Raw genomic sequence first — 144,179 nt, forward strand, 5'->3', positions numbered from 1 at the left:
GAGAGAGAGGTTATCTGCCAGACATAGTAAGTGTTATATACACTATCTCAATTGATAGCGTATAATTCTTATAACCACTTTACGAGATGAGTATTGTAGTATTGTTCTCCCTTAAGGTAGGGAAACTGAGTCAGAGAAGTTTTGACCCTTCCCAAGCTCAGACCTTCCCAAGTTTAGACCCAAGTTTAAAAACTGTTTATTTTAAAGTAGGTTTACATTTGCAAAAGAATTGCCAAGATAGTACAGACCCGCCATTCCCATACACCTTTTACCCAGCCTCTCCTAATGTTAACATTTTGCATCACAATGTGGACCTAACTTCAAGAGCTTTGTTCCGATGCAATTCACATACTATATAGTTGACCTATTTAAAGTGTACCTTTCAATGGTTTTTAGTATATTAAGAGATATGGATAACTCTAGTCATGTTTAGAATATTTTTATCACCTCAAAAAGAAACCCACACCCTTCAGCTATCTCCTCCCTTCCCCACTCCCCTCCACACGCCCAAGCCCTAAGCAACGGCAAATCTATTTTATGCCTCTGCAGAAATCCTAGGCATTGCATATAAATAGAATAATATTATGTGTGATATTTTGTGACTGTATTGTTTTACTTACCATCACATTTTCAAGATCCAGCTATGCTATAGCAGGTCTCAATATTTCATGCCTTTTAATGGCCAAATAATATTCCATAAACATATTTTGTCTATCCATTAATCAGTTGATGCTTATTTGGGTTGTTTCCACATTTGGCTTTTATGAACCATGTGAATATTGCTGATAAAGCTGTTTGGAGAGCATGATTTTAGATCTGTAAGGATCTGGTGAGTTTCCTAATACATCACTCCTGAAATGAACTGACTTATCCATCCAGTTGCTAACTGAAAACCTTCCCACGAAGGCAAGCCTTTAAGCCCACAGCAGAGGGTAGTCCAAACATGCATGTCCTATGAACTTGCCCTCTTCAAAAGAGTTGAAGTAATAGATAATGTTCAGTTTCTTCTTTCAAACTCATCGATCAGGTAATCTGACAGTCTCCCTTCAGGATGAGGATAAAGGGGCCAGAGATATGACTTAGCTCCTTAGCTCAGGTGAGCCCAGAAGCAGAACCTTGAGATGAAGGCGAGAGTTTGAGTAGTTTGTTTGGAAGGTTCTGGGAGAGGTGAAGGGAAGTGAGACATGGAAGAAAAGGAAACCAATAAAGGGTATACTTTTAAACAAATTAGTGTTGTGGGTAATTGGGGCACAGTCACATGGAGGACCTCTTGGAGACAGTGTGGAACATGCCTTGGAGTCAAACCAAAAGAGGAGGAAGGTGTAGGGTATTTATCCATCAACTCCCATCAGTCTTGGGGGTAAGGAGTAAGTCCTCTAACTCTTCCAGGGAAAGACCAGGGGAACAAGAAGAGAGCTTCCATCCTGAAAATGAGACTTTCTGAGTAGATATTGCCTGATGAGTACTGGATGCAGCCCTATAGACCTGCACTTACTCGTCTGTAGAGTGAGGACTAATTCTGTGTTCACTAAATCCTTGATCATTAGAGCTGGAGTTATATATGAAGCAATATTGCAGTCCAGCCTTGTCCCCTTTTAGTTAATTGCTCCGGAAGAGATCCCTGCCCTGTATGTTAATATGTGAATGTGGTATGTTAGAGAGAGCGCACGTTTTGGAGACTGATGCTCCTGGGTTCAAATCCTGACCCCCACCATATAGAATCTACGTGCAAACTGAGCAAACTGTCTCATCTTAGAACAAGTTCTCGGAATCCATAGTCATTTCCCACCCACAGCCTCCGCTCCAAGGTCAGGTAATAAACTAAATGACATGTTTGTTGACACTGAGCACAGTGGCTGATTTGTAGTATGGATTCAATAAGGAGTCATTTTCCATATTTCGACTAGGACTAAGGAAGATATGCAACAAATAAATGCATTCATTCATTCCACAAATATTTATTAAATGTGCAGAATTATCTAGCATGTGCAGAATTCTATTGTAGTCATCAGTGAACAGTGGTAAAGAATCCAGATTTCTCCCTCATGAAGCCTACATTCCAGTAAGTCAAAAACACTGGGATCCTGCTTTTACATGTCAGATCCTATTTTTATTATCTGGAAAAATATGGTTCAATTTATATTAGTCACCGGGCTTTTAACTTCTCAAACTATAAGCCTCATATCGAAGTGTCCCCAAGCGCACTCTCTCCAACCCTTAATCAAACATATTCTGAGAAGCATTTCTCAAATCTTTCTTTGATGTTGCATTAGTTGGACTTTTTTTTTTTTTGGTCCCAAGAGACAGAAACTAAATGTGAACTAGTTTAAGCAAAAAGGTGATTTCTTGAAAAAAGAGGATGAATGAAAGCAGGGGAGAGCAGAGACATGGCTGGGCTTCCAAATAGCTTGAACCAGGGACTCAGACCCTACAGGGAATCACTCTGCCTCTCACATTTGTCCCTGTGAGGAAGTTTTGTCACTCACAGTATAGTGTGGCTTTCTCTGCATGGCAGATACCATGCCTGCTCATGGCTCCTATGAGTTACACCTTGCGATGTTAGTCATCAGAAAGATGAGCCCGGTCTTCCCAGTTTTCTTATCCAAAATTCCCAAGAAGAGAATCTGATATTTCCACCTAGGGATAGGAATTCTCTATTGGATCTCTCAGCTACAAGACATTTCCCACAATAATTATATGGCTAGGGAACTAAGAGTGCAATCCTAGAATCCCATAGGTACCCATATGACCTGTCAAGACACGGAACCCCAAGAAGGCTGATTCTCATATCCTGGGCACCTTCCTGGCAGAAAACATGTATAATAGTGGTTCTGAGAGCTGGAGAAATGAGCAAACAATAGAGCCAGAAGAGGCCACATCTTATTCAGTCCACACAAGGTGTCCATTAGTAGAAATGAGCCAACAATACATTACTTCCTGCAAATTTGTTGAGTATATTCAAAATAAACACATTAAAATGGATTATTCACCATTTATGTGTCAGGGAAGTAATAATAATGTCTTTATTGCACATATTAATGTTCTTGAGTGCTTCCAAAGTACTGTGGAACTTCAAAACATTTTCCAGTTTCAGAGAATTAATTAGCTCCCCTGTGGAGCAGCTCACGAGCAATATTGCCATTTTAGAGATAGAATGATTGAATTGGAAAGGCAAGGGGTGTTGAATTATTCATCTTTTCAATAAGCATGTATAAGCACCCACTCCTTGCATGGCTCGACTGACAGTTGTGGGGGCATAAATTGATTGGAATAAAGTCTCTGCTCTCAAGGAACTTTAGTCCCCTATGATAAGTCTACTAGGAGAGGTGAACTTGTCAACAGCTAGCCTGAATAGGAGTCTACATAAAGCCAAGATAAGATGGATAAACATGAGAAGATAAAAGAAGCTGACAGAGCTGGAAAGAAAGTTAAATGGCAGAGGCCCATGAAAAAACCATGATAGGGAATTTGGTCTTCACTATGTGGACCAGTCATTAAATACACACATACACACACACACACACACACACACACACACACACACAAATTACAATGCATTTATACATGGCCAGTCCTCTAATTCCTTTATTTTTATTAAACAGTAAACCTATTTCTCCCATCTCCCCCAACCTCTGCCTCTGGCAACCACCAATATGTTCATTGTATTGAAGAGTTTTGTTTTTTGTGGGTTTTTTTGGTGTTTTGTTTTGTTTTAGATTCCACATAGAAGTGAAATCACACAGTATTTGTCTCTCTCTCTCCGGTTTCTTTCACTTAGCATAATGCCCTCAAGGTCCATTCATGTTATTACAAAGGCAGGATTTCCTTCGTTTTTATGGCTGAATAATATTCCATAGTGTCATTTTGTGTGTGTGTGTGTGTGTGTGTGTGTCTGTGTGTATGTATTTTTCATTACCCATTCATCCATCAATAGACACTTAGGTTGTTTCCATGTCTTGGCTATTGTAAATAATGCTGCAATGAACATGAGGGTGCAGACATATTTTTGAGATGGTGATTCTGTTTTCTTTGGATAAATACCCAGAAGTGGAATTGCTGGATCATATAATAGTTCTGTTTTTCATTTTTTGAGGAATCTCCATATTGTTTCCCATGGTGGGTGCACTACTTTGCATTCCAAATGATCTCAGTAAATGGAAGAAAAACTGATCCATGTACCCAAGTCTTCCAAATGATGAGCTAGATTCACGAGTGTACATTGCCCAGTGAGTTCTGGGTTAAAACTTGCAGTGCCATTCGAAGACTAGATTGTTTGTATAATGTTCAGATTTTCATTATCCAGGCAAGGTCCGATTCCTATCAGGTTCTCTTTGTAAACCCAAATGGCATAAAGTGAGGAAATCCATGAGGAACTATGGAGATATGGGAAAGATGCACATGGAAACGCCCATATGGAGAGAAACTGAGGTCTGAGCCTCAGCTCCTGTCGAACGCCAAGAGCCAGCACATGCTGCCAGGCATGTGACGGAACCATTTGGGAAGTGAATCCTCTACTTCTGATTCCAGTGGCCCTAAGCTGACACTGAGTGGGCCAGAAGTGAGCCTTCCTCCCCAAGCCCTGTCTAAATTCCAGATTCAGGCTAATAAAAGATTGTTGTTATTTTAAGCCAAGAAGTTCTGGGGTGATTTGTTATGAAGAGTACTTAACTGGAACACGTTCCACAAAGGATTCATGATATTAACATCTTCTTGCCTTGATTCCATTCATTTAAGTCACCCCAACTATTTAGATTTCAGAAAATCAACTCAAGGGCTCGGAAAAATGCATTTCCATTTCTCTGGAGAGTTCCAAATGGAAAATGCAATTAAAATTTGAAGAGGTTTCCTTTAGTTGCAAAATTACTGGAATATATTGATTTTAAAACAATTGCTTACCCCTATTTCTAAAGAGAGTTAAACTGAAAACACCAGTAAGTAATGTAATGTTTGTAATATACACAATAAGTTTTACAAAAGCTCCCCCTCTGGGCCAGAGGGGCCGCTGCTGTGATGTGAAGGTCACTGAATGAAGTGGCCCTTCAGTGCTAGGCTTCCTTCTTAATTCACTAATCAAGTTACAAATATAGCTTCTGATACCTCCTCCCTTCTCTTTTTTTATAGGTTGTCAAGACAAGTCAGAGGCAGCAACCAATCAGCTCCTCGTATTAAACAGCATATTTTGCTGAGCTGGATTTGACTCCTGGTTGCTACAAAACAAATCTAAGTTTATATCAGAGGTGACAAACTCCATGCCCTGTCATTTATCCTTTTTATAGCATGGGCGACACCAATGGTCAGCAAGTCTTGTTGATGAGCCTGTGAATCAAGTAAAGCAGAAAGCATCCAAGTCTAGAGGTTTCCTCTGTCAATAGGTAGAAATCGTTTGTTTTAATTAAAAGAGAACTAGTTTTAAAACAAATTCCTCTGCTTTTGATTACCCTATATATTTTAAAAGATACTTGTAATCCCTGTATGAACAGGGATAACCACTGTTAATACTGGAGTATACATTACTCTAGACACGAGCCTAAACATATGTATATATTCACATTTATACATGTAATGATTGCCAAGAGAAAAACATATTGAGATTTTTACTGTGTAGTAGGCACTTATTTGTGAAATAAGTGTTTTGCAAATTTCAATGAAAACAGAAGACTGTGAGGTAATTAACATCAACCAATTATACCTTTAAGGAATTGGAAGTTCAAGTCTAAGATTTCTACATAGCTATCAAGTAGAAATGTATAGCTCCAAACCTACATCTGTTGACTCCCGATATTAATTTTTATTATTGTGTCTCTCATCTTGTGCATCTGATTTTTTTGCATCTAAAATTATAATTATCATTTATAACAATACTCAACTCATTTACAACCACAGTTTAATGTCTGACCAGTATCCATTTATAGATTTAAAAACATTTTACTATTCCAGTCTTGTTAGAAATTTCAATTTGGTTTTGTTTATTTTCAATTTTCCACTAGTGTAAACAACACTGCAATGAATATCCTTGTATATAAATCTTACTGAATATCCATTATTTATTCCTAATGATGAATTTCTAGAAGTACAGTCTTAGGGACAATGACCTCCAAAAAGTTTATGCTTTCAAGAGTAACATCATATTTCCCTTCAGAAAAGCTACACCAAATTACATACCTGCCATCCATAAGTCCTAAGACTTCATTTAAAAAACAAAAACAAAATAAATAAACAGAACTTAAACCACAAAAAAACCCACAACCTTTCCAATCACAGTTTCATCTTAGAAATAGAAGATATCTTAGCAATCATGTTTTCTAATCTCCTACACATTATGGACCTTTTCCTTAGCACATCCCCGATCTAGGTGGTATCCATCCTACAATGCATAGGAAGTGGGGATAGAAAATAAAGAACAATTTTAAATATCCCTAAACTACATAGCACTTTTTTTTTTTTTACCTCTCAGCAATGAAGTACTCTTCAAACTATTCTAAAATGCCTCTACGATAAGAGAGCCTCATTGGAAATGAGGACACCTTGGCAGTCTTTCAACATACTTGACACAGGTCATGAAATAATAAAGAATTTTTTGGTCATTCTCTGCCTGGAATGGGTTTGCTTTAGGTGTGGGCAACTGAGTACATATCACTTGCTCTATGCAGTTGCCCAACAACTTGGTTTCCCTTGCTTATGGGAATTCAGCAAACAGACGTAGGCTGGTCAGTGGGAAAAGATAAGTGTCCAGAAACAAAAAATGAATTAAATACTTTTACATTTCTAGGTCAGAGGAGCTGGGAGTAGAACTATGTGTGCCCTCCCCTTCCCCAAACCCTCCCAAATTTCATCACCCAAGTTCCTTTAATTCTAGACACACTGGGATTTAGCAGTGTTTAAAGGAGAAAACGACTTCCAACAGGCCAAGCTTTCCTTGAGTACCCACTAGACACAAAACAAGTCTGGATGTTGCAGTGGTATCCTAAAAAAGAAGAAAAAAGGAGGTAATACAGGTGAGTGATGCAATAGAAAACGATAAAAAAAACTATACCTTTGTGAATTCTGCAAGTGACTGGCAAATTTGACTGCGAAAGCAAAGAGAAGAGGAAAAGTAATTCTGCCTGGAGTGAGGGGTGAGGGCTGGGGTGGAAACAGGGCTGTAAAAGAAGGTGGTATTTGTAGATGCTGGGAAGGCTGGTTCCTCTGGCCCCAATTGCTTGTTTCTTGATTCATTTATTTATTTAGGTGCAGATCTGCTAAATAATTTAAATCATGAACTGAGAACCACTAAAACCAGTAATTTGTGTTAATCTTAGCAAACACACATGAACACACGCACATACACTTTCTTAAGGTCTATATATACTCTGCACGCAGTTTGTTGTTGTTGTTGTTGTTGTTGTTTTGGTTTGGTTTGGTTTGGTTTGGTTTGGTTTGGTTTTGGCTGTAGAAAGTCATCCCTGCAACGGGAAGGCAAATTGAATTCTAACACCTTCTTCTGCTTTGGGAAACTGGACTAGTAGGGGGTGGGGATCAGGGCCCAGGACTCACGGCCAAAACTTTGTGCTTCAGGAACCGCAGGGGATCATTCTGATATTGGAACATAGAGCCTTCGGGGAATAGCTCACTTTATCCCTCTTACCCCGGAAGAGCCTACTACATACAGCACTTGGCACCCAGTAGGCCATCATTTGTCGAAGAGATGTTAGGCGTCCGCCTTTTCCCCATTAGAGGACAATCAACCCATCACCACATTATGCTTCTTATTCTTATTCTTAGGCCGGTTTTATTCAGCTCGGATCTCAGTAGTTAGATAAACAGGAGAAAGAATGGGGCCGTAGCTTCCAGAGAGAGGAGCTCTGCACCGGCGGGGTGCGAGGAAGGCAGGCGAGGGAGGCGGAGGGAGCCCATACTCCCACCTCGGCGCCTCTCCTCCCGCAGCAAACGCTCAGCCCCCGCCCTCTCTCTCCGTTCCGGACCCTCCACCCGGCTGGCGAGAGGGCAGCGCGGGAGAGGCGGTGGCAGGGCTCTGACTGTCACGTTCGTTCCCTGCTGCTTTTCCCGTCCCCAGCCTCCTCGCCCCTCCTCCCTCATCCTCAGCCGGGCTTTGGAGGCGATTCCCCTCTAGTGACTGAGACGATCGCATCTGGGCGAGCGGCGCTTCGCCTCCCTCGCGTCTTTGTCTCCTCCTCCTGCAAGGCTCCGGGGCCGGGCGCAGGGTCTGCAGCAGCCGCCGCAGAAGCGGGAGCCAAGCGGTGCTCCGCACGGCCGCCCGGAGCCGCACCCTCGCTCGGTGGAGGCGCCGGAGGACGCCGGCCAGCCACGCACAGCCGGCGTCCCGCGCTCCTGCCGCCGCGCACTAACGCCGCCGCCGCGGCGGAGAACGAGCCCTCCCGGCCGGCCGGGTCCGGGGTGGGCAGCCCGGCTGGCAGCGGGGTGGGAAGAGCGGGCGCTGCAGCTCTGGCAGCTCACACCCCCAGGCATACGCATCCAACGCCTCTTCCCTGCGCCACGAGGATGGAGCAGCCACCCCGGCCCGGGACTGGCGCAAGGTAAGGTGCAGCCGCCTGTTGCTTTTCGCAAAGCGCGGTGTCGTCCCTCTACCCGGGTGCCTAGGCCGTCCCTTCCCGTAACAAGTAGAGGGGAACTGTCACCCCAGGTCAGAGCCACGTCCAAAGCTCCGGTCCCCTTGGCGCAGACCCTGGGAGAGACCCCTCCTGGCGGGGGGAAGTCGACCCCCTGCTCGCTTGCAGCCAGCTGCTGTGCAATAGTCTGCAAAGTTTTGTGCCCCCCCCCCCTCCCCGCGCGGTGCTCACCCCGTGCCGTGCAAGTTGCAGGTCTAGTTCTCGCGTGCGCCCTTCCCCCAGCCCTCCCCCACTACCACCCCTGACGTTTGCATCTGCCCATTTCTCTTTCGGTGTTCTTGCTAGTCGACTTTTCACTCCCTGCAGCTCCCGCTAGAGAGGCGAGGGTTTGGGACTCAGCAGTGCTCATCCTGCTCGTGAGGGTGGGATAGGAGCAGAGAGAATGCAATAGGAGGGGTGGGACATGGGAGGAGGCTGCGGCCACCCTTGGGGCTCAGTCTAGCACGGTCCATCCTTGCGTATGCCACCCCGAACTCGGTAATGAAACCCTTGGAGTGGCTTGCGGCTGCGTGCCGCGGGAACAGCAAGTGCAGATACGGGTGGGTGAAGTAAGTCATTTGGGGAGAGAAATGTTGCTGGAGGGGTGGGGGTGGGGGTCTCGGGTAGATCTGGTTGACAGGGTACCAAAGGGCTCCGCTTTTAAAGTGGGCGAGGGGCCAGTCCAAGCCGTCACCTGACACGGAGGAAAAAGGATTTGAGTCCGGAGAGCTCTGGCCCGGGTGTGTAAATAGAGATGGGGGGAGGGGCTGGGCACCTGGGAAGGCGCAGAGAGGCAGAATGGAGCCCTGGAATGCCAGAGCCCGGGGGGGAGGGGGGTGGAGGGGTGGGGAGGGGTACTTGGGAAGGCCGGCTTCTGGGTGCCTGGAACGGGGCGATCTTCCTCTCTAGGAGAAACAAACCTCCAGGCGAGATTGTGAATGCGTTGGCGTCTCAGGCGGCGACCGAGTGGTCAGATCATGGACCAGGGATGCTTTTCCTGGCTCTAAGAGGACCAGAGTCCTTTCCCCGGCACCCGCTTCTACACCCTTCCACCTCCGCAGCCGAGTCCGTAGACCCACGCCCACCTTCCCTGCCGGGCGCTCTGGAGTCAAGGAGGTCTGCACAGCCGCAGGGTGGGAAGGGGATTCCTGGCCCCCAGGAGAGGCGTGTGTGCCGGGCAGCGGGGGGGGGGGGGGGGGGGGGGGGGGGGGGGCGGGGAGTCCCCAGCGCCAGGAGAGTAGACAGGGGTTCGAACCGGTTGGAGGAGAGCGCAGGGGCGGAGGCTGCAGTGGGAAGCCACCTTTCCGTCCCCCCCCCCACCCCCCCCCGCCCTTCCGCAAATCGCACCTGGGCGGAGCGAGGGAGTGGGGGAGCCCCACGCTGTGCCCGCAGGCTCGGGAGCCGAGAGCCGGAGGGCGTGCGGGAAACGCAGGGCGAGGGGGTGTGGGCATCCGATGAGGGGAGACTTGGCTTCCAGGCCGGGGCCCCGGGCAGAGGTGGGTCTTTCCACGTTTGGGCCCCTCGGTAGGTCCTTGTGGTTGTTGCAGCCGCCTTAACGGATGCGGGAAGGCGAGGCTCTCTCCTCCTTTGCCCCCCAGCAATCTCGAATGGAAGACCATTTGCGGGAGAGGGCCTAGACTGCTGTTGCAGAGAAGGGGCGCCCCCCCCCCCGGGCTCCGTTTCTCCAGGTGGGCTACCAAAGGCCTGGAAGCACCTCGTTTAACCCTTCTCTCTCTGAGGAGGTGCACGCCCCTTTCCAAGCAGCACCTTGGAGAGTCCAGTGCCGGGTTTCCACTGGCCCATCGAAGAATTTGGAGGTTGCGTGGGGTCCCGAGCTGTTTAAAACCCTCTGGCCCTCCTTGCCCAGGCCTCCCACGTGCAGGCTTTTCGGGGCACAGCCGCCTCTGCGGTTGCCCTGTTATAAGTCTGCTGCTCTCCCGTAACCAGCTGGGAGAAAGCAGAGCTCAGCGCAGTCTCCTTTTCTGGGCCCCACGCCTTGGCCAGACCCTTCCGGAAGAGACGTCGACTTGCCAGGGCTCCGGGGGAGGAATCCTGAGGTCGCTCACTCCCACCCTGGGGCACCCCTGGAGCAGCGAGCTCCAGTCTCCCCGCGGCCGGCTTCAGAGCCCCGAGGAGCGGGACCGGGGATTCCCTCAGCGCTGACTCCCCGCGGCTCCTGAGCACAAAGGCCACACCCTCACAGGCCAGGCATCGCAGGGGACAGAGCGTTGGCTTCTGCCGAATTACCTGGATACCTGAGGTAGGATCCCAGACTGAAGTCCCTCACCCCGCGAGAACTACCCCAGGGCCAATTTCTTTCCGGATGCCTATTACCTGGGTTTGTGCTCGGGCCACTTCCCTCTGCATGGAGAAACAGGTTGGAACATGTCCCTGGGGAACTCTTGAAGGAAGACTTCAATTGCACGCCAAAGTGTCCCCGTCCGCCCTCCCCCCACCCCCGCCCCCACCCCCGCGTTGCTGAGATATCCTGGGGAGACAGGTAGTAATAATAATCAGCGCCAGTGTTTATTGAGTGAGCTCTTACTCTGTGCCAGGCACTATTCTTGATATGTTGCGTGAACTGTTAGTTTTACTCCTCACAACAACCCTGGAGGACAGTTCTTTTTTCCCCCATTTTGTGGGTGAGGAAACTAAACCATGGAGAACTTAAGTTGTGCGTTCATTGTCATCCAGCCAGCAAGTGGGGAAGCTGGTTAATCTTGTGGGCAGAGAACACTGGGTGTGTCCCAAGCTCCCTGACCCTGTTTGGTACTAAAGACCTTTTGTCCACAAGGAAGTATGGGTGAGGTCTCCCAGCCCTTTACTCCAAACCCCGCAGGCAGGCATACTGTGGGAGCGCCAGTCCTTGCCTGTGTCATGTGGGAGGCTGATGGGGCATGTCCCCTCTCTCAGAGTCTGTTGGGGTACATCTTGGTAGAATGGGATCCTGGTGCTGAAAGCAAATTTAGGCAACTGGCTGCTGGCAATGGACTTCTTTTCTGAACCTTTTGGTAGACCTTCCCATTTAAAATATGAAGAGCAGTGGAGAGGGGGGAATCCAAACGTGAACAGAGATCTATAGTCACAAACCATAGAAACTGTGTTTTGCCAGTGTCTTTCTAGTGATTGAACCACAGAATATTAGAGCTAAAGGGATCTCAGATATCACTGCCCCCAATCCAGAAGCAGGGAGGAGATTCAGTGATATGTTCAAGGCCACTCTGTGTGTTCCTAACATAACCAGTACTGGAACCACTGTCCTCTGACTCTTGGCCAAAATAAGCCATGTTGATGCATAAATGGATTATGGCCACTGCTGTTTTTCAGCATCTTAAAATTAATTAGGGAAAAACTTATTAAAAGAAAGTTCATTTTTCTAATTCTTCATAACTGCCTCAGTCAGCATAACCAGAAAAAAAAAATAACTATCATATAACGGATACACCATCACAAATGTGTCTCATTGGCAAAAAATTGCAACCAAATACTTATAAGCCTTCAAATCAACAGTGTTTAAGTAACCATGCAAACCTTTAGGTGACGTTAAATAAAATTGAATGGATTCCCAATCATTGTAGCAGTCTTTTTGTCAGGAGGAGTAGCTCTGTCTGGCCTCACTCCCAAGTATTTGGGAAAATAAGAGAAATCATAGTAGATCAGAGGGGAAAATTCTTTTGAATACAATGAAGTGATTTGGTATGATTTCTTCTGAATTTCTGACCATTGGGTCACACTGTAGGCTGTTGCAAATCTGAGGCAAAACAATATCTTTCTAGCGGATATACCTGAGGCTCAGAGAGGGGGAAAATAGCCCTTTGCCACTTTGTTACCCACAGGGACCTTATAACAAAGGGACCTTCTTCAGCAGCCTCGGGATGCCATATAGCCCTAGCCATTCTTATAGGACAGAATTTTGGTTTCTAAGAACATCCCATGTCTTTTCTCTGTAGCTACTGGCATCAGGAGGTCCTGCCCCTGGAGACAAATCAAGAAAAAGTCAGCTGGAGTAAACAGAGGGGGGGATTGGGAAAAACCTGTTTCTTAGAGCCACACAGAGGGGTGAGAGTTACAGGCAGACAGATGGTGGAAGCTTGGTGCCTTTTATGTAGCCTGGGGTAGGACTTGCATCCCTGATGTTGTGAGAAGCCAGGACAGAAGTCCTCAGGCAGTAACTAGGGGTGGAGGAGGGAAAGGTGAAGGTGAGGGATCACTGCTGTCAAGAACCTGGGGTGGGGGTAGATGGAGGTCGGCTGATAAACGGCTTTGGGGTGACAGGAATGACCATGGAGAGCCTGAACTGAGAGATGCTGTTCTTTCCCCTTCCCCCCCTCCCCACCACCTCAGTTTGCCGTCTGTGTTGGGTTGACCGGTCCGAATCCCAGAATCCCCTGTTATCTCGAGGGGAGCACTCACATTTTTAGAGAATTTATTAGAAATGAATATTATTTTATGTTAAGTCAGACAACAAAATATGCATAGCTGTCCCAATCTTCAGGGGAAACCATGAAAATTCACATTAAAGTGGAGATGCTGGTCTAGTGAGATCACAGCAGTGTTAGAGGAGAAAAGATGTACCATTGAAATCAGGTATGACAAAATCCAAAAGAAATGGTCTCTCTTTTAGGAAGCACAGGAAGAAGAATCCTTTTTGATCTGGGCAGACATCCTGGTTCCCAATTTGTAGCTTTTCAGGGATGATAGGAGACTTAGCTGGAGCCTCATCCTGTTTATGTGGTTGGCATACCTTCTACCTGTTTTACTGTGGCTTTTATGTGGTGTAGTGTTAAAGGGCCCACACAGCACTTCTGCTGGGACAGTTCTTTGCGCGTGTATCTACCTTAAATCATATAAACTGATATCAGTTTGTTGGCAGAAGAGGAACTGCTGTTAAACAGCACGTTCTGGGGAAAAGAGTATGAAGAAAAAAAAAAAACCGAAGCCTTTTTATTCAGAACGCAATGAATAAACGCATTTATGCAATACATAGCATGAATTAAAATTCTCAGTTTGGGTGAGATATTTGAAAATAAAAACACAATCAAGGACCGGAGCATCTGAACTTGACCTACTTTGAGTAACAAGAGAAGCCGTATAATAAGTTTCTGTGGAGTTTGAAGAAGACGTTGGAGGGGGAAAAGGTTCACTAAGTAGAACCTGAGAAGTTTTACCCTTGTGTATTTTATTTTAAATAAATATATACTATCTTAATTTACACTGAAGTTTGAATATTCCATAAGATCAGTAAATCTAATATTGTATCTGCAGGTTGTGACTTTGGAGAGCTTTATCCTACAAGTGGTTGGGAACCATGATGGCACCTTTTATATCTGACATACTAGTATATAATTGTATATCCCTTATAAAAGCCCAGTGCATTAATACATTGTAACATGGCGTATGAAATTTTATGTGAGAATGAAGTCTGCAGTCTTCTCAAGAGCTAACAGCCTTGGAACATGCTATTTTCCCAAAGGGGATGAGTTGTTGGCGAGGGCAGTATAATTCATTTAAAATAAATAAATGAACAAGTGTTGAAAAAGAACCACCCTGATAAAAATGGATTTTTTTCTTTAAGAGGATCAATGAACAGATCAGTGAAGTTTATAAAATTTGTGGTTTCAATTTATCCCAAGTTCTCTGAGCTGCTTCATATGTTAACAACTCTCCAGTGTAAGTGTCACTACACTTTCAGATAGTTTTCTAAAAAGAATTGTGCCTTTCCTTAGAATTAAATTGGAAACAGAGGTGCCTGGATGGCTCAGTTGGTTAAGCGTCCGACTCTTGGTTTCAGTTCAGCTCATGATCTCACGTTCGTGGGATCGAGCCCCACGGAGCCTGCTTGGGGTTCTCTCTCTCCCTCACTCTCTGCCCCTCCTCTGCATGTGCTCTCTCTCTCTCAAAATAAATAAACATTTTTTCAGAAGAAGAAGTAAAATAGAAACATTAAAAAAAAATAAAAGATTGTGCACCATTCTCGAACACAGAATAACCCTCCACAAAATGAAGCATGTCTTCAAATGCAGATTCGTTTCCTTTTTTTCTCTTTCTTCTCTTTATTTCTTCCCTTTTGTTCTTTCTTCCTTTCATTTTTTAGGCCATTGATACACGTTTTCAGTCTACATGTAGGCCTTCAGTACCTTGCCGGGAGAGTTGGCTATTTCAGGACAAATGTTTCCCCTGGTGAGGGCAGGGAGGAGGCGCCGTGCACTTGGATGTTTGTCCAGAGCGAAAGCACACAGGTCATGAAGGCACACTGGCTTTCCCTCTAGTCTAACCTCTTCATTTCTGATTTAGAATAGCAGTGCTGGTAAAGGCCTGCTTACAGAGGGCTCCCCCTGTTAGCAGTGACTAAGCAGTATACTTCTCTTTTGCTACTCTGGGAATTTATGCACTGAGAAGAATCCTCGTCTAGTCTGCTGACCTTCCCTAGACATCTGGTCAGCAGGGATTATCAAGCAGGAGTGTTTCCCATCCTCCTACAAATTATATTGAAGCTTGCGTTGGCAAAGGCAGGTACCCTTCTCCCACGGAATGTTTGGTTGTCATTTATTCAGGTGGTCAGTCTGTTTTTTGGTGGCTCCTTAGAAACGTGTCATCTAGACAAAATAAATGCCCTTCCCCAGTGCAAGGTGGACTGTAGGCGCTTGGTGCCCGAAGCGTCTGCTGCAGAACCCAGGAAGGAGGGAGGGCTGACAGCCAGCTGGGTCAAGGGGGGGTGAAGAGAGAGGTAACCAGGATAAAGCAAGGAGAGAAAGGGGGTGAGCGAGGTAGGCCAGGAAAGAAAACAGACCACCTGAAGGAAGAAAACCCAGCTCTGTGCACAGGAAGACTAAATGAGATTCGATAGTATGCCAAACATGAGGGATAAGATTTAAAAGGCATAAAAATAAGAAGATACGGAAAGCTAATGGGGATGATAAAGGGCTGAAGAAGTGTACAAGGAAAAATAACGTACCCAAATAATTCCTCAAGGTGTAGGTCAAAGGAAAGGCCGGCTGGCTGCTCAGCCAGAGGGCCTGGTCTCATACCCACATTCCCCTGTCCCCTGTTCATGTGGCTTCTCTACCACCAGGCCAATCAATGGCTCTTCTTCATCTCATTGATGCCTGTGGCCCTTTGGCAGTCCTCCAAACTTAGGGACCCGCAGAATGACGTGTTTAAATGCTTCAAATGCAACGCAGAAGATTATAACACTAGATACACACACGCGCGCACACACACGCACACCATTGTAAGCTCCTAATGTATGTGTAACAACAAGATCTGGTGGGACAGATGGCCACCGTCTCTCCTAAGTAGGGATCTGCAACGGGGCTGCTTTGAGACACCTGCAGCAGCTGTGTTCGGACACGAAAAAGTCTGCTTTCTGTCAGTGGCAAAGTCTTTGGTGCTTCTACCACATGGCAGACCGTGAAGGCAGTATTGTAGCCTGCCTTTATGATGGAATGAAATACTAAATTGTAGTGAAGTGTTCATAAACAAAGTTGTGACTCTCTCCCTGTTCAAGTTTATGGATCACTTGCATTCTGTTGATAAATGCCCTGGAGGTCTGCGACCCCAAAAACCTTGGACCCTTGTTCGGTGTCTCCAGCTAACACGGTAGGAGTACATCGGAACAGACTTGGGCAGATTATAACAGGGTCCTCCCAGCTTCTTTTATCTCTCTGGGATCTTCTCTCTCCCCGTCTCTCTCTCTGGACCAATTTTCACTTTTCCGGCTCCAGGAACTGGCCTTACCTGCCCTATTCCTAGGGGTCATGGTTGTAGACAATGACGGGCGTTGGCAAATAAAAATCACTGTTAGCTGAAAGAGACTCACATGTCAGGGGCACACGCAGGCTGTGGGATGCCTCTGTAAGAACTAGAAAATAGGCAGCAGCATCTGGCTCCTGGCTAGGTGAACATTGGCCTGTATCTCAGTCCCCGATGGCTGGCTGCCTTGGCTACGTGCCCTGTGGCCTTGGCTGGTCACCTGAAGTGTGCATTTCAGCTGAAAGTTTTAAGTTCCCCTCCAACACTTTTTTCCCCAAAGCAGAGCTGCTATAATGGCTTTTAAAGGTTCACTTCCTTTCCCTGTCCATTTCCTGCTTATCAGGAAATGGCCTCAGTGCAGGCCAGGTAGATGGAGACCCAGGGGCAAAGGTCTGGGTCTGGAGAACTGAATTCTTAAACTGATGAATAAGGCCATGAGTGATAGAAAGGAGACTGTGGTCATAGGAGTGTTTTCCAGACAGATGGCTCATACTATCCTGTGTTATGGGAGGATGCCAGGATGTCCCCGATCGTGGAGATCACCATGTTTCTGTCTGTTCTATTTGGTGAAGTATAACCTGCTTAATAGAAAAAGTTCTCTTAAGAAAGCCTTTGACTTTGCAGGAGGGAAGCAACATCTCAGAAAACATCCTGCTTATATGCAGGTAGAGTATTTGGAAGGAGGCAACCTCATTCTATATCAAACTTTGGCCTTAATCAGCATGATGTCTTTGGGCTGGTTAAGTTGACTGCCCTCTGCTCTACTTCCCCAGTAAACTGGAGGCTTTCTAGAGCCCCTTCCAGCTCTGTGGTCTCTGATGTCAAGGATGTGTCCGGCTTTGCTTTACTGATAATACTCCGTACGATGGCTTTCCTGTTCAGCTCGTTCAAGCTCCCTTCTTTGCTTAGGCCCTCCAGCCCTGACGTACCAGAGGACCAGTAATGATGGGCAGAGACTCCCCAGTCCTGAGGGCCTGTTGACCCCCAGAGCACTTCCAGGAGCCCAGAATTAGAGGTCGGCAGAGGGATTGATAGAGGGAACGACAGCTGACAGGTAAAAAGGGATAGAGTAGGCAAAGGGCAGAACCACTGGTAAGTTTCCTTGCAGCAGTAACTGTCACTCAGGAAAGTTGCAGGAAAGATGAAGGAGGGGTTCCTGAAGGTTTGACTGTGTGCCTGTCTTCATAACTGTATGATGTGTCACTTGCTACTAAAAACTTCCAGGTTACTCGTTGTATTGAGGACGATCCTCAGTAGGGTTTCGTAGTTCCTTCCTCACCTGGTCCTGCCTGTCTCTTCCTCTGTCGCCTTCCGAGGTACATCCTGCACTCTGGTGTATCTGAGCTGATGTGTTAGTACCGGGTAGTGCCACCGACTCGTCCCATTTCCTCTTTCCAACTCTGCATTCAGTGATATCACGTTGAGAGCTCAAAATCCTCCACGGTAGGATTATCGGCACCACAGAAACTCACAGACACTGCGAAGCAGGGCTTTTTTGATGCAGAGAATCTGTTGTTACATTTTACCAGCAGTCGACACTGCCCTGGCCCCACCAGGGACTTCGTGGTTGCCGCCACGGAACGAGCCTTTTCCTGTTCCTAACAGTTCACCTGACTGGGTCTCCCTCCTTTCCTCTCTTTTTCCTTTCTTCCGTCTCTCCCTTCCTTCTGTCTTTTCATCTACCCATCTCTCCAGAGGTAGCCAGACTCGGTTCTAATTCCCCTTCTGCAACTGAATAGCAGAGTGAGTGACTCCGAGAATATTCCCTAACCTTTAATGTGCCTAAATATCCTCAGACATCCATTTTCTCTAGGTGAGATGAATGTAAGGATAGAGAGTTGTGAGGCTTACATGAGTTAATATGTATTAGGTGCTTTGAACCGCGTCTGGTACATGATAAGTACTACTTAATTCTTTGTTTTTAGTACGGATCAAAACATAGCTGATTGCTTACTATGTGCCCAACACTGAATGTGCACACATGAAAAGACGTTTCATAAAATAAACACAAAAAGGGAGGCCTCGGTGGCTCAGTCAGTTAAGCATCCGACTTTGGCTCAGGACATCATCTCACCATTCGTGGGTTCAAGCCCTGCATCGGGCTCAGTGCTGACAGCTCAGAGCCTGGAGCCTGCTTTGGACTCTGTGTCTCCCTCTCTCTCTGCCACTCCCCAGCTCGCACTCTGTCTCTGTGTCTCTCAAAAATAAATAAACATTTAAACAATTTTTAAATAAATAAAATAAACACAAAAAATATTCAAGAACAGAGGCTGGTTCGTTCTTCCAGGGATACCAAGAACTGACTTTTTGGAGCCAAGGGCACTCGAACTGGATCCTGAAAGACTGATCACATACACATACCAAACTGGCAAGACAGGCAGAGACGTCCCAGGAAGACAGAAGTCCTGTGAGCACAGGCGTGGAAGTGGGAACAGCCTGAGCTGTTAGGGTTTTGTGTAGCTGAGCATGAGACCGTGGAAGGAGAGAGTCTTTGACCCTGTTTGGGTTCTGGGTTATCCATGGGAAAGCGGGCTACAGTCTCCTCTTAGCTCTGTTCTTCGGTTGCCCTGTGTGAGGACAGATCTGAGCTTTTTTTCCCCCCAGAAGTCAGAAATCCAGGTTTTTATGTGAAACCTCCTGATGTTTGATAGTTGGACCAGCTCAATTAAAAACAGAACAAAACAAAATACAAAACACATCCGCAGGCTACGTCCAGCCTCCTGCAGAAGAATGGACTTCTAGGTTCCCAAGCCCATGTAAAGATGATAACATCTGCCCTTGGAATTCCTGATTTTGAATAGGATTCTGCCATTAGCTGTGTGACCAGAGGTGAGAGTCCCTTCAACTTTCTGAGCCCTGGGTTTCTGCTAAATGGCTATCATATTTCTTGTCCTACATCAGTGGCTGTGAGGAGCCTTTACTACTATGGAAATAAAAGCCCTTGCAACGAACGAGAGATGCCTTAGAATTATTCCCAGACCCCGTGTGCTGTAGCAGAACCATCCATCCAGCACAGCCCGATTTAAGTCACCCAACGATACCCGCTTTTTCAATTTTAACACTAGATGAGGGAAGAGACATGTAGGAGTGTCTTTTTCCCCTTCGTTCTGTTAGAAACAGGAAGGAGCTTGACCTTCCGTTTTGGAAGTCTGGATGTCAGAGATCCAGCTAAAAGTTCTCGATTGCTTCTGCATGGACCGAGGACCAGGGCGAAAGGTGCATTCGGCCTCTGTGACGTGTGCTGATTATTTCTTTGAGGTGGCAGAGGATGGTCTGAAAGGAAGTCCGCTGCCCTGAGTTTTAGAGTCAAAACCTGCATCTGGATTTCTGTAATTTCTCCTCTTTGATCCCTTTGCGTGCCAGGCTGGCTTTGATCATCCAGGCTTTTAAGGAAATGATCAAACCTCAAAGAGTCAAATGACGTCTAGTGGAGGGGCTGAGCTTGGTGGGTGTTGCCTTTAATGTATTGGGGGGTGGGGTGTGAATACCCACCTACCCTTCTTCCTCAGGTCCCGAGAAAAGTGCTCTGTGGTTGCAGTTTTGTGAAAACCTCACAATAACGCACTGACTCTTGCTGTTATTCTGAGTTTGTGTTATTTTTATTTGTTTTGCTGTACTGCCTGATTGAACTTGATCACGAGAACTTCAAAGAGGGAGGCAGGCCTTGGAGTAAGGATACTGGATTTTAAAAAGCATATCATTTCTGAATTTCGACCTTATCAGTTCTGCTTTAGATGCTGACCTGAGAGCCTCAGAGCCTGTTTTACTTTCTTCCAAACCCTAAACCACTTGCGTCCTTAGGACTGGGGGGGTCTGGTGCTCCTGTGGCTCTCATCCTCTGTTGGTGTCTAAGGCCCTCAGCCCTAACCACTACAGAAAGCCAAATGGCAGAGGAGCCAAAGTCCCACTCTTCTGAGATGGATTTGAAAGACTTAGGTCTATTGAATTAACATGACGGATGAAATAGCACATTTGATATTAAAGAGGTATTGAAGCCCTAACCCCTAATGTGATGGCATTCGGAGATGGGGCCTTGGGGAGGTAATTAGGTGATGAGGGTGGGCCCCTCATTACGGGATTAGCACCCTGATAAGAAGAGATATTAGAGAGTTTACATCCTCTCTTTCCAACCACACCCACTCAAGAACAGTCACGCGAGGATACAGCAAGGACGTGGCCATCTGCAACCCAAGGAGAGATCCCTCATAAGACATTGGCCATGCTGGCACCTTGGCTTTGGTATTTGGTTATGGCAGCCCGAGATGACTGATACAGGAGGTGACCGTAGGTTAGTCTGGGCACCCAGCCACCTTGTGAAACCAGCCACCTTGAGCAAAGATGGGCCTGTGTTGGTACCAGTGTATGTGATGTTCACCACCAGCCTGGCACACAGTAGGCATTCACTCACAACTTGTCGAACGAATGAACACTAATGAATGAAGTGACAACCATCCACCTTATAAACAAATATTTGGAAAACCATTCAAGTATGGGGGATTTTCTGCAGGCACGGTTTGAGATGAAGGAAAAGTAAATTCTTTTAGAATATACTGTGTGTGGGGGGGGGTGTGTATGTGTATGTATATACCAAGCTGTTAACAGCCTGCACTTTTTTACTAGCCCACCCCACGGAGACATAATGATAGTAAAATAAATACAGTCAGCATGCTTTCCTATTTACCCAGCATGCAAGCAAGTGACTATTTCCAAGCATTTGCAATTTCATCAAGGTCTCCTAGAACCATTCTCCATAAAGAGATGCTGAGTTGGACTGCTGACCTACCAAAATGTAATTATCTGAAATTTAGTAAAAGGAGAAAGAAAAGTCATTTCTTCATAAGAGAATCACAGAACCTCTCAGTATTGGAACTTCTGAAGTTCCTTTGGACTTTAAATCCCTAGTGGGCACGTTGCCAGGGAAGGATGTGGGTTTTTTTCTAACAAAATGGTGGCTTTAGGGTTCTTTCTTGCTCCTCTGAGAAATCCCTCAGACACTGTGACGTGTTTGCTTCATGGCTTTTGCCATTTGAGAATGGAGAAGCTATTTCCTCAAGATGCTATTCATCTTTATTCATATCTGAGTGCAGATGAGTTCAGAACATGTGGGTGTGGGATTTGAAGAGTGAAGTGCTTAGGTAACAGTTGGGGTGCCAGTTCTGTAATGAAGAAAATGTATTGACAATATTAAATTGTGGGCTGAATCTGGCTTTTGGTGTTACAAAAAAAAAAAAGAAAAAAGAAAGAAAAAGAACAAAATTTTCAAAAGCGACAGCATTGTTTTGATGCCGGGGCGTTTCTAAATGTTGGGACAACAAGTGCCTAGAAATACCGGTCTTCAGTGTGTGTCACTTTCTTTCTGCCCTGCCTGGTCTTACCCTTCTAAGCCCAGCGTAGCTTTTTTTTAAAACTGGAATGTGTTGCAGTGTTTCTAAATATACATTCATATTGTACTTAACTGAGGGAAATAGATTCAGTAATAACAGGCAAGGTTTTAATCCACTTTTCATATTGCAGGTGGAAGAGCCAAGTGGTTTCTAGAAAAACTGATCGTAACTTATTGAGTCACTAGGAGGTTACTGTTTGCTTCCCAAGCTCTAAAGCCTCCACATCATCATCAACTTCTAAGGCTTTAACAGGTGAAAATGTGCACCATTACACCTCTCTCTTATTTTTTAAATGTAAAATTAACATTTTAAATTTGTTGAGATTGAATCTAGAAATATTTTAAACGTAAAAATTAATGTACATAAAATTACAAAGAACAGCACCACCCCCACCACCTACAAAACGCCCTGATTCTCAGGGATTCTGGGAATCTCTGTCACACTGAACTTACAATATTATGCATGACCTATATCACTGCCTACTCCGTCATCAGTGTTTTAAAAAAATCACTTTAAATAACACACTTGGATAGTTAGCTTTACCATCAGATGTGTTTGAACTTGCCTGGTCTGGATTTGTAGTCCACAGACCTGTCATATTCCAAAAGCCAGTGCTAACTTATGAAGAATTAAACCTTCTCATTTAAGCTGTCCGGCTTTGCAGAACTATAACAAATAATTTAAGTGGTTGACTTCTTTCTATTTATCCACGAAGAATAAACAAATGTCGACAGGGGCAGCCATTAAGCAGCCTCGACGCCTGGATCACTGGGTGAGAAGATGCACCCTTTCCCTTTTGTGGCTGAATGACTACCAGGTGAGAAGTTGACCAATAATACCCTCCCTACATTAGAAGGGGCTATGGTCAGGAGGAATTAACTATCCTGATTTTAAAGTTGTGATATTCGTAAATGATATTTCAGGACTTAATTTTTTTGTATATATTTTAGAGAGAGAGAGAGAGAGTAGGAGTTGGGGGAGAGGGGGAGATGGGAAGAGACTCTTAAGCAGGCTCCACGTTCAGCGTGGATCCCGAGGAGAGGCTATTTCCCACAACCCTGGGATCGTGACCTGGACCTAAACCAAGAGTCAGATGCTCAACCGACTCAGCCACCCAGGTGGTCCTATTTTAGGATTTCTAAACAACTGTGCTGTCATGTAAAAAAAAAAAAAAAAAAAAAAGCTGTGATTTTTTTTTTTTTGGTGATGTCACAGGTACTAATTAACAGTAGTGTAATCTGTTGCTTGTCTTTAAAATTAAAGAAAATGCCAGATTCCAGTTGTTGATGAGTAGGGGAAAAAATCAGAAAAGACCTCCCAGAGTTGTGGATCCCCTGCATTGTAACCATGGCCTCAGTGGGGGACCATGGAGCCCAAAAACCTCTGTCTCAAGGTGCAAGTCAATGCCTGATAACGTGGGAAATAACAATGAAAGCAGTTTTCAGACACATGAAACCCACAGAAGGGGTTAGAAAAACATGTCACTGTCTGGTAATGTATTTATTTAAAAAAAATTTTTTTTAAACATTTATTTATTTTTGAGACAGAGAGAGACAGAACATGAACGGGGGAGGGTCAGAGAGAGAGGGAGACACAGAATCCGAAACAGGCTCCAGGCTCTGAGCTGTCAGCACAGAGCCCGACGCGGGGCTCAAACTCACGGACTGCGAGATTGTGCCCTGAGCTGAAGTCGGCCGCTTAACTGACTGAGCCACCCAGGTGCCCCTGGTAATGTATTTAACAAACATGCCAGAATTTGACCTAAAGAGTGTGGTTGGTTTAGTGACTAGTCTCTTTGGAGAGAGATGCTGTTGCCTGTATTCAAATAGACATTTGGGGTCTTTGAGAGCCAGGGGTATATTGTTGTGAATAGTCTTGTCTGTTAATTCTTAAACTGTTTAGGGTTGGGTCTGGTGTTTTGAAATAAGCCAAAGTCATTTGAAGTAAGGCTGCTGAATATAGAGGGTTATCAGGTGTGCACACCAGATTGGGACTTGAAAATTCTAAGTCTTCTTTTTAGAAGGGACTCATCAGCTCTCCTGGAATCTGATCCATTGTGATGGAGGCAAAGTAAGGATGAGATCTGGAAAAGATTTGAGTTTCCAAAATGATAATATCCTTGGAATCAGCCTTCAGTCCTCTGGGGTGACTAATTCATAGAGGAACCGCCATTTCCCTCTATAAACTAATGTTCCAAGATGGTTTCAAAATATTTAATAACATTCAGTAGTCACATTCTATATAGTCTTGAATAGAACTGTGCTCTTTGGTAGAAATATAATGCTAGCTACTTAAGGAATTTAAAAATTTCCGTAGCCACATTAAACATGTAAAAAGAGGGGCGCCTGAGTGGCTCAGTGGGTTAAGCGTCCGACTTTGGCTCAGGTCATGATCTCACGGTTCGTGAGTTGGAGCCCTGCATCGGGCTCTCTGCTGACAACTCAGAGCCTGGAGCCTACTTCAGATTCTGTGTCTCCCTCTCTCTCTCTCTCTCTCTGCCCATCCGCTGCTCATGCTCTGTCTCTCTCTGTCTCTCAACACTAAAGTGTTAAACAAAGAAATTTTAAACATGTAAAAAGAAAAAAGGTGAAATTAAGTTTAATAATTTTTTTTACTTAACTCAGTATATCCAAAATTATCCTTTTCACATATAATCAAGTTAAAATTTATTGATTTTTTTTCCATACCAAATCTATGAAATCTAGTGTGTATTTTATACTCACAGCCCATTGCCCTTTGGACGCTGAGTTTTCATCAGAAACACTTGGCCTGTGTTCAGATTTCAAAAAACTGTTGAGAAAGCAAATCCCCATAACCACGTTGCTTCAAATATGCCTGAGTGTTTTCCGGTGACTGGAGTATTAGGTTTTAAGTTTAATCACAAATAAAATTAAACATTTAGCTCCTCAGTCACATGAGCCACATTTCAAGTGCTCTGTAGCCACTGTAACTAGTGGTTACCTCATTGGGTGGGGAATGCTCTCAATTATACGGGGGAACAATGGGAGTGGGATCCATAGGCATAGTGTGGACACTTAAACTCTGGAAAACTTGGGAGATTCTTGTCCTTCCAGTGTTTTGGCCTTTCTATGAAACAGTTCTTTTTGTTAATCCAGTATTTTTCCAAAAGCTCCCCATCTTCTCCTTCGAATCCATTTATATGCGCCCTACCCCCCCCCCCGCCCCCGCAAAGGGCCTTTCCTTGTGGGTATTTACCACTTACATCCAGGGGCACCATATGGCCTCTGCTTCATAGATGGAAGGTTCAGGGATGAGTAGAGATGATTAGACAAAGGCCAGAATTAATACCCCTGCTCCAGGTTCTTATGACTAAGCACTTAAAACACAGGAGCAAAGTTTCCTGACTGTAAGCCCCACTGGACGCACCTCTGATTCGGATTCTGAAGAGCTGGGGTGGGGCTCAGGAAATTGCATTTTTGTCAAGTCTTCTTTGTTGTCCCTACCTCCCCTCCCCAGGTGATTTGGCACAGCCTAATCTACTAACTACTACCCCTCGCCCCGCTATGTTCTTTTTGCCAGTGGTCCATAAAATGTGTTCTGTACCCTATGTCTTGTTGAACTGAAGAGTTCTGGGCCCTGCCCCAAACCAGCTAAGTCAGAACAGCTGAAACTGTGGAGCTGAGAATCTTCATTTTAACAAGCCCCTTAAATAATTCTTGTGCCTAGTGACTTTAAAAAAGCACTGCTCTGTGCAGACCCCTCCCAAGTTGGACAGACAGAATTCTTTGATCCCACTCTTTCTCGTTCATTCTCTTCCCCATGTCTGATGTTTAGAAACCCCCTGTCCCGTTTATTCCACTTCCCCTGTGTTCAAGTCATTTAACAAATATGCATTTGTTCCAGGGATTGGGGATACAAAGATATAGATTGTGAGATTCTGTCTCTGACCTCTGAGAGCTTGCGGACACAGGAGGGAGGGATAGATCTATGGACAACTGAGCTCATAAAGCATCACAGGTGGAGTGCTACGTGTATGTTCTGGGTGCAGGGAGATCACGGAGAAAAGAGTCATACTTACCTGGGCTGTGAGTTGATGAGAATGGCTTGAAAGGGGCTTTAGAGAGCCTGGATGCGTTGAGGGAAAGATAAAATTGGTTGGCCTGATAGACAGAGGAGGGGAAGGATACCTGGAGACCCTAGTATGAATGAGGTGAACAGGGAAACAGAGCTATCGTGAATGAAGGATTTACCGTATGAAGGATCCCAAACAGTTTTCGTTTAGGTGGGCAATATTATCCCTAATTTCCATTCGAAAATAAGGCTGAGAAATTTTAAAAAATGATTGCTGATTCATTAAAATAACAATAACAAACCCCTTACCTATTAACGTAAAGAACACATGTTTATGAAAACTTATTTTCCAGAACAAAAATTCAGTGAGAAGAGTGACATCCTTTTATGTTTCTGCACGTCTCTAATACCCGACTTAAGACAAGACTGTGATTCTCAGATCTGCTTCTGGATTCACTCTGTTCCGATAGCCCATGTCAGATAACCTTTGGAAAACTCCACGGTACACTCATGATAGAATAAGTGTAGAAAAGGCAAATCGCATCTTTAATATTATATCTGTATTGTTATGGAAATAGTCTATATCATGTTCACAGTCAAATCATGTCTACAGAATCATGGAAATAGTCTCATTCTCACGTAAGGGTCTCAGGGACCCCAGGAGTCCCTGGGCCAAACTTTGAGAGCCATTGATGTAGAGGGTGGCTTGGTAGGCAGGCAATAGGCAGGGATACCAGGGGGGGAGACCTTGTAACAGTGTAGGGGAGGAACATGAGGGCCTGCACCAAGGTGTATCAGTAGGGAAGGAGAAGAGGGAATGGAGGGGACAAGTTCTAGGGAGACAGATGCCACAGAACTCAGTAACCAATCGGCTGTTGGGATGAAAGAGAGGGGAGAGCCCCTGAGAGCATCCTGGGCCAATGGATAGCTGGGCGTCTACCAGCTGCCGGAACAGGTGTGGGGGGTTCTCCAACCCACGCTGGAGCTCCCCAGGCCTTCTGCTCCACAAGGCTTTGACCTGAGGTGTAGAAGAGGTGGGAGGTCTAGCCCTAAAATAATTTTATGGAGGTCCAAATGCTGAGTTTTTATAGTGTGATTATACCCTGGCAGGAATTAGGATGGGTAGAGTTACTAGAAACATTTTCGAATGGGCTGGCCGGGGCTGCATGGTTCGCAGAGCAAGGGACACAGGGAAAGATGATTGTTTGGTGAGCAGTGAAAATGACAATGGTGAGGTTCAGAGAATGAACCTCTGCCCCTTGCCTTTGGGGCTGAACACATTTGTGGTTGAAAGAGCATTTAGGAGGGATTCAGGAAGCCAGAATGTGGTTTTGCATGTATGTGTGTTTATGTGTGTGTGTGTGTGTGTGTGTGTGTGTATAAATATGGCTTTATATGTGTAATGGTATATATATGGTTTTATACATCAAAAACTGTATAGGTGCAGGCCTCAGCATGGGGTGTGGAATGAACTGTTCTCAGGGATCTGAGATTGTAGATGAAGTTTCTGGTTTGCCACCAACGAGCAGTGTGATCCTGGACAACCCACCCAGCGTCTCCGGGCCTCTGTCTCTTTCTGGCAAATGTAGAGGGGATGAAACCTCGGGAATTCTGTGATCCATATGCATATTTTATAGGCCACAAAGTGATCTTTTGGAGGACACAGTGATTCCTTCCGTCAGTGTCAGAGTTTGCCCGAGTAGCATTTTCCTGAGCCTGTTTTCAATCTTGCCTGTTGAGGGCCTGGGAAATGAATAGACAAGCAATCAATCTGGCGTCAGGGGACTGGAGATAGCAGCTGTGCCTCTCAGGAAATGTAGGCCTTGTCATTTGTTTAGATGTTGTCCCTGACTTGGCCTGACAACCTGGGCACCTTCTTGTTTCCTTAGTTCTTGAGAAGGCCTTTTATGCCAACTCGGTCTACACACACATGCGCACGTGTGTGCCCACAGCAGGGCGACCCTACTGGACTCAGTGTTTCCCCCAGAACCCCACTGTGTTATGGGAGATGGTTTTAGCCGTGCACAGATATTGTTTTCGGTATTTTTGTATACCGGATAGGTGTTAGAAAAATAGAGCAAGCCCAGCAGAACCGTTGTTATGGATATTATTTCTTAGGATAACAGTTTCAATAAGTTGAATTAACATAAATGATTGCATCAATGCTAATGTAAGTAGAACTTGGGTGTAACAAAATTCTTGAAGATCATATGTGAGTGACTAATGTGTGGGAAGCACTAACCTGATTGCGTTGAGGAGAATTTTGACAAATTGAGGAGACTCGTTTCTCAGGCAAGACCTGATGCCTATGTCAGAAGTGTTCTTATCCTTCATTGATTCGCTATTTCAGCCCAAAAATTTCTTTTGGGAACCAGAGGTATTTCATATCTACTTTACATTGGTCATGTCAGGTACTTAGAATGATAGACTTCACCCTAGATATAATTAGGGGAAACAATCAGGTCAATTCAAATGGAAGGAAATTCCCTAAGAAGCTGGCCCAGGACACTCCAAAAATGTCGGTGTCACACAGGGCCAAAAAGAAACAAACAAACACGGCTGGGGAACCATTCTAGATTAAAGGAGACTCAAGAAAGATGACAACTAAATATAATGTGTGATACATGATTGGACCCTGGGTCGAAAATAAGAAGTTATCAAGGACATTTGGGGACGTTTAAGGGATGTGAAAACTAACTGCCTATTAGGGAACCGGAGTTATAAATTTTACATTTTCTGAGTGTGATAGTTGTAGTAGAGGCGACTGTTCTTGGTCTAATGAGATTCCTGATGAAGTATTCAGGGATGAAGTACATCGATGTCTGCCACAAACTCTCAATTCAAGCCAAATATACACGTACACTCACATGTTCACCTAATGCCCATACATACATGTACGTAGCTACGCGTACCACATAGCACGCACGCGTGTGCATACACGCAGATGCACGTGCCCACATTCACACACGCATACTCACATGTACAAGAAGAGGGAAAGCAAATGTGACAGAACAGCTAACAGCGCTCCGTCTATAGCGTCCATCGTGCAATTCTCCCACCCTTTCTGAAGGCCGAGACCTCGAAATTTGGCAAAAGGAAAAGGCGCGGAAAAATATTAGACTTTTTGAGGTAGAGAAGTCTGAGATAATGCGAGATTTTCATCGTGTAGATCAGGAAGCAGGTGTTGAGGAGTTGGGTAACCTTTTCTTTGAGCTTACTCAGGGGCATGCTTACTTTGGTGCGGAGAACCCAAATTGCCCTGCCGCTCTTGCACACCTAAGATTCCCTCTGGCAACTGACTGTTAGACATAGAATGAGTCTCCGGTCAGCAGACAGTTCATGATGAGCGCCTAGATTCTAGCTTGCATAGGCTTCACTGTTAACAGCTGATGAAACAGTACTCTTGCACACAGAATAGCCTCTGCTCTTGTCTAATGAGATTTTTGTGAAGTCAGAAGTCTTTCAGTTAAGATTTATTGAGTACCCACTGTGCTCCGGGCATTGTTCCTAGGGGCTGGTGGAGGGTGGTTAAAATTCTCCTTCTCAGGGAGGTTATGTTCTGGGATGGGAGGGATAGAATAGCTGGGCAAGTAATGAAAACTAAGTGGGCGATTCCAGAAATTGTTTTGTCTTGTAAAGAAAAAGAAAATTCTGAGGGTAACATGGTGGAGAGTGATGAGGCCGGGTGAGATAGGATGGTCGTGGAAGGTTTCTCTGAAGAGATGGCCCATCGTTAAGATCACAAGGAAGAGTATTTTATTTTACACGTCTGTACTGCTTATTCCCAATTCTCCCAGCCTTTGAGTTTGACGTCAAGGTCAAGGGTCTTCTGAAACCTGACTGTTCTGTTGGGCTACCACGGGTCTGTGTTTCTGGTTTTGGTTCATGCCAGTTGACCAGAATGGAGCCAACATTCGCATGTGTTCTTGTGTCCTCGTTCTCTCGTTGCTAAATGCAGATGTCTGGGCATTTTCATCTGTGTGGTGGACTTTTGAAAAAGTTTAATCCAAGAGCCACAGAAAGCCCATCATTTGCTTGTACTGATACATGGTGATGAAAGTGAGTTATTGTCCCCAAATAATGCTGCAGGAAGCCTTCCAGCCAGCAATTTTCAATAATGCCACATTGGCACCCCTCTGAATTACTATCTTCTTTTGCTAATTCGATATGACAGGTTTCTAAAGCAATTTGAGCTCATGTAAAAGCAGTGTCAGAGAGAGCATTCAAACTTGCTTAGAGAAGGAACTTGTACGGCATTCTTCCCGCAACGCCAATCCAGAGCCATTTGGATTCATTTCCTAGAGGCATTAAATATGCTTTACTTCTTTTCCCGTCACCTTTTTACTTTCATCTGATAACTATATTCTATCTTCAGTGCTTGAATTTGCCTCAGAGTGTAGAGACAGTCAGCTGATTCTTTAGACCAGAGGCCACCAAAGATAGGAAACGAAGACGATGTTGCTTCGCGTTTAGAGAAAATTGCAACTTTTAAAATTCAGGCTGAAATTATGTCCCTCATAAGCAAACGCTCACGACATAGGCCAGCAAGTAAAAAGGCTCCTGTGTGGGATTCAGAATATCATTTTTCCTTCTCTTTCCCGCTCCCACCTGGGTGAACCAAAGCTGGCCTTCTGGATGGCAGGGTGTGAGCCGGGCAGCACGGCATAGCACGAGACACACAGGATTTGGAGTCAGAGAATCTGGTTTGAGTCCCAGCCCCACCAAACTTGGCTGAACTTGGTTCCAAGTCTGGCCCATAGGAAACACTCGACAGATATGAGCCCCGTCTCCTCCTCCTCCCCCATCTTATTTCTTTGCGCATGGTCTTGTACTTCCAAGCAGGAAGGCCCTTTCCACCTTCCCAGCCCATCTCTTTTCCCATTCTCTCCAAAGCCCCCATCAGTCACGCTGGCCTTCTTGCGGTTTGTAGGACATGCCAAGCAAGTCCCTGCTTCAGAGTGGCTGAACATGGGGCGCCGGGGTCAACTTCAGCTCAGGTTGTGATCTCAAGGTTCGTGAGTTCGAACCCCTCCGGTCCTCTCTCTCCCTCCCCCCAGCCTCTCAAAACCAAAGTTGCTGAACGCGCCCTTCCTTCTGTTTGACATGCCCCTCCCTCGGATCACCCTTTGCTTGCCACTTACCCCTTGCCGTTCTCAGTTTGAGTGTCACCCTCAAGAACAGCCTCCCCATCTCTGACATACTGCCCCGATGGATTTTCTTCATGGCGTCTCTCACTGTCTTAAGTTATCTCGATGATTCATTTGTGTTTGCCCTTTATTATCTGTCTCTCCCTCCCATCCCGGAGCTCCGTGGGAGCAGAGGCCTTGACTCCAGTGGGTGTACCAACAACACCTGTAACACACACCGGTTACTCAGCACATTATTTATTGTACGGAAGTTACAGGAAACTCCCTGAGAGATGGGACAGCGTCACAGGGCTATTCTGAAGGTCAGATGGTTCGGGTTTCTGAGAGTCCTTTGGAAATTAAATCACATCACGCAGATGACGCTTAGTATTATGAAGAATTCCCAACCTCATCCATGAACCACCCCTTCTCAGTGCCTCCGCCTAAAGTATCCTTTTCACATTCGTACAGCATTTTCTGTAGAGATTGGGTGTTTGTGACACACGATTTCACTCCTGATATACTTCCCCGGCACGAGTTTCACATGAAACCTAGAGGAATTTGAAACAGAGGAAAACAGTTCCTGCTTGGAAATTGGTAGCCAGCAACCCGTTTACAGGTGTAAGCTTCAGTCCTCTAGAGGGCACAGAGCACGCACCAAACGATGACCGGCATCAGAGGGAGACTGTATTAAGAATTCAAGTTACACGCAGCTTCTCTGTGCCAAGTTTGGCGTAAAGGATGTGGCATCATATGCCTGGTTTGGGGGAGGCACGAATAAATGCAGAGGTTTCAGCTCGGAGGCAGGCACAATGGTGCAGCGGCCCTTCTTTGTTCCTCGCGTTCTTTCAAGACAGCAGCACAGTGATGAAGGAGAACAGTGTTGATAATGAGCTGCTGAGTACATCTTGCCCGTGTATGGTATAAGGCTTTTTTTTTTTTCTTCATCTACCTACCTTTGTGGAAAATTTTCAACCTTTACTATTTATAACCTTTTCAGGCTTCAATCAAGATGTAGTATGTTGGCTTTGAAAGAGCTTGATTTAAATTATGGAGGGAAAGGAAGGGGGTTCAGAAATCTCCATCCATTATTCATGATGTTTAGAAAGATGTGTTTTTGCAAGTGTGAAAATCATCCTGATAGAGACTGAATCAAGGAGCGAACGATGTTGATTTCGCGGTGAAAACCCCTCACTCGCTGCCACCTTGTAGACACAGTCTGCAGGGCTGCTTGCCTTTTCCCCTCCCCGTTCTCCCTCCAGTTCCCCAGGCAGTTCAAAGGGCTTCTTTAAGTTTCAGTGGAAATTGAAGCCTCCGGTTTAAAAAACTGAAACCAAATCTTGAAAAATGTTGGGAAAAATCACTTCACCTGTAGCTCTCAAAATGGATGTTCGCCCTGTTTCTCAAAGTGCAAGGATTTTGGAAAACTGAGTCAGAAAAGGAGACTGAATATCCAGTCTGTTTTCTCCTCTCCCCCCTCCCCGGAAGATCCAAATCCTGCCCTCACCTCCTAGGATGTGGAGTCTTTTTCTCCCAAGAGAAACACACACAAATGCTTAGATCTACTGAAAAAAAAATGTATATAGCACGAGGGCTTTGATATTTGATGCAAAATATTTCAATTATACTGTTTTTAATTTGAGTGATTTGAAGAATGCATGGTTGCAACACAAATTTTATAATATGGATGAGACCTTAAAATCAGCACATTATTGCTGATAAAGACGAATATACTGGCTGTCTAGACTCTCTTAAACTTGCATCTCTCCCTTGAGACAACTCACAAATGAGAGTGAAGCCTTTTTCTTTTTTGGAGCGCTGAAGATTTCTTGTAGACAGCATTATTTAAAGAGGAGAGGTGGGGCACCTGGGTGGCTCAGTTGGTTAAGCATCCAGCTTTTGATGTTGGCTCAGGTCGGGATCTCTTGGTTATAAGGATTCATTTTTATTCTTTGTTTTAGGGTTTAGAATTGAAGCCACTTGCGTTTCCAAGAAAAGAATTAGAAATAGAAGGTAGATCTTAATTTCTAAAAGATGCTCAGGGTTTCATATTCTGTTGTCTGACTTAAGGTCAGCTGTCCCAGGTAGGACCAACCACCAGACAGAATTTTACTGGACCTTCATGTAAGTGATTCCTTTTTTTTTTTTTTTAACTTATTTTTGAGGATGGAAAGCTTCTACTGGTTTTTGTGGAGAAACCAGCAGTTGAACTCTAGCATTCAAAGAGAAGTCTTTGTCCCTCTGACTTTTCTGTATTGTTTCTTTGGGAATCTAGCTCAGAATCTTTAGCTTAGAATACTGTGTCAGCAGATACAAGAGCATTTTACTAGATGCCAGTTGTGTGACTATCTTCCCCAGTCTCATACTTCACATTCCCCAAGTTAAAAATTAGCCCAGCCTCTGAGTTTTAATTTTGTGATGTTTGATCCTTTGTCTAATGTCACCCATTCCATTGTATTTGAAGGAGAACTTCTTCAAATCCTTTTATCACTTTATGCCTGTATCCACATTTGCTTCTCTTTACCCCCTTCCTTTACCCCAGTCCTTCCTATGACTTCATATTTTCCTAAAATACCACTTTGATTTAGTTACCCCCTTGCTTAAAGCATTTGGTGCCACTCAGCTGCCAGTAAAGTCAAACCCCTTAACCCGGCTTTCAAGGCCACCTATGGCCCCATTCTACTTCCCCTAATAGATTTCATGGTGCATCTCCATGCTCCTGTTGGACATCATCCAAACTGTTGCTTGACTGTTTAACACACTCTGCATTTTCTACACCCCTGAGGTCGTCTCCACTGAAGATTTTCTCTTCTCCTCTTCCTTTTACTCATCCAATGCCATTGCATCCTGTTGAGACCTGGGTCAAACACTAATGCAGACATTTGCCTTGACCACCCCTGATTAAAGTAATCTCTCCTTTTTCATAAGATTCTATCTCTTGAATTTATTTGCACTATGGGTTGTTTGTTTTTCGCCTTTTATAATCTGTGCCCAAGCTATGTCTTAAGTTCCAAGACTGTGTCTCATAACTTTGTGAACCCCTAGCTTGCCCTCTCAGACATTATAGATATTCGGTCAGTATCTGTTATTTGCTATCAAGAATGAGGTTATGCTCTTTCTCATAAACATGAAGGTTGGGTGGCTCCATTTCTATGCTCATCAAACAAGCTTTGTTTGTCATATCACTTTACTTCTGAGGGATGAGCTGTCGTATTCCGGGACCTGAAAGGCCCGTGAAGAATACTCGATGGCATCACACCAGATCTGGAAGTGAGGAGAGTGGGGACACTCAGCTCATCCCATCAGTGGCTTGTCTAGGGTGGGACAGGGGAGTAGCACACCCTGTGGGCAGGCAATAAGCAGGTACACAGAGGATTTAAACCTGTCATAAACCTGCAGAGTGGTTCTTCTTATTATCACCAAACACTAGCACATCTAAACAACGTCAGTGCTAAAATACTCTTTCCTCCCCAAAATATATGTTGCTGTGGTTACTGTTACATTTTAATAATGTGTGTAAACTACAGGGGCGCCTGCATGGCTCATTCGGTTGAGCATCTGACTTCGGCTCAGGTCATGATATCACAGTTTGTGAGTTTGAGCCCCTCATTGGTCTCGCTCCTGTCTGTGCAGAGCCTGCTTTAGATCCTCTGTCCCCCTTTCTCTCTGCCCCTCCCCTGCTTGTCCTCTCTCTCTCTCTAAAATAACAAAATAAACATTAAAAAAATAATATATGTAAACTCCAAATTAGCACATTATTATTATTATCTAATAAATGCTGAATTATGCATGGGTGTTAACTTGGAGAGATCCCAATATGCCGCATGGCCCACACGACCTCAGGTGTTCACTTACCAAAAGGGACTTAACGGATCCTGTATCCTTCCCTTGTTTCAGGCACAGCTTGTGCCCCCAGCCCCTGTGGGATCATGTATTCTTGCATTTAATTAGTAGATTTGGAAGTAGCAGTGGAGGATGATGATTGTAAAAATGAATAGATCTTGAGTCTCATTAATTCTTTCATCCTCTGTGACCACTTGTGGTTTTTGTTTGTTAGTTTTTAACAATCGGATACTTCAAAGTACAGGGTTTTGTTTGATGAATGCATATTTTAGTTTGTACATGAAATAAATATATTTGTCCCATTTCATGATCATCACCACAAATCATTTTTTTTTTCACGTAGAGAAGGGGTATGATAAAAATGACTTAGCCCAAAAGTCATATATACTAAGAATTCTTATGTATCAGATGCATTTGTTTTACTGAAGGACAGTCTCCTAGGAGGTCCCCATGGAAGGCTCTACTCAATGTCACCTTATTAGAGAAGTTCCACTGATCAACCACCTACAGTCTGTAGTCATTCCCCTGCCTCCACTCTCTATTCCCACTCCAGTTTGTTTATCTCCAGAGCACTGATATATTGCGTGTGTGTGTGTATGTGTGTGTGTGTGTGTCCTCTGCTACTCTCAAGTTCCACAGGGCCAGGAAATTTGCTTTATCAGTGTTGTATCCTAAACACCTGTATGATAGTCTGATATACAGTCAAGGCTCAGTAAATATTGGTGAATGAATGAATGAATGAAGTGTCATAATACGTCCTACAGAGACCTTTCCTTTATGTTCTCTCCAGAGCTTATCTGAGTAGGGAGAATGAGCAGACTTTCACATGGGTCATAGATATAGTGCTTTTTTTTTTTTTTTTACCTAAACTGGAAGTTGATGGAAAATTGCCCCCAACTTTTCTACCCATTGTTCAGCCCTGTAGGCCTAACTCAGGAGATGGATGTGTAATCAGCAGTTAACACATATTGAAAATTTACCATGTTAGGCCAATTAATATGTATCATCTCAATGAATTCACACAAAAAATAAAAAGGCAATTTTAGAAATGAGACCAGTATCACTGTGATCGGCTGGGTCTGCCCTGTCCCCGGGACCAAGGAGGAAGGACAGCTGGGCCCTGGGAGGCACAGCCCAGCCCTTCATGGGGTCTTCTCCATTTCTCAGTCTCCACTGCTTTGGCATCGGCTCCTGCCAGCATATGCTGCCGGGAAGTGTTAGATGTCACCGCACAGCTGTGAAGTGGGGTGGAAGCCAGAAGCGGAGGGAATAGCACAGAAGAGCTAGGGAACTAAATGCAGGGCTTCAGAAGGTTAGGAGAACCACGTCAGCTCGAACCCCGCAAGAGTGAAAGAGATGGTCTTCAGGGAAAAGGATGCGTAGAAATCCGGGAGTTCATAGAGTCAACTGCACACAAGGAAGGGGCCCGTTTCCTGTGTCCGTGCACTAAGAATGCCTCCACAATGATATTCATTGTGTCAATTACCCACCCCTCAACCCCACTTTTCCCCCAAACCATTCATAGATGTTTTAGGGACTTGAAGGCAGCTTTTTAAAAAGTGTATATTTTTTTAATTTAAAAGTTTAAATTTCTGCTCTAAAACCCTGCCATAACAAAGTTATAACAACACTGCAGGAAATAAACAGAGCATCTCCTGAAATTTCACCATGCTAAAAAATATTTTTGAGTTTTTCTGGGCTCCTCCCTTTCTAGTTCTTGTCCATCTGCATGCATATTTTTATTTTGGCAGAAGCCTGTATCTGGAATGTGCTGGAATCTGTTTCTGGAGGGAGTTGTGGCTTCCACTGCCACCAGTGCAGGGCATGGCCAGGATCAAGGAGGAGATTGAAGGGATGACAGCATCCCTCGTAGATTCACACATAGGGAGAGGTCACCCCAAAAGCAGAGGCTGAGCTTGTGAGATTAAAAAAAATGAGATTGGGGCTCCTGGGTGGCTCAGTCGGTTAAGCGTCCGACTTCGGCTTAGGTCATGATCTCACGGCTGGTGGGTTCGAGCCCTGCATCAGGCTCCAGGCTCTGTGCTCACAGCTCAGGGAATAGAGTAAGGAAGAGAGAGCAAAAATGCCTAAAAGAGTGGATTTAAAAAAAATAGAACAGACATAGGTGGGAAAGGGGAAAATGGGGTAGGAAGAAGTTATTAGAGGGAATGAATGAAAGGAAAATGACTTACAGCTCCCTGACATTCAGTTTGGCCAATTTGTGTTAGCCACAGCCTACATCGGGGCAGTTTCTCCATGAAATCTAGAATTTCTGTCACTTTTCTTCAGGCAGAGTAACAAATATGGTGGAAAGACTGATTTGAAATATTCTCAAAGATGGGCTTGGATATACATGTGAGTTCAGATGCTGCAGAAATTGGTCTGTCATTAATAATGTTTTAGGAGAAACTGACATGCCATTTCTCACTGATTTAAGTCTCTGGGAGGATGAGAGAGGTGGAGTATAAAACGAAACATGTAAACCGTCAGAAAGAAGAACTCACAGAGAAGAAAGCTGACGGTGTCCCTTAAGCAACAGTAAGATAACCTGAGTCTCGCAGAGATTTTGAGAACTCTTGACCATGCTGGGTGTATTAGGCCTTTAAATCAATCTGATTACTGCTCAAGGCCAGGTATTAGATTTTACTATGAATTATAAGGTTACTCATATAAAGTCACTCTGAACTGTTTGTTTTTGAGAACAGACTGTGCCCATGTGTGTGTCAAGAAATAGTTATGCCCGGCCATACTGAAAGACGCCATCTTGAAAACAGCGGTTCATCTCATGGGTGGCGTTTGGTTTATTAAGAGGCAAATTACGTTCATGTGGATATTGGAGAAGTTTATAGTGTCCATACTTGGTGGCACCAGATGGCTATTTTTTCGATGTCTAATTAAGAACCTAAAATAGCCTGCACGATACATTTCCTAGATGCAGAAGCCATCCACAGCCTGGCTGAATTGTGATGCCTTCCTGTTCCTGGTGGTCTGTTTCTAATAACCTGCACAATAATGTTATAGAAGCAGACTGAAAATCCATCAGAAATGTAGGTGTCCTGGAACGAGACCAGGGTAGCCTTACCTTTTTGCAAGCCAAGGCCCAGATCCGTTCAGAATGCTGAACCAGATGCTTGAGTCTTTTCCCACTGACATCCATCTGTACCAAGGGAGACAAACTTAAGAAGTTCACTGTCCAACAGCAGAGACCTAGAGAGGATTGTAAGTATCTATAGCAAAGGTTCTCAAGCTTCACTACATGCCAGAGTCTCCTGGGAGCTTCTAAAATCCGCCAAGTTCCAGGCTATGTTCTGTACACATTAAATCAGAATTTCTAAGGCTGGGGCTGAATGATCAGTAGTTTAACATATCTTCCAGGTGGTTCTGATACACAACTATAGGTTAGTATAAGAAATGCTGATGGGAAAATAGCGAAGGCTTCCTTGGCAGGCAGTAAGGAGGGTGTTCCCGGCAGTGGGAACAGCATAAGCAAACACAGAGATAAGAAAGCATGTAGTGGGACAGTGCAAACTTGGTTGCTTTTTTGTGGTTGGTTTTTATTTTTTCCTTTTGTTTTTGTTTGGTTTTGGCTATAGCGTGGAGGCGTAAAGGAACAGTGGGAGAAAATATCATGGAGTATCGTGATATACTATTAAGGGGGTTTGACTACCAGGCTGATGAAATCTTACATGTAGTTTCCGAGGCAGAGGTAACTATTAGAGAGAAAAAGTGTTTGTTTATTTTTTTTTCATTCATTTTTGGATGCTTTATTGTATAGCCTCAACCCAAACACCAATTTTTCCCCTCGAGAACCACAAGCACCTTTTTAAAAATTTATTTTATTTTTAGAGGGAAAGAGAGCGGGCAAGCAGGTGAGAGGGGCAGAGGGAGAGAGAGAAGCTCACGCAGGCTCCATGCTCCGCGCAGAGCCCGACGCGGGGCTCAGTCCCATGACCCTGAGATCGTGACCTGAACCGAAATCAAGAATGGGACACTCAACCGACTGAGCACCACTCGGGTGCCCTGAGAACCACAAGCACTTTAAAGATACCATATAAATGTTTCTTATAATATCCCTTTGATGTTGGGGTCGGATAAAAGAACCCTGCTTTACGGGTGACAAAATTGAGGTGATTCTCCAACACGTTTCCTAAACCATTGACAGATGGCATCTGGGTTACAAGCCTTCCGGTGGCTGGCAGAATTAATTTTTGTTGACAAAATGGCACCATTTTGTTATATCTTAGCATCCCCTCAACTATGGCAGAGGAGAGCAGAAGCCTTTCTTTTCTTTCTCCGAGTCCTGCTGGGCACCTTGTCTCCTGTGTATTTGTCTGTGGACCCAATGCCTTCCTGATGACAGTGAGGTACGAGGCGGGGGGGGAAGGGGGTAAGGCTGCAACTTGAGTGAGGACATGGGTGTAGATGTGACGTTTTCATTCAAAACTCGAGTTGTACCTGCACATGCCATCCAGGGGGCCATTTTAGAGAGAAAAGAAAACCGCAAGAAGCAAACCTTAAAAAAAAAAAATGTTGCTCCACATTCAATAAAACTGAGAAAAATCACATTGTCCTTGGTAAAAGCAGCTGCCACTTCTTCCAGAAGGCCTTTGAAGAAGGGCTGCCACCTCGGTGCCATGAGAGGCGGCGCACCGGGGAGCATGAGCCCGGGCAAATGCAGCTTGCTTTCCGGCCACTGTGTTTCAGCTGAGAAAGAAACGAAAGGGCACACTTCCGGACACACTCGTCTCCAAAAGGCTGCTTCCTAAAACCGCTCATTGTGCATGTTAAAGAGGCTCCCGGCGGCCTCTCCGGCTCCTCTTTGCAGATGTTTTATTTTTGTTTGTTTGTTTGTTTGTTTGTGTTTAATGAACAAAGCCCCGGTGTATACAAAGTGCCTACGGGAAAGCAGAAACTCTAACCCTGCGTCATATTTGGAGGCTCGTGTGGCTCTTAAGTGACGTCTCCCAACTTTAGTCATTAGCTGGCATCTTCATGATTTTTGCGCACAATTTCCTAATACTTTTCTTTAAATGGACTTACTTTACTTAAATTATCTACAAAGAATACATATGTATGCGGATCTCCGTCGATACTTACCCAACTCCCTTAATGGAAAACTAGTAGCACTTTTCATAAATGGAAGCTTAACCTTAGGAACTAAGACAGAACTAAAGCACTAAAACAAAGGCATTTCTTGATAGATACTCTCACCCACCGAGGAGTCCGACTTCGAGGCCCGGCCTCTTGGTGAAAAGGGAAGGTTGGCAAGGGGTGTGAAAGACAGAACGGCACCAAGCAGGGCAGTGGCCGTGAGTCTGGAGAAGATGGAATGGAAATGAGGCCGCTCAGAGGCAGACGCACCGGTCTTTGGCCAGTGGCCCCTGTTGGCTCTGCATGAGGGTGATGGGCATTTTGTCAGTGTTGCCCCCAGAGAATGCAGCTCCAGTCTGCCTGCCATGTGTCAGCTCGAATGCCAAAATACCTACAAGGGATGTGGCTGAGAAAGATGGTAAAGATCAGGACAGCGAATCTTCGAGAGTTCCTTCAGATCTAATCATCCCCCTTTTATTTTGCTTGCAGAAAAGGCAGCTCCTGATGGTTTGATAATCCCAGGAAGAATGTACTTGCTCTCGGTGTGTATGAACCTAACTGGTAACACAGACTGTAACTAAATACAGTTGGATTTAGTGATTGTCGTCTTTAAAACACAATACCAAATAAGAGACTCATGAGAATTTGGAGTGTCACGAAATTTGAAAATAGTGTGCTGCATGGCTGTAGTTGTATGTGGGCACATTTTATTTTGGTGAGGGGCTGATTAGATTTGAAGCCGAGAGAACACCGTGGTGTCCATATATGTGTCTGTGTTTTGTATTCACGAAGCACTATGGTAAATGGAAACGTTCCAAAGTAGTTTCGAAAGTGCTGGGCAAAGAAAGTAATGAGGGAAATAAGCCTGCAGTCACAGAGCAAACATTACGACCCTATCTTTAAAGCCAGTGACCAATGGAGAAGGAAATGTAATTCTTACTAACCCTCTGGAGTTCTCTTAAAGCCTTTGAGACACATAATAATGTCCTTATCTTGAGTTACATGCTGCTTTGTTTATGTAGACTATTAGTAAAATCCAATCTGGAGCCTGCTACAATTGCATGACTAAGGCCTTCTGCTGATAAATAGATCTTACTCGACAGGTAGGACTAGGATTATGAGTAAAACCCAGTAGTGCTGGCGACAAACCCGCTTCTGTTCATTTCACCGATTCATCTGCCCTGTTTGCATCGACAGCACCTGCCTGCATCTTTTTCGTTGTCCAGTAACTGTCCTTTGCGGCTGTCTCCTCCTTGGAATGCCAAGTTGAAGGAGAGCTCATGTCTCTGATTTTCTATTACCAATTGCCCGTGTTACCTTCAGCCACCGTTCTAGTTGTGTTGTGGTGACAGAAAAGCCCACGGTGCACATGCTAAAGATCGCTAATGCCTGCTGGTTACTAGACGTCCTTTACGGGCCAGGCCCTGTGCCATGCCTGCCACTTACATTGTGACGTGGCTTAACATTCACCAGAACATTACTGTTGTTTATCATCACCTTTTTATAGATGAGGAAACCAAGACTCCGAAACTAAGGGGCCAGCCGGAGTTTGCGTAGCTGAGGAATGACGGAGCTAGACTCCAGACTGAGGTCTGTTCACAGAGTTAATCTCATCTGCTTCTCTACACTGCCTCCAGTTGGCTCAATGACTTACGAGCACAGTGAACAATCACCACAGGGAGGGATTTGACAGTCTCTGTGAAACAGAGCAAGACTCACGTCGCTGCTGCTGTTGCCCCAAATGAGCTGGCAGGCGGGGAGGCTGGTTGTGTATCATAGCCAGGATCCTCTAACTGCTTAAACAAATTGACCCAATCATGTCATGACTCAACACAACAAAAGTTTTATTTCTTTTTTTTAAATTTTTTAATGTTTCTTTATTTTTGACAGAGAGAGAGAGAGAGAGAGAGAGAGACAGTGAGGGAGGGGCAGAGACAGAGAGAGGGAGACACAGAATCTGAAACAGGCTCCAGGCTGTCAGCATAGAGCCCAACATGGGGCTCAAACCCACGGACTGTGAGATCATGACCTGGGCCGAAGTCCCTGGGCTTGACTGACCGAACCACCCAGGTGCCCCCAAAAGTTTTATTTCTTAGTCAAATAGTTTCCAGGGCAGTTTGAAGTTGATGGTAAGGTGGGAGGGAAAGGTGACTTTGCTCCATGTAGCCATTCAGGGACCTCAGCTGTCCGCGGCTCTGTTATCACCATGCGTGGCTTCCATGGTTGTCGTTGTTTGCCATTGCAGTCAGCCAGGAGCAAAGAGGTTTAGAGGAATGTACATGGGATACTTTCATAGGCCAGGCCTTACAAGAGGTGTATGTTCCTTGCACACCCATTCCATTGGCCAGAATTCAGTCACACGGATACCCTAATGGCAGGGAAGCCTGTGAAATATCGTCAAGCTAGGTTTCCAAGAAGAGGAGAAAATGAATTGTCCCGAATACTCACATCAGGGGAGCAGAGGAAAGCTTCCCCAGTCTAGGAACCCAGACATTTCCTGACGACCCATTACTAACAGCCACTTGGCAAGTTTCTCATTTGAAAATCAGAATCAATCGCCCTTGCAACTTTTCCACTCCACAGGGTAATTTAAGATCAAAATTAAGGTGAAATAAGGTATGTGCGTATGCTTTGTATGCAACTTAACATGGAATAATAGGCAAAGACCTAGACTGAGATATGGAATCCAAGTTCACATTCTTTTTTCTGCCACTTCCTAGCTATGTAAGCATGACTCACTCATTTGAGCTGTGAGCTGCAAGGCCTTTTCTGTTAAGTTAGGAGGAAAAGCACCTCCTTACCTTCTTTGTAGGCTTCCCGAACATATACAAATGAATCGGCTATGAGAAACCATTCAATGTCAAGGAGATAATTAAAGCATTTAATGTTTTGTCTTTTGGTATCATCGGGGACTTCTGCTCAAGGGCCTATTACCTGGGGAGTTGCTTTCTGAACCCCATGCTCTGTGCTTTGCCCTTCCCCCCTGGCTGAAGTAGAGCCTTTATGCGTGAAAATGTTGTTTTTTTTTTTTCTAAAGATTGAAATAGATGTTCACTCTCAACACACACTGTAACTGTAGGCTCCTGAGCGAACACCCTGCATCACCTCCATGTTTGGAATCCCCACCAGGTATTCATACGTTCCAGGTATGCAGTTGCTGTCCAACTGTTGCTTACTGAATTACTTTCAAGTTTAATTTTTTTCCAGTTATTTATTTACTTATTTATTTTGAGGGAGACAGAGACAGCATGAGAAAGGGAGGGGGAGAGAGAGAGGGAGAGAAAGAGAGAATCCCAAGCAGGCCCCACCCTGTCAGCACAGAGCCTGGCGCGGGGCTTGAACTCACAAAACCATGAGGTCATGACCAGAGCTGAAACTGAGAGTTGGACGCTTAACCGACTGAGACACCGAGGCACCCCTGAGTTACCTTCAATTTTAAAATATACTTGCTGGCCAAAGACAGAGTGACTAGGGGGCTGGTACAAGAGTAGTTTGTGACTGACTCCCCTGGGATGTAACGGGGGGCTCATTCAGGTCCCATTTCTCTCTTTGAGGGTGTTTTATCCTAAGTGATCATAATCCAACTTTCTTATTTGCTAAATCATTTTTCTGAATTGATGGCGTTAGTCACTTAAACAGACTCAGACTTTCTTTCCTACATTGAGTATTGCCAACATCAGAGTGATTCACTACGTTATTTTCCTTTTCCAATTCTTTTTTCTGGTTGGAATCTCTTGAAACTTCTTAATTCCAGCCACCGAGTTCATTCTGTGAGAGGTTGCTTTCTGAGCTGAGTCTCGAAGAGGGATGGTTCGCCTGGCCTTTCATTCATTCCTGGGCTCCCCCAGCTATGAGTTGGGGAAGGGGGATGACTCACTCTTTTGTTGTTCTGGGTGGTTGCAGGTGAGGCCGCATCTGCTTTTTCAAGCTTTCATAAGTAAATAACAAGGGACACTAGAGAAAATCTGGGAGATTGGCTGCCTTTAGTTCTAGAATGGTTGCTGAGGTGGATCATAGTACTGACTATCAAATTTAGGCTAATCTTGACTTTACCTGCCCACTGAACAGCTACCAAAGTGTCATTCCTTGAATGGGCCCTCCAGTAAGAGAGACAATTGCAAATGACGGTCCTGCAGAGAGGTAGCCCTGTGCTTCTCGGACTTTCACGTGCACGGGAACCAGCTGGGATCATCCTTTTTTTTTTTTTTAAGCTTATTTATTTATTTTGAGAGAGAAAGAGAGAGTACATGGGGGTGGAGGTGGGGGGCAGAGAGAGAGAAGAAACAGAATCTCGAGCAGGCTCCACGTTGTCAGCACAGAGCCCAACACGGGGCTCTATCTGATCTCACGAACCATGAGATCATGACCTGAGACGAAACCAAGAGTCGGACGCTTCACCAACGGAGCCCTCGCCTGGGATCGCCTTACGCTGCAGACTCTGATGCAGTGGATGTGAAATGGGGCCTGGGATTTGGCATTTCTAGAAAGCTCCCCAGGAATGCTGCTGGTTGAGCTACCACATTTTGAGGAGCGTGGGGGAGTTGATGAGGCTGAGACCTTTCTTACCAAGACTTTTTTTTTTGGATGGGGGGCAGTGAAGGGGAAGGAATGAACATTTATGGAGCATTTTCACTGACCAGCTGTAAGCTAGGAACATCCCATAGCATCTCATTAATATTTAATGCATACGACTATTATTATCTGTTTCTTAAACCTCTGTCAAATTAAGTTATGATAATTCCAAAAGCAAACTCCAAGCGTCAGCTTTTTCAAAGTATGTTGCTCATGTAGTACATTTCATTAGCCCATACAATATGGTTATTTCCTCTGAATGTATTAAAATTTAAAGGGAATAATGGGCATTCATCAGAAATAGCAAATGACAATGAGCTCTCCAAGGAATTTTTTTCTCCAACACTCAATTTCTGGGGGTTGAAATTCAGGGTGATTAAGATGGCCAACCCAGTAGGTGCTGCAAGGCCTCGTTCTTTATACAAAATATTTTCAGATGATGTGGTCTCTGTGATAAGGAGTAATAACCAGGCTGCGATTGTGAAAGTAGCTAAACAATTTGCAATCAGGAGGCAAGTGGGATCGTCTACGTTTTTTTAATCTACAGTATTTTATAAAGTGCCTCTTCTGGGTCCGAACGAGTTTGTGCAATTCAGGCCACTCCAGTGCTAAGGTTGCATCTACACGGACGGTGAACAGGAAGATAACAGATCCCATTCCATCTGAGCGGTGCTATGAGCTGACTGCAACCGATTACCCAACAGAAGGGATGGTGAACTATGAGAGCAGGGGTGAATATCGGGATCATAGAAAATTAGGGATCTGGCTTGGGATCAGATGCTAACTTGCTAATGATTTTACATAGTACATTGGGAGTTTGGAGATACCCAGATATAAATATTGGAGGCATACCTTCATAAGTACGTTTTTATGTCTAAAAGGGGAGGTGGGGCCAAATATCTGTACATAGTTAATGATAACAGCCACAAGTATAGTGCTTACGGGGTCCAGGCGCTTTGCTCATATTAACTCATTTTATCCTCACAACAGTCCTGTCCTTGTCTCCTTTTTATAGATAAAGAAATTGAGTCACAGAGAGATTAAGCACATTCTCCAGTTCAACAGAGCTCAGATTTTGAATCTGAGCAGGCTGGCTGCCGAGCGTACTCTCTCATCATGCTCGTCCTGGGCTCACATACACCAAGGATGTGGGGGTTCAAGTTCAGATTCTGCCATTTGCATCTGTCCTTTGAGAAGTCCTCTAGTCTCTCTGTGTCAGTTCCATCACCTGTGAAATGAGCCCAGTGCTGTCCTGCAACCTCCCGGGATTCTTGGGACGTTGAGATCAGATAATGCACTGAAATTATATACATTATATACTGCTGTATAGACAGATTCAAAGGTTAGATGGACACATTCAGTTATCATTGGTATATATTTTAAATAGCATCGGGTAAAGACCCAACTTATGTTTCCTGAGTCTCTATTTTTATATTTTTGCTGCTTCCTCAGAAAGAACTAGTTTTGCCTGGACACTTAAACAGAAAACAACAAAAAAAAGTCTTTTTGGATTTGCTTTCTTTAGGTTTTCTGAAAATAGAATGTTCTGCAGAGGCTAAAAACCAGTAGAAGCCCCATCAGCTGATTTCATTCATTCCTATTTTGTGAAATATTCCCTACAGGTTCTTCTCTGAAGTGTTAGCCCATCTGGATTGAAATGATTCTCTGAGGCCTCTAGCATTTAGCTCTTCATTTGGAAAGGTGTTTTGTGATGAAATCCATTTCACCAGAGATTTTTGCACTCAGATTCAGCCCGTGATTTTTCTTGTTGCCTTGTCTCCCGCCAGCATATTTCTCATTCTGCAAAAGCCGTCACTTAGAGTTTTAACGTTCCAGCTGCACCCATTTCTGTCCCTCTAAGTTTTAGTGAGAGGTAAGATAGGACTTGGGTCATAATTGTATTACTGCATCTCTCCTCTGCCCAAGAATTCAGGGGACTTGAGAATATGAATTGGCAGGAGGAAAGATCACAGGGGCTTTGCTTGTTTGCTGGGGCCAGGATTTCGATGTCTCCGGTTCCTGGATGAGTGTGATGGAGGTGCCTCCTGATCATTAAACTATACAAATTATGATTAGAGATTAATTTTTTCTTTGTTTGTTTGTTTGTTTGTTTCGGTCAGAAAGTCAGGGAATTGAAGCAAATTAATTTTAAATTTTTTTTCTTTTTTTTTTTTCTTTTTCAACGCTTATTTTTATTTTTGGGACAGAGAGAGACAGAGCATGAACGGGCGAGGGGCAGAGAGAGAGGGAGACACAGAATCGGAAACAGGCTCCAGGCTCTGAGCCATCAGCCCAGAGCCCGACGCGGGGCTCGAACTCACGGACCACGAGATCGTGACCTGGCTGAAGTCGGACGCCCAACCGACTGCGCCACCCAGGCGCCCCGAAGCAAATGAATTTTAAACCAGAATGTTATTCTATTTCATTCAATTTCTCCAGATCAGAATTGTTTCCTTTTGGGCAGCAGCTCATGGCAAGTCTTTCAGAGTAAATGTTAGTGTTAGATACGATTAGCTCTCTTAAATAAATTAGCAAATTCGAAACAGAACAAATTCACAGAGTGTATTTTGTGTGTGCAAGGAGGTAACATTTTGAAGCTGATTTCATCAAAGGAGAGCCATCAGACAACGACATCATCGTTTTCCTTTAAGTGTAGCTTCTAAGATAGGGTTCATTTAGATTTCGGAAGTGGCCCGTAGTTCCTGAACTCCAGTAGTTACTATGTGTATGTGTGCTCCCGAACATGGCTTGCTTTCTCTGGTATTGTTTTAGAGCAAACAGTGACAAAGAAAGACGGTCTGTGAGGACTATTGGCTTCCAAGCTATCTAGGTATGTATTTCTGGAGTCAAAAAATACAGACAGTATAGGACATGGTCAAAGATATAGGGCTTGAGGTCAGAGAGCACCCAGTTTAGATCCTGCTTTTTTCCTTTCCTTGCTGCATGGCCCTGAGTGAGTTAACTCATCTTGCCTAAGCCTCCGCCTCCCCCTTATGTGGAGTGATAATAGTTTCCACCTCAGGGGTTGTGGTGGCAACCACACTAATGTGTTGTGTGGAATATCATGTATTTCTTTAAAAAATGATAAAACTTGTGAAGACAAGTTTTGAGATAATTTTATCTTTGACTTACTATTAATCCACGTGGGACCCTAATGGCTGCAATAATTTGTGTTAGACATTTGAACGATTTCAAAAACACCCTGAATGAATTAGGAATGCCTTTCAAACCAGTCCATAGAAATGCCATCCCAGAAATGTGTGCATCTTTAAGAGAAACCCCTTCACTTCAGCTCAGGTCATGATCTCACAGTTCAAGGGTTCAAGCCCCTCATTGGGCTCTGTGCTGGCAGCTCAGAGGATGAAGAAATGCCACTCAAAATCTCAATCCCCAACCCAAAGATTGTTAATATTTGGGGTTTTTTTTAATGACTTTAGGTGTTTGTTGTTAGTTGCAATCATACTGTACAGGTAATTTTATGTCCTCCCTTTTCATTATGCATGTTAAAAAACATTATTATTACAATGTCTTTATAAAGATCATTTTAATGACTGTGTACCATCATATTGAATGGATGTGTTGTCAGTTTTCAGGCCAAGTTTGTAGAGTAAAACACATGCTTTCCCAGTTCTTAGCTGTCATACTGATGTTGCAGAATTTGTGACAATGGTCACATGTCTCCCGCACATGCCAAATATGTCAAGACATTAGAGTTGGAAGTTGGTTCATGCAACTGCCATCAGTTTCTCCCACTGTATTTCCTGATGTTTTGTAGAGTCCCCCAGCTCAAGATCAAAGACCAAGTCAGCCTCTGACATCTCCATGTCTTTTAAAGGCTGGAAGGTCAGGAAGGTACAGAAAGGTCTGGAATGGATAGGGGTCACTCATCTTGCTCAGATAACCGTGTTCTCAGGGTTATAGGTTCTGAACTCTGTGACCCCTCAGACCCTTCTAGTAATTACCCGAGGCTCCTGAGGCTCCTTTGAGAAATGTGCTGTCCTTAACCTATCACCCCAGCATTCCCTTATCTATCCCAGAAAACCAATCACATTAACTTCACCTTTAAAGGAATATGCATTTCAGATCTTTTCGTCAAAGCCCTTCTTTATCCTTCCCTTGAGTTAGATAATTTAAGTCATTTCTTCTAACTGTTAAAGCTACCCTGCCTTATCTTTTTTCCCCCTTGATCATTATAGTTAATTCAATTCATTACTGTCCTTAAACTCTCTGCCATACCCTACCTGTGCTTCACATTTGGGGATTTAGAGAGTTTAATAAAAGAACAATATTCTTGTTTGTTAGGACTGATACTCTTCTGATCCACATGGTACCAGCACACCAGTCATTGAAATAGTGACATGCATTAGTACTGAGTAATAAATAGTTTCTACCACTATGTCCCCTTAAAATTTAGCCCCCCTTCACCCCTAACTTTCTCCTACTGTTCTGGCAACCCCAGCCCCTCCTCTGAAATCTCTGTGCCATGCAGCTTCTCAATTCTGCTGTAGCTGCTGTTTCCTGCTTGCCTTAAGACAGACAGATAGACAGATATCTCCGCTCTATTCAAATTGGGATTGGGGTCTTTGCCTATAAATTTCTTGGAAAGAAGGCAGATATTTTGGTTGTACAAATATCACTTGATTCCCGCCTTTGCCTCTTGCTCTCCCGACCCAGATGCTTCTTTAAAGGAGGTCTATTCTCAGATTGATGGTGGGATTTTAAGGCCAATTGACATCGCGATTATTTTCAGGGAAATCTGACACTGGTCTTTCCTATTGCTATTTCTCCTCATTTTGGATACCAAGGAGTTTAAGTCAAAGAGAGCAGAAAGGAAGGAGAGATGTGAATACGTGCATGTGTATTACTCAGGGGGCCTTTCTAAGAGCTCGAACACTTGGACAGAAGGGGAGCCAAGGTCTTGTGCTGGCTTTGCCATTCGGTCACTTTTGCTCCCAGTGCATCGTGTGCAAGAGGATGGAGCTAGACTGGGTTGTATTGTAGGCACCAGTAAACCCTCCTCCAAGTCATTTCTACAAATTCCTCCCTTTATGCAGGTGGCAAGCTCTGGCTTTGAGAAAAGAGGCACATTTAATGGTAATATTTATGTACCAGAGTCAGGTGCTGTGCTTGCTCCTGTCCAAATAGTAATTCGAGGGTTTCATTTTGCAGGTTGCCTTGCTGACCGCTTATAGTGACTACGTATTTGCTCCCTGCACCCCAACACAAACATCTTTACTTCACTGTTGGTTCTCTAGTAAACTTGTACATGGCTCTACGTCTGATTCTCTCAAGGCTTAGAATTTTATTAATTACTGACGAAATACTGGATAATTTCATAAACTTTCCATTTAAGTAATCATGCCTGAATTGCATTTAACTGAAAGGGCCTGTGTATTAATTGTGCCTGGTGTTTTTGTTGATTAGGCAATTCTGTATCTGTGCTAATCAGAGCCGCCTTGTGTCTGTCGGCACCGATGAAGTTTTCCGTCAACTGTGTTGATGTAGAATATTAGTTGTGTCTTGCTTTCCTAAGGTGGGGGAGCAGTTCTCAGCAGGACTGTTTTAGTCCTCATTCTGAACTGACAAAATGGAAATGATTAGGACTCTAAGTTAATTGCATCACTTAAGCCAGAAACCTGGATTTGTCCTTGCCTCGTTCTTCCCTGTCATTCAGTACATTTATGCAGTCAAACTCTTGTCCCTTTCACCCCCCTAAATATTTCATGTGTTAACAGATCCTCCTCTAGCTCGGGCCCCTGGTATGTCTTGCCTGAACTATCCCTGGAGTCTTTGACTTGGTCTGCCTGATGGTAGGATCATCCCTCTTAATTCAGCCAGAAGGATCTTCCTATGCACGTCTGACAGAGTTACTCTCATGCTTAAGAGCCATCAGCAGATACAGAAAAAGGCCATGCTACTTTACAGGGCACGGACATGTCTTCCTGTGCTTCCAATGCTTTCCTATTTTTTTCAGCTTCATCACCTGCCCCTTTCCAATTTGAACTTGACACCACACGAGCACCAAATCATGACTTTTTTCTCTGTTGCTCGCTTTCATGTTTTGGTCCATGGTTTGGGCTGGAATATTTTGTTCACTTTCCCTATCCTGACTCGCTAAACCTCATCCACGCTTGAGCAGCTAGCTTGGCTTATTGCCCCTTTCAGGAATTTGGGGGGGAAATGTTTTTCTAGCACTGTTGAGAATTTCAGTATTGTTATACTGACAATATCCATTCTTGTGTCTGCTTCCCACCACTATTGCCGCTAGCCCTAAGTTCTCTAAGGGCAGAAAGACTCCTATTTTTCGTGTTGTCCCCACTCTGTAATAGGGTGCCCGGAGTCTAGTAACAACTGATAATGTAATGCTGGGTCACCAGGCTATAACCAACGAAGGTGGATTTTTTTTTTTTTTCACTGAAGGACATATTTCTTGTGTAGTTCCCTAGGAGCAGACTCTGAGCTGAAGGCTCATGTGAAAATGATTTATTAGGTACTGGTCCCAGGAAAAAGTAGTAAAGGAGTAGGGCAGTGAGGCAGGGATATAAAGGTAAAGAGGTCAAGTATGGGCTGCTCTCAGGAGAGTCCCACAGAAGGTAATTTTGGCTCAGTTCTACAAGAGAGTTCTGGAGACAGTTTAGGTCCCACCTGCGATTTGTCCCCACCAGAAGTGGGGCACCTGGGGTTTCGATACCCTCACGTCTATCAACATTGGCCAGGTACTGCCTCTCCCCCAAAAAATAAAGTCCCAGTCACTTGACTTGCTATGTATATAAGTCAGTGGAGCTCAAAACTGCTCATGTGTCAGAATCACCTAAAGGGCTTATTAAAATACAGATTGTTGAGCCCTACCCCTAGAGTTGCTGATTCGGTGGGTCTGCAGTTGGGCTCAAGAATTTGCAGTTTCAACAAGTTCCCAGGTGGTGCTGATGCTTCTGATTTGCAGACCGTATTTTGAGAAGCACTGGTTTAAGCAAAGCAAGTTACAGCAGCGTGAGGGTCATCCTACAATAAGGGCGTGGATATACAGGCTGCTAGCAATGAAGACATACCAGAATCATCAAGGGATCCAAGGGAATAAAGATATTGCTTCAACAGCATCTCCTTTCAGGGATTGAGCCCAGACTAAGGCCCAAGACGATTTGAGCTGTCCGGGGCAGAGGGCTGCTGGCCCCTTTGTACTCAAGGCCAGATCCCAATTTGAAGGATGACTTATGTGAGTATTTAACTTCTAAATCAAATTTCACTTTGTGGTAATTGACGATCACACTTTCACTAAACTATTTCTTCTTCTTATCGTTGATTCTCTTCTTGTCCTCATTAAGTTCTGCCAAAAGTACTTCCTGGAAGCACCATTGGATGTCGTCTTGCTGATATGTTTTTCTTCCCAGCTGAATTCTTTGTATGTTCTATTTTATCTTAATGTACCAAAACAAACTTCAAAATGTCATTATCTAATCAGAAAAGAGTAGAGTGTAGTAATATAGAAAAGAGTTGAGGCAACAAACTAAAAATATAGTGTAAGAAAAAAGTGTAGCATTAAGAAATAAACAACCAGACAGTAAAATAGGCTAACTCAACAAGAAAGGACCTAGAATTAAACAAAAACAAAAATTAGAGCTTAGTTTGTGGATTTTCTAGATGCTCTTTGGAAATAAGTGAGGAATCTTGGCAATTGTGAGAATTTTGGTCAAACCTTAGGTATGATTTTATTTTACTAAAAGAGGATTTCCTTCCACAGTTTTTATCCTGGGTTGTTAGAAAAAGTTCATGGAGCTCCCAGAGGCATCTGATGTTCACAAGAGTAGCTCATGATGTAGTGGAAAATCTATCTAACCTGGTGCTTTGAAATAAATATGCGAGAGCTAAAAGTTTAGTGTTGTAATTAAATCTGACATCATGCTAGAATCTTTGCAAAGGTGATAAGTCACTCAAGAATCATGAAATGGTTCTTTCACTATACTCCTTGTTCATTAATTTAAGTCAACTTAATAGAAACATAATGAGAACCTACTCTGTGTAAAGGGAAGAGACGGAACCACGGAGAAGGAGGACTTTTGCCCTTAGAAAGCTTACTGTCAGCATGCCTTTGTGAGAGCACTTAGTATGATCTGAATCTGAAATTTAGTCATATGTGGAAAACTTAGAAAGACCAGAAAAATGACTTCTTGGAAGAAAGAAGTGTAAGAGGAAAAGCTGATGACAAATAGTTAATTGATGGTGAGGAAAAGGACAAAAAAACCCATAACCATCTTCAAATTTGTGTAAGTTCATAATAAGAGAATAGATTGTTCAGTTATGCCATGACAGAAGTACACATCAAAGAATTTGTCTGATAATGAAGTGGTTGATAAGGATTTTATGAAGGGTTTACTTGGAAGGAAGGATATTACCACTTGCTGGATCCCTTCTACAAGTCCATGGTTTTATAACCTATTAACACAACAAATCTACCAAAGCTATTACCATTTTTTAAATAACATTTTAAAATTTTATTTACAAAAAAAGTAAAGCTAGAGCAGAGAGTTCTTTGTATGCCCTCAGTCACTTTCCCCTATTGTTTACATCTTATGTTAGTCTGCTTTGTCACAATGAAAACTCTTAATATCGGCACATCACTATCAACCAAACTCCAGACTTTAGTTGGATGTCACCACAGTGCTTTTCTTTTCCAGGATCCAATTCAGTATCCAAACTACCCTTATCATCTCCTCTGGTTCATGACAGTTTCTCAATCTTCCTTGCCTTTCATGATCTTGGCAGTTTTGCAGAGTACTGGTTAGGTATTTGTAGAATTGAAATTGCTGTTTTTAATAGACATTTATCAACTGTAACACTTTCATCAAAGATAGAGATTTCGGCTGAAAAGAGAGGTATCAGTACGAACTTTCGCCAGCAACACCATTGAAAACTAAGAATGAACTGTTTTGTACCAATGTCTGGGCTCCTTGAATTCTAGAAATGTTGCCTCTGTGATTTTGTTTTCACTGTTTCTAAAGGCCCCCTTTTGAGAGAAAGAAACAAGCCTTAGGTTACACCAGAATATCCATTCCCATCACCCTTCAGCCTCTGGGAGATTTGATGAGGATGCTAACCTTCTGAGTGAATTCTTAAGGATCACTAACACTTGATATTCACTACTGAACATAGTGCCTAACTTAAGTTTATTAAGTGTTCTAATTCTGCATTCTGTTAAAATGTCTGCTTGTCATACAAAACTTCATATAGCCTTCAAGATAAGGTTTGGCTGCAAGTACAGAGATTTGAAAGAAAAACAACAAAAAACAAAACAAAGCCCAGTACATATAGCGACTTAAAGAAAGCACACATTTATTATCTTCTCACCTAGAAACAATTCAGAGTAGGCAATACAGAACTGGAATCAAAGCTAAAGAAATTATTCACTCAGGGATATACCCCCCCCCCTTCAGCTCACTATTCTATCTTCCCGAGAGTGTGGCCTGATTCTTCTGGTCCCAAAAGGCTGGTAAAACTCTATTCATCACATCCACATTGCATGTAGTAGGATGGAGCAAGAAAAGGGTGTGCCTTCTCCCTTATAAGAAGATTTCTGGAAGTACAGCACAACACTTTCTCTTCATATCTTCTTGCCCAAAACTTAGTCACATGAACAGTCCTAAATACAAGGGAGGCTGGGTATATGATTTTTATTGCGGGTGGTCACGTACCTGCAAAAATTGAGTATCTCTTACCAAAGAAGAAGGTGATACTGGGAGTTGGGAGATAAATAGTGGTCTCCACCACACTTAGCAATGTTGTATGATCCCTCCTGTAGATGCAGACACAGATCATTGGGTTACTAACAATTTTCGGTGCACCATCAATGTTTGAGTCTTTTGACTCAACATTGCTTTGGACCTATCATTAAGTGTTGCATAAACAGTGTTTTGGACCTATCATTTTCAAATAACTAGACGATGGAGACATATCCGGGTTGCAGTTAAATCCTAAAGAAAATGGATTTGCTGTCTTTATAATCTATCTTGGGAATGCATAGAATAGGGGGGCTCTCTTTTTCCCTCCATAAGTGAATTGGAGAGCTTTTGTTCCAGAGGATGTGTCCTGGGAAATAACTAGACTCTTTGAAGAACCAGTAAGCAAGATGGCTTTGAAACGCCATGACAGAGCCAAAGTTGGTTACTCAACATCATGGTTAAGCATTAAGCTAGAGAGGTTAGGGGGAGGCAGTATCAGAAAGCTTTGAAGGCTGTGCAATTTTCCTCCAAGTCAAACAGAAGCAGAACAGGATTTCTTTTGTGCTGAAGATGTAGTTGTTCTTGCCAGAAACCTAGTTTTTTGGGATACGTCATGGTTGTAGAATGCACATTTACATTCTCATAGTTTCCCACATTGCTTTGCAGGAATAGGTCCTCAGGAAAGAGTAGAAGCAGCTATTAGGGACATTTTCCAAGAATCTGGGTGTTTAACTTTACAGTGAACTGCTAGGTAGGGCCTTCCTGATAATCATGGCATGGGGACCTTTTGTTAAGTTTTGTTTGGCTTTTTTGTTGTTTGTTTTTACTACAAAGGGAATAAGTAATTACTGTTGAAAATTTGGAAAATACAGAAAAGCAAATAAACCTCCCTAAACTATTCTAGCCAGCAATGAATACTGTTACCATTTTAGTGTTTGATACTCTGGCTCTTTTTCAATGCAGATAGACTGCAAATTTTTGCAGGATAACGTGCTGGAATGCCTTCTAAAAGCCTATTTTTAGTTCATGGAGTCTTTAGTAGAAGAGAAAGGGCTTAGTAGTTCCCATCTGGCAGCTGAAGAATCCTGGGGAGCCACGAATTACTTATAAGGGTCCTCAAATCCGCACGCTTATCAAACATTATCAATAGATTGAACAAATTAATATGTCACACACACACACACACACACACACACACATGTTCGACCATAGGGTAAACATACAAAGATGCTATTCATTGAGATTAATAAATGCAAATTCATTCAAAAGCACTACTGAATTTAGAGTAGCTTGCTGTCGTTAGTTATTTTTTCAGTCAATGAATATTAAATAAGTTCAACTATCTTATAGTAGTCCCCCAATGTACTGATGTTCCAAAGGGGTCCCTGTGTTTGTGATGAGGGATGACTGACTTATGGAGCCATCACTGTTTCTACCATATCATACTTCAGCCCATGCCAGCCACATGCTTCCAGAATACCTCCTTTGCCTTCACTCTTCTTACTTTGCTCCTTTCAATGAGAAGCAGCAAATTGCTCACATAGTTTGGAAGGTCCTTCTTCCACAGTTACATTAATAAACCTGATTGCTTACTATTCTTTCAAAAAGTCGAGTCATTTCCCAGAACACATCCTCTGGAACAAAGGCTCTCCAATTCACTTATGGAGGGAAAAAGAGAGCCCCCCTATTCTATGCATTCCCAAGATAGATTATAAAGACAGCAAATCCATTTTCTTTAGGATTTAACTGCAACCCGGATATGTCTCCATCGTCTAGTTATTTGAAAATGATAGGTCCAAAACACTGTTTATGTAACACTTAATGATAGGTCCAAAGCCATGTTGAGTCGAAAGACTCAACCTTGATGGTGCACTGAAAATTTTTAATGACCCAACATTTGTAAAATAAGGAGATGACTTTTGCCATTTTACCCTTGATAACCCCGAGAGTCATGAACCTTCTTTCACTAATTGCTTAATTCCTATTCTTTAAGATTTACTCTCAGTGAAATCTGCCCTATTTGAAGAGAGCAACCCAGTAATTTGGAAAATAAAGATTTCCTATTTGCCATTCTGAAGAAAACACTATTTCACACTTCATTACTTTTCTTTCCCCAAAGTTGAATCTGACTTAAAGCTATACAGTCTCTAGCAAAAGGTGATTTCTTGGATTTTCCATGAGTAGGATGTGCTCACAGATGCCCCTTCCAAGCCCATTAGTTTCGCTTAGTGTTGTTCGTTTGGGTTCAGTTCTGTTACTTGGGGGTGCTCACCCCAGGAGAAGAATCAAGTCCTCCTCATCCACTCTAGCACATTCCAAATATAATCACATTCCCTGAGCTTCATAAAATGCTCTTTCTCCCTCTCCACCCTGCTTAGCCTTCTCCTTTTAGGTGATTAGAATTAATACTTCTGTCCTTTCTATACCTGATGGAGTTTTGCCATCAGCTTAGCACCTCATTCTCATCATTTATCTCCTTTGTCCTGTTTGTTTTTATCCTATGGGTGCTGTTAATTAGTCTGTTTCTTTCATCACTGGAGAAGTGAGGGTGTTTAGGAAAGGAGGTACATTTCCTGGTGGATGCTCTGTTCTAAAGAGAAATCACTTCATCACTTTGACTTTCACAAGTGAGAGATGCGAAGCAGTTTTATAGAATATGGAGAGACATGTTAGTACTGTGTTTCCCAAAATAACTGAAGGGATTTAGTTCGCAGTCCTGTGCCCTCCCTTCTACCCCATTTTTTGATAGAAGGTCATGGTGAACTATCCAGGGGAATGTCGTCATATTAGTATTCTGAAGGCTCAAATTCTTGTTCACTGTTCCACTTAGATCCTTGGGCAAATTATTTCTTCTTCCTGAGTTTTGGGCCTTTTAAGCTATCAAATAAAGCTCATGATATTCCAGGATTGTCTGGGAATCTCAAGAAATACCACAAGTGCTATAAAAATATCAGGAATCAAAAGTTTTATTAACAAAGCTGAAGGCACAGTCATTAGTTTCTTATTTGTTTCCTTATTATTCAAAGAGATAACAAGCCTGGGTATTGAATTCCCAAGCCTACTAATGTATCACCTTGAGCAAGTTACTTGACCTCTTTGTGTCTCAGTTTCCCCAAGCATAAAATAGAGATAATCATAGCTACTACCTCATTAGATTAGGCAAATAGAAAGCAATAATTCACATAAAGAGCTCAGTGTGGTACTGGGAGCATAATAAAAGTTGAGTAACCATTAATGTCTTCATCAGCACATATAAAGAACTAGCAAGGAGAATTCTGGCATTTCAATCCTTTCAGGCTATGTTCATTGCATCCTATGGCAGGTGCATCATAGTGGAATCTGCATTGGGAGAAGTGAACACAGTCCTTTTCTCATGTATCTTACGAAAAGAATGTCTATATTTAAAGGATCAAAACTAACCCCATTTTACCGATAAAGGAAACTGAAGTTCAGGGACATGAAGCAGATTATTTTAACCAGGACCACATTCTAGGTGTTCAAATTCTGTCCTAGAGTTCCTTCTTCTGTATTTGCAAACTTGAGCTTGACATCCTTCCCTAACAGAAAACTCTCCCAGAAAGGACAAGATATAAACGTTGTGGATTTTAAACACAAGATCTGTTTTGTTGCTAGAAAATTGAAAAGCCCTACAGTAACAATGGTTCATTGTAAAACTCATTTTATAGACTTTTCAAACATACGGTGTTCTGGGCACACCCCTTCCCCCCAGCTCTAGGTTTCAACCACTTGAAATAAATTGCTATCCAGTAATTGAGATGTTCGTCCCCTGAAAACACCCTGCTTTCTGGGTAAACAACTGTGTCACTCTGCATATATTTTTTGGATTTATAAGAAAAATATTGAATATAAAAAGATATAATACATACATACACATTGATATGGCAATGCCAGTCTTTTTAAATGGAACCCTTAAATTTAAAATTGAGTACATTTTTTGGAAGACAAAATACATTTTGAAGAGAATAATCTCGATTTGTTAAAAGGCAGAGCCAAAGACATATCAAGAAAGAGGGAACACAGCTTTTAATGATATGCTATCCTAGCAATCACAGTCAGCAATTTTGAAGGAGAGAGGTGGTGATAAGTTGGTTGCAACATGCCATGCAGTTCTCAGCCTGATTTCTTAGTATTTTCATTGTTCAATTGCTAGGTCAGTTCTTAACTGTTTGATAAAAGTTAGTTGTGATTACAGGTATATGGAAATACCTTCCCACAATGTTCAGCTAATTGTAAACAATTAAAAAAGAAGAAGAAGACGCTTCATTTCGGTGGTTACCCTGGGAAGGTCACCTGCCTTTTGAAAAAGAATGTTAGATTTAGTGTGCATTTCCTGGACTGGCAGTTCATACTGAGTCCCTGCTCCCAACCTCCAACCCGGTCAGGCTGTTGGTATTCACATTTTTATCGTTAGACATAAAATCTCAAATTGGTTATCCAGTTTCCATCAGAGACTGAAACCTCAGCCTCAAATCTGGGGCTCAAATTACAGTAGCAGCTACTCTAGTAGCTACTTAAGATTTTTGCACTCACCATATTTGATAGTCCCTCCTTGTCTCTGAAATCAATCCATTTTGAATAGAATGCATCCGGGTCTTTTTTGAACATCTTAATTCAGAAACAACTTCATAGTGTACCTTTTGTAGGGGCCACTTTTTGGAAGGTTAATGATACTTGTTATAATCTTTCACCAAGGTGACTACACCACATGACTGTGAGTTAGAGCAAGGCTGCCTATGATATATGAATGCTGGATGGCAGACTAGGTTTACTCACTGTTCTAAAGTCCCACACCACACCCAACTTCATAGCATTTGAGATTCCAGTTCTGGCCTTGGCGAATGTAAACGTTGCCTCATAAAGTGAATCTTAGAGATCGCACTTGCGTAGCCCCAAAGAAGGTCCGTTGCAGTGGTGAGCAGTATTTTCTGCACAAATGTCAAACCAAGAAAAATTAAAGTGTTCATAGATTGCTTTCTTTTTTTCTTGGTACAAATCATAATCCTTAAAAAATGGGAACATGAAGTATCTAAAACTTAGCTTCTGCAGTCTTTTATTTCTCTTATGCTAAGGTTTTCATTTCAAGCAGTAACTGTACTGCTGTGTCTTTAGATACACTTTGTGCGAGATGAAAACCCAATGATATTCAAGGGGTTATTGCAAACTATGTAGATAGTGGAGAAAAAAATGGCACCACAGTTGAGCCACGGTACTATGAAAATGTGTTCTATTAAGGTTTTCTCAGCTGTGTAGGGAGAATTTTAGGGACATTTAGTAAATGGGACAGTGCAATGGGGCCTGTGGATTGGATACAGACACTTACCAGTGAGTCCTTGCCTGTTCCACATCTATTCCCAGCCTACAAACAGGACAGAATTCCAGGGGAGCTGTTCTCTGGCACGGGATGGAGTAAAAGCTGTCCTCTCTATCTTGCTTCCTCTCTGGCTCCTTTGCCCTCTACTATGTCTATGTCATGTAAGAAGATACCGGCGTAGGTAGTTAGATACCATATGGGTGGGAACTTAGGTCGTTTTCTTAAAATAAAATAGAGACATCTCAAATGTTCTAGAAGATGACCCCTGGATTGTGCACCACATTGGAAAGCTGGCAAGCTACAGGAGACCCAATCTTCGGGCCTCGTGGAGATTGTAAATAACAAATAATAATAAAGCAATAGCAAAGAAATAAATAGGTTTGTTGATGATGAGATTTGGGGCTAAGTCAATGCAATGATTTAATAGTAGTCATTTAAACATTTAAACCTCCTGAATTTTTAAGCAAGCACACTCTGCAGTTTACAAGAGAGGTTTATGTTGGGTTAGTTTGTGGATTCATGATGTGGCACTCTCAGAAATGTGGCTGTGACTTTCATCATCTCCCAAAGTTAATTAATAGAGATCTTTCTGAAGTCTGTGGGAGGTTGTGCTATCCAATTCAACAGGTTAATTATGAATATTTGGTAACTATATTTTGTCATATTGTCATAGGACAAAAGCAAACACATTTACTCATGAAGGCGAAAAATATTAAGGTGAAATTAAATGGACTGAAATAAAATGTAGGCTCTTGACTAATTTAGCCAGATCAAAATAACAAAAGTAAAATGTTGGAATTATGTAAATGTGGCAGCACTTGACTTCTATTCCTGTTTTCTTATTTAAAAAAAGATGAGGTGCCTGGCTAGCTCAGTCAGTAGAGCATGCGACTCAGTCTTGGGATTGTGAGTTTGAGCCCCACATTGGGTGTGGTGATGACTTAAAAAAGAAAAAGAAGGATGCTGTTTAAAATTTCCAAATGAATTATATATTTAAAAACAAGATTTCTCAAAGAATAAAAGCATTTTATTAGTTACACAGAAATGGTTGCTATTAAAATGTAGGTTCTCTGTGGAAGCAGGGCCCGTGTTCTTTTTTTAATCCCTAGAACCTAATGCTGGGGTTGTCAGTCATTAAATAATATAGTTGACCCTTGAACAAGACGGGTTTGAACTGCATGGGTCCACTTATACATGGGTTTTTTTTTTTTTCAATAAATACCATACAGTACTGTAGATGTACTTTTTCTTATGATTTTCTTACCATTTTTTCCTCTAGCTTGCTTTACCATAAGAATAAAGTATATAATACATAAAACATACAAAATATGTCTTAATCAACTGTGTATATTTTCAGTGGGGGTTGTGGTCAACAGTAGGCTATTCATAAAGTTTTTGAAGAGTCCAAGTTATACACAGATTTTCAACTGTGGGGACGGGAGAGGGTTGGTGCCCTTAGCCCCTGTGTTGTTCAAGGGTCACCTGTAATAATAAATAGTTTTAGATGATTAAATGGTTTATAAGCTACCTACGAGACCTCATAACCTCAAAGTCCCACAAGTACATCAAACAAGCATTTCTAGAAAGGAGCTCAAACTTGACCAGTCCTTATGTGCTTCAACCCACAACCTACTCCTCTCATTTTCTTCCTCAGTGAAGAGAAAAGAGTTTGACCTGAGTGTCAACATGCTTCAAGTTCTGTCCATCAGGATTGTCCGTCAAAGAGCATGAGCTTATAAATATAATCTAAAATGGATTTGGCATCATTTTATATTGGGCTATTGTGTTGACATTCAATGACTTGATCTGAAATAATTGCAAACACCCTGGGGTATCGCAAGCAGAAAGACGAAGAAATCCTTCTCTTAATGTTTTCTAGTCTTTAAAAAAAATTTTTTTTTAATGTTGATTTGTTTTTGAGAGAGAGACAGAGACAGAGATAGAGCATGGGTGGGGGAGAGGCAGAGAGAGACAGGGAGACACAGAATCCCAAGCAGGCCCCAGGCTCTGAGCTGCCAGCACGGAGCCCGGTGCAGGGCTCGAACTCCAGAACCATGAGATCATGACCTGAGCTGAAGTCGGACACTTAACCGACTGAGCCACCCAGGAACCCCTGTCGTCTAGTCTTTGATATATGTTTTCTCTGTACGTTAGTAGAATGTCTTCCCTATGGAGTCCTTCCCCACCTAATTTCTGTTGCATATAAGAAGATACCTGTGTAGGTAGATAGATGCCATACAGGTAGGGACTTAACGTTATTTTCTTAAAATAAAATGGAGACATTCAAGTATAGCATGTAAATAAAGCCAGTGATTCTTAAAATCAGATCTGTAACACAAGTGCCTGTGATACCCCAATAAGATGATTTGCAAGTGGCAGGGTTCTGAATCAGGCCCAGGCCGTCAGCTCTGGGTCTCAGCAGAGGCTCTAGGTGCTGCAGCCCCCTTCCTACAGCACCTGCTACCTTCAGCCAGATGCACACCCTGCCAACGATCCACTGTCCTCCTAGAGTTCCAGGGAGAGAGAGAGGCAGAAAAGAAGCCAGTGGCATAGAAACAGTTGATTCCCCACTTCTTTCAGTTGGCCTAGAATATTCTAAGCTATGTGAAGAAGCCCTAGTGAGTGTTATTTCCATTTTTATCAAAGAGCATGTGAAACTGGGAGGTTTGGTAATATTGACAGAAATGAAGTTAATTGAAATAACTGTTTTTCCTTGCATTGGTGAATATATATATGTATATATGTATGTATACAATATATATACACATATATATGTACACACACTCAGATTGACAAACTGTGTCAATTATTAATATATATAAAGCATAGTTAAAGGAAAATTGTTTTCATTTTTCTAATTTTAGATTTGAAAAAATAATTTTATACATACGTATTTATTTATTTATTTTTTTTTAATATATATTTTTTAACATTTATTCATTTTTGAGAGACAGAGTGCGAGCAGGGGAGGGACAGAGAGCGGTGGGGAGACACAGAATCCGAAGCAGGCTCCAGGCTCTGAGCTGTCAGCCCAGAGCCTGACGTGGGGCTCAAACCCACGAACTGTGAGATCATGACCTGAGCTAAAGTCGGACTCTCAACTGACTGAGCCACCCAGGTGCCCCCAAAAATATAATTATATTTTTAAAAATAGAGTGGTGCAAATGGTTTAATGGTTGTTTCTTAGGAAAGACTAACTCTTATTCTAACATGTTTTACTTTCTATTTTGGTGGTGGCCATGTTACTTTTATGAAATAATGGTGGTAGCTGACACAATAAAATGTGACCGTACTATATCAGTCCTTGGTTTATTTCATCTTCAAATTTTGCACGTCCATGAACACTGGTGTGGAAGCTTGGTTTTGGAGGATGGGAGTCTAGGCTTCCCTGCAGTCTCTGACTGGATGGGCATGGAGATTGGAGATGTTTGTGCTTCCGAGTTGCAGCATAAAGTTGGACTTGGGTGAGGTGTCACGGTGGAATAAAAAGGGCGTGCTAGCCTTGGGGTCAGAGAGCAGGCTTCACAGTCTCGCTCCATCACCGACTGGTCGTGAAGATGAGTCATTAACCTCATCTGCAAAATGAAGATAAAAACCGTGTCTGTCTTCCCCGCAGGGATGTTGAACAATCAAAGAAAAGAAATGTGCATGAAGCACTTTGAAAATTGTACAGTACTATGCAGAAATAAGTCATTAATTATATAAGGAAGCCATAGTTTCCTCTGAGGGAGTGGGGATGTGTATAGGCTGATTTCGAGAATATTTAACCACCAGTGCTATGTGCTGCGAGATTGCACTTCCGATAGGCTTCCACGTGAGGGCAAATATGAGGGAGGTTTGGCTAGTGATGGGCTATGATCACAATGGTGGGTGGTGGTTGGAGTTAGGTAATGGACCTGTCGTGGAGCAAGCGCTGCTGTCTGTCAGGAGACAGGCTCGTCCACCATGGTCCTGACCCACTCTGGAGGGGCTAGGGGTTTGTATGTAAAGAAGGGATCGTCTGTGTGAGTCAGAGCAGATTGACTAGGGGGCCAGTTGGCTGAGGGACACTGGAAGCACCTCTGTGCTAATGCTATAAAAATGTGAAGGTTATTTAGAGCATGTAAGGACAATAACGCTGTAATTCCAAAGAAACACAGGTACACATGTCATGCATTCTCACTGCCAGCCAAAATTGAGCTACCAATATGGCCAGATTAGAATTTTTAAAGGTTGTTTTAGATACATACAAAAGCACAAGAGAGGGCTTCTTGGTGAAACCTGTGAACATCTGGCAGAAGTAGAGATTGTTGGTCAGTGTTGGTGTCTAAGGAACCAGATTTTGCACCTAACCCTCAAAGCCATATGCTAATCATGATCAGCGTTCTTGATGCTTATTCTGGAAGAAAGGTTGGAAAAGCACCATAGTCAAGATTCACCAAAATCGTAGATTCGTAGAACCAGAGATAAAAGTGACTTCGAAGGTCGTCCAATACGCAATTCACATTCTATTGAGGGTTATTATAAAAGTCTTTGAGAGTAAGGGGGGAAGACGAGCTTCCTAAGAGGAATGGTTATGAATTTCCTTCTTAAGTCTGCCTATGAGAGAAATGTGTATTTTCCATGGTTTCCCATTAGAAACAAAGTGAAATCCAGAATTCTCTAAAAACCTCAGATCTTGAAGGAATATTTGGGTGGACTTCCTGTTGACAATGTGTCTGTTATCCTATAGCAAAGCCAAATAGATATGGTGAGAAAAGATCAATACTGCATAGCATAAGATTATTTGCTTCAGGTAGCCAAAATACGGGCAATCGGAACCATTTATTCAATCATTCATTCAGTTTTTGACTCAGTCATCAAATATTTGAACAAGGGGGTACAAACCCTTAGAGATGGACAATCTGTGGCATTCTAGATGCTTCTTTAGAAGAGGTGATGGCTGGTGCCTTGGTGTGAACACAACAGCTGGAGTAATCTTCCCTTTCCTCCTCTGCCTTCCCTCCCCTCCCCTTCCCTGTTTATGTATTCATTTTGAGAGAGAGAGCCCAATAGGAGAGGGGTGGGGGGGGGGGGAGAGAATCCCAAGCAGGCTCCATGCTGTCAGTGCAGAGCCCTATGTGGGGCTTGATCTCACAAACCGTGAGATCATGACCTGAGCCAAAGTCAACAGTCAGACACTTAACTGACTGAGCCACCCAGGTGCCCCCAGAGTAATCTTTTCAATATATAAATCAGACAGTCTTGCTTCTCTACTCACAGTCTTCCAGTGGCTTGTCATTGTGCATAAATTAAAATCCAAACCCCTCCCCCCACTATGGTCTTTGAAGACCTGCTGACCTCTAGGCCCTGCTGACCTCTCCAAACCTATTTCTGCCACTGTACCACCTCACTTCAGCCAAGCTAGACTTTTCACTCTTCCTCAAAGAAGTTGCAGATGTCTCAGGGTCTTGGCACATGCTGTTCCTTCTGCCTGGAACACTGTTCCCCAACTACCTTCAGAATGGTTCCCTCAGTTCTCTGCTCAACAGTTACCTCCTTGGAGAGGCGTCCCCCAACCCCTGTCTGAAACAGCACCATCGTACCACAACAGGCTTTTTTTGTCCTACTTTATTATGACTCATAGCTACTCCCTGACATTAAATGGTTTCTTTATGTGTTTGCCTCCTGTCCATCTCACTCCTCCTCCTCCTCCTCCTCCACCCTCCTCCCTCCCAAGCTTTGTTTGGGCAGGGACCTGGTCTGCTGCGTGCACTGCCGTACCCTCAACACAGCGGGGGACAGTGCCTAGCACAGAGGAGGCTTCTAAGAAAATATTTGTTGAGTGGCCAGATGAACAAATGAAAGCGAGTGATGCGGGCTTGGAGGTGGGGAAAAAGCAAAGAAACGCCACATTCAGGGGAGAAGGGGTCCCTGAGCTTCATTTCCTCCATGGGTCACTACCTCTGCCATGCTCACTTGCTTTCCCCCTTCAGCCTGCAGAGGAGGCTGAGGCCGAGCGAATCAAACCTTCAAGTGCGAGAAAATCACCTGGACCCTGTGAAAGTGCAGCTCATTATGTAGGAGGTCTGGGGTGGGGCCTGAGATTCTGCATTTCGAAGAATCTGGAAGGTGCCGCCATTACTGCTGCTCCGTGGGCCAGGGGAGGACAAGGGTAACAAAGCTGCCTGCCACACCGGGGCCCTTCCCCCCCTCCTGGCCCCACCCACCCCTTCCCCTACCTGTGGGCCTCAGGTGGTTGGGGCCTTGAGCAAAAGGCAAAAGGGAAAACCTGAGGAAGTTGCCAATGGGATCGGCTTCTCCCCCAGGGCCCTTAAGGTAAATTCCCTCTGAATGAGTCCTCCTGAGGATCTGATTCCATGAGATTTTTGATTTTTTTAAAAAAATTATTAAAGGTCAAGGAAACTATAAAATGACAAAACCCAGACTACCTGAAATTCTGGGATTTACATTTTCTTGACTTTATTTGTTTACAAAAATAAACCGTGTTTTCCCAGGGGTCGTTTTGAATTTCAAGGAGGGGAAAAAAGCTCTTTTGCTTGTCCTAGGACCTCCTCATCCCTTAAAAGTTATGTAATTTTGGGGGGCATGCCTGAGTGGCTCAGTCAGATAAGCTTCTGACTCTTGGTTTCCGCTCAGGTCATGATCTTGTGTGGTTTGTGGGTTTGAGCCCCCCATGGGGGTCCTTCCTCTCTCTCTACCCCACTCGCTCTCTTTCTCGGTCAAAAATAATCAAATAAACATTTTTTTTTTCAAGTTCTGTAATTTCAATTTCCGTGTGTCTCATCCTGACTGAAGAGTCAAAGTAACATAAGAGCTTTTTATTTGGGTGGATCTTTAATGCGTTTTGATATCAACTTATAAAGAGTTATTTATCCTTTTCACTCTGTTTCTACTGATAAGTGGAAATGATACCCACTGTGACAGTCTGGTTAGACATTTGGTGCAGTGCTAGCGTGACTGGATAATTTCTCGAAAAGCTCAGAGTCCTGGGGTAGCCAGTGAGGTGTGCTGGTGGGTAATCCCCTCTAGGAAATGATGATTATGTGCTAGATAGCGTTAAGGATCCTATGTCTGTAGTGTTAAACATTCTGTATCAATAGTCCTCCCGAAGATTTTCCTGCCAGAACAAGAAAGTAGCTTCTCTCTGCATTTCATTTATAATTAACAGGTAAAGATTAAGGAAGATGCACTAGAGACCATATGGTTTTGCTTTCATTTGAAAATACATTCACAGAAATTTAGACAGGTTAAGTCATCCTCCCAGAATCACACTGCCGAGCCTGGACTCAAATTCTTTCTTCTTCCCCGTGGCACCTGTTGTCGCTCAGATTTAGACACAGGAACTCATGGTCAGACAACCAGGCGGTGCCCATCTCGCTTACGTGGTGTCTGGAGTCCTTGTGAAGGCGGAGGCTCACTCTGTTGTCTTTATTTCTGCATCCACGGCTCCTTAGTCAGTGCCTGGCACATAGTAGGCCCTCAGTAAATAGCTGTTGAGTGAATGAATGTCATTACCATCTGCCAAAGCATTTCATTTTCTGGAGAATAGTCTGGACTCCCAGGACGCAGGGACTTCTGTGCTAACAAGAGAGTGGATGTCACATTCTGTCCCTCCAGGAGGGTTTTACAGCCTCCTTGTCCCCTCCAGAGGTTTATTCTCTTCTTCACCCCCAACTCAAGAGGCACAAAGTCATGCCTGGCATCCTTATCCTGGACTCCTTACTTGAAATTTCCAGCCCTTCCTTGACCACTCCCTCTCCCAAACCAGATATGCAAGAAAGAAGCAAGGCCCAGCCCAGGAGGCATACTTTATGAATAATTTAAAAACTGGAATTTAGAAACCAGACATCAGTTTACTACCTACCCATCACAATCAATCCAGCATAAAAGTCCATAACTTGTATAACTTGCATTACTAGATTAGTACAAGTAGCAACCATGTTATATTGGGCAGGCTACAAAGATCCATTTCATTGCACGTGATTTTTTTATTCTGAGAGAGGGGTATTCTGAGCACTCCCTTTGCAAAAGTGTCAGAGGTTACTTGGCCAGTATGAGATTCTCTTCCATTTCACCTGCAGGCTTGGATCACCTACCTTTACTACTCTACCTAAGAGTCAAATTGAGAATTAGTAGAATGAGACTGTGGAAGTAGATAAGCCAATCCGGAAGTAGGAATAATCAATGTCCCCATTTAATTAGATGAGGAAACTGAGGTACAGAAAGGATAAGGTACCTTGCTGAAAATTATAGATGATAACTAGCAGATTCAAGGGTAGGATGACAACTTTGTTTTTATGGAAGAAATGTCAAATGTACTTGATACTTAGGCCTATGTTTTTTCCTTTTTTTATTGAGAAAGGAATGCACAGAGCTTTAGTATTCACTGAAATTGATGGGAGATCCTTGGAAAAATTTCCATTAGAAAGCTGAATCTCCTGTTTCTTGCCATATCAAAGATTTTCCTTTTTATATTAATCCAAACAGATCAATAAACTGTGGTTACTGTCCCAAAGTTCCAAGAACTTTCCCAAGGGAAAAAAAATTACATGCATAAATTCTCTTGAAGTTCCTATGTTTAAGAATTGTACTAAGTTGTACTTTTTAAATATATGCCTTGTTAATCTACTTACGAGTTGACCATTCCTTCTTTCACACATGAAATAAAAGGAGATTCTGCTAGGATTTCTCTGGATGAGGTTTAATGCCATGGACAGAGACTGCAAATTTCCCAATGCCTACGAAATAGGATTTTGTATCCTATCCATTTGCTGGAGGATCATTCTGGAAATGTCACATATAAGGCACTTCTGAAGTTTCTCTGTCACCCCAAATCACAAACATGCAGTTCCTACCCTGTAGCCCAGCACTGCTCAAAACAACTGACTTCTCAGACCTTTAAACAGAATGCAGAGAGCCTATGGGTAATATGCAGAGATTGTTTGGGCATTGGGATTGGTAGAGGAAACTGTAGCTGGTTTCCCCTCTTGGGCTCAACATCTTTTGTTTCACTGTGGTTAAAAGAATCAAAATATAGTTCAGCTCAGAGAGGGGACTTACTTGGTGTATCTTAAAACACAGATTTCCAAATATTTCAGACAAGTATCCTAATCCAGAAAGATGGCTTTATCATTCCTATTTCATTAGAAATCATCAAATTTTCTTTTGGAAGCTAAAACCCAAAGGCACCATTAGACAGAGAAAGGAAAAATGACTCTTTTGTTCTCCCAAGTGTATTTTTTTGTCACTTACATACTACCCAAGACAGTTTAAATACGGTGGTCTGGGTCAGGCTTTTAAAACAATAGCTGTTGAGGGAGCAAGAAAGCAGTTAGGGAAAGGTTGGAAAGTGAAATAATTAATATATGGTTTCTGTTCTCATTGGCATTTATTTGTCCTTTTGTTGTTGTTGTTCTTTTGTGTTCGTGGAAGGTTGTTTAGATTTAGGTAATCTAACATCAATCCTTTGGGATCCCACTAAGCTGTGTTAACACAATGATAGGTGTTGATTTTGTGGTTTAAGAGAGGGTAATATTGAATACGTAGTTGTAACAGGGAACATATTTGAAAACTGAAGCTGAATTAAATATATTTATGAGAACATATTTGTAGCACACGGAACTCTTTCTCACAGCCCAGTAGGGAGGAATAGATACAAACCCCATCAGTTCTGCCCACCAAGAGATGATATTCCATAATGTTTATGAGCTCAGGCTCTTGAGTTGGCAGATCTGGGTCAAAATCCAGGCTGTGTACCTGACTCAAGCAAGCTTCTCTGGGCCTTGATTTCCTCATCTATAAAAGGAGCTACAGTTGCTCACACATTTCTGGGTAGCTCTGCGTGTGAAATAAAATGATACGATGTGTATAAAGCATATAGTCCAAAGTAAAGGCTAAATAAATGTCAGCCACTACAGTTATAATCATCATTCTTATCACCATACGATCATTAATGTCAATCACTGTCTGGCACGAGATGAGCAACCAGATGGTTTGATGAACTTGGTATGAGTAGAAGTGTTTCTGAAATGGGCAAAGCCTCTTTTGAGCTGAAAACTTACAAACACAAAATACTTCACGTAATGAATGTGTTTACCAGATTTAGCCATTAACCAGATCCATTTTGTGGTACAGCCAAGTCATACGGTGAACCCCAAGCCCTTCCTACTCAGGACTTGGCAAAGATTGTGTAGCTGGCATCTCCTCTCTGTCCAGCCCATTTATTTCACACCTATTTTGTTCTCCTGACACGTTGCCCAGGATTGAGACCCCTCTACACATAATGTGTGTCCCAGTATGGCCACCTCTCCCTCGCAGACTCTCAAGGTCACTCGCCCTTTCTCTTTGTGCCACACCTGCTGTGCACACACACATGATCAGCTGAAGAAGAGAACTTCTTTGGTTGCTCTCTTGTCACCTGGTTTACCGCGTAACATTTCCTTTTGTTTTTGTTCTTGGTGGGAAGAGCTATTTATTTACCCCCAGGAAGTCCTGTCATGGAGACGGGAAAATGTGTTTCCTGGCTGTGTGCCACTGGAAAGACCATCCCCCGTCTAGAGAAAAATGAAACATTCCTTTTGGTAGTGACGTTGTTCACTTTAAAGCATCATTAGACATCCATGCAGTCCCGCACATCGAGGCTCTCACACCAGGGCCATTATTACCCCAGTGGGATGGTGCGTCCCCTTCCCCTTGCGCGTTGTATGTGGCATTCACCCACAGAACATTAGCATCAAAAGATTGCTGTTTTTCCTTCCTCTACATCAATTAGCTCTGTATTTCCTATTTCACTTTTCCATGGTGTTTACCCAAAACAATGCAACATCTGAGATTTCCTAATTTACACCCTGTGTTTCTCTGCACAGGCATTCTGCAGCTTGTATTAAGAATGACACACAAAAACAATTCTGTCTGCATTTTTTTTATATACCAGTTAAACCCAAGCAACTCACTTCTGAGGTCTTTTGTATTCTAGTCATGCTTAGTTACCAGGCATGCGGGAACTTCAGAAGCACCTTCTGGAAATAGGAGGAGATTAGGAAAGGTCAGGATCTAGGAAAGGGAAGCTAATGAAGATATGGGGCTTCCCTCACCTCATCTGGGAAGGGGACAGCCGTTCTGATCATACCTCTAGAGGCCTGGTAAAAACTGGCTCCATAGAGGATGCATCGACACCCAGCTGGAATCCCCACATTGAGGAGGGACTTGGCAGGAATATGTAGGGAGTTGGATTTCAGGGAGCAGAGAAGTTGATGGCAGGGCCCCACCAGGTGTTATATGCTGCAGGTCAGGAATTTCCAAAGGCCTGATCCAACACGGAAGGGCAGAGACTAGGTGGATCCGAGAGTGACTGAGACTCTACACTATTGAAGCGGTGAAACGAATCCCACATTCCATCCCTGAAATACTGCCCACTCAAAGCAGGACAACTTCCACTAGTCTGCTAACCCAGAAGTCATCCATTCATCTGAGTCAAGAGGGCAGACTCGCTAGATTTCCACTTTGTATCCCCTTGTATTTTCTTCTCTCTCTCTCTCTCTCTTTTTTTTTTTTTACTTTATTTATTTTGAGAGAGAGAGAGAGAGACTGAGAGAGCAGGGGAGGGGCAGAGAGAGAGGGAGACAGAATCCCAAGCAGGCTCCACCCTGTCAGCGCAGAGCCTGATGCGGGGCTCAGACTCATGAACCGTGAGATCATGGCCTGAACCAAAATCAAGAGTCACCCACTTAACCAACTGAGCCACCCAGGCACCCCTGGCTTTGCGTTTTCTGACGGCAGCAAAGGAACCAAAGGTGAAAGCCATTTGCATGGAACTGGTCAGTCCAGCTGCTTCCCATGCAATCAAGTCAGAGTCTCAATCTACGTGGCATTGAACAACGGACCATGCAGTGTTAGGAACTGGGCAGGTTGTAGCAAAATCTTGATAATGTCCTGGCCTTGATGATGGTGTAAGCTCCATCCGTGCTCTACACTTTTCTCTCTCTCCTCTGACAATTTCTGGTCCTTTGCTCCAGCTCTCTTGCTGACTTCCTGTAAACATATCCAATGAGTTCAGAATGAACCTGATATTCACTTGGCATTCAGAACTCTGAGTTTTGCTCTGAGCTCTCTGTCCCCAGACACTGGAAGGGATATTTGCGGATGTTCAAGTATACTTTTTTACCTTCTCAACGCTGCTAAAGTTGGTCTTCCTTCCCGAAATGATACTGCCCCTCACTCTCTGCCAAACTGCTTCCCATCTTACTAGTACCTGAACCTCAATTTCTTTGTCTGTGAAAGGACGGTAAAAGCAACTGTAATCATCCCCAGATCTCAGTGGCATAAAGGGACAACAGCCTCTTTTTCATTCACACCACATAACATGGGTCAGGGACGGGATCTGCTTTTCGTAGTTATTCACTGACCCAGGAAGATGGAGACGGAGGTAGGGGAGCCTAAGTTCTGCCCAGAATTCACTAGCCAAAGTGATCACATGGCACAGCTAACCTCAAAGAGGGAAGAGAAGTGCAATCCTACCACCTTCCAGAAGGAGCACTGAGAATTTTGTGAGGCCCTGAAATGGCAGCCCAGCCTCTGTAAAGCACATGATAAACCCATACAGATGGCACTATACTTCCTCTTGGCAACGTCCAGCTTCAGTTTGGTGATGAGAAAGAGATTTTAAATTAACCCCTCTATGTTCTTTCTTTGCGCAGGCATGATAAAAGAAAGCCCAACATGGCGGTCAACATAGATTCTGCATTGGTGCAAATCCTGGCTTAATGACTTACTCGCTCTGTGACCTTGGGCAAATTAGTTAACTTGCCTGTTCTTCAACTCCTCCACCTGGAAATAGGGACAAGAGTTGTCAATTCCCCAGAAGGTGGTTAGGCATGTTAAGTGAGCTGGGAATTGTGAAATTATCAGGTGTACCTGAGGCCATATAAGTATTTGCTGAGTCAAATGGAATTATACCACCATCACACACTGTTATGCAACTGGCCTTTTTGTTGTTGTTGTTAATAATGTAGACTTTATGTGTGTGGGTGTGTGCATGTGTATGTATGTGTGTATCCACCTTGTTTTCAAAACTGGTTACATATTATTATTATTATTATTATTTTGCTGTATCTTAATTTTCTCGGGCAGTTCCTCCAGTGATGAAAAATTCCTATAAGACAATTCAGGAAAACCTTGGTTTCATGAATCTCCATTTGTTGAGCTGTTCCCTGTTTTATTCCTCTCAGATGTAGGGTCTAAAGGCTGTGTCTAATACCATTCAGTGGGGAAGTGTGTTCGGATCTATCAATAATTTAGTCCAAAGGAAAACCCAGGTTGTTCAGTCTGTTAAGTGTCTGACTCTTGATTTCGGCTCAGGTCACGATCTCAAGGTCTGTGGGTTCGAGCCCCGTGTGGGGTTGAACGGTGCTGAACTGATGTTGCAGAGGTTGCTGCTGACGGTGCAGAGCTTGCTTGGGATCTCTCTCTCTCCCTCTCGCTCTGTCTCTCAAAAATAGATAAATAAACTTAAAAATGTTTTTTTAAATTTTTTAATGTTTATTACATTTTTGAGAGAGAGAGAGACAAAATAAATAAAAATCTCTATGCTCTCTCTCAAAAATAAATAAATATTAAAATATATACATTTAAGTCATTTTTATTTTATTTATTTTTAAATTTTTAACGTTTTTATTTACTTTTGAGAGAGTGAGAGAGACAGAGCATGAGCCGGGGAGGAATAGAGAGAAAGAGGGAGACACAGCATCCGAAGCAGGCTCCAGACTCTGAGCTGTCAGCACAGAGCCCAACGCGGCGCTCGAACTCACGAACCGTGAGACCATGACCTGAGCCGAAGTCGGACGCTCAACTGACTGAGCTACCTAGGCGCCCCTAAACTTAAAAATTTTTAAATAGTAATAATTTAGTCCAAACTCTCTGTTATGATCTTACCTGGTGGCAAGCATTCTCTGTGACTGTATTGCCAATAATTCCCCCAAATGAAAGGTATCATGTTCTTAGGCTTAGCCAAAAAACACCGCAAAAAACAGGTTATATTCCCATTGATGGACTCAGTTATGGTATAGGATTCACACAGACTCCGCCTCTTGCCTTGCTCAGGTAAACTCATGCTGTGCCCTTCCCTGGTCTCCCCAGTGCTTGGACCTGTTACGGGTGCCATACAACTATCTTGAATGATGTAGTTGTGACGTCTTCATGCTCAATAGTCCATTTTTTGTCTCTTTGTTCTATTCCCGTTTGGTTCATTCATGGTCTTGTTCTCTCCTCCATCCCCTATCTCTCCCACCTGTCTCTCTTTGATGTGTTTCATAACTTTTCTTCCTGTATATGCCAGCATCGTACGTAAAAGTAAATCTTTCGCTCAGAGAAAGTGATAAGCTATACATCCCAGGCAGGATAAGGAAAAAGTAGTGACCATTGCATGTTGAGCTTCCAGGGTAGAAGACTCTGGAAATGGGATTCTATATGTGGGAGGTTCATTAAGAAGTACCTTTGCGGGGGGCGGGGGGGGAACCTGGGTGGCTCCATCACTTGAGTGTCTGACTCTTGATTTTGGCTCAGGTCACCATCCCAGGGTCATGGGATTGAGTCCCACATCTGACTCCATGCTGAGCTTGCTTAAGGTTCTCTCTCTCCCTCTCTCTGCCCATCCCCCTTGCTCATATGGGCTTTCTCTCTCTCTTTCTTTCTGGAAAAAAAAAAAAGTACCCTTGGAATCAACATTTGTGGGCGGGATGGGATGGACTGGAGAGAGAAGTTGAGCTGTAATGCATACCCAACGACAACCTCAGGCAACCCCTCAGGCAGCTCTGAGTCCCCTCGCCCCGCTGTATCTCTCCAGTGGCCCTTCGGAGCTGCCCCAGGTTGGGCTGAGCAGGCCAGGCCTTTATCCTCCTACATCGGTCGGTCATCGGATGTAGGCTGTCCCTGGAGGGCAGAGTCACCCTCTGCCACACAGAGACAAGCCCCGAAGAAGCTGACAGCGGAAAGTTCTCTGCCCCCAGCACTCCCAGCAGCTGGATACAAGCCCTTCATTAGAGGGGCATTTGGATGGCGTATCACAGCGTCCACCACAGAGCACGACAGGACCGTGGTAACCACAGGCCTCCTCCTTCCTGTTCCATAAGCTCAGAGAGGAGGGCACCTCCTTCTGCAACACAGTTCCATCCACTCCCTGCCCGCCTATTTGTGTTAGGGGGAGTGGGCTTAAAGGATTACTGTGTTTTTCTTCCCTTTCATTATCCTTTAAGGTTTTGATACGGCCCTTGCTTGTTTCTGCCTCTGCCGTCCTTGGAAGCAGCTCTCAAGAATACTTTCTCATTTTCTTTTTGCTGCTATGACCATCAGTGCATCCTCTGCATTATAATTGCTCTAAATACGGTCTCAGCATCCCTTTCCCTCCAGTGCTGAGGGAATAAGATGCTTCCAAACACGAGTTTGTTTAATAAAATTTGGGCTACTCTGCATGGCACGCTGCCACCGAGCATATAATTCCTTTCCCTTTTATTCGAAGAAGCGACTGATGGAGCCTGCTTCCCCCCTCCGTTCTTCTTTCATCCCACAGATCATTTCCATACAGCCCACTCGATATTGCCTGGCAGCATGAGGGACAAGAATAGCAGGGAGCTTTGAAACCCACAGAACTGCAGCCTCCTCCCCCTTTGTGTACTTGTGAGCTGAGCTGCTAACAAGTGGCAGGATGGATCCATTTGAATTTCATCCGCCTTCATTTCCCCTGCCTTCCCTCTGGTGCTCGTGGTAATGAGCAGTGAAAATGACCGGGGGCCCAGGAGGCACATGGAAGTGGGGGAGAACCCAGGGCTTGAGAGAGTCCATACCTTGAACACTCAAGAATTAACCTCGGTCCCTTCCCCTCGCCCCGCTGTATCTCATGTGGCCGCTGAACAGAGCCCACTGAATGCGGAGCTGCTCCACAAGTGGCCTCTGGAAAGATTTCTGTCCGATTCTTCTTTTGTTGACGCGACAAAGGCAGCTCGTCGAAGCTTTCCTCTTGGTCATCTCAGGACAAAGCTCGGCTATCCACAAGTGCACTTGGGAAGACATAACATGGACTTTGTACGATCATAGGTTGATAGAAAAGGGATGAAGCTTCAAAACTCTGTCCACGGCCCTTTCCGGACACCCGGGCGTCTGTCCTTCTCTGGTCAGCAGATCAGAGTAATGCTTGCCTGCGGAGGAGAACAGGGAGCAAAAAATAGTACTTGCCGCTTCTTTGTGCCGGTGGGGAAAAGACCAGCTTAGTCGGGGAGTATTTGTCAGCACCAGTGAAGTATAATGACCGTTCCCATCCACCCCCGTAATTACTGCCTGGAACATATTTTTCAACCACTCCCTCTTAGTTCTGGCTTTAGCAGGGCAAGAATGGCCTCTGCCATATACAGGCATACTTTGGAGATATGGTGGGTTCAATTCCAGACCACTGCAGTGAAGCGGGTTGAATAAATTTTTTGGTTTCCCACTGCATGCAAAAGTTATGTTTACACTACGTTGTAGTCTATTAAGTGTGCAATAGCATTTTGTCTAAAAAACAATGTGCATGCCTTAATTAAAAAGTACTTCATGGTTAGGATGCCTGGGTGGCTCAGTAGGTTAAGCGTCTGACTTCGACTCAGATCATGGGTTTGAGCCCCACATCGGGCTCTGTGCTGACAGCTTGGAGCCTGGAGCCTGCTTTGGATTCTGTGTCTGCCTCTGTCTCTGCCCCTGTCCCATTCAAGCTCTGTCTCTGTCTCAAAAATAAATAAATGTTAAAAAAAAATTTTTTTAATACTTTATCGCTAAAAAATGCTAACCATTATCTGAACTTTCAGTGAGTTGTAATCACGTGTCACCGTTCACCATAACAAATGTAAGAATGATGAAAAAGTTTGAAGTATGGTGAGAATGACCAAAATGTGACACAGAGGCACGAGGTGAGCAAATGCTGTTGGAAAAATGGCACCAATGGATTTTCTTAATTCAGGGCAGCCACAAACCTTCAATTTGTATAAAAAAAACAAAACAAAACAAAACCCAGCAATATCTGTGAAGTACAACAGAGTGAAGTGCAATAAAACAAGGTATGCCTGTATAATTGTTAGCTGGCTCGATCAGATCTACCTGGATCCCCAAGATAACAAGGATCTAATACCTGGATACTAGGTCATGTGACCAAGGCCTCTGCTTCTCCATCCTTGGAGGAGTGCCATCTGTTTCTGCAGCTGCACAGAACTTGGTGGCCACAGCTCTACCACGTTTTCCTGGACTCCACAGAGTTCTCAGCAGCTGCACACAAGCAGGATGTGTAGACTCTTCCGATGCCCCATCTCCCTAAGGGTTGATAATGATGGCTTCCCTTCTAGAGCTGAGGCAAAGTAGAGGCGAAGAGGGAAATGCTGTACATTAGTACAGTCAGTACAGTCAGTCTCTTTCTGCCATTCACACCGCAGAAATATTTTACCTTCATGTTTTGATTATGTGTTTCTGAAAATCATGGGCCAGGCCAGAGTCACGGGCCCAGTGACCAGGATCCATCCCTACGTGGTAAACAATGGCGAGCCCTCCCAGAGCCTGACCTCCTGTGACCATGGGCATCTCTGGGTGACTTGTGGGGAGCGGAAGTGTCATCCTCCTTTATCTGGCTAGGTGTCAGATTTCATGAATTGGATGCTGCCTCCCCCATGTCCCCAGTGTCAGCAGCTCTGCTTTTATTCTGAACCCAGTTGCATAAGAAGCAGCTCATAATTAGGGGCTCCTTCCCTCCTCTTCCATTTCCACGTGGACTGCCACAGTGATGAGAGGTGGAAAAGTCTGCACTGGTGAGGGGAGGGTGGCTCATCCCCGGGACCCCAGCCCCTACCTTGTCAGGGTTAGGTTTGTGAGAAGCTTCCGTGTGTTGTCAGTCATCAGGCCCTTCACTGAGCAAACACGTCCTGAACACCTCCTGTGTCTTTGTCCCTAACATGGCTCTGGGGATGCCCACAGCCAAGACATTCAGATGGTCCAGAAGCCCACCACACATGGGAGTTTGGCTCTGCTCTGTCCAGCTCTTCCCTCTGTGACTTTAAGAATGGCTGAAGTGGAAAGAGAGAAAAGGAAAAGAGTGCCAGGGGTCGGGGGTGAATGGGCTGTGTGCTCATGCTTAGACCAAGTTTACTGCATCAGGGGATCAGGGACACCAGACCAGCCTCACCACCCTTCCTGTTATCATATCCTGAGGCTCCTTGCAAGGCAAAAAGCAACAGGTTGGGTATAAACAATACTTTCTCACCTAACCAAACATTTTTTGAGCCAAACATGTATAAGCAGTAGCTATTCGGTCATGATTCCTGAAACCATCCTATAGGCAATGAGATTTGTGATTGCATGTTAATATTGGGATGGCCTTTTTTTTTTTTTTTAATTGTGCAAGCATTTAGAGGAGACAAGATAGGATTTCAGATGATCTTTTTTTCTCTGAAAATGGCTGTCTCTCTTCTGGTTGACTTTTTCTTAGCTTCACCTGGACTGACCTTACCTTTTTTACTTATCATAACCTGGCTGGTTGGTTCACTGAGATAAGAGTAAATGCTAGGATGGAGAATACCAATTCAGTTTTATTTAAACTGGCATATTATTTCTGAGCAAGGAGATAGGGGAAGCCTTACTACATCCTGCAGACAATTAAATGACTTTGGAAAGTCTGATTTGCTTTGTTGTTGACAGGAGCTAAGTCCCTGGGTAGCTGTTGATTTTTCCGGGTGACTCCCAAAGGACAATCAAGCCAACTCAGGGCTACGCATTTCTCTATGGAACTTCAGTGAACTACACAGCATGGAAAAAAAAAACCATAGACCTCTGTTCTGATTTTCTTTTTTTTTTCTTTTTTTTTTTTGTTGTGGAGTTTTGTTTTGTTTTTTTTTTACTATGAAAAGATTTTTTACATTTGATAGAAGCTTACGTTTAACTGAAAAGATAAAGGGCTCAGGTGGAGAACAGGAAGCAGTAAGACCATTTCTAGACTAGATACAACCCATTGATCTAAAAAGGGCTGCCTCTTTCATGCATTTGCATAATTAGGTAAATAGTAGGCAGCCTGTCCCATGATCCTCTTGTTAAAATTAAACTGCCATCCATCGTATCCAGGCAAGTTCTTTGTACTACTTTATTGTTCTACAAATACTGGTTTGTTTTTCTGTTCTGTCTTCTTTAGGGAGGACTTAAGGGTTGTTGTTGTTGTTGTTTGAAAAATACACTTCACAGGATAAAATAAATGAAGAAATTTCTATCTTACATGATCCCCAGGTGGTCACTGAGGAGATGAAATTTGAAAGTGTACATTAGAGAGCTTAGCAGAATGAAGAATCTAAATCTGAAATCAAGGGCAAATTTACGTGAAGATTGGAATGATTTATCTACCACTTCGTTTCCGCTAACAGATTGGAGGGGTAGCAATTCTATGTGCTTTGATAAAACAGCAGTTCTGGAAAGGAGAAACTGTGAGGTTCTAGAAGGAAGGGTAATCTGAGTGCAAATAAATTCTCTGTTCACCTTTCATTGAAATCAGAGTTCAGGTGTTAGCCTCAGGTCATCAGCCTAGGTCATTCGGTGAAAATGTCTATGAGGTCCCAGGTCTGGGCAGGCCTGTTAATGGATAAATGGCCAAAATGAAATTGGAGGAAGTGGACCCTCAGGGTTCTACCCTTCGGGACTGTGTAATGGAGAGTGGGTTCCATTTGGTGGAAACCTTTTGCAGACAAAACAACAGGGAAGAGCCTCAGAGTGTCTACATGCTTGCTATAGCTCCTGAATTAATAAAATGTTACCTATTTCAGTTCTGTTTCATCGCGATTGCTAAGACATAACATTTCAATTCTTCACTGACTCTCTAGAAACTTCGCTTTCTTTTAGTTGTCTCTTTGATGTTTGCCTCTGTGTTTGCAGGATAGCTTCTGAGAGCCTGAGAGATCCAGCAAGCCCAAGGGTGGCTACTCACATATGCCCAGAACTACCACACGGGCTCTGTTTCCAGGAGGATGTTTCAAACAAAAATCACTTGCAAAGAGAAATAACTAACATTTCTTGTGTACTATGTGCCATGTAGGTACGTTGTCTAAATAATATCACTTAATCCTTATATGAAAGAAGCAGTAAATGCTTCTGTAATCCTCACTTACAGGTGAGGAAACTGAGGCAAGGCAAAGTTATGGAAGGAACTGGGACTCAGACTGAGCCCTTGCTCCTAACCCCTGGGCTGCACTGGTAGAACCCTGACTCCATGCTGGCACTGCGCTTGGCACGAGGAATATGTAAGCAAACAATATTAAAGTGTCTCATTCAGATTTGACCTAGGAACTGGTTGGATGTCTTCCATCTATGTATCAGTTTTTCTGGGCTACTTGGAGGTTACCGTAACAATTTTGAATATTATTGACAGTCATAGTCAGCAAATATATAGTTTGGTTTCCATTGATAATGTACTGCTGGTGTCCTTTAGCACTGAGCAGTTATAACATTCTTGAATGAGGTCTCTGTGATTCTTGTATGAAGAAGCATGTTCTTCTACTGGTAGTATATATATATGCATGAAACAAATGTCAAACAGGTGTCGTAAGAAACAGAAACATATTAACTTTTTAAATTGTTAAAATAGTCACGTGTATCAGGTGGATTTTGCTACATCACAAGCACACCCCACACCCAGGGTCATTTTTGTCATTTGCAAATTCATGGGTGGCTGGATAGTTTTTCTGGTCTCGACTCTGGCTCACTTACGAATCTGTGGTCAGCTGCAGGTCAGAGAGTTGTATCTGACGATCTGGGTTGGCCTTTCTCGCATGTTGGAAGTGTGGCCAGCTCTAGGCTAGAGTGACCCAGGTGGGCCAGGTGGCTCCTCCTTCGTATGACTGCTTATCATCCGGCAGGCTAGGCAAGGATTATGGTGGCTTGCGGTGGGGGAGGGTTCCTACAGCAAAAGCAAGAGCATGGATGGCCTCTTGGAGAGGTGTAGGCTTGAAACTGGCATAATGTCACTTCTGCCTCGTCTGTAGTCAAAAGGACTTCCAAGGCCAGCCTAGATTCAAGGGAGGGAGAAATGGACCCCATGTCTTCATGGAAGGAACTCCAGGTTACCTTGCAAAAGGACATGGATGTTACGGGGTGGGGAGTAACGGAAACTGTTTGAAAATAAGCTACGACAGCACGTGAAATGCAGTATTATGCTCACTCTGTAGACGAAAAAAATTGAGGCCCAGTATTAAGTAGCATGCCCGAAAAACAAACTGACAACTAGTAACTTACTAGCACTGATTAGTAACTAGTAAGTGGCTGAATGACAAACTTAGGCAAACTTAGGCACGTCTAACTCCAAAGTCCTTCGAAACCCCCACTCTGTAAGGTTTTCAAGGTCTTTGGGGGTCATGTTATTAAATGATCTCGTCGAAAATGAAAGTGGTGCCTGAGGAAAAAGATATAGGAGAGGATAAAATTCAAAGATAATAATAACCCATTTTTCATTTACTTATAGGCATGACTAGTTTTAATCAAGGGGCATTTCTTTAATTAAATAAAACCACCCTAGATAGCTATGGAGAGTTTTTTCATCTCCACCTGTAATAGGCATCAGTTGGCAGTGGCTCTTTCTCTATATTATACAGCCTGAGAGGGATCAAGTACAAATAGAATGCGCATTTGCAAAACTTGTGACCATATATGACTAGTGATTATAACGGAGGGCGAATGAAATGTCCTTAATTAATTTGAATTTAGCCAATGCATTCTGTGGGTGTTTATGCTGTAAAAATAATGGGGTATGGGGAGGCCTTTGGCAGGGGGACCAAGTATTGGGGAAATTACGAGGTAATCGGTTACTTTGCTATTTAAGTTCTCAGAACCTTTAACAGGCTGGCGCCCATTGTGGCACTCAAAGAGGGTATTTCTCCGACTTATGTGACTCCAGAATATTCATATGGTAGAAATCTCAGATACCTAGTATTCCGCAGAACCCTTGGGAAATCTGAACTGGATTCTTTCTCATCCCTTTGAAGGTCAATAGTATTTGTCAAGCCTCTGCTTTGAGACAGACACTGTCAGAACCAGGCATTATCAGAAACCCATGAAATAGGCGTTGTTGTTGTTTTTTATTTATAATGGAAGAAACTGAGAAGCTGGTGCCATAACTGGGAGTTAAACCTGGTTTTATCTAACATCAGGCCTATAATGTTTCCTGTACACTCTCCTGGGATTCAGAAAGTTTAAATGACTGCCCGTGGTGACTCAGCCGCTCAGAAGAGACACTATGTTTCACATTTTTGTAATCCCTATAGCTCCTGACAGAAAAGAGATGATCTGTCAATGCCTCCTGGCCAACCCCTTTATTACCTTCTTATCGGTATGATCATGCTCAAGGCAAAAAAAAATTGCAAGACTAGGAAAGGGTATAAGATAAAAAGTGAAGATTCTTCGCCATTTATTTAGCTCCAGAACCTTCCTCTAGAGGGTAAGACTATCATTTTTTATTGTTCTCCTGTAGCTTTTTAATTACGTGTGTATGTGTGTGTGTAGATCTTTCTATTTTGTTTTACACAGGTGAGATCGTACATGTACCTTTTTCACTGAATATATGTTTGGCATCTTTTTTTAAAATCAGGATTTATAGATTGCTTCTTTCTTTTGTATTTATGAACCATATTTAATCAATTTTTGTGACGGACTTTTAAGGTATTTGTAGTTGTATTTTTAATTCCTTCTTTTTTATTTATTTAAAATTTTTTTTAATCTTTACTTTTGATAGAGAGAGCTGAGTGGGGGAACAGCAGAGAGAGAGGGAGACATAGAATCTGAAGCAGGCTCCAGGCTCTGAGCTGTCAGCACAGAGCCCAATGCGGGACTCAAACCCACGAACCATGAGATCATGACCTGAGCCGAAGTCAGATGCTTACCCAACTGAGCCACCAAGGCACCCCTAATTCCTTCTTTTTTTAAAAAAAAATTCTGCTGTAGCAAACAGTGTCTCAGTGAAAAAAACAATCTTATACCTATATCTTTGTGCAGTTACATGTTTAATGGAAAACAAAAAGCAAAACAATGCAGAACATCATTTTCCCCGGTGACCTCTCTTAGGAAAAATAGTGGACCATTGCCAAGGAAGTGTTAATGAGCTGTAAATAAACATTTCTTTAAATACAAATTTTGGACCAAATACAGTATTCTATTTGTTTGGTCAGCTCTGTTCTGACCAGAGGGCAAATGGACTGAGCCAGTGGTCCTATCCAATGCCACTCTAAGGTCCACAATGACTAAAACCGGGAGAGGGTGACTCAGACTCTGGAAGCTGTTACCTGCCCTGTGGAACAACGTTACATATTTTGGTTTTGACGCTATGGACACATACTCAATACAAAGTGGACAGACGTAACCAACGCTTTGTCATTTAAAGACTTGCCCATAATTTTATGCAATTGGCCCTTTCAGTGATGGAAACAGTGAACAGAATTCAGATGCAGAGTTGGACTTGAGTAAATTTCACCTCTAGGAATTTATCATAAGGCAATGATCCAAGAGGAAAATGTATCACCCTGAAACATTTATTTCAATTGCATATTATTTATGATAAATTACTAGCAAAAATGGGAGAAAATCAAAATATCTAGCAAAAGAATAACGTTTGAGGGGATCTAATGTATAACTGGGGCATTGTGCTGGTATTAAAATGATGAAGAACATGACAATTAAAATCTTAAAAAAAGAAACAAAATTGTCACCTATGCTAACATGGCAATTATAAAATTGCGTGGAAGGATAAGATACTTAATTTGTTAGATGTTTGAATTCTAGGTAGTCTATTTCATTTAGAAAACATGTCTGGTGTATAATATTATTTGTAAATTCAGTAAGTTACTAGTTCACAGAAGATAATTTGTATGGATGTCGAGGAAGACTGTGAGGTTGTTTTTAGTGTTTATTTATTTTTGAAAGAGAGAGAGTATGCACAAGCAGGGGAAGGGCAGAGAGAGAGGAGAGAGAGAGAATCCTAAGCAGGATCCGCTCTGTCAACGCAGAGCCCGACGCAGGGCTCGAACTCACAAACTGTGAGATCATGACGTGAGCCAAAATCTAGAGTTGGATGCTTACCTGACTGAGCCACGTAGGTGCCCCATGAAGAATGTGAGTTTTGAACAAAAGTCTGTTTTTTGTCTCAAAGTGCCTTTGAAAAGGCATAGTATAGATCTGGCTAGGCTGTCTCCTCACTTTGAAGGATGTTGCCTATTAGCAAGATGACCACATGTCTCATTTTTCTGGGACAGTTGTTGCTTGACCCTGTTGTCCCAGTACAATTGTTCCCAGCACTGCTTTTCATTGTCGGAGGTGACTTGGTTTGTCTGATTAAGTCTGTGGACCCTTGCACTATAAGGGGCATGCTAACCTTCCCGTTCTGTCATATTTTCTATCCCATCCCTGTTTTAATCCCGCATCTCTAGTAAATATCCGACATGAGAATTTAGCTTTCCGTGGTTTAGGAAGCCTTTCACAGAGCAATGACTTCACATTCCACCTACAGCCAGAGCAGAGTTTGCGTACATCATTAGTGCAGTTGTAAAGATCTTGCCCGTTATGTCGTGTGGTCGTCCTTTCACAGAATCTTTTTAAAACTGTGAAATTTGAGGGGCGCCTGGGTGGCTCAGTTGGTTAAGCGTCTGTCTTTGGCTCAGGTCATGATCTGATGGCTTGTGAGTTGGAGCCCCACATCAGGCTCTGTGCTGAAAGCTCAGGGCCTGGAACCTGCTTTGGATTCTGTGTCTCCCTCTCTCTCTGCTCCTCTCCTGCTCACACACACACACACACACACTCTCTCTCTCTCTCTCAAAAATAAATAAGTAGTAAAAAAATTTTTAATCATGAAATTTGAAAGTTTCTCTCTGCTTGCCAGTCATTTTTCACTACATTAGATAGCAATCATTTTGTAATTTGACATTTTCGTCTTCTTCCTTTGGCAGGAAACTCAGAGCTAAGCCAGGTATTTAGTTGTAGCAAAAGTCCTTTATCCAGTGTGATGGAGAGTCAGATAGAATGGACTGTGGGTTCTATTCTTCACTTACTGTGGTGCTAGTTTCCTATGGCTGCTATCACTAATTACCACCAACTTTGTGGCTTAAAACAACACACATCTGTTCTATAGTTCTGGAAGCCAGAAGTTTGAAGTCAGTTTTGCTGGACCAGGATCAGTTTGTCAGCTGGGCCCACGTCCTCCAGAGGCTCTAAGGGAGCATCTGTTTCTTGCTGCTTCCGGCTTCTGGGGGCTGCCATGTTGTCCCTAGCTACATCACTGCAATTTCTACTTCGGGAGTCCTAGTGCTTTCTTGTTTCCACGTCAATTACACCTTTGCCTCCTTCTTATAAGGACATTTATAATTACATTTAGGGTTCACCCAGATAATCCAGGATGATCCCTCCATCTCAAGATCCCTAACTTAATCATATCTGCAAAGTCTCTTTTTCCATAAAAGGTAACATGCATGGGTTCCAGGGGTTAGGACCTAGGTATTGGGCGGGGGCAGGGGAGGGGCATTTTTCAGCCTCCTACAATCTACAGTCTGGTCCCAAAGATTCACATTCATCCCCCATGCAAAATATATCCATCTTATCCCAACATTACCGAGGTCTCAGCCCATTATGGCATCAATTCAAAAAATCCAAAATTTCATCTGAGGATCATCAGCTCAAAAGTCCCGGATCTTATCATCCAGATTATCCAAAGCGGATATGAGGAGACTCTGGGCATGATCCATCCTGGGGCAAAATTCCTCTTCGTCTCAAAGTAAAGTTTTTGCACATAGGACATGTCCAAGAAATGTCAGCCACTATCGGAGTTACTCCCTTTATTGCATTAAGGGTACATCACTCTGGTCCTCCATTGTCCTAGCAGAGAGAAGACAAAGTGTAAGATGATGGTGGTAATGATAGTAACAATAATCGTAGTGGTAGAGTGAGTAATAGTAAACTCTCATGGACAGTTTCTCATGTAACAGAAGCTTTTCTAAGTGTTTTATATGTATCGCCTCAGTGAATCCTCATGAAATCCCTTGGATAGAACTTATTAATACCCCCATGTTTAACTGTGGGGAAGAGAGGATACATAATTAGTAAATGGCTAAGCCATGATCTCCATGCTGCCCAATTAAAACCAGGTCCACGCTGCACATGTGACGTCTGTCCGTGTGCTGGGACTTTGGTAGTCCTGGCATACAAGAAATACAATTTTCTTTTCTTAAGTTTATTTGTTTATTTTGAGAGAGGTGGGGGGAGAAAAAGGGGGGGGATGAGCAGGAGAGGGGCAGAGAGAGAAGGAGAGAAAGAAAATCCCAAGTAGGCTCTGCACTGTCGGTGTGGAACCTAGCATGGGGCTCGAACCCATGAACCACAAGATCGTGACCTGAGTTGAAACCAAGAGTCAGGTGCTTAACCAGCTGAGCCACTCAGGTGCCTCCACAAGATACAGTTTGAAGAAGTCCTTCTCATTTCACCTTCGGTTTCTATTCAGTGTCACTATGAGGAGATAGGCCACATTCAAATGAGTATTCCTAAAACTCTCTTCCTTCATCAGGAAGGGATTTCTTTTTCTCTTGAAGTTCTTTCCGTTGCTGTTGTTTATTTTGTAAGCCTAGAACCTCCCCTCCACATGCTCCTTTGAGAAACGTGAAACTTTCAGACAAGATGGAAAATTGGTACAATGAATACTTTTAGGTGATCACTTTCCATTTACCAGTCCTTAATCTTTTTCCCCTTTGTCTCTCTCTTTCCACATAAAAATATAGTTTTGTTTTTCCTGGGTATTTTGCATACCCTTTGCAGTTGTCATGACACTTTACCCCAAAACACTTCAGTATGTACCTCTTAGGAACAAGGATTCTCTCCTTCCTCCTCAAATCATGAAAAGCCCAAGAAATTTATATTTGATTCAATAATAGCTAATATAGGTTGTAATCAGAGTTTTCCCTCATTGTTCCAATAATGCACTTTGCTAGCATATTTTTTTTTATAGCCAGAAGTCAGTCTTTTGCATTGCTGTTGGTTATCACATCTTTTTTCTTTAATCAGGAAGAGTTCTGCAGACTGCTTTGGGTTTTTTGTGTGTTTGTTTTGTTTTGTTTTGTTTTGTTTCCCTTCAGTCACCCTTTGAAGAGTCCTGATCAGTCACATTGCAAAGTGCCTCAAGTTTCAGATCGGTCAAATCCTTTCCTCATGATTAGATTCAGGTTAAATATGGTTTGAAATGAATACTATCATAGGTTATGTGAGAATCGCATCCTAGTTGGTTGTGCTTAAGAAAAAGACACATAAGGCTCTGGAAAAAGAATGATCTGATATTCGAGCGAAACAGCCAAATACTGAAACCCACAATACAGCATAATCTTTAAGTGGCCATTGATGGCTTCTGAAGCGCATTTCACATATATTTATTTCGGTTTATCCTCATAACTATGAGACCAGGGAGGTGAATATTATTCATTATAGGTCTATGATAAATAAAGCTTAGAAGTGTGTGTGATTTGCTAAATTCCTGGAATTCATTCCTCAGAAGCTAGGGTTTGAATCCAGTTTCTAGACCTTGGTTTGGATCTCAATCCTGTACTTTCCCCACCAAATCAATGAATAAGGTTAAACAAAACAAGGGTTTAAAAAAAAAATGATAACAGTCACTCAGCCTACTCAGAAATTCGACTGAATTCAGCATAAGCTAGTGTGCTCTAAAAGCAGCTTTCAGGTTGCCTCAGGACCCTCTTGAGTTTTAGGGAGCCTACATTTATGTAGATTATGTGTTAAGAGCTTGCAAAGCTCTCACTGTTAAATGTCATAGGCACTTGCTGAGAAATAATAATAGAGAAGCAGAAAGAAACTGAGATAGATGGGTTCCCACTCAATCTCCCTATAAACTTGCAGCATGTTGAATAATAAATACAGATGTAAGCAAAGACATAGTCTTATCTTTATTCTGTGTTTAGTCCCAGAGAGAGATAGATACTACGTCAAAAAAAAAAAAGTGGATCTTGTTTATGTATTTCTTTGTTTTTCAAGCAGGTTTATGGGTGGGAAGAATTTTTACATCTACTCCGGAGATCTATGGGCATTAGATCATGTAGAAAGGAGGCAATGTATTCATAAGAGTCGTTTGTCCCCCAGTAAGTTCAGGGTTTGTTTAAAGAATTATTTTGTGAAATAGGTTTCAAAAGAAGAAAAGCAGTGCCTAAAATGACTGAGATCCGGGACAGATGGACATCATGTCGTTTTGATAAAAGTTTTGTATGAGTAGCTCTTAGAAGATTTTTTGCGGGAAAAGGAGTTTCTCTTCTCGTTATTGACCTTCCCAAAGTCTGTGGAAAGTAGTCAACAGAGGACTGATTTGGCATTTGAAACTCAGTACTTGTGTTTGCAGACCCTCTATATCTAAATGTGGCCAGTAGAAGGATTCTATAAATCACTGAGTGTTGAATGGAATCTACCCTGTGGGACACCTAGGATCCAAATTTTGTCCTGCTAACCAGCGTGTGACTTTAAGCCATTTCCATTCGGTGCGTTCCTCTACTGTGCTAAAGTAGGACCAATGATGTTTATCATGTTTCCCTAAAAAGGCTGCTTAGAGATAATTAAATAAGAGCATATCCGTGGACTTGCCCCGCAGGCATCTAATGTAATGTAGTTCACAAACGTAAGGCAAATGTGTCATGTTAGAGCTTTCAGTTTAGAGGTGTAAGGGAGGAAATTTTTTCCTCCACATCTCTAGGTTTGTTTGGCTGGTCTGTTAATTAAATTGACATAAAACAGGTTAACAGAAAAAAACTTTAATTATGGAGCGGGAGCCCCACAAAGACAATGAGAGGCTCCCTGACAGGCAGTTGGGGTGTGCGTGCCATTCTGAGTTAACGGGAAGGGGGTAGGGATCTGAGGCTTCAAAGGGGAGGAAGCCAACTCACAGAACGATGGGAAGACCAAATGGTTAGTAAACAAATGTCTGTGGTGCCATGCAGAGACAATGGGACGCAGAAAGAAATCTGAACCAACAGGCTCTGCGGACCTCCAGCCATCCTCTAGCCCATCCTGTGTGTAGTTACCTCTGGTAGTAGCTCTCTTTCCCGAACTGGGCCCTCTGTCTGAATTTTTCCAGGCAGTTAAGGGGGAGGTGCCAAGCTCTTCCTGAGTCTTTTGGGACTTGATCGTCTTCAGTTCAAAGTAGTCATCATGGCAGAGCGGTGCTCTCTGGGGAGACTTGTTCTGAACCCCTTCAGAAGCATGTGTCACCTTTTCTCCCTCCCTCTTGCTATCTCGCTAGTCTTCTTTTTCAGCAACGCTTCCCCCAGTGCTCATGGTTGTCCTGAGGATTTTGCAAGGCGACATATGTGTATCCAGAATAGAAGGCAATTACTTTCTGTTTTTGCCACTCCTTTAATCTCTATTCTGTGCAAGTGACCATCTTCCTCTAGCCCCTGAACGAAACACATCAGTCAGCCCCGTGATTCTGTGCCAATCTCAGGTAATGGATTGTCCTACCATTACCTTAAGTCACAAAGTCAATTGACTTAAGCCAAAGTAAAAGTTGAATATGATTATGTAAGCGTCTAATTCAAGAGATTAGCCAATACACTGAATTTCATCTAATATTCAACTATTCCCCTCTCTTCTTTGTTTCAGGCATAAAGGAAAGGGAAAGAAGGTATGGTGGGTAGCTCGGTTTCTTCTCTTTGCCCTTTCACCCCACCCCAGCCATCAGCATAACTGGGCTTCAGCTGCTCTCCTCAGAGGCTCATTGGAAGGTAGAATGAGATGGGCTTGGTGCTTCTTTCTGGAGCTCTTTTGTGCCCCCTACCCACCTGTATGATGCCCCGAAATATGACTCCCCTGGTCCCTGTGGTAGATACATTCCAGATGGCTACATTCCCCAAATCCAAACATCTGCCCTTCAGTTTCTTATTGCTCAGATGCCTCGGCCCTACCAGAGAATCCTATGGGACCATGAGAAAGGACCCAAGATTCTTTTCACTGGGGAGTTCCTTCCCTCAGGTGGCCATATCTGACCGATAGGGAGTAGTTTTCTATCCCTTGTCTGACAGCTCTGGGAGTGCAGGCTCACCCCAACATCAAAACATTACCCAACTCTACCACCAATCAATGGCCAACCTTGTGCTAGGACATTCTGCACCTCCACCCCAGCTCCAGGAATCCTATTAATAACTCTCTCCTCTCTTTGGGGAGGTGATAAGATAGATGCCTCTTGACACCTTTTTCCCTCAAAGTGGACAAGGAGATGTTAGACTCACAGAACATGTCACCCAACCTTCACATGGCACCTTGAGCCCTCACTTTGGAATTCTATATCCATTTAACTAGGAACCTAATCAGAACTTCAGTTTCACCATCCATTACTCATGTTAGATGAGTTCATCACTTAATAAATACCTGGCATGTAATAAATGCCAAAGTGAACAGTAGCTGTTTTATGATGAAATGAGGATGGATCCTAATTCATTTCAATAAATATTTTTAAACTCTTACTATGGGCGATGCAAGAATATAAAAATGAGTAAGACATTGACCCCTACCTTCTGAAAGCTCATGGTCTGGTAGCAAAAATAAACCGATATCCTCAATTGTAAAAGCAAGAATTTTGAGATTTCAGGCGCTTCCTGACTTAACCTGTTATGACATATTGGGTCTGCAAGCAGCTTAAACTGCTTCTAAATATAATGATCCTCAGTTCCTCCTGTATTTGTTGGCCTTATTAGTTCATATCCTTAACTAAATGATGATAGTTGCTTGTTATAAACCAGCCGAATGACTCCTGGGCCAGATCTTCATCGTCGGATTTGAAACCAGGAAAGCAAATCCAAGCTGTAGAGGGTTGGGATGACCTCTGATAAATCTCACGCTTGTGGAAGGAAGTGCTCTTCATCATCAGCTTTCTAACTGTGGACTTCTGTTTCCTGAGCTCAGGTTTCTGTGTCTGTGTAAGTGTGGTGGGACATAGGATTGGAAAAGGAGGGTTGCCATGAACAGGGGCTCGTGAAAGCTTTTTGGCCAGTGGAAATTCATGGTCAAAGTGTTACTTGCACCTGACATTGGAAGGAGAACAGAAGCTGCACACAGGCAGGCCGGGAAGGAGGCTTTGGCTTCCTTTTGGTGCAAGAGGATAGTGTTTTGAACAGGAGAGAGAAAAAGGGGACGCAAAGCATAAGAGAGCGGGCAGGGAGAATGAAAATGGAAACGGTTCCCAAGAAATCAGGAGGGAAGAATAGGTGGTTTATGGTAGAAGGTAGTTGGGTGAGGATAAAGGGTGAAAGTGATTTTACTTTTAAGGATGCCCATTGTGAAGCCCAGGTGGAATCTTTTGGTGAGAGAGGTGGTTGCGAGTGGAAATGCAAAACTAAAGTTCATGGCAGAGCTCAATGCTAAAGATGTGAAATAAGGTGTCATATCTGTGAACGTCATCTCAAAATTATCTATATAGTTCATTCACCTGAATTATTCAGATCCCAACTGTCCCTCATTTTTTGGTCAGGAATTATACACATTGATGTTTTATGCAACCAATACTTAGTTTATAGAAAACCTGAGCATGTGAAGAAATCCCTATATAATTTATATAAGTTATAAAGCTAACTTTGGAAATACTACATTGAAAATATCACATACTGTAGTCTTTGCGGAAGTAAATGAAAACTACCCAAATGAGAACAAGCAGAGGCCATTTTCCCCAAGCTTCCTATAGCAAGGGAGCCAGCCCTGATCCCTCGCATTCGGCAGAGACTCATGGGGAGGCAAGGAGTGTAAAAGCTTTATCGTGGGACAAATGAAAGGCTTCAGATTGTGCCCTGATTGGTGGCTCTTGGCATGAGGAATCTGGAAGCAGGCTAACTAGACCCAGAGCCTCATTATGTGGTTGCTTAGGGGAGCAGATTTGGCTCTCCCTGGTTAACCCTAAATTGGTAGCAGGAGGGAAAATGAGGGGAGCTGGCAGTTACTGATCTGGCTGAGTTGGGACAATTGCTATAGAGGCTGCAGTTTGGCTTCCTGGGCTGGTTTAAGCAGGTTGTGAGTTGAAGTTCTGTTTTGATATGTGGTCTCAGCATTGTCCCTTTGTGCATTCAGTCTCTCAGGTTGAAACACGTTCAGCTTTTTAAACTTTATCGTCTTGTTATTGACCCAACCCTCTTGGCCGCCATTGTCCAACTGTTTCATGGTGCTCGAAAGTTGTCTTCTGAGGCGTTATGTTCAGATTGTTTTTTCAGTTAAGTTCTGGTCCTTTTGCACTAATTTTTTTTAAATTTTATGTAAACAAAAACACCTTTGTATCATAAAAAGTTAAATCCACTAGAAGGGTATGAAATAAAAAGACCACTGCTTTTCTCCCCATCAGTCCCTTGAGTTCTGCTCCTCAGTTAACCACTATTAATAGTTTCATATACATTTCCTTCCATACAGATCCTTTCAGAAACGAACTATGCATTTGCAAACGTATGTTATATACCTATAGCTGCACATTCGTGTCCTCTTTTTAAAACTTTACACAAACAGGATGAGACTATAACCCCCTTTTTCCTAGCTGCTTTTTGAGGTCATCTTTGGAGATCTTTACATCAGTACAAGTCAGTCTAACTTGTTCTCATGTTTTAAAATCTGGATAGATATCCCTACATTGCTTGTACAAAAAGAGTGTCCCAGGTATCCCCTCATCAAGGGTTTGAGAGTGCTTTGTTCTTTACACTTACACTGACCCTAGTTTTCCTAATTTTAACCAAGATGTTAGGTACTTTCACTTGAATTTATTCTTGTGTCAGTGAGATCAAGGATCTTTTCATAGGGTTTTTTTGGTCATTCGTATATATTGTTTTTCTGTCCTATTTTTCTGTTGGATCAGTTTCTTATCCCTTGGTAAGAATGTCTTGTATATTAAAGAAATCAACCCTTTGTTTTAGCATCTGCCCTTTCATTTTGTGTATGGTCTTACTTTTGCCCTATGGAAGTTTTAATTTTAAGTACTTAAACTTATGAGGTTTCTTTTTCTTTTTTCATTAATTTGAAAATTAATGAACCCACCCACCCACCCCACCCCACCCCCACCCCGAATCAAAGGGCCTTCCTGTGTTGCTGTATTGTGCTCTTTAATCAAATCCTTGTTGGTAGCAGTGTTGCATGGAAAGAAATTGGGAGAAATCGGTCTGGTATTTCTTCTTGAATTGGTGTGCTCACTGATCTTAGAAGAGTTAATGAAAGCTTTGGGTTTGAAGCCCTGAGTGTCCCTGAGTATCTATCCCCTAATGATGAGAAGAAAGGACCAGGAAGCAAGATAGAGTTGTTAATCAACCACTGAAAGATCTGTCTTCTCAGGCAGTTTGCTAAATACACTTTTTTTTTTCTTCTGGAAACAACATTTGATAGTTACTACCCAATCCGGGCATTAATTGTTGGACCTTGGAGACCCATGTGATGGGGAGATGTGGGCAAGGCATGGGTCCAGGGATAAAATGGCCCCTTTTGGGAGCACAGCTCATACCTAAATACCACATTCCAAAAATACAGTAGCTTCCTGACTGCCCCAGACATATGTAAAGGGAATGAAGATAGGGTAGTATGATGAGTTGAGAAATGCAGAGGGGAGTCAAGAGGTATAGAAGGCACTGTTTGATTTGCTCTGTCCCTTTATCAGATCTTGTTCCTTATCAGGAGGACAGGCAGTGATGCTGCTTCTATTCTTGCCATCACCAGTGTGACCCCAGCCCTTCTCTGGTGTTCTACATACTCCTCCTGAAGTTAGAAAGGAGACACTCTATTTTTTCTAGCAGGATATTGTGTTTGCTGCTTTGCATATTCGGGTAGACCTGACTGGAAATAGAGCAGGAGGGAGTTTTAAGTTTGTGAGCTGCTCCTTAGCTTTATATTCTGCTGGGTGGTAGCTGATGTCAGAAGCATACCTATGTTTTTCACTGTGAGGCACACCTCCCATGTCTTTCTTTTCCAAGAACCTCTTTTGACCTCTCCAGCAATTTAAGACAATGTCAAGCTGGTTTTGGAAAATAGTAATTCGGCATATTAGAGTGGAGAGGCCGTTCTTCCATCTTCCCTGCTGAAGATGACCTTGACTCAATAACTCTGGCCCCTGCTGTCTGCTTCCTAGACATCCAAGGGCTCAATTCTCTACTGCTTGCATCTCTTGTCACTTTGTCCTGGCTGAGCATGGGAGCACTAGAGGCTGAGTCATAGCAGCCAAGTAATCTAGCCAGTCCCAAAGCTTTTGTTTCCCTTTCCTCCAACATGACAGGAAGAAAATGAAATAGTTTGAGCCCAGCATCTCTGAATGCAAGAGATACTCTGTATTTGTATTCCTAATAGGCGTTCTATTCAGTGTATAGGTGGACCATTTCAAGGTTTCAAGGTGAAACCATTTCATTGGATTCCATCTCAAGAGGTATTTCATTCTGTTGTTGAAAACTCAAGATGTGTTCTCATCATTTCTTGTCTGTTACCATGACCATTGGGCCGATCATCCTGGAGAAACCAAGATTAAGTCTCAAGAAGCCTACCGGAAAAGCTCCATTCTTCCTTTCATCAGCTAGGAGCCTGCGCTCATGATTTTTCCAAAGACCACCATGTTGACATGTAAAACCAATAGATATTGGAAGAGCCAATATTTATATTAAAAATAAAAATAATTATCTTAGGGAAGAAAAAGTAAAGCTATATGCTTCAATATGCTATTCGATCATTCATACAATAGATGTTTGTATAGCCCTTACTACATGTCAAGCACTATGCTAGCATTTGAGAACATATCTGGGATAATAGCAGTAACCGTAGCTAACAAGTATGGAGCTCTTACTACCTATTAGACATTGGGCTAAATGCTTTATGTGGATTATCCCACAGAATTCTCAAATCAACTTTGTAACTGTGTTCTTTTATCATTTCTATTCAAAGATAAGGAAAATAAGGCTTAGAGAGGTTAAATAACTTGCCCAGGAACACATTGCTAATAAGGATTAAAGCTGGGATACACGCCAGTGTAATTTTTAATTGCACTTTGCACTTTTTAATTGTTTGCTGTTGTTTCCGCATGAGGCGGAAACAAGCCCCTGCCCTCATGGAACTTACGGTCTAACTTGGTGAACACTTTTCTTCAGGTAGACTCTTAATCAGTCTCTGGAGAGATGTGGAGGGTCTGCCAGAGAAGCCTTCCCACCTTTCAGCAGGATTTAGGCTGGTTGCACAGCCTCAGTTGATGGGAGTTGGTTGATCGCATAGACTTTTTTCATGTTCTCTAATCATGTTCATGTCCCCCATCTCCTGTGTCCTTCTCATGCCTTCCTCCTAACATCCTTTATCTTATCCTTCTGCCACCCTCCTTTCTCTCTGAATGCCCTCCCCTCCACACCTGCTTATTTTTTCCTCTCTCCCATCTAGACAATCACTAGAATCCCAAATGTCGTGCAATGCAGTTTTCAAGGAAAACATGGAAGGGAGGGAAACTCACTGCAAATGAAATGAGCTATTGATGGATGGCCCAGTAAGCCTAGAGGTCCTTCTTTAGCATTCTCTGGCATTTAAGGGACTCAGGATTCCAAAAGCACATCCACTCCATTCTGCTAGTGCTAATCTCATTTTTTCCATGATTAACAACCCCATTCATTATGTTTTCAGCTCACATTAATCTTCTCTTCTGTGAGTTTGGTAACATTTGGAGTCATTTCCCCCTGTATTTATCCATCTGGGATCTTTAGAAAAGATAAGTTTGCAGAGACTCATTTGTTGCTCATGCAGAAAGTCATTTATTACTCACTGTGGTAAGAGGAAGGAATATTCCCCTTGTTTCTCACATCCTGAGAGAGGACACTCTGAAATCAGACATCGAGCTCCATGGGGTACTGAAGTTGGGGTTGAGCTTAGACATAACAGCATCAGAAGTCACAACAAGCAATGCTTCCTTGATCCCAACTGTCTTTATAGAGCAGATAATGTTGGGAGAGCATTGTGGGGGTAGTAGAGAGTGTTAGGAGATTAATAAGTCAGAATAAAGCCTTTGGCGTGAGTCCTGTCTCTGCCACCTGTGAGCTATAACCTTGGGCGAATCACATAATCTCTCCAAAATCCACTTGCTTCCTCTGTGAACTGGTCCCAAAGATGCCTGTCCTCTCTATATGAGAAAAGAGTTTGGAGGGTTCACTGAATATTCTCATTTCTGTTCCTGAGTAGGCTTGTATCCTTACTTATATTACTTAATATTAAAATATTACTTAATTACATTTCAGAAGCCCCTTCCAACAGTATTATATATATACAGTAAAACCTTGGTTTTCAAGCATAATTCATTCTGGAAACATACATGTAATCCAAAGCATTTGTATATCAAAGTGAATTTCAAGAACCGTTGCCTCCGTTGTGATCATGTGATATTCGGTGTCATTTACCACTGGTATTGCAAGACACCACTCGTTTATCAAGTTAAAATTTATTAGAAATGTTTGTTCATCTTGCAGAACACTCGGAGAGCAAGTCACTTGCAATCCAAGGTTTTACTGTGTATTTATTATATATGTAATTTATTATATATATATAATTTATCATGTATATGTATATATATACATTTCAGCAATAATATATACATATAATGATTGGAAAGAAAAAAATAAGCTATTGGGAAAGTCTTAGAGGCTAATATTTTTTAGTCCTTATATTTTAAAAAGTCTTGGAGGTGTGTGTCATATTTGAAGACCTATTGGGGACGGGATAGCTTGTTTAGAAAACAGAGAGAATCAGGGAGACAACCCTTTTGGGGATTTTGTTCTATCAGTCCCTAGCAACATTTTGTTGTAAAGGTTGGAATGCATTTATTCATTTCTTAATTCAAGCAAGATGTTTCTTTAGAGAAAATATTCCAATTGAGCATCCATTCAGGAGCCATGACAATTATTGCTATCTATGGTCATTAACCATGAAATATCAGTGTTATTTCTCATTGCTGCTCAAGAGGAGGTCTAAACTGCATTCATGCATCTGCAACTGTAGAAAGGAGGAAAGGCATAATTAAATTTTATTGCTATATAATTTAGAAGGGGTTCAGGATGTTGAGAGGACTAGTAGAGATGACAGAATTCTAGGCTGTTTGCTGTAATTCTGCACAACTAAAAACAAGGCAGCATGATTCGGAAATGTCATTTATTGACAGACCTTTCCCCAAGCACCTGGGATTTGAGCAGGAGACTCCCATTATGCAGACATCTCCCAGTGGTATCAATGGAAATTACCTCTCCTGCCCACATAGAATGCCAGACGCCTGAGAGCACTTTTAATTGCTCTCTCTGCAAAAAAAGCTAATTGTCTCTGCTTCCCTTTCCTTTAGGTACCCAAGCAAGGACAGGAATAATGAAGAGACACATGTGTTAGCTGCAACCTTTTGAAATAAGCAAGAAGGAAATCAGCAGTGTGGACAAGGCTGGAACCGTTGCCACGCTTGCTTGTCGGAGTGAATGAGGAATGGGCTTGTGATTATGCTGACATTCCAGCATGAATCTGGTAGACCTGTGGTTAACCCGTTCCCTCTCCATGTGTCTCCTCCTACAAAGTTTTGTTCTTATGATACTGTGCTTTCATTCAGCCAGTATGTGTCCCAAGGGCTGTCTCTGTTCTTCCTCTGGGGGTTTAAATGTCACCTGTAGCAATGCAAATCTCAAGGAAATACCTAGAGATCTTCCTCCTGAAACAGTCTTATTGTATCTGGACTCCAATCAGATCACATCTATCCCCAATGAGATTTTTAAGGACCTCCATCAACTAAGAGTTCTCAACTTGTCCAAAAACGGCATCGAGTTTATCGACGAGCATGCTTTCAAAGGAGTAGCGGAAACTTTGCAGACTCTGGACTTGTCTGACAACCGGATTCAAAGCGTGCACAAAAATGCCTTCAATAACCTGAAGGCCAGGGCCAGAATCGCCAACAACCCCTGGCACTGCGACTGTACTCTCCAGCAAGTTCTGAGGAGCATGGCATCCAACCACGAGACAGCCCACAATGTGATCTGTAAGACTTCTGTGTTGGATGAGCACGCCGGTAGACCATTCCTCAATGCTGCCAATGATGCTGACCTTTGTAACCTCCCCAAAAAGACTACCGATTATGCCATGCTGGTCACCATGTTTGGCTGGTTCACCATGGTGATCTCATATGTGGTGTATTACGTGAGGCAAAATCAGGAGGATGCCCGGAGACACCTTGAATACTTGAAATCCCTGCCCAGCAGGCAGAAGAAAGCAGATGAGCCCGATGACATTAGCACTGTGGTATAGCGTCCAAACAGACTGGCACCAAGAAAGAAATTCGTTTGCAGTTGCAATAGAATAAGTGGTTTACTTTTCCCATCCGTTGTAAACATCTAAAACTTTGTATCTCCCTTTCTTTTCAATTATGCCACTGTCGAGCTTTTAACAAACATGACAACATAACAGATAATTTTAGTTTAGGTGTCCCACCCCTTAATTGTACCCCCAGTGGTATATTCCTGAGTAAGCTACTATCTGGACATAAGTTAGATCCATCTCACTATTTAATAATGAAATTTATTTTTTTAATTTAAAACCAAATAAAAGCTTAACTTTGAACCATGGAAAACAGAGTGACTTATTGGTCCAGAAAACAGTACAGTCATTCCGTTGCTTTCAAGAGAAATCGACAACCCTTATGAGCCTAAAGAATTATCATAATGAAAGATGTGTTATTAAGTCCTACTGGACACGGGGAAGCCATAGCTGAATGATCGACGAAGGAAAGTGTCTGTCAGGCTTTAAAATACTGAGCCTTAGCAAACCCGAGTGATAATACACAGTCCAACATCCTGCAGAGGCTTCAGCTGGGATGACGCTAGATGTTCGCTATCTAAAAGTTGGTGTGCTTAGCTGTTATATTATATTTATTATATTATATTATATTATATTATATTATATTATATTATATCTAGCTAAACACACTGCTTTTACTCTATGCCAGATACATGGACAGGAAAAGGACAGCACATATTCTGTCCTGAAGATCACCTTTTGGTGGGCAGGTGTATGTGACATAGAAATAGCTATGCTGAAAAGGAAAGTCCTAACTGTAATATAGCATCAACAGTGTGCAAGGCATTTTTAAACTATCATTAGGTCTCTAAACCTTCACTGCAAAAGGAGAACGTAACAACTGCCCCATTTACATAAGAGGAAACGGAGGTGAAAGAAGGCCAACGAAGTGCCAGGTAGAAAGTATTAGAACTTGACTTTGAACCAAGTGTTCCTCTTTCCAAAGGCTGAGACATTCTCATTATGTTCCTACTGGGTTGGTTTGGAGAGGTATGATTTACATGCCAGAAAATTGGCCATGTTAAGGGTACAGTTCTATAAGTTTTGACTGATGTATGTACCAGTATATCAAGATATTGTGTCCCTGAAACTGTTCTGAGATAGGAGAAAGCTAATTCAGTTCTTGGAGCAGGGAATTGTGGGTTTGGTTTTTGGTTTTCGTTTTGGTTTTAAGGTGCCATTACAGATAACCCTTGGAACTTGGGTGGGATCTCATCAGATGGTGATACAGGCAAGGAAGGTAGATGAAGCAGGGGGAGGAAAGCGGTAAAAATGCAGGGTGGTATTTGGGATGAAGGAATCTGTGTCGGGGAGAAGTGCAAGACAAAGCTGGAGCCCTATCATGGGGATCTCAATTCTGGGCTCCGGAGTAAGAATGACTAATAGAATTTATGGAGCACTTACAACGCACCAAGTACTTTCTTTGGGTTGTGTTAATTAGTCCTTGTAATTACCCTATGAGATAGTCTTTTGTGAATGAGGTATCAGAGACACAAGAGTGTAAGTAATTAATTCAGAAAACTAGGCCTTATAAGAAGTACAGCAGATACTGAAATCCAGTCAATTTTAGAACCCACGGACCTCTTAACCAATGTACTGCATTGCTTTACATTCACTTTACTGTTGAAGTTGCTGGTTCCCCAGACCTAGAGGCTTGCAGATTCCCAAGGGATGGTCTCATTAACACAGTAATGAGCAACAATGGCTTTTTGTGGGGCTTAAGTAGGAAGGTTGGATCCTTTGCAATTTTGACCCACAAAGCCTTCTCCAACCCACATTAGATTAACTTTGGGCCTCCAGGAATCACATTGGAAAAGCACCTTGGAAAGCACCACGGTTCCTGTCCATATCAATAGTCTCTTAAGAGGTTCCTGACATGGGTCATGAGGGTCAGCCACTCTGATACCTGTAGTAGAGCATTCAGAACAATGTGGCGAGGCCACACTGGCACATACCCCGGAGCAATGGGATTGTCACACCCGTCCTAGCCTTACAAAAAAAAAAAAAAAAAAAAAAAAGCAAGACCTAGTCCACAAGTCTGAGATGTGAAATTCAGAATATGGGCCCCAGTACTTCTGCATCCCAGTGAGAAAGAAGCCAGACTGTCTGCTTTTGCTAACTGGGTTTGAATGCCTTCCAGAGTAATTGGAGCTTTGCTGAAGATTTAACGCCCCCTGGAGGACAACATGATAATATATCTCTGTAAGTACTACCACAGAGAGATGCCTAACTGAATGCACCTTCCCCCCACCCCATGCCAACTAAAGAATAGGAAAGTCCAGCCATTGCAAAGGATAAGCCTTAAAACATTAATTGCATTTATTCGAGTGGGTGAGTCACATTCATTTTAGAAAAGCTTTCACAAATCACAGAATCCACTTCAGGTTGCCTCTTCCAAAATAGCCTTTTCATATTTCTTGCTAATAAGAGTTTATTTTCCTAATGGCCAATTGCATTGGTCAAGTGTGAGTACGTATAAAAAAAAATCTCTGAAGGGTGTTGCAGCACAGTGACAGGCTGGTTCAGATGTGGCAACACTGAATTCCCACATGTGGGTTTGTAGTTCTCTGTGTACACAGAGTTAAGAGGTGCACCCTAGGTTAATAATCATTCCCCTGCCTAGATTCTGTGTATAGATTTTCAGCTAACAGGCTATAAGTGTGAGTGCTTTAAAACAACAACTTTAAGTTAGGTTTCTGTGATTGGAGTAGTTAAGCCACTGGAGGAGAAAATTAATTCTTTAAAAAACAAAAACAGGGGAGCCTGGGTGGCTCAGTCGGTTAAGCGTCCGACTTCGGCTCAGGTCATGATCTCGCGGTTTGTGCGTTCAAGCCCTGTGTCGGGCTCTGTGCTGACAGCTCAGAGCCTGGAGCCCGTTTCAGATTCTGTGTCTCCCTCTCTCTCTCTGACCCTCCCCCGTTCATGCTCTGTCTCTCTCTGTCTCAAAAATAAATAAACGTTAAAAAAAAATTTTTTTTTAATAAAAACAAAAACAAAAACAACACCAGATACCAGGCTATCGGGCCCCTTCGTGACCGGAACTGGAAGGAAACACACTTCCCATCAGGTTGTAGGGATGTTACACCCCACTGGGCCAACAGTGAACGAGGCCAGTGAGTGGCTTCTTGAGGCCCGTGGCTGGCTGTACAGGAAAAGCCCCGAAATGCATGCGTCAGTTTCAATCCCAGCATGCTAAAGTTTCTGGACTCTCCTAAATGTATATATACAAGGAGAGCTACCTCTTTTAGAACTGTAGGGTTTTTGAAATGCACTATCATCTTATCATCTGAGGCACATACACACCATCTTGCTTTTTAAATATTTTAATTGACAGCTTCTGTGCCCAACCCTCTCCTTTGCCATCACTCACCCGACCTCAACCTTTGCAGTTCAAAAGTACCTGGGAAGTTGTGTCTAATCATTGACAATGTGCTTATCTCTGAAGCAAGGCAAATCATAAAACGTGCCAGCCCAACTGGAACATTTTTAAGGAAAGTGATAAAAAGTTATGTAACGGAAGATTTAACTTTCAAGAACACTTTGGCAAATTGTAATGCACTGGTATACAAATTCTGCCAGGTACGCGTTGTTCTTTTTTACGTCCTTCGATGATTACCCACAATAATTCATGTTCTGACATCAACAAGCATAAGGCAGCCTGAGATGTGGGTAGGTTTTCCTTACTGGCTCGAGACTTTCAATTCATTCAGTAAGTTTTCTCATCTATCTGGCACAGCTAGAGAATGGAAAATTCTGCCTAATGAAATGTTCAAGTTACTAGAAATAGGCAAACTCCTAGAATTTCAGGGCTGGGAGAGTTCTGGAGATGATCTCACCCACTGATTTGACAGGTGCTGAAATGGAAACCCTTCAGACATGGACATTAGCATGCATGTGTCCATACTCTTCACCCAGTGTCCTTCACAGGGCACCAAGTGCCTCTCCTGATGAACCATCCCCCAGTCTTCAAAGAAACAAAACAATGTAACAATATACACCATGAAGATGTCCCAGCAATCAGTAGCAGTTTCTCTGAGGAGTCAGAAGGCAGTCGTGGCTCCTACATTGTCACAGAGTTGTAATGAAGAGTATCTGTGATTCTAAAAAGCTTCTTGTTCCCCCAAGATAGACTGAGGTCATCAATTTTCCTTTCACAAACAACCCCCAGATAACATGCTCAACACTATGCATGATCTGGCTTCCCAGGGGAGAGATGGAGAAAATGATCTTGATGCAGCTTCCTGGGGAGGGAGGGTTGATGAGCATTTGTTTCCTTGAGTTGCTGCCTAAACCCTGTGTGGTCAAATACAGCCTTGCTGGCAGAGGTGGGGGGGAGCGGGGAGTCACCGCCTTTAACCCTATGGTCTCCAATTCCAGAGCTCTTGTCAGTCTGGCTTCCAATGTGATGTCACTGATTCATCAAGTTGGCTGGTCTGACCCCAACAGAGCAAACCAAAGGCCAAGTCTTTAACCACACATGTGTAAATGCCCTCCCCAACCCTTTTCCAAATCCAAATCTAAATAGAAACTTAGGGAAAAGAAAGACCTGGATTCCTCATCCCACATTTGCCCATAGATGGATGGTCCCAAATGCCCCAAGTGAATAAGCAGGGGACACCCCTTAAGGTCTAAGACTCTAATGCCAACTCAGGGAAATTATGATCTTGCGACTATGAGACGTATGGATATACAGTCCCATAGTATCATGGGTGGGAGACAGTAAAAGAAAACCCACCTCTGTTTATGGCTCTAACTTATTTAACATAGAACCAGAAGCTAGTGTGAATTAAGATGTGTGTGTGTGTGTGTGTGTGTGTGTGTGTTGTGCACATTGTGGTAATACAGTGGGGAATTGGCCCCTAAAAACACCAGGAAAAGAGATAGTGAGATCACCAAAAACAAAATATTTCGGTTATCTGGTCTAGGGATGGCCTAAGTTTGGGATTTCCAGGGAAATTATTAGATGTATTTTCAAGGCTATCCCCAAGTTCAGAGAAAACATTTATGCTTGTCACTAATGGCAACTGAGTTAATCAGGTTGGGGAGCTGTGTGCTTTCTTTGGCTGACAAATGTTTTGCATTTTGCTCACTATTTTCAAAAACAAATCAATGCATTTACTTTCTTTGCCTGTAGACATACGAGCATCCGACTGACTGACAAAAGTTTGCCGAATCTGACCTTAAAAACCAGGCCTGAAATGAATACATTGTAGGTCTCCCTGGGGTTGGGACTGAAATTCTATTTTTTTTTTCCCTTTTATATTTCATGTACTTTTTTCTTCAGAGAAGGGTTTGCAAAATGGAAGGCAATTTAAAATCTGGCTGTTGGTCTGAAGATTAATAAGCCATCTGTTGAGCTAATGGCATTGATTGTTGAATGGATTTTAAAATAAAATGGCCCACAGGGAGTGGGATGGGGCTAATTTACACAGATCCAGCTTCCTTGGGCTTGTCCACATTCCTTCTGGAAGGAAGATATATGAAAGACGCTCTCAAAGTTTTTCATCCTCACAGACTGTCTTGCCAATTCCCTGACTCTCTGTGGAGCAAGCTGCACTGACAAGAGGAGAATGTAAAATGAAGAACGAAGGAGAAAAACCAGGGAGAGCGCTACCTGGAGGAAGGCTCTGGGGGAACAAACACCACTGACCTAAACTGACATGGTCCGCACGTTACCACGGACAAGACCTTCTATCTTCCCGTTGAAACATGAACTGAAGAATCCCTGTGTATAAGTCACAGATGAAGAACCTTTTATCCTACAAAAGAACCTTTTGTTCAATAGTTCTCCCTTCCTTAACAGCACTTATCATTTACTTGGCAGAGTACGAGGCTCTGTTTCTACCTTCCCTGGTTCTTACAACATCCCTGCCCAGTAGATATTATCATTGTTCCCATTTTACAGATGAGGAAACTAGGGCTCAGAATGTATTCTGCCCAAGTTCCCACAGCGAACGTGCCAGAGTGGAGCCAGGTGTAGCTCTCCTCCACGCCCTTTGCTCTACCTAAGCTGCACTGCCTAGTTATGCTTCACCCTGTAGTTACATGAAGCCTTGTCTTAAGCCCCGTGGTAATAAATGAAGAGAGGGCAAGTCAATTGTCTTAATTTGCACAGGAGAGAAATGAGGTTAGCTGACGCAGCCAGTGGGCCGGGCCTGGTGTTCGGGGACTGCAGTGGCCCATTCCCATTTTACACCCATCCCTCTGTGCCCGGCTCTGAAGCCCCACGTATACATAAAGTAAACCATGCTGTTGCACAGGGAAGATGTGAATATAGCCCTGGGTCGTGGGGTTGATGAATGACCCTTGGTCACTTGTTCCCAGGAGGGTCGTGAGGGTTAGGGACACCAGGGAATTGCCATCTGCTGGGAGCAGCCCTCAACCCACGACCGCTAGGCGCTTCGTGTATAAACACCCAGCTCCTTCACTCTCAGAAGCATGTGTCCTACTCTGTGTTACTGTTACCCCAGCAGGATGAAGCTGTGCTAGACCACTGGGCTAATGGGCTTGGTGAGGCGCTACGTTCGCTGACTTTCCTCCGTTGTCTCGTTTCTCCACTACCCTATCTGTGCTTCCTTCACCTCCGGCATAAACACTTTGCATTCAAATCCTTGTCTCACGGCCTGCTTGTCGGAAAAACCTAAACTAAGATCCCTGAACATCCCCCATCAACGCTTTGCAAACCTGACTAATGATCAAGCAGATTGACCCAGCCTTTGCACAATGTAAATACTTATGCACTCAGACCAGCTGAACTGGAAACCTTGAGGGTTGGGCTCTGGCCTCTGAATGTTTTGATGGTTCCTCTCTTCCTGAGAGATCTAGGGTGGCCAGTCAGGGTAGTAACTCTGACCTAGAGGACATTCTGCAGTAGAAATTTCTTCTCAGACGTTGTGCTTAGCTGCCATAAAAAAGTGAACAGCTATCCCCTCGTGGAGAATGAATGTCATGTGAATCCTTCATAAAATTTCCCTTGTTTGCCTCCCGTGCCAGAGAATTAAGAGGGAAAAAAAGTCTACACTTCTAATTTAGTAACCGTATCTGATCTCATAGTCCATCTAGCTACAGTTTAGTTTTCTCTACTTTGGGCCTGGGTCACATGTAAGTAATTAGCTATTCTGATTGTTTTAAATGTATCATATGCATGTTTCTATTTTACTATAAGTATTCTTTTTAAAAATTTTTTTTAATGTTTATTTATTTTCAGAGAGAGAGAGAGAGAGAGAGTGTGAGTGGGGGAGGGGCAGAGAGAGAGGGAGACACAGAAGCCGAAGAGCCTCCAGGCTCTGAGCTGTCAGCACAGATTCTGATGTGGGGCTTGAACCCAGGAGCTGTGAGATCATGACCTGAGTCAGACGCTCAACTGACTGAGCCACCCAGGCACCCCTATAAGTATTCTTTAAGACCCCTCAAACCCTTCATGTAATGAAACAGGGAACACATTTATGTTTATTTTCTGCCTTTTACATTCCCCTCAAATTTATACATTGTTTCTGACTCATTTCCTATTCAGTACTGCTTAATTTCTGATTTTTTTTTTATCATGTGTTTCCCTTCGCTTTTATGTGCCCAAAATATTTGATATCCAGTCATCCTTTGCTATGAACCTATGCCTAATCAACAAGATTCAGGATCTAACACAAGTTCAAGGCCCAGAATCTCACAACCCCTCAATGGCCTCTGGCTCATGTGATCCCCTCAACCACCATGGAAAGAGGGAGGTAGAGTATATAATAGCATCATTTTCCAAATGTGGGAATTGAGACCCAGAAATGCTAAATGACTGCCCAAGAAGGTAATAAGTGAAAGAGTTCAGACTTACAAGAAGTTCTCTTGACACTAAAGTTCGTGCTCTATCCATTTCTCACTTTGGAGGCATGAACAGTTTTGGGGAGGCCTCAGGTAATTATAAGGAGAAGGGTAATTATCTGGTGCCACAGGACACTTGTTTTTTGGGATAAAAAAAATCTCATATTCATCTCTATTCAAAGTTGGCAGATGATATTGTCATTGTTGCTGATGTTATAAAACCACCAGCAATATTTTAGTCCTTCATTGGGTTTCTTTCTCCATTTATTCTTTTCAACGGACGCCACGTGCTATCGGATGAATTGTGCCCCCTCAGACGTTGTATGTTGAAGTCCTAATCTCAATATCTCAGAATGTGACTGTACTTGGACATGGGGATTTTAGAGAAATGATTAAGTTAAAATGAGGTCTTGAGGATGGGCCCTCATCCAACCTGACTGGTGTCCTTATAAGGAGACGAGAATAGGACACATAGAGACACATCAGAGATGCATGTGCCCACAGGAAAGGCCATGTGAGGACACAGCAAGAAGGTGGCCCTCTGCAGGCCACGGAGAGAGGCCTCAGAAGAAACCAAACCTGCTGACACCTTGATCTTAGGCTTCCAGAACTGAGAGAAAATAAATATACATTGTTTAAGGTACCCAGTCTGTGGTATTTTGTTATAGCAGCCCTAGTAGACTAATACGTTTTATTAACCCTTGATTTCTAGGGATTATTTTGGAAGGTTTTCTTAGGAGGCAATGTAAGAAAATTTTAGAAAATGCAACTAATTAATCAATGCCATCCCGTATCCAGATCTTTCTGTGTTGCCCTTAGTTTTCAGAGACAATTTTGCTTTTGAAAGGGATCTGCCTCTTTGCTCTGGAAATGCTCCATACTGAAGAGTAAGCATAATAACTCTGAGAAATGAGGACTTTCATGCAGATATATGAGAACAAAAGAGACAAAATGAATAAATGATCAGATAGTGCTTCATTTCCAGATAACGAAGACTATTTTAAAGGGGAAAATGGCCATAGGTAATAAACCATCTTAATTGGAAGAATGATATAATTATCTGTGAGCCCTATATTTAATTACAGCCAAATCCCTACTCCACCCCCTGCCCCAGCTTCATTAGGAAATTTTTTTTCAGAGCAAAAAATCTCAACTATTCCTTTATGATAGTTGTCCGTAAGAGCAGGGGCTGAAAAATGGGAGGCTTTATCCATTCCTTGCCAGCAATTTCTCAGTAGAGGAGATCAGTTTACAATCCAACGATCACTTCTCTGGTTAGGGGCTCTGAAAACTTTGACCAACGTGGCAGACGAGGACCCTTGCCTCTCACCTTTCAAAGAGCAATAAAAACATTGTAATTGGCATTGGCTTGTCATTTAGCAGCTGCTGCACACAGCTGGCTCCCCTCAGTTAGCAGAGACCATGGTTCAGCTAGGAAGAGACTCAAAAGACTTCTGTAGGCAAGAAACTTAGAAGCCAACGACTGTGGGAAGCCTATTAGAACACAGTTCCTCACACCACAGATTCAGCTACTGTGAGAGCCTACAGCGCAGAGGGGCCCAATTAACCCAGTGTTTTAATCGGCCTTGTCGTGTGGTTAGAAAAAAAAAAAGGACTCGTTTTATTTTGTTTGCACGATGAAAATAACCATAATGTTTAAAAACCTGAGAATACAGAATCATGTAGAACATGAGAGTAATTTAAAGAACACAAAGAAATGTATAAACCACTCCAAATCTCAGCACTCAGAAGTAACGGCTCTTCACATTTTGAACTTTCTTCTGGACATCGCTCTCTGTACATACACATACAAAATTTTATATAAAAGGGACACCCAATGCACATTCTTCAGACACCATGGCTCATGGTTTTCCCCTACAGTAATGCCCAGGCCAAACCCCTTAATGTTAACATAGCCCTTCTTGACCAATCTTGTCTAGTTTTCCAGCATGATCTCTTGCCTCCACCCCTCGAATCTGTTAGGTTCCTGCCTCTCCCGTCATGAATTCCTGGAAACTGCCTCTGCCTCTCATGAGACTCCTCGAACAGTTCACAGCTGCTACGAGAGCGCGATCAGCCTTCCATTTCTGGAAGCTAAGTAGCAGATGTGGTCAGCAGGAATTGCCTGGAACCACAGGATGATCAGAGATGAGAAACCCAGGTATTTGTGGCACTAAATTCAGATTTAAAACAAAAACTATTCTCCTGGGCAGGAATTGTGGCAGTGGAGACAGAAAGCAGATGGATCCAAGGACACGTTTGGGAGAGGCATTCGGGTAGGAGGTAAATGCTGCCATCCTCTTCCTCTTCTTCCACCTCCTCCTCTTTCCCTCCTCCTCCTCCTCCTCCTCATCCTCACCACCACCAAGGTAGTTGCTATTGCTATATTTGGGCTCCATCCCTAGTGTTTAATGATTACACCAGACAATAACGGGATCAAGGAAAGTACATGGAATCACTGAAGCTTCAAAAAACCAGCCTAATTGTTGTAGCCAGGAGACATGGTTTCACTGTTGAGCTCAACCTCATGTAGCCCAAAATAGGTCAGATTTCAGCTGCATCACAGATTAAATGATCATCCGTCTTTTCCTCTGGTTGTCAGAAAAGGATAAAGTTCATTTTATTTGAAGACCTCTTTTAATAAAGGCTTTAAATCAAACACTGCGAACGCTTACCACCTTGCAGGGAAATGACTCAGCTCATGTTAATGCAGTTTATTAAATTTCTGGTCTAATCCTTGACCTGAGAATCATAATCACCTGGAATCTCTGCCTTCTAGCTTCTGCCACATCTCCACGGAACTGTCCTTTGGGAGGCCTGGGAAATCTCTGCGCTTTTATTCAGGAGATTAGGGTGTGAGATGTTTGTACCTTGAGCTCATAAAAGGAGATGTTCTCAAAGAGTGGATGGAAACAACTGGAATATATGCTTTCCCCTTGCCACTCAAAGGTCACATCATGGAGTTCAAAAGGCCAATCAAAAATGTTACATTATAAAGGATCAATGTCTAGTTGTCAAAACTAAGAGGAAGTATTTTGTGTTTAAAAACTCAGTATGATAAAATACTCTCTGGGATACTTTTGCATTGCAGAAATTTAACACATAATGCCACAAAATAATGAAAACAACCATTTCAGCTGATAACATGTATTAAGCAAGCATTGTGTGCCAGGTGTCACGCTTAGCACTTTTCATGACTTTCTCGCTCGGTTACTCTTCAGAGCAACCTTCTAAAGCAGATACTGTTAACACTTCACATTGTACAGATGAGTAAACTGGACGATGAATTCACATGAGCTCATGCCTTCAGGAAGGTCAGGTCCTCATACAACAGGAAGGTCAGTGCCCCCAATCCCACACTAGACAACACACAGCTAAGTGGTAACCTCCCCATGTTGCTCTATACCAGGAGGACACGGTCCACGGTTTCATCATCATGATAGTTAACTCTTGGGTTAATTCACTTAAGCCCAAGAACATTATGGATCATTATTATCCTCATGCTATAAGAATGTACACCGAAAGAACCTTCAGTGACTGATCATGGACCCCGAGTTAGTAAGGGAGAACAGGGACCATGAACTCAGTTTTCCGACACACAGAGGACTGCTGCAGTGAACCTCCTGGTGGTCAGCGTCCCCTATCCTATTCCAAGCCTTCAGTGCTGTCACGCCTGGTTGTTAGCTACCAAATAACATGGGGAGGTGAAGCTAGCCATCTTTCAAAATAAGAGACGCTGGATTTCATCAAAGTTAATCATTTGTATGTCTTAGCCAAGCTGCCTTTCTTTAATCACTCTTAGTCATCATATGTAATAGACTATACAATTTAATACCTACATGAATGTCTGTTTTTCACCCATCTTACGGTATACTGCCAGTGCCAAGAAGCTACCAACCGTGTTAAGAGTTAACAGCCCCAGTCAAGGTAAAGGGTCTTAGTTAAGACAATAAATTGTAATGTATTCCATTATGGGTAGATGCTGAGTCTAATTCATGAATGTTCCAATTTTGTTCTTCTCTATGACAGGTTGCGTGCTTTAACCATAACATACACTCTTCTCTTTGGGAAAGTATGCAGTAAATTATTCTTAAGCATGACTTTTTTTTTTTCCCTAAACATGATAGATGTCTCCAAAACACAATTTTGTGATTCATCTGAAAAAAATCAGAAGTAAGAAAAATAGCAGCTTTGGGGATGAAGTAATCTTACGTGATTTTAGTCCTTTTTTTTTTTTTGCTCCAAGGGTTTTAGCCTTGCCTCAATTAAATGACATTTCTTTATTTTTTGATTTATTTTGAGAGAGAGAATGGAGGAGAGAATGAGCAGAGGAGGGACAGAGAGACAGGGGGACAGGGGTTCCAAAGTGGGCTCTGTGCTGACAGCAGAGAGCCCAATGAGGGGCTCAAACTCACCAACTGCAAGATCATGACCTGAGCTAAAGTCAGACGCTTAACCGACTGCACCACCCAAGTACCCCTAAATGACATTTTGAAGTGCCTTTGTATAAATTATATGAATTAGAAGGTGCAATTTCAAAAGCCAGCAGGAGGAAAACAAGTACTTCCGTAATAGATTGGGCCATGCCCCCATCACATCTTATCTAGTCCCAAGTGACTTGCAGGACCTCTTTCTGGGCAGAAGTAGCAGTGCGCCGATTCAGAGCCTATGCCTCAAAGAGGCATCGAATGCTTCCGCTCATCTTCTTATGCCTCTGCTACTCGCCATGACAAAAGCATATCTCAGCCACTGGGCTAAGGTGCATGATAGGCCCATGAAACAAGCTCCCTGAACTTCCCAAAATAGATCATCTGGTTGGTTGAAGCAGGGTCACCCCTGCTGACTTCCAGAACCTTGAGCAAGAAAAATTAAAATGTTTCTTCTTTGTCTCAGTCCATGTGGGCTGCTATAACAAAAAGACCACAGACTGGTTGGCTTAAACAACAAACATTTATTTCTTGTAGCTCTGGAGTCTGGGAAGTCCAAGCTCGAGGTGCCAACAGATGGGGTGTCTGGTAAGAGCCCACTTCCTGGTTCATAGATGGCCATCTTCTGGTTGTGCATAGCAGAGAGCAGAAAGAAGCACATTCTCTCAGGATTCGTATGAAAGTACCAACCCTGTCCATGAGGACTTTCCATCATGATCTCATCCAATCTTAATTAGCTCCCCAAAGCCCTACCTCCCACTACCATCACACTGGGGGGTAGAGCTTCCAACATATGGATTTTAAGAGGACACAATTCATTCCATAACACTCCTTTGATTCATTAAGATGTTTAGTTTCTTTGGTATACAGTATGATGCAGCCATAGCTGACCACTACAATCCATAGGAAATATCCTTAAAGTACACCTAAAGGTAAAGGGATGAGCAAAAAGTGCCCTCAAGGATTCTGCCTACTGCTGTAAGTGAATGGCCCCCAACATCAATGGGGAGAAATAGATCAGTGTTACTGCATTTTAAGCCTGGAAGGCATGCTTTATTTTAAGAGGAAATGCACTCTATGTGTGACATGCATAGAAAAAAATCCACACCCTTCCTTTGTAAAATTTCTTTGGGCAAATCCTTCATCAATACCAAAATCACACCTTCATGTGTCCATCTGATTCTCACACAAAAGCCAATGACAGTAGGCATGACTATCAGGAAACATTTTGCTTATTTCCCAAAATCACAGTATATAAGATTTATTAGAACCGTGGCAAATCAGGCATCTATGTTTTATTCTAAACTGTCTCCCTGAGATGGGCCTGAACAAGTCATAAAACTCAAAGGACATGTAATCCATGAGGAATGGATTGTGTTGAGGTTTTGCAAGATAATTAGCACTTCGCTTGAGGACCAAGGTGCTCACTGTCCCCAAGGACTTCCCATCAGCGGAGCTGCAGCTCATTGAGAAGAGAAGTATGTGGCAGGAGAATCAAGAATTTCCACCTCACTTTCCTATTCACATCCTGGTGTCAAAATTCATTGTTAATTGGAAGTATGGCCTCTTAGGATTTGCAAAGTGTCCCTCGGAAGCTGAGTCACTGCGTATGTCACAGCTGTAGAGTGAGCTAGAACCAGCTTCGAATCCTGAATTTTCCATTTCCTGGGAGTCACCCCCGGCGACTTAAATAGTAAGAACTTCAGGTTCTTGGACTGTAAAGTGAGAAATAATAATAGCTATCTACTGGGCTTATTAGAAGGGTGAAACGAGATCTATTGTGTCAAGATATCTAGACATAAGACCTAAGATTAAGGCTCAATATTGCGTGCTGCTTTGACATCTGGTGAAACAGGGAGGGACATGAATGGCCCAAGTGCCAGCTCTTCTCTCCACCACTCCACTCGCATGGGCAAGATCACCTAGCCAAATAACACTTCTTATCACAGGGACAGGACACAGTCCTTGCTTACCCTAAACAGTGAGCTACAGTTTCCTGCCAGCCCACAGAATTATTCAAGCAACCCATCACTTCCTCCCATGGGAATCAGGGGCACCTCACTTGCTTGATATTTAAAACCTGCCTCTGACGATCCCTTGTTTTTCACTCTGTCCCTGAGCACAACATTGTGTAACCTTGCATGGCATGCAGTGTTCTCCTCCCTTGGGTGTGAGGATATGTGATTAACAAGCAGCTGTCAACTTTGTCTGTTCAGTGTTGACTGTTTTGTGTTTGGCCATCCCTATAGCACAGGAATCTCTCTCTTAACAATGTGGTGAAGAGACCATCAAAACAAATACCTAACACACTGCAAATAACAAATGGTAGATGATGTAGTTAATTTTCAAGAAAAATAAACCTTAACGTTGCTCTCCAGCCTTTTAGGAACCTTTTTAAAGTAGTTTTTCCTCGAAGGAGAGCGGTGGCCATCCTCTGTCTTTTGTTACCCAGAGCTGACGTTTGGATACGGAAACCAAGGGAGAGGAGTGAGGATCAGGGCTGGGAAGAAACCAAGGGGTCTTTGGCCTATATGATTCCTGCTCCGTGTGGCCCATATAAGAAAGAAAAAGGAATGAAAAGTTAGGCTTCATAGTCACTATGATCCTCTCAACAGGTCTAAGGGGTCTGGCCCCATGGTGAACTCAGGGGATGATCCACAGACATGTCAGAGTCATTGGCTGTGTCTCAGCCTCCTGGGAGATGACTGTCACTGCTTCCTAAGAGTTCAACCATTATACTAGAGAAGATGTAGTGATATTCCCTGCTGCCTTCATAGCCCTTGGTGTGAGGCTTCACATTTTTTTTTTTTAGTTTATTTACTTATTTTGAGAGAGACAGAGAGAGAGAGCCAGTGAGGGAGGGGCAGAGAGAGGGAGACAAAATCCCAAGTAGGTTCTGCAGTTTTGGCACAGAGCCCCATAGGGGGCTCAATCCGTGAGATCATGACCCAAGCGGAAACCAAGAGTCAGATGCTTCACTGCCTGAGTCACCCAGGTGCCCCGCTGTGATGACTCACATTTAAAGGGCTTGCAACAAACATGCGTTGAATGAATTATTGATTCAATGAATGAATGCTAAAGTCAGATGAATTCACTGTGCACCTAGCACATAGTAAGAGTGTAAGGATTATAAAATATGGTCCCTAGGCTTACAGAGACTGCAGTATATTTGAGGAGACAAAACCCGGAATCAAAGAGCAAGAAGGAACTCCATGGTGGGAAGGAGGAGCTGTTGATGGCTCGGTGAGGAAGGTGGGGAGCTGAGCTCAGTAGACAATAAGGAGTCAAGTCAACTGGGAGTGGAGCTGGATGAACAGAAGCCCATGCTTTCCTTCCGTGTTTCTTGCAACTTATTTTTCAGAAGGAAGAGCAAAAATGTGGATGAATAGGAACGTGTTATCCTGCAGGAAATGCTCGCGAGCTTTGAAAACAAATGGTCATGCTCCAAGTATACCAATTAAATCAAAGGATTGCTTGTGAAAAGAGAGGGCAGTGTTATCCCATTTAGCTTTCTATCGAAGGGCAACATCATCAGCTTTGCACATTCTCATCTGTGAAATATAGTGTACTCGGTGTGATACTAAAATATCGTTGATACAGTGGAAAAGAAGCCCTACCTCAGGATAAACTCGACAAGTGTCAGTTTTCCCTTGATGTTCTTTTTCATCATGTGCAAACTAAAAAGGGAGCCATGGTGTAACGAAGACTTGACAAAGCAATGTTGAGGTGACAAATATCTGAGGCACAGAAGTTGAAATGTGACATAAAATACGATCACTAAAAGAAAATAATGGTACCTTTCAAACGGGCAAAAAAAAAAAAAATCCCATTATAGAAATAGGAAACCAGGAGTCGTGCTTTTAGAAAAAGACTTAAAGCCAAATTCTTTCTCTCCTACTCTGGGGGTGTGGTTCCATGTCAAAATATTAGAATCAGAAGTTGAAATATAGTCTTAAAAGCCTGGATTAATGGACAAATCACATTAGCAACCTAAAAAGATTCGTTAACCTTCAGAATAAAATATGTTTTTACATTTTGAGAAACTGTCCTAACTCTATTGAAGATAGGAAAGATACAAGCCACTTACTGATATTTTTAAAATGTTTTATGGCTGATACAAATAGCTTCTGTGTACCAATTTTTAATACACACACAGACACACACACACACACATACACTGTTCTCTAGTTTTATTTTGAAACAGAGGCTTCATTTTTAAACCAAACTGACAAGGTTATCTGTTTATGTCTGATGAATTTGCCTCAATATCTCACAATTTCCAAAAAGTCTGAAGTGTATAATTCCTCTCTTTAGCTAGAAACTTGAGATGACTAACATTGTGTGGCACTGACTGAGCCTTTTCAGGGTTTAGGGATTTGTGATTTGGATTTAGAAAGTCTCATTGTCATGGAAATGTGAGATGCTTTTTTTTTTATATAACTCAGGGAAAGTGGTGAATGCTTTCTTAGTCATTATAAGGCCAAGCTATTAGTGTGTAAGAAAGAAAGTGAAAGTTAAATTAATATGAGGAATAGCTTTTCTCAAGTTGTCCAGACTTGAGAATCCAGGAAGGAAATTCAACTTTGCAGTATTGTGAAGGGATTGAATTTAGATATTCCTATAGAGAACCATCCATTGCTTGAAATAAAACATTCTCTCTTCCCAACTTCCCCACCCTGAGCGCCTGGGAGGTAGGCTCAGCCCCCCTCACTGTGGGAGCCTTGGATGCCAAGACCAGAGCAATGGCAGTTAGACAGAGGATAAAAAACATTGTCAACCAATTTTCGAGAATGTAAGCTGTACAGGACATTAGGAGCGACAGACGGAGACTAAGATTGATCATATTCTTGGCAAATCTGTTGGTTCCCAAAAGAAAAAAAAAAAGGACAGTGGAGACACTTGAATGAAAAAGTGTGAAGGGGGAACACTTTAGGAAGTGGGAAGAAAACAAAAACAAACAATTAACAGGAAGGTCCGTCGCTGGTAGGTATTTATTACCTGTTTCATGTATATTACCTACAACTGGCTACAGGGTGGGTGGCCATGCACCCATCTCCCTACCTCAGCTCTCTACTCCTTCAGTTCCCTCAGCCCCTTCAGTTAAGGAATTTTTCAGCCCTCTTTGGGATCCACTGAGTAGAGAAGGTATTCCCTTCCTTCCTGATCACCAGTGGGCAGAAACAGCACCCTCAACTCCAGCACTAGGTAGGGAGAAGCTTCTGTTTGAGACCAACTACCCGGTGGAAAACACAGAAAGATTGATTTCTTCCAACCTGCCAACATCTCTTCCCACAAATCATAGCTAGAGGACCAACCTGGGGGCAGGAGGAAGGGAAGGGGAAGGAGTTTCTTCTGCGGTTAACAGTTATGTTTTCAGTTACAGAACTGACCGTCAGTGTGAAAAAGCAAATAGAGAAAATCAAAGTAGGCCTGGTGTGTAGGATGACCAGCAAGTCAAATAGCGAATGGAAAACCCCGCCCAAGCAGCCAGTGCCTTGCATCAGGCCCCAGGAGCCTGAAACCCAGAGAATGGGTGCTCACCTTACTCCAAATGGAGAAAAGTCTCCGTAGCAGGTCTGCCTTGTCGGCACCTGCGGGCAATCCCACAGGGAATGGAAGTGGGTAAATGGGAGGAAGGGAAGAGTGGCTAAGACAAAATGTCGTGGGCTCGGTGGCCTTTAGAATCTACCTCAGGGAGTCCTGATCTCGGCTGCAGGATTAGAATCGCCTGGGGGAACTTTAGAAGTCCTGATGTTCATGCATCTTGATGCGTGGGACCAGCTAACTCAGCATCTTGATGGGTGAGACCCAGGCGTCAGTCCAGGTGATTCCAGTGTGAACCCACCACCGTGAATCACATCTCTGGTGCATTTTCACATCAGGAAGCTCCCAGGTAGCACAGATTCAATTCCTCAGAAGCTTGAGAGTTTGGGGCAGCCCCTGTAGCAACAAGCAGACCTACAGAAACTATGCCACTGATGACAATGGTCTTCAAACTGAGCCACATGTCAGAACCACCTGGGGAATTGTTTTTTTAAATGCCACCACCCAGGTCACAGATCAGACTGATTCAATCAGAATTGTATAGAGGAGGAATACAGGCATCAGTATTTTTTTTTTTTAAGTTTCTTGGGTTATTACAAGTCCCACTCCTATAGCTCCATTGCTTCCCACGGTTTACTATGCAGAGAAATCACCTGTGGATGCTGATAAAATGAAGATTCAGACTCAGCAGGTCTGGGCGATGGCCCATGATTCTGTGTTTCTAACAAGCTCCCAGGTAATGTTGATGATGCCGGCCCACGGAGGACACTCAGAGAAGCAAGGCTTTAGTCTATTTTCTTGTCAGAAAGCCACCAGGGGGCATGTGTACTAGTCAGCAACTGTCTAGTCAGAAAAAGGGAGAAGCCCCTTTTTCTCCCACCAATGATGAGAGAAACAAAAACAAAATCTCACCATTGCAGAATATATACATTACCGGATCATTACGTCGCACACGTTGTTACAAAATTATGTGTCAGGGGGCGCCTGGGTGGCGCCGTCGGTTAAGCGTCCGACTTCAGCCAGGTCACGATCTCGCGGTCCGTGAGTTCGAGCCCCGCGTCGGGCTCTGGGCTGATGACTCAGAGCCTGGAGCCTGTTTCCGATTCTGTGTCTCCCTCTCTCTCTGCCCCTCCCCCGTTCATGCTCTGTCTCTCTCTGTCCCAAAAATAAATAAACGTTGAAAAAAACAAAAAATTAAAAAAAAAAAATTATGTGTCAGTTAAAGCTCAATAAAACTGGGGGAAAATCGTGTCCCCTCTCAATACCACACACTTGCATAATCAGGTCTAAAGCCCCTGCTTGCAAGAGCTACAAGGTGCCACAATTTTGTGGCCTGTGGTTCCCTGCATTTAGGTCCCACTTGTGCTAGTTATTCTGTGGTCAATAGAGCAACTTTTTTCTTTTTAAATGACTGTGCAGGCTCTTAGCAATGAGTTTGGAAATCATCTTTAAGAAGGTATTCGTGGGGTGCCTGGGTGGCTTAGTCAGTTAAGTGTCTCACTCTTGGCTTTGGCTCCTGTCATGATCTCACGGTTTGTGAGTTCGAGCCCCATGTGTGGCTCAGTGCTGCTGGTGCAGAGCCTGCTTGGGATTCTCTCTCTCTCCCTCTCTCTCTGCCCCTCTTCTGCTGTCTCTTTCTCTCTCAAAATAAATGAACTTAAAAAAAAATAGGTGTTTGTAAGTGCACACGGGAAACAGAAGGGAAGGGCAAGATCCTCAAGAGTGGAGATGTGGCTGATGAAACAGAAATTCAAAGTCAATTCATGGTCCTCTAGCTGTCAAATCTTCCCAGGAACACATTCCAGGCCATGTTCTCCTTCCTTCAATAGAACTATGTGAACAGGGACACCATAGAATAGCTAGTCCACACTTGCCCAGCCAATAAAAGGGGTTAAAGGATTTGGATCCAAAAGACACACAGTACATAGGACCCAATCTAAAATTATAAACTCTAATACAATACCTAGAATATTCCACACCTGAGGTCCAAGAAATCAATTGCACAAGTGTAGGGTGGGGAGATTTGATATAACAGGAATAATAAATGTAAAAGATGTACATATAATAGCTGAATGCAAGAGTGTATTAAGTTAATATGGCAATGTTGCGGCCACTTATTCATAATATTATTTTAAAAACCTAGGTCTAGTACAGCACTAGACTCTATGCATGCAGAAAATCAGATAGGGTCTCTGGCCTTAAGGAATTCACAATCTAGCAGTGAGGAAGTTATAAGTAATGCAACCAGCTGCAAAATGAAATATAGAGTCTAGAGCCAAAGCCAGATTTGTCCACCTCTTCTTCACTGGTTCGATTTTCATCTGGAGCATGTTCATCTCTGGGACAAAGATTTTAAGAGAAACACTGACAAAACACAGATCTTTAGGAGGCTGCCATTAGAACAAATCTACAAATAAGGTTAAATTTGGAAAAGAGGGGAGCCCAGGGGAAGCTGTGCTATGGTTTTCAAATACAGGAAGTGTTTATTCAGGAGTGGGTTGGAACTACTTTTGTAGGACCCTGGAAAGGTGGCCCAGGGCCACTGGGTGTCACTTCGTCGGAGGCAGGTCTGGCTTGGAAAAGAGCGGCCCCACAGGGGAATACATTGTTCAGAAAAGACCACACCGCATATGTCTTGAGCGTCCACTCCCCCTAGTGAGTCCCCCACCTGCCGGGGGCTGTCAAGCTGGTGCTGGATGACACTTTTTTGGGAAGGATATAGGGAGGATCATGGCTATGGGTAGGGAGCACAGGATGATGCTCAGGAGAAAAGTACAATTTCTTTTAATGTTTATTTATTTTTGAGAGAGAGAGAGAGAGAGAGAGCGAGCACAGGATGATGCTCAGGAGAAAAGTACAATTTCTTTTAATGTTTATTTATTTTTGAGAGAGAGAGAGAGAGAGAGAGGCAAAGAGCGAGGGAGACAGAATCTGAAACAGGCTCCAGGCTCCGAGCTGTCAGCACACAGCCCAGTGCGGGGCTCGAACCCACAAACCGCGAGATCATGACCTGAGCCGAAGACGTTCGCTTAACCGACTGAGCCACCCAGGCGCCCCAGGAGAAAAGAACAATTGTAAGATGCCCTCAGGTTTCTTAGACCGTCTTCTGGCTATAAAGCTACACATCTAAAAAGAAGCAGGGTCTGAGTGTGCTCCAAGTCTCACCTAGAGAGTGGGGTACAATTGATAGGAGTCTCCAAGAGCCTTGAGAGTAAAATGTCCTGGGGGACAGCTACAATCACTGACAGGAGGAGACTGCAATGATTGAGGAATGACAAGTAAAACTGAAGAAAAAAATGGGGCTGAGAAATAAAATATAGGAGGCAAAATAAAGCCTTGGAAACATGGTGGGTCCCACCTGGGTCAGCTGACTGGAAGATGGCAGAGTGTGGAAGATGGTTCCGGTGAAAAGACATTGGAATAGACTGTGAAATATCCTGGGATTTCACAGGCACCTCTAAATGCTGTCATCTGTGTGAAGCCACCCAATGATTCTGGAAAATCAGACACACGGCCTTAGCCCAGACTATGGGACTACCCGGTGGGCCTCATTGCCATGAAATGGGGACTAGGAGCCTTTCCTGCTCTCCCTCCAGCGGAATGGGGAGGGCACAGCTTGTGGAAATTCGCCCCTTTGGTTCATGACAGGCCTGGTGAATCTCACCAGATAACCAGAGCTGAAATTCCCCCACCCAGCGGGCTCCAGAGTGGACGAGAATTGGTGCCGGCCCGGATGAGGAGGGAGAGCCAAGTTTTCTCAGATTTCTAAAACATCTTGTCTTATAAATAGCATCTTTGCTAACTCAAAAGGGAAAGGACTTTAAACTTTAACGTCCTTCTTGTCATTTTTATACTTCACTCATTCCACGAAAGTGAAGCCCAGGTTCGGCTTCCTAATGATTTCCTATTTCATTTTATTTCTCATTATTATTACATGTGCGTTTCTAGTGATGCTAAGGACCATTCGTAAAAAATTACCTTCCTTAAAATCGCTGTCCTTGGATTCTGGAAACAGTCCCATTTGTACTAAGAATTATTAGTGAACCCTTCACCCATCTGCCAGCCTTAAAAAAAAAATTCTTACTGGAGCCCAGATTTGAGTTCAAGTCATTGAATTTTTCTCCTTTAAATCACCAGTCAACAAATTCTACTTGAACGTTCTAGGATTTGGGCTTAAACAGCAGGTTTAAAAAAAAAATCAGGCTAGAAGAAGAAACCATTCCTTGGCTCAGCAAGTTGATCTGGCTAATCCAACTGCAAATCCTCTTGTTAGGGGCAGATTTGCAAAACCTCAATCAACACAAAGGGAACCTTTCATAAAAGCTTTTCTCTGCCACATAATGTTTTGCTGCCTTCTTCTCAACACACAGGTCTTTCCATCAAGATGCCTAACACACTACATGATTTAAAGTCTTTTTATCCTGCTTAAAAGTGTTGCTGCATTAAAAAGAAGATCAAGGAATAGTAGCCATCACAGTAATAGCATGTGCACACAATCTGAAAGTTTGTTTTATGCCTATAATTGCCTATCTTACCCTATTACTTCCCTTCTGTGTGCTTTTCATTATCTTTTTCTATTTTCAGCCTCTCTCTGTGGTCTCTCTTTTATCAGCCTCTCCTTCCTTTTTCCCTTTTGCTTCTCTGTGCAGAGCCACCCTAGCACATACACCATATGAAACTTCTAGAGAAATATGTTGTGTGTGTGTGTGTGTTTTCTGAATTTTCAAAGAGACAGTTTCTTTTCATGCAATCCCGTCTCCCTTGCAATGGAATGTGGCATTTGGGTTATAGGATGCTTCAAGACTTCTCAGCTTCTTTGGATCTGGAGATGAAGGGGGGAAATGGAAACTGGTGACTGGGTGGGGGGGGGAGTTTTCTATTTTTATCTGCAAAACTTCTAGTCAATGGCCCAGCTTGTAGATGATTTTTATCATTTTAAAAGTGTGGGGGGGGGGGGGACAAAGATTGATCTACTTTCTCTTGAAAGGAAAATACCTACAACAATTGGCATAATCTTGTAGAAATAATGCCCTCTTAAGGAAAAATGGCTTTCAGTTGAGAAGTTTTTGGAATTCTACAGCATTCTTCTGAGAGAATGAGTAGGTGGCCAAAGGATGGAGATTGTTATAACTCAACTAGAGGTTGTCCACCAGGCAACATAAGTGGTCAGCTCCAGAAAGATCCATGGCAATGGAATTTGGCCCTTGTAGTCAACTTCCCCCAAAACTATAGCTCGATTCAGGGTCAAGTTACAGCCAACCTCCCTCTATGCCGAACCATGTTGAAAGGAATTATTCTTGTCAGTTAAATATGTTGACTGGCTTAGTCTTAATGCTACACATTAATTTTACAGCAGCACTTACCACATAGTATTGTAAGTATCACCTATGCTTTTTCTTTCTCCTTCAAATAGTTGTTCATTATTTGAAGTCAAAGACTATGTCATGTTTATCTATGTGGCCCCATTCCCATTATTAGGGGACATGAACGTGAGTTAGGCTTTTTTTTTTAATGTAGCAAGTGGTGAAAAATGCAATTCAAATTGGCATAAACAATAAAAGAAGTTTGCATAATCTAGACATAAGTGTAGCTGCAGGTGAAGCCTGATTCAGAAGCAAGAAAGAGTTCTTCAAGTACCTAGTTTCTTTCTGTCTGTTCACTCTGCCTTTACTGGTTAAGTTTAAATTCCAATTATGGTATAGAAAGAGTGCAATGATTCTATACCTCCTACCCTAACATAGAGCATTCTGAAAAGGAGAGAATGTTTCTTGGGAAAGAGAAAAAAACATTTGTATCCAGAAGCCCCAGGAATAATCTTCTTCCCTGTTTCAGTCACTTGCCCATCTGTGAACAAATACATTATGAGCAGTGGTCTGGGATATGCTGTAGGGCTTAAGCCAATCTTTCTGGAATTTGGTATGACCAAATTTATCCAAATTACATTCCTCAGAATTTGAAAGAAGTGAATTCCAAAGGAAAACTAATGTAAGTATAGTAGACAAAAGGAGCAATGAAAGCTTTAGGGAAAAACTAAAAAAAAAAAAATTCTCTGTAGCACCTAAGAAGGATTTGTTGAACAATTAAATACTTTTTCTAGTTAAGAATATTCTTTCTTAAAGTATTAGCAACAACATAAACTTTACCAAAAACAAACCTGCAAATTATTGAAGTGATGTTTAAAAACAACCAAAGCCTTCTTGGTCATCAATGTGACTGATTGCACTTTGCAGGTATAAAAACAGTTTTCCACTGGAGGTTTGTGCTTGCTTCCATTCTAGATAAACATACTGGTTTCAAAAAGCTTAAACACCAAAAAAGAAACAGGGGAAAAATGTATGAAAAGTACCCAAGAATGTATGCAAAGACAAGCTAGACTCTTTATTAGAAAGCTTGGATCCGGGGCGCCTGGGTGGCGCAGTCGGTTAAGCGTCCGACTTCAGCCAGGTCACGATCTCGCGGTCCGTGAGTTCGAGCCCCGCGTCAGGCTCTGGGCTGATGGCTCGGAGCCTGGAGCCTGTTTCTGATTCTGTGTCTCCCTCTCTCTCTGCCCCTCCCCCGTTCATGCTCTGTCTCTCTCTGTCCCAAAAATAAATAAAAAAAAAAAAAAAAAAAAAAAAAAAAAAAGAAAGCTTGGATCCCAAAATATGTAAAAATTATTCACTAGGCTATGAGATTTTCTTTCCTGGACCCATGTCCTGTGATGCCAGAGGAAAGATGACCAGTTCCTTTATGGTATGTAATTGAAAGAAGTTTGGAAAGGGTCTCAGTGCCTTGACATAAGTACCTTGAAACCTGTGCCTATTGGTTGAAAATCCTGTCATAGTGGACAAAGGTGTTCCAAAGAGACAAAGCTTACAACGCAAACATCTTTGGGAGAAAGACCAAAACATACCTTCCCTCCAGAAGGCATGTCCATAGTCGGATATGTTCCTGAATGATAGAAGGAAACTTTGCAAGAGAGAATAATTGTATCCTGGGCCCAGTGGAAGTGATGCTAAACTCACTGGTCCAGCCACTTCAAGACGTTGTTCCTTCCTTTCTCCTCACGAATCCCTATTAATCCTATAAAACCTACTCTTATTCTTATGTCCTCAGTGCTAACCTCAGAGTCTGGCTCAAACCAGGCTGTGAATAAATGTTTATTTTAAAAATGAATAAATATTTGTTGAGGGAATACTTACTGGGACTCATTCTATTGTGAAGGAATAAAGAGGACAGTGTTCACATAAATCCAAACTGGAGCGACCCCCCGGTGGCAGTGAAATTAGCTATGGTGGTCTTAGGTCCATATCAGGAGGAATTCCTCGAAGACACCCAAAGCCTTGTAAAGCAAGACCCTCCACACCTTGCAAAATCTGTCCCCGACGTAGAGTCCATAGGTGGGATATGGTCTCCACTATATGAAGAAGGAGCAGTTACCTTCTGGTGGCTTTTTAAAATAGAAGCTTATTTATTTATTTTATTATTTATTTTTAATTTTTTTTTAATGTTTATTTATTTTTGAGAGGGAGAGACAGAGAGAGAGCACAACTGGGGGAGGGGCAGAAAGAGAGGGAGACACAGAATCTGAAGCAGGCTTCAGGCTCTGAGCCGTCAGCACAGAGCCCGACGAGATCATGACCTGAGCGGAGGTCTGATGCTCAGCCGACTGAGACACCCAGACGCCCCTAGAAGCTTATTTAAAATTTGAATGGTATCAACACCTCAAGGGTTTAAAACGCCAAGGAAAACTTTTTTTTTTCTTTTTGCACCCAGAATTATGGGTAAAATGTTAGTATTAAAAGGGTTAAAACTCTCAAAATAGTGTTGACAGAAAATATATACAACCACAGACGAATAACAAATGGAAAATATTAGCCAGGATTCTTGTTGGAACTAACTGCCCTATATTGAATGTATCAACATTCATCATACATGTCATGGTGCTTTTGGAAGTGGGGGAGGTAGAAAGACAGTAGAAATAAAAAGGTATGTTACACTGACTTCACTTTAAAATTATCTTTTTAAATAGGGTCGCCTGCATGTCTCCATTGGTTAAGAGCCTGACCCTTGATTTTGGCTCAGGTCATGATCTCATGGTTGTGGGATTGAACCCCGCGTTGGGCTTTGTGCTAATGGTGTGTGAAGACTGCTTGGGATTCTCTCTCCCTCTCTCCCTAGCCGTCCCCTGCTTGCTGATTCTCTCTCTCTCTCTCTCTCTCTCTCTCTCACTCTCAAAATAAATAAAAATTTTTTAAAATAATACTTTGTATATTTAAATTCACGTGTTAGGTAAATGAGGAGAGTTGAAGTACTCATGTTTTGGCTTTCATTCATTCTTTTATTCATTTGTATCATTTTTCATTTCAGAAACGATTCTAAAGCAGCTTAAAAACACTTAAACAATATAGAAAGGTAATGTTTTACCTGTTAATAATTTGCTTTGGGGGTAAATCACTGCATAGAAATGACTGAGTGAGGTCACTGACTATCACTAAAGAGTGATCTTTCCTGAAGATAAATAGGGGAGAGATAGGGTAAACATTGTACATCAAATAAAATGAAGCTAAAATTTGGGTCCATTGTTTAAAAAGGCAGTTTCTTGTGTTTTCTATCCAGTGAACCATCCCATTACTTACAGCTAAGCACAGCGGTGGACTCCATTATCTCCTGGAAAGGGAAGCTCATAGATGATAAGAGGGTAAGTAGGATATATGGAGGTTGAATGGGCCACACATTCAGCAGGGAGGTTCATGAGTTGGGTATTGTGAGATGGTCCTTCCTTCTCCTAGGATTCTACAAGATTCTACTAAGCATAGTTGTCTTCCTCCAAGAAGCTTTGAGGATAGGCAGAGGATAGAGGTGAACAAGCTAGAATTCAGCAGTGTCTAAATTGAACAGAGCAGGTCAAAGTGCAGGGACCAGAAGGAATTGTGACTGGAAATCTGCAGACATTTCAAGCAGAGCCACGTTTTTCTAAATCTCTGATGGAAGAAAGGTCCCAAGTGATATCTGGGTTCTATATGGCTGCACAATCAACAGTAAGCCACCCTCTGCTCTCCTTCCCTGGTTCCATATTTTCCCCACTCATATCTAGTTCTTTATCACCATTCCTTCTGGTCACTGATAGGAGGTGTTCTTCTAAAAGACTACTATGTGATCCTTTGCATATGGACTTCATTCATGGTTTCTCTACACTAGACTCACTGAAGCTAACACCTACACAAGCCTTAAGTTATACGACAGAATTCTTGCACTGCTTAAAAATGATTGACTTTTCTCTCCCAGGGAGAAAATTTTGTGATTGTGTTACATTGTTTTAGCTAGATGCCTATGTCTCATCACTATTTCTAAGTTCTGCCTGAAGGTCTTGGATTGAGATTTCAGTAAACTCCATTTTTCAGTCCTTGTTGAAGGAGATACACCACTAGATGGAGTGAACAATGGGACCAGAGCCCCAGAGGAAATGGAAGAGCCCAACACATTTCAGACCACATAAGTCCTCTTTCAAACCGGCAGAAATGAATGCAGCCTCGGGAATTGTTTCAAAAAACCCAGAATTCTTGCTCCCCCAATATGGAGTAGTTTCTTTATATTAATGACAAATTGTGTCATCAAATACACCATACCCAACTGGGTCTCTTAAAGTGCTGGCCCAGGACACTGCCAACCAAAGCGTCAAGGGGACATCATGTGGTGATGACAGCCCTTTAAGTAAACAGACATGATGGCGAGGAGCCAAGATCCAGCTATGTTAGGACATATTGCTTCTCAATCAAATTTAGCTGCAAACCCTTAGGCATTTGGGAAGTAACGTGAAGAGCATAGTACAAGCAAGACCAGGAATCAGAGGATCTGGGTCCTACTTACAACTACTAATTAGCAGTGTGGACCCAGATAAATCATTGCCTTCTTTGTCAGTTCCTTCAGTGAAACCAAGAGACAAGGGCCTATCATTCTGGAGGCTTCTCCATTAATGGAGGTCATGGATTGTGTGTTCATAAGTCCTGTCTTCTTCTTTTGGTTTAGGAAATAAAGTTGAATTTTATTACTTTGGTTTTATATGCCCTCAACAATCCAACCCCAGCTTATATTCATGCTTTCTCCCCCAACCCCCACTTAATACACAATTTATTCTAAAGAAAGCAAATGGTAAGTACATTCATCCTGATATTCACAAAACCAGTGATGTATGTTGGTCTTCCCAGATAAGTCCCTAGCAGGAACTAGGCCTTTATTTTTTCTTCTTTGAGTGCCCAGCCTAGCCCAGAGCCTGGCATAAATTTTTAAATTTTTATTTTATTTTTTATTTTTTAAAATTTACATCCAAATTAGTTAGCATATAGTGAAATGATGATTTCAGGAGTAGATTTCTTAACGCCCCCTACCCATTTAATCCCATCCCCCTTCCCACAACCCCTCCAGTAACCCTAATTTTGTTCTCCATATTTATGAGACTCTTCTGTTTTGTCTTCCTCCCTGGTTTTTTTTTTTCAACGTTTTATTTTATTTTTGGGACAGAGAGAGACAGAGCATGAACGGGGGAGGGGCATAGAGAGAGGGAGACACAGAATCGGAAACAGGCTCCAGGCTCTGAGCCATCAGCCCAGAGCCCGACGCAGGGCTCGAACTCACGGACCGAGAGATCGCGACCTGGCTGAAGTCGGACGCTTAACTGCGCCACCCAGGCGCCCCCTCTTCCTCCCTGTTTTTATATTATTTTTGTTTCCCTTCCTTTATGTTCACCTGTTTTGTCTCTTAAAGTCCTCATATGAGTGAAGTCATATGATTTTTGTCTTTCTCTGACTGACTAATTTTACTGAGCATAATATCCTCCAGTTCCATCCACATAGTTGCAAATGGCAAAATTTCTTTCTTTTTGATTGCCGAGTAATACTCCATTGTATGTATATATCATATCTTCTTTATCCATTCATCCATCAATGGACATTTGGGCTCTTTCCATACTTTGGCTATTGCTGATAGTGCTGCTATAAACATGGGGGTGCATATGTCCCTTCGAAACAGCACACCTGTATCCCATGGATAAATGCCTAGTAGTGCAATTGCTGGGTTGTAGGGTACTTCTATTGTTAGTTTTTTGAGGAACCTCCAGACTGTTTTCCAGAGTGGCTGCACTAGCTTGCATTCTCATTTTTTTTAATGTTTATTTATTTTTGAGAGAGAGAGAGACAGAGCACAAGTGGGGGAGGGGCAGAGAGAGAGGGAGACACAGAATCCAAAGCAGGCTCCAGGTTCTGAACTGTCAGCACAGAACCTGATGGGGGGCTCATACCCACAGGCCATGAGATCGTGACCTGAGCTAAAGTTGGACACGTAACCGACTGAGCCACCCAGGTGCCCCAAGGCTGGCATATTAGAAGTGCTCCATAAATACTTATAAAATGAAGAAATACAATGTGCTGCTTCTCCCAGGATGAAATGGAGATGCTAAAAGGTTGAAAGTTCTGACTTTCAAGTTCTAGTAGCTGGCAAGAGCATCTGTGAAGGCTGGGGCGTCTGCTGGTACACTTGAAGGTCTATCTCCAAGCTGGCCATATATTCTAGGTAGTCAGCCCCAGTGCTGTGGTCATTCTGAGCTTGAATCTTTTTTTCAAGCATTTTCTGGTGCCTGGCGTGGCTTTCTCTCTGCCTGTCATTTTTCCAAGTCCTGTACCATCCGTGAAACTGTCTCCATCTACAGGCCCTTATTTGTCTTTCCTCTTCTAAAGTCCTATATCACTTAACATGTCTTGCTTTTATTCACCTCTTATTTGTTAATAATTAAAATTTCACAGGTCAAAGCACAGGACGTGGGATCAGGAGCTTCAACTTCTTGTCCTAAGTCAGCACTGACCAGCTCTGAAATTATGACTAAGTCTCTGAGCCTTCCTGGAACTAATGGGGGAATTTGATGAATCTGGGCCTCAGTTAAGTTTCAACATTTGTACTTGGTGATCGATAGGGTCTGTCTGGAGCAGGGCCCTGTAGAGATTTCTAAGGCAGTCCTTAGGATCAGAGGGGGAAGAGTCTAATTACCAGTGGTTGCTGTGGTCAGAGCAAGAATTAGACCTAGCAGTAGACCTAGGAGTGACCTTTAGGAGTCTATGGGCACATGTGTCTCTCTTATGAGATCCTAATGTTATCCTTGTCTTGTACTTCTGTGAATAATCTACAGCCATCAGTTCTGTGTCCTGCACATGGTAGTTATTCTATTAAGATATTTTGGATGAATAAATGAATACTCAAACCTTGACCAATTCCGAAAGCATGCCACTTAAGTTACATCAAAACATGCTGACAGAAATACACAGACTTCTTTTTCCCTAGTATATTTTATCAAGACTTTATTTTTCCCTCACTATCCTAAGACTTAAAATGTGGGTTTCAATGGAAAGAATTCCATATATCCAATGTGATGATGAAAATCTTTTAAATAGCACTAGAGGGGTATAGCCATATGCTTGATGAATTCTTTATGATTGGACAACTAAGGTATTAGATATTTCTTTGTATTTTGTATGCAGGATTAATTTTTAATTAAAAAATTATGTTTATTTATTAATTTTGAGAGAGAGAGAGAGACCATGAGCAGGGGAGGGGCAGAGAGAGATGGAAAGAGAGTGAATCCCAAGCATGGGATCCGAACCCATGAACCATGAGATAATAACCTGAGCCAAAATAAAGAATCAGGTGCTTAATGGGGCGCCTGGGTGGCTCAGTCCGTTAAGTGTCCGACTTCGGCTCAGGTCATGATCTCACAGTTCATGAGTTCGAGCCCCACATTGGGATCTGTGCTGACAGCACAGAGCCTGGAGTCTGCTTCAGATTCTGTGTCTCCTTCTCTGTCTGCTCCTCCTCTGCTCATGCTCTGTCTCTGTCTCTCTCTCCTTCAAAAATAAATAAAAACATTAAAAAAATTTTTTTAAAGAATCAGGTGCTTAACTGACTGAGCCACCCTGGTGCCCCACCAGTTTTAATTTTTTAAACAACATCTTTATTGGGATATAATCCCATACCACAAAGGTTACCCTTTAAAAGGGTAGAATTCAGTGGTTTGTAATGTATTCATAGAGTTATATATCCATCACCACTATCTAAGTCTAGAACATTTCTGTCACCTCCAAAAGAAGCCCCATATTCATTAGCAGTTATCTCCACCCTAGCATACCCCATCCCCCCAGCCTCTTGTAACTGTCAACCTATATTCTGTCTCTACAGGGTTGCCCATTTTGGATATTTCATATAAATGGATTCGTACACAATCATGTGATCTTTTGTGTTTGGCTTCTTTCATTGGGTATGTCTTTAAAGTTCATCCATTTGTAGTATGTCACATATCCATACTTCATTTCTCTTTATGACTAAGAAACATTGCATTGTATGAATATACCACATTTTGTGTGTCCATTCATCAGCCAATGGGCATTTCAGTTGTTTCCAATTTTTGGCTATCATGAATAATGCTGCTAGGAACATGTACAGGTTTCATATAGACGTCTGTTGTCAATTCTCTCAGGTCTACACACAGGAGGAGAATTGGGTCAGATAAGAATGCCTTAACTTATGGAAGAACTCGCCAAATGAAGATATTGGGGGGATATACAGGTGTCATCATATTTAAATGATATTGTTCCCCAATGATAAGTTTTAGGTCATCCCTCTCCTTCTATAATCAAGCAACTTAGTGACATACATACCTGGTCAGTAGCAGGGATACTGAGGAGGAAATTGGACTTGAGCTCTGAATAGAATGAACGAGCACATATGGGAAAAACCTCGCCCTAACTCTGTTCCCCATACACCTTATGGTCATGGTGCCAGCTTCCAGAAATCAGTGAGACAAGAAATGTCACCAAAGAAAACACTTATGTCAGGGAGTGGCCCCTGAGGCTGATATGCATAGCACAGGCAGATACCGACCTTTGGACGATTTGTTAACAACTCTTCCTCTTGTTCTTCTTCCTTTGCATTTTCTCAGAATTTTTACTCTTCTTCCTCCATCTCATAATCAAGTTATTTTTACTAACAATCTGGAAGCAAATTTCTTAGTGGAGATCCAAACCTTTTGAGAAGACTGGTTCCGGTACAAATGCTGGGATTTATCATCAGTGGGGTATTCTGAGCTGTGTCCTTACTGTAATAACACGTACTCCAGGGATTTTTTTTGAGCAATGTGGGATAATAAATGGAAAGTGTCCAAGATGGTGCCTAGCACATAGAAGATTCTGGGGCACCTGGGTGGCTCAGTTGGTTAAGCGTCTGGCTTTGGCTCAGGTCATGATCTCATGGTTCATGAGTTCCAGCCCAGCATCGGGCTTTGTGCTGTCAGCACAGAGCCCGCTTCAGGTCCTCTGTCCCCTTCTCTCTCTGCCTCTCCCACACTCACACACACACACACACACACACACACACACACTTTCTCTCAAAATAAAATAAATATTAAAAAAAGAAGATTCTAAGTGAGTGTTTCAGGTGCTTCCCTTTCACTTCAGTATGATGCAAATTTGAGTGGTCCAAAGGGTAATAAGCTTGTAGTCAGAAGATATGGGTTAGAGTTTTAGTTTCACTTCATGAATTTTGGACAAATCAGTGTAAGCCTGAGTTTCCCTGACTTTAAAATGCAGACAATCCTGCCTCCTTTCCCTTGCCACTGCCTACCTCCCGAGACTCTTAAGAATGTATGAAGAAGTGCTTTGTAAATGTATGAGTGTTCTATAAATGTGTTAAGAGGATTTTTTCCCTCCATGTCCCTGACAGGTTTCAAGCTTGATTCACGTCTTCACCGGCAACAAGAGATCAGAGGAAAAAGAGCACACCCAGACTTCAAATATGTGCACTGCCACAGATTGCTATCCTCACTCACCCTATGACATATAGACGCTGTAATATTTGCAGACAAAAACTTTTCTCCTGATTTCTGAAACTTGAGATAAATGTGATGCTGTCCTGAAATGAAGGGACAATCCTCCAGTGTGGGGAACTAGACAGTCCCTAAGTTTCACAGAAATGTCACAGGGTTATTGTGGATCTGGCAGAGGTCAAGAGTACCCAGGACCCATATAATTTTTACTATCGTCCTTCCATCCTGGCATATGATGCCCAAACATGCCCCTACGTATTCAGTGAATGCTTTATTTTTTAGGGGGAAAAAAAACTTCCAAGAGGAAAGTCTAGTACTTGTAACACATACTACTATAGATTGCTTGGCAACAGATTCTAGCTTGCTTACCTGAACGATAGAATCTGCCAAACTAGAAGTTACACTTTAAAACCGCCAAGAAGGTAGAAATCCACAGGAGAACCAAATTTTACCGCACAGATGCAACCCCACACATCTTAGAAGGCAGAGGAGGAAATTGAGGCAGCACCTCACGCTGGGATGACCCAACTTTTCACAAGCAGGGGTGTGGTTATGCTGGTCCCTAGGAAAACATTCTAAGCTCCAGGCCTTAGCATCACATTGCTGAGTGGGAGGTGGTGTGGGCAGTGATTTGTCTGGTAAAGAGCTCCATGGTATGTTCTGTTCCATTTGACTGCAGTTTTCTTCACTGTGTAGCATCTAGGCCTAAGTCTCTGTGACCTGCTTAATACCATTTCATATCTCCTTCTTATTAATAGCTATGGCGGATTCTGTTGTCGGTGATTAACAACACTGACCAAGTATCCTCCATGATGGCGCCTTTATGAGAGTGGAAAACAACCACTGGTTCAGATTTGTCCAAACATTTGGAAAAGGTAACAAGAGATGTCATTTTTTGAAATTAGTTTTATGTAACCTCTTACTACTATGAAGTTGAGAGAGAGTTAGAGTTCTTTTTTTTTTTTTCTATGATCATAGTCAATTCAGTACTATATGCATGCAAGGTTTATGTGGTCGTGAAGTTGTTTGGGGGGTATCATCTATTTTTCTTTAATAGTTTCAAATCTTTATTCTAAATCTGTTTTCTTCAAATTAGGAACAGCAGCTTCCTGCCAAAAGCTAATAAGGCTATTTTAATTAGTGTTAGGAAAACCTTCTAATTTGCAAACACAGATATTTTTAAATTATGAATTGTAAAATTAACACAGTGTTAACCATAAAGCCTTTTGGTGGCTTTATGCTGGAGGACTGTTAGCTTTTCAGGCTCAGATTCTCCAGGCACTACATTTCAATTATGGTTTGAGTCTTGGAAGAAATTTGAGAGGCAGAAACACTTGTATTTATTATAGTTAAGAGAGCCAGCCAAAGATCATCCTAACAACTGGCTACGGCCTCATTCTTGTGAAAGAAAGAAGAAATAAGAAGAAAGGCAGGAAAGAAAGAAAAAAGAAAGGGAGGAAAGGAGAGAGAGAGGGAGGAAGGAAGGAAGGAAGGAAGGAAAGACAGAAGGAAGGAAGAAAGAAAGGAAAGGAAGGAGGGAAGAAGGAAGAAAGGAAGGGAAGAAGGAAGGAAGGAAGGGAAGGAGGGAGGAAGGAAGGAAGGGAGGGAGGAAGGAAGGAAGGAAGGAAGGAAGGAAGGAAAGAAGGAAAGGAGGGAGGAAGGAAGGAGAGAGAGAATAGAAGGAATTCTCTTATCACTCTCTAGTTTGAACCGGACACTTGTGCCATTTCTTCTAAATTAGAGTCCTGTTTACTCTTGTTTAATTTCTACACTTTAGTCCTTCTTTTAAACCTAATCATTTTTCCAGGGAAGTGTAAAAAGACGATCTTCCTGTTTATTCAGGACAATACTTGTTATGTTCTCTAGTTAATTAATTCATCTCTGGTAGAGACTACTGTTTATTTGCTACAAACTGTTTCCCCTTGTGGTTGAAAGAATAAGATTCCCTTCACCCCCAGAGAGATCCAAGATGGGTTCATCCTAACTTCCAGAACCTGTGAATATGTGACAGTAAGTAGAAAAAGGAACTTTCCAGATATGAATAGGAAGATAGGAAGTTTATTCTAGATTACCCAGCTGGGCCTAATGTAATCACCAGGGACATATTCAAGGCAAGCAGTAGGGTCAGGGTAAGAGAAGGTGATGCAGTGACAGAAGCAAGGTCAGAGAGAGAGAGAGAGAGAGAGAGCAAATGAGGAGGGGCAGAGAGAGAGAGGGAGACACAGAATCTGAAACAAGATTCAGGCTCTGAGCTGTCAGTACAGAGTCCAATGCGGGGCTCAAACCCATGAGCCCCGAGATCATTACTTGAGCTGAAGTCGGATGCTCAACTGACTGAGTCACCCAGGAGCCCTTTTATAAACTTTTAAAATTTAAAAGCTTAGCACCAGCATTCTTCTCAAAACTAGAACAAGCAATCCTAAAATTCATATGGAACCACAAAAGTCCCCAAATAGCCAAAGTAATTTTGAAGAAGAAGACCAAAGCAGGAGGCATCACAATCCCAGACTTTAGCCTCTACTACAAAGCTGTCATCATCAATACAGCATGGTATTGGCACAAAAACAGACACATAGACCAATGGAATAGAATAGAAACCCCAGAACTAGACCCACAAACGTATGGCCAACTAATCTTTGACAAAGCAGAAAGAACATCCAATGGAAAAAAGACAGTCTCTTTAACAAATGGTGCTGGGAGAACTGGACAGCAACATGCAGAAGATTGAAACTAGACCACTTTCTCACACCATTCACAAAAATAAACTCAAAGTGGATAAAGGACCTGAATGTGAGACAGGAAACCATCAAAACCCTAGAGGAGAAAGCAGGAAAAGATCTCTCTGACCTCAGCCGTAGCAATTTCTTACTCGACACATCCCCAAAGGCAAGGGAATTAAAAGCAAAAATGAACTACTGGGACCTTATGAAGATAAAAAGTCTGCAAAGCAAAGGAAACAACCAACAAAACTAAAAGGCAACCAACGGAATGGGAAAAGATATTTGCAAATGACATATCGGACAAAGGGCTAGTATCCAAAATCTATAAAGAGCTCACCAAACTCCACACTCAAAAAACAAATAACCCAGTAAAGAAATGGGCAGAAAACATGAATAGACACTTCTCTAAAGAAGACATCCAGATGGCCAACAGGCACATGAAAAGATGTTCAACGTTGCTCCTCATCAGGAAAATACAAATCAAAACCACACAGATATCACCTCACGCCAGTCAGAGTGGCCAAAATGAACAAATCAAGAGACTATAGATGCTGGAGAGGATGTGGAGAAACAGGAACCCTCTTGCACTGTTGGTGGGAATGCAAATTGGTGCAGCCACTCTGGAAAACAGTGTGGGGTTTCCTCAAAAAATTAAAAATAGACCTACCCTATGACCCAGCAATAGCACTGCTAGGAATTTACCCAAGGGATACAGGAGTACTGATGCATAGGGGCACTTGTACCCCAATGTTTATAGCAGCACTCTCAACAATAGCCAAATTATGGAAAAAGCCTAAATGTCCATCAACTGTCCTAAATGTCCTAAATGTCATCAACTGATGAATGGATAAAGAAATTGTGGTTTATATTCGCAATGGAGTACTACGTGGCAATGAGAAAGAATGAAATATGGCCCTTTGTAGCAACGTGGATGGAACTGGAGAGTGTGATGCTAAGTGAAATAAGCCATACAGAGAAAGACAGATACCATATGGTTTCACTCTTATGTGGATCCTGAGAGACTTAACAGAAACCCATGGGGGAGGGGAAGGAAAAAAAAAAGAGGTTAGAGTGGGAGAAAGCCAAAGCATAAGAGACTCTTAAAAACTGAGAACTAACTGAGGGTTGATGGGGGGTGGGAGGGAGGGGAGGGTTGGTGATGGGCATTGAGGAGGGCACCTTTTGGGATGAGCACTGGGTGTTGTATGGAAACCAATTTGACAATAAACTTCTTATATTGAAAAAAAAAGAAAAAGAAAAAAAAATTGGCAGGCAGGTGCAGGGATCCATTTGTCTTGCTGTTACCCAAGACAAGACTCATATGTAGATTCAATTACTCATTAAACACACCATGTACCAACTTGGTGTAGTCTGTCTCTTCCTTTGGTCTTTCTCTGCCCTCCAAGTATGGGAGCTGCTTTCAGATTATACCCAGAAAGCTCCCAAGAGGGTTGTCAACCAAAATCATCCAATCAATAAATCAATCAATATTTATTAAGCACCTACACTACACTACATCATAAACATGATTCTCGTGCTCGTAATATTTACAGAATTCTCACGCATCATTCCGCTTACTTAATGAAAAACCTCCGGGTAGCTCTTATTAACGCTAAATTATGTTAAAGCCTGTCACCCATGTGGTCGTGGTAGTCACATATAAAATGTGAAAAGATGTTAGTGCCTGGGTTAATAATAGTAGATTAGTGACTCGCCTGGGAATAATCATAACACCTATTAATCAGGCTATGCTAACTTTATAACAAATAACTTGAAATTCTCCCTGTTTTAAGGCAATGGAGGGTTTTTTTTTTATTTTTGTTTTTGTTTTTCTCTCCTGAAAAGTCTACTGTGAGGTCAGGCTTTTTGGGTAACTATCATGCCAGAGTTGACTCGGGGACACATTGATTTCCCTCTTGAAGTCCCATGTTTTCTTGGGCATGTACCAATCAAAGATGGGGTGAACTAAGTGGCAGAAAGGTACGCCAGTATGCCTAATCAGCAAGGACCAAAAATCATTCCACTCACATACTATTAGCCGGAACTGGTCATTTCATTTCCTCTAGAGGCAAGGGAGCTGGGAAATGTAATGGCTGAGAGATGATCATTTGCCATCAGTTCCCGTGGAAGGGGGAGCATAAACCACAGATGGTCGCTGAGCCATCTCTGCCACATCATCATAGGCAACCACTGTATAAAGATTTTCTCATTTAATTTTAAAGACACTCCTTCAGACATTAGTATTATTCCCCCCTAATCTACGGATGAGGAAAGAAGTCTCAGAAAGATTAATTGTTGTGCAGACACAGTGGGGGACAAAGCCAGGATTCAAGGAAGTTTCCGGAGAACTTTATATCCTGAGAAGTTATTACAGTCTTACATAGCAAACCTAAAAAAGAAAGAAATAGACCAAAAAAAAAAAAAAAACCCAAAAAGTTTAGGTGGAACAGAGCCCAGCACCTAACTTTTCTGCTGTAGCGAGAGACGGTGCTTTACTTTCTGGAGGGATTAGGCACGATTTTAGAGAATGGGAAGGCCTTGGAGTTTGAGCACTCTGATGTTTTGTTTGCAGTGGTGGGGCGTTTCTCCTTTCACCTTTATGACCCTGGGGTCTTGTCCCATCCTCACAACAGAATCGTTCACTGCTGGGGAAGCTCTGTCTGTAACTGAACCTCCCACATCAGTCTTCACATTGTCTGTATTTTCCTTTGGAATTTAAAATGTGAGAAAGTTTTAATGCAGAAAACTAAAGATTAATCTAGGTGTGAGCAGTTCCATAGCATTTTGCTTTGGGCTCCCACCCTCTCATCACAATGTTGGAGGGTCACATGGCTTCCCATAGACTCTCCCCCCTCACACTCCCACACTCCCCCCACACCCCCGTTCGTACTCCCCGCCTCCCCCTATGGCCACCACAATCTGCTCCTGCTCTGGAGAAGAAGCCAAAAGAATCCAACATTTCGCTTTGGGGAACTTCACTCTAGGTGATTAGCTTGACCTCTGAGCCCAAGGAAATTAGATGCAATTTTGCGACGCTTACTGTCTACCTGCAGAGACGGGGAGGCTTTTCCTTTCCCAGAAGCATTGTCTCTGGGATGCCTTCATTAGCTCTGCCAGGCAGAGATCATTGTAACTGTAGCTTGTATCTGATTGCACTGAGCTGCTTTGAGTCTGCCTGGCTCCCAAACTCCACTGTTAGGCAGAACCGGTGGTTAGGGACAATTTTACACCGAGGCTCACTGGATACTGTTATATAATGGAAACAGTATTTCCTAGTTTCCTTGCTTTAACAGTTGCCTATACTTACTAGACTGTGTGGTCAATGTAGTGAGAAGAGGACCAAAAAAAAAAAAAAATATATCTAGTTTAAAAGCTGGTAAAGAGAAGGGGACAGGGTCAGTGGAGTAAAAAGGGAGAGCCTGTCCCATTTAGAAAAGCACGCTGGTGTGCCCAAAGTCAGGGGAGCAGAAGTTCTCCACGTGATCTGCTGTAAGTTTCCTCTGTGGGAACGAAAGGCTGTTTCTGAGATACAAAAAGTTGTACTTTTGGGGTGACTGAATAGGTTAAGCGTCTGACTCTTGATTTGGGCTCAGATCATGACCTCATGGTTCATGCGTTTGAGCCCTGCTACGGCCTCTGTGCTGACAGCATGGAGCCTGCGTGAGATTCTCTCTCTCTCTCTCTCTCTCTCTCTTTCTCTCTCTTCCCCTCCCCTGCTTACTCTCTCTCTCAAAATAAATAAATAAGCATTATTTTTAAAAAGTTTTACTTTTTCTGGGAGTGTTCAAAACACTATCCAAAGGATTTTTTTTACTGAGTGAGGTAGTAATTTGGACTTGAGAAAGAGAAGAACCTAGAAAGCAGTCTTTTTTGAATGTTGCTGGCCCTTCTGGATCTCAGATGAGAGATGAAGTCTGTGTTAGGATGAGGCAGAGAGAGAACATATATGTGTGTGCATGGGGTGAGGGGGGGTGGGGGTGGGGAGAGAGAGAAAGATTTTAAGGAATTTGCTTTCTTCATTGTGGAGGCTGGCAAGTCCACAACCTGCAGGGTGGACCAGCAGGCTGGAGACTCCGGGGAGGAGCTGATACTGTAGTCCAAGTCTGAAGTCAGTCTCCTGGCAGAATTCCCTCTTCTCACAGGAAGTCAGTCTTTTTTCAACTGGTTAAAGTGAGGCCTACCCACATTATGGGAGGTAATCTGTTTTACTCCGAGTCTACTGATTTGAATGATAATTTCATCTAAAAATACCTTCCCACAAATTCTGAAATAATGTTTGACCAAATATCAGGGTCTCATGACCTGGCCAAACTGATACAAAATTGGTCATCTCAAAGTGTTTCTGAGAGATTCATCCAAAAGATTGCTGGTATTCCAGGGGTCTGTTCCCCCTCCTCTGCTTTTCTCCACATAATGTAGGGGTCTAGGGTGTGGGATCGGACTCTGCCACCTTAACAGGAGAGCCCAGGTTATGTAGGGTTTAGTGCTTATATAATCTGAGAGGCCCTCTGTAAGACAAAGGATAAAAACATATAAAAGAATGTCCATATTTTATCTCAGACACTGCTGGTTGAAGGGGAGAAAGGTGCAAACACTTTGGAAATCAGGTAGGCAATTTTTTAAATAAAAGTAACTATTCATCTACCCTATGACAAAGCATTTCCAAAGGAAATGAAAACTTACGTCCACAGAGGGACTAAACAAGTGTTTTATAATGGCTTTATTTATAGTAGACCTAGGGGCGCCTGGGTGGCGCTGTCGGTTAAGCGTCCGACTTCAGCCAGGTCACGATCTCGCGGTCCGTGAGTTCAAGCCCCGCGTTGGGCTCTGGGCTGATGGCTCAGAGCCTGGAGCCTGTTTCCGATTCTGTGTCTCCCTCTCTCTCTGCCCCTCTCCCGTTCATGCTCTGTCTCTCTCTGTCCCAAAAATAAATAAACGTTGAAAAAAAAAAAATTTATAGTAGACCTAAACCAGAAACAACCCAAATGGCCCATTAAGGTGAATGGATTAAAAACAATGGTGTATTCACATAATGGAATGCTACCCAGTAATGGAGAGGAATGAATTAATGGTACGCACAAAAACATGGTTAAATCTCAACAACATGCTGAGCTCAAGTTCCATACACAAAAAATGCACAGTGTTATCATTTCACTTATACAAGATTCTAGAATAGGCATAAAACTATTCTGTGGTAGGAGCAGAAAAGGAGTTGCCTGGGGCTGGGGTAGGAGGTTGAAGGGGGCAGTGGGAACTTTTTGGAATGATGGAAATGTCCTAAATCTTGACTGGGAAGGAGTTTACTCCCGTCAGATTTTGTCAAAATCATTAAATTGTACAGTCAAGATTGATGCATTTTATGTAAATTATTCCTGAATAAAGTTAACTTATATAAGTTATAAAACAAAGTAGAAGAGAGGATATTTATTTGGAATTAATTAAGAAATCTCAGCAAATTAAAAATTTTTAAGACGAAAAACAGAAATATCTCCAAATCCAGAACTATCACATTTTTATTATCATCATTCTATCTGACAATCCCTCTATAATACATTTCCCTTATGTTTTTGTCTATATACTCTTTTATTACCTTCTCATATAACAAAGGTCTTGTAAATTTGTCTCTAGAGGAACTAGAAAGTTATTTTAATATTTCCTGCGGCATGAACGCATGAAATTGACTTTTTAAATTCTTGATAATTTAGAAGAGCTTCTTTTAGCTTCTCAACGCATTTTTGGTGATGCCTTATCGCTATTTCTCATGTAATTTTTTTGCCACGAAGGTGCTTCTGCCTTGGGTGTCTATAGACAATTGGTGTCCTTTGGCGTGACCCCTGAAGACCACTCAGCACCTGGCTCAGCTCAGCCAAGTTCTCACTGGGACCTGCTCTAGACCCCCTGACCTCTACAGGGCTAATGCTGGAGGTGGGGCAGCCATGAAACCTAAGTCCCAGTAGTCCCTAGTGGAATAACATCTCCATCAGATGCTTCTCTTTGAAGTAAAGGTAGAGCCCAGTTGCCTGAAGCTTTCAGGTTGCACTGGCAGCCCGAGGATCACTTGCAGGGCACAGAAGTAACCCTCACACTGGGCCTTGCTCTATGCCCCTGGCACTTGGATGGAGCTACTGCTTCTTGCTCACACCCTCAAAGAGAAGCATGCTAAGCCTTGGATTGGGCCATGCCAGAGCAGGGGCCCAAAGCTCAAGCTTCATTAGCATTTCCCTAATAACTTCGTGAACTTGTTTATGCTAACTTCAATTTCTTCGTTTGAAAAAGGAGGATGATGAATGATGATGATGATGATAATAATACATGGCGGAAAGGATTGTTGAGAATTAAATGTATTAAAGTGCTTAACAGGTCCACAGTAAATACGCACTGAATGTTAGTACTTGGATGACCACACCCACATACATTCCAAATCTATTGTTTTCAACTGATCTCTATCCTGAGCCTCCAACCCATGTATTTAACATACCAACAAAGTAAACGGTTCCGGTGAAAGTCAAACAGACATTTCAAGGTCAACATATCAAACATAAAACACTTAGTTATCCCCCCAGAACCTTCCACTTTCTGTCATTTCTTTTTTTTTATTTTTTAAGTTTATTTATTTACTTTTTGAGAGAGAGAGAGAGAGAGAGAGAGAGAGACAGAGAGAAAGAGAGTGGGAGGGGCCAAGGGAGTAGGAGAGAGAGGGAGGAGAGAGAGAATCCCAAGTAGACTCCACACTGTCAGCACAGAGCCCGTAGTGGGGCTCGAACTCACAAACCATCAGATCATGACCTGAGTCAAAACCAAGAGCTGGCGATTAACCGACTGAGCCACCCAGGTGCCCTTCTGTCATTTCTTCTTTGTTTAAAGACAACACAGTTCTCAAGTTGCCCAAGACAGACACCTGGGTGATCATTTTATATCAGTGTTGTCCATTAGATAAATAACATGAGTCACCATGTAAATGACACATGTAATTTTCAGATTTCTAGTAGGCACATTAAAATGGTGAAAAGAATCAAGTGAAATTAATTTTGATAATATATTTTATATAACCCAATATATCCAAAAATTACCATTTCAACGTGTAATCAATGTACGAAGTTATTAATGAGATGTTTTAGATTCTATTTTCATACTAAGTCTTCAAAATTAAGTGTGTATTTCATACTTATAGCACATGTCAAATTATATTAGCCATGTCTAAAATAGTCATTAGCCACACATGGCTGTGGCTATTGTATCAGACAGCACAGCTATAGACTTCCCCCAATTTGGCCCTCTACCCAACACATCCCATTAATCACCTCTTTTTATTGATACTATCTCCTTATTACTCTCACTTTCTTGTCACCCTCTTCTTTCACTGTCATAGATAATGCTTTTGGTCTTCTGAACTGATGTCTCAGTCTTATAACCAATTTCTCTTTCTTTGAACTACCATCTTTCCAGCCTCTCTCTCTCTCTCTCTCTCTCTCTCTCTCTCTCTCTCTCTTTCTCTCCTCTACCATTGGATCCTCCCCTGGTTAGCATACACCCAAGATAAAGTGCTAAGCCCTTAGCTCATCACACAGAATCCATCCACTATATAGCCCAGGAGACATCCCCATGGTTCTGTCTCCTTTTACTCTCTGATACGCTATTCCCTCTAACATCAAGGAACATTTGAAATTCTCTCGACAAATATTTACTGATCAAAACAAAATTCCTTGACCTCAGTGGATCTACATACACGTGCACATACATCTCCCTGCCCCTTTCAGGACAGGGCTCTGGCTCCTTTTCTTTCAGAGCTCAATTTGTACATTTTCCTCTGACCAAGACATTTCCTCCATCCCATTTGTCAGGAAGCCTGGCCCCATTTTCCTACCTCTCTCTGAATAGAACCATTAAGATGTTCGTTACAATGCTCCCTGCTTGCTGAGTTTCTTACTTCTTTCTTTAATGTCTCCTACGCTTTACTGTATTGAGTAAAGATGATGTATTATTTAAATTCTTTATTTAAGTTTCTGTCCCAGGACTTGGCATAGGGCACTTATAGGTCCTCAATAAATACTTTTTGAGCTTACAAGTGAAACCAGAAACAGCGACCCTGAGTCCCATTTAGTTTCTTTTTTATCAATAGAACCTAACGTTGGTATTTTAAAAGGTATAATAGTCATTTCCTCCCACTATTTAGCAAAAAAGACACTTCTCATCCTCATTTAAGAAGGTTAACTAAAAACCCGTAGTAGTGCTTTTAAAAATGTTTTCAGAAACCATACTCCACACAAAAGGCATCTCAAAAGAAGGTAAATAAGCATTTACATAAGAAAATCTGACAATAGTATATTTATGTGGGAGTATTCAGGGCTCCCAAGGATTCCAGCCAAGAAAAATACTAGCTTGTGTTCTTGTCCTGATCTTGTTATTTTAATAAAAAGTCTTACTTTTAAATCAGCTTAGTAACATGCTGCATGAACAGCAATGTAAGCAGGTATGTTCCTCTTTCAGCCGAATGATTTATACAGTCTGATTCATTTAAAAAATCATACAGAGGTAGTCTTCACTTAATGAAAAGATTCACCTTACCTTGGTTCTACATTTAGAACTCACTACATGTTTAATGTGATTTGTTTTATTAAAATACATATGGGGTGCCTGGGTGGCTCAGTCGGTTTAGCACTTGATTCTTGATTTCGGCTCAGGTCATGATCTCAGTTTGTGAGTTTGAGCCCTGCATCAGACTGTCTGCTGTCAGTGCGGAGCCTGCTTTGGAGCCTCTCTTCCCCCTCTGTCTCTGTCCCTTTTCAACTCACTCTCTCTCTGTCTCAAAAATAAATAACATTAAAAAAGTAAAACAAAAAAATATGTATATATATGCATAAAAGTTTTCAGAAGTAATAGCATTTAAATTAGTTCAATATTTATTTATTTGCCTTTTTTAAAGTTTACTTTTGAGAGAGAGACAGAGAGAGAAAAAGAGCACACGTTCAAGGTGGGGAGGGGCAGAGAGGAGAGAGAGGGAATCCCAAGCAGGCTCCATGCTGTCAGCACAGAGCCCGAGGTGGGGCTCAAACCCATGAACTGTGAGATCATGACCTGAGCCGAAATCAAGAGTTGGATGCTTGATTAACTGACTGAGCCATTCAGGCATCCCAATTATTTTGATATTTAAAAATGTTTTCTGGGGTACCTGGATGGCTCAGTCAGTTAAGCATCCAACTTCAGTTCAGGTCATGGCCTCACTATTCCCAAGTTCGAGCTCCACATTGGGCTCTGTGCTGACAGGCAGCTCAGAGCCTAGAGCCTGTTTCAGATTCTGTGTGTCCCTCTCTCTCTGCCCTTCCCCTGCTTGTACTCTGTCTCTCTCTCAAAAATAAGTACATTAAAAAAATGTTTTAAAAATGCTTTTCAAAAGGCTTTGCCAACTAGACTATCATATTTCCACATCATTGTCTGACGGTAAGGAAGTGATAATTATCTAAACCATGATGGCAATAACAATAATAAATATAACATTAACAAATAATGATAGTGATTATTGTTAATGCTTATTGACCATTTACCATATGCCACATATTATTTTTAGTGTTTTCTATATAATGAATTCTTTAATCTTCCCAATGATTGTTAAGGGTCACTTATTGTTGATGTCCCCATTTAACAGGTGAGGTACCCAGTCCTGCTCTACTGAATTGCTTTCGTTTCTCATATTGCCTGTGGATTGAATATTGCTCTCAAAACAAGATGTCCAGGTCCAAAACGTCCAGGTGAATGTGACCTTATTTGAAACTACAGTCTTGCAGCTATAAATAAGTTAATGATTCCAGGATGAAATAATCCTAGATTTAAGATGGGCCGTAAATCCCATGACTGGTATCTTTATGAGAAGAAAGCAGGGGTTTGAGACACAGAGACATGGGGAAGAAGCCCATGAGAAGATTGAGTCAAAGTTTGGTGTTTTATGCTGCCACCAGCCAAGGAAGGCCAAGAGCCACCAGAAGCTAGAATTTGCAAAGAAGGATTCTTCCCAAGAGCCTTGGAAGAGCATGACCCTGCTGACAACCTAATTTTGGACTTCTGGCCTTCAGGACCATGAGATCATAAATTTCTGATGTATTAAGTCACCTTGTTGTGGTAATTTAGTATGGCAACCCTAAGAAATGAATATATTGGCCATGGTCCTTTTTGCTGTAGGTTTTTATATGTGCTTTTCCCTCAAACTCTTATCTAGAATGCGGCAAGGAAGCAGAAAGTTCTCGTATCAGTAGACTCTTACCATAATAATGTTGCATAACAACAATAACATCCAAAGATAAGCCTCCATTTCTCATACACCTGCAAGTTGGCAAGAACAGCTTTCTTGACCTCATCTAGGCTCATTCGTGCATCGGCAGATTGGCTAGAGGTCAGCTGATATAAATTCGATTGGCAGGCCAGCTCAGCTTCACACTGTGGCTCCAAGCTGCTTGGCTCTTTATGGTGAATTGAGGTCACATAATTTCCACATGCCATTCACCTTCCTTAGATGATCACACTAGCTAGGGTGGATTTCTCTTACTTAAGAAAGGGTGAGTGGAACTGTGTGATGCCTCCCTAGGCCTATGCCCTGAACTGTCACAATGTCATTTCTATCCACATTCCATTGGCCAATGCAAGTCACATAGAATTAAGGGGAAGGGATGTACACTCCATCCATAGAGGTGGGAAGTGAGAAAAGATAAGTAAATATTTTTGAACAATATTTAACTTGCTACAAACATTTTTCTGTTTTGTCTCACTCTCTGTCCCCATGTCTACATCTTCTACTTGCATTTCAAGAGCAGTCTAGATATTACCCCCTCCAGGAGGCCTTCCCCACAATCTAAATCTGAGTTAGGTATTTCTTCCACACTATACTTTCCCCTTTATATGTGACACTTTAAATATGACCCTGGAGGGGCGCCTGGGTGGTGCAGTCGGTTAAGCGTCCGATTTCAGCCAGGTCACGATCTCGCGGTCCGTGAGTTCGAGCCCCGTGAGCCTGGAGCCTGTTTCCGATTCTGTGTCTCCCTCTCTCTTTGCCCCTCCCCCGTT

General features: G+C 42.8%; 1 protein-coding gene across 2 annotated transcripts; it reads left to right on the forward strand.

Annotated features, from left to right (window-relative positions):
* The first annotated feature begins 7,947 nt into the window (after positions 1-7,947).
* Positions 7,948-98,054, forward strand: LRRC3B (leucine rich repeat containing 3B). Of its 2 annotated transcripts, none has more exons than XM_043595553.1 (2): positions 7,948-8,534; positions 96,794-98,054. In XM_043595553.1, exon 2 carries the CDS (start codon positions 96,958-96,960, stop codon positions 97,735-97,737), a length of 780 nt encoding a protein of 259 aa, XP_043451488.1. In that variant the 5' UTR covers positions 7,948-8,534; positions 96,794-96,957; the 3' UTR covers positions 97,738-98,054. The 2 variants fall into 2 exon arrangements, with proteins under 2 accessions (XP_043451488.1, XP_043451489.1); XM_043595554.1 differs by lacking the exon at positions 7,948-8,534 and adding an exon at positions 10,509-10,866.
* The last annotated feature ends 46,125 nt before the right edge of the window (positions 98,055-144,179 follow it).

This window comes from Prionailurus bengalensis, chromosome C2, assembly GCF_016509475.1.
Source record: "Prionailurus bengalensis isolate Pbe53 chromosome C2, Fcat_Pben_1.1_paternal_pri, whole genome shotgun sequence".
Lineage (NCBI taxonomy): Eukaryota > Metazoa > Chordata > Mammalia > Carnivora > Felidae > Prionailurus > Prionailurus bengalensis.

Bases quoted from the DNA above. Each gene is read 5' to 3' on its own strand.
- LRRC3B (XM_043595553.1), top strand. From the start codon at position 96,958: ATGAATCTGGTAGACCTGTGGTTAACCCGTTCCCTCTCCATGTGTCTC.